At 37.8% G+C, this 120,203-nt stretch overlaps 4 protein-coding genes and 1 long non-coding RNA gene across 27 annotated transcripts; 3 read left to right on the plus strand and 2 right to left on the minus strand.

The window, feature by feature from the left end:
* Positions 1–9,242: 9,242 nt before the first annotated feature.
* Positions 9,243–11,589, minus strand: LOC103876384. The gene is made up of 3 exons (XR_635602.4): positions 10,988–11,589; positions 10,795–10,906; positions 9,243–10,671 (listed from the first exon to the last, which is right to left on the minus strand). It is a non-coding gene; the product is annotated as an uncharacterized LOC103876384 (long non-coding RNA).
* A 2,091-nt stretch (positions 11,590–13,680) lies between these two features.
* ASNSD1 (asparagine synthetase domain containing 1) lies at positions 13,681–23,234 on the plus strand. 3 transcript variants are annotated; one of them, XM_003907723.3, is made up of 6 exons: positions 13,702–13,891; positions 16,177–16,230; positions 17,667–17,742; positions 18,304–19,859; positions 20,145–20,326; positions 22,839–23,234. In XM_003907723.3, exons 4-6 carry the CDS (start codon positions 18,396–18,398, stop codon positions 23,122–23,124), a joined length of 1,932 nt encoding a protein of 643 aa, XP_003907772.1. In that variant the 5' UTR covers positions 13,702–13,891; positions 16,177–16,230; positions 17,667–17,742; positions 18,304–18,395; the 3' UTR covers positions 23,125–23,234. The 3 variants fall into 3 exon arrangements, with proteins under 3 accessions (XP_017802202.1, XP_003907772.1, XP_009180850.1); XM_009182586.4 differs by having other exon boundaries at positions 13,828–13,891; positions 17,713–17,742; XM_017946713.3 differs by lacking the exon at positions 16,177–16,230 and having other exon boundaries at positions 13,681–13,891.
* On the plus strand, positions 13,686–18,669 carry ASDURF (ASNSD1 upstream reading frame). Of its 2 annotated transcripts, none has more exons than XM_031651409.1 (4): positions 13,686–13,891; positions 16,177–16,230; positions 17,667–17,742; positions 18,304–18,669. In XM_031651409.1, the coding sequence occupies exons 1-4, from the start codon at positions 13,802–13,804 to the stop codon at positions 18,372–18,374; spliced, it is 291 nt and encodes a 96-aa protein (XP_031507269.1). In that variant the 5' UTR covers positions 13,686–13,801; the 3' UTR covers positions 18,375–18,669. The 2 variants fall into 2 exon arrangements, with proteins under 2 accessions (XP_031507269.1, XP_031507270.1); XM_031651410.1 differs by having other exon boundaries at positions 17,713–17,742.
* Positions 23,235–27,118: 3,884 nt separating the features above from the next.
* Positions 27,119–110,278, plus strand: ANKAR (ankyrin and armadillo repeat containing). Of its 16 annotated transcripts, XR_002516194.2 has the most exons (25): positions 27,119–27,232; positions 28,885–29,520; positions 42,275–42,712; positions 45,341–45,504; positions 46,156–46,259; positions 48,052–48,232; positions 49,229–49,448; positions 51,152–51,187; positions 58,497–58,698; positions 60,400–60,608; positions 64,546–64,650; positions 72,787–73,028; positions 73,901–74,069; positions 80,693–80,934; positions 81,104–81,257; positions 81,493–81,654; positions 83,339–83,445; positions 86,288–86,410; positions 90,774–90,932; positions 91,664–91,781; positions 94,379–94,488; positions 96,196–96,395; positions 97,674–97,720; positions 104,360–104,500; positions 108,236–110,278. XR_002516194.2 is itself a non-coding variant. In XM_021923794.2 (24 exons), exons 2-24 carry the CDS (start codon positions 28,920–28,922, stop codon positions 108,241–108,243), a joined length of 4,101 nt encoding a protein of 1,366 aa, XP_021779486.1. In that variant the 5' UTR covers positions 27,119–27,232; positions 28,885–28,919; the 3' UTR covers positions 108,244–110,278. The 16 variants fall into 16 exon arrangements, 14 of the variants coding, with proteins under 14 accessions (XP_021779486.1, XP_021779482.1, XP_021779490.1 ...); XM_021923794.2 differs by lacking the exon at positions 104,360–104,500; XM_021923790.2 differs by lacking the exons at positions 104,360–104,500; positions 108,236–110,278 and adding an exon at positions 99,282–99,549.
* On the minus strand, positions 99,846–115,864 carry OSGEPL1 (O-sialoglycoprotein endopeptidase like 1). 5 transcript variants are annotated; one of them, XR_004176597.1, is made up of 9 exons: positions 115,653–115,863; positions 115,169–115,429; positions 113,874–114,114; positions 108,354–108,741; positions 107,334–107,538; positions 107,109–107,257; positions 106,051–106,181; positions 103,403–103,508; positions 99,846–100,246 (listed from the first exon to the last, which is right to left on the minus strand). XR_004176597.1 is itself a non-coding variant. In XM_009182591.4 (9 exons), exons 2-8 carry the CDS (start codon positions 114,092–114,094, stop codon positions 103,430–103,432), a joined length of 1,245 nt encoding a protein of 414 aa, XP_009180855.1. In that variant the 5' UTR covers positions 114,095–114,114; positions 115,169–115,860; the 3' UTR covers positions 99,846–100,246; positions 103,403–103,429. The 5 variants fall into 5 exon arrangements, 3 of the variants coding, with proteins under 3 accessions (XP_009180855.1, XP_017802203.1, XP_009180858.1); XM_009182591.4 differs by adding an exon at positions 105,855–105,926 and having other exon boundaries at positions 115,169–115,860; XM_017946714.3 differs by adding an exon at positions 105,855–105,926 and having other exon boundaries at positions 113,874–115,860.
* Positions 115,865–120,203: the final 4,339 nt, after the last annotated feature.

Below are 120,203 nucleotides of genomic sequence, written 5' to 3' on the forward strand. Positions count from 1 at the left end.
CAAAGCTATACTTTTGGTGGTTGCTAGGATAAAGTACAAATACATTGTGAAAATCAATGAGGAACAGAAAATGAAGGTTATGATGTCCAATCTGATTCCAAGGTTTGAGAAGTTATACAGTGCCCAACAGGCATACATATCCCATTAGTAATTGTGTTAATTTAAGAATAAAATCAAAACATTATATTCTATTCCAATTTATATATTTTTTAATGGCTACTAAGTTGTTAGGACACAAATACTTACTAAGTTGTTTAGACTTAACTACTTATTAAAAAGACTTACTTGGGCTTTTTGTTTTGTTTTTTTTTGTTTGTTTTTTGGCTTCAGAGACCATGAAAAATTATGGGGACAATAAGAATGCTGTGAACTAAAAAGTTTAGGAGTCTCTAGCTTAGGCATCAAACCCATCAAGAAAGAATAATGGGACTCTAGATGCTAAGCACCAGAAAGTACAGCCATATAAATGTAAAAAACAAATATTGTACTGAAAATATGAAAAGGAACTAAAGAGCAGAATTACCATGTGAGACAAAGAAAAATACATAATCATGTTTTTAGCACTACTGGTAACACTAAAAGAATGGAGACAACTCAAATGTCCAGAAATAGAAAGGTATTTGAATAAACAATGATAGAATACATGACATAATCCATGCAACTGTCAAAAGGGATGAAGAATACTACTATACACTACTGTGGAATGATCTCCAGTATATAATATCTGATAAGAAAGTCAAAGTGGCAGAAAATATGTATAGTATGTCATTTGTCTAAACAAAAGGGAATTATATTAATATATATAAAAAAGTATTTGCTTAGAAGTAAAAATGAAAGATAACATAAATGATATTTTGTAATTATAAATAATTATAATTAAATAAATAATAATAAATAAATAAATACATGGCCAGGCACAGTGGCTCACACCTGTAATCTCAGCACTTTGGGAGGCTGAGGCAGGCAGATCACTTGAGGGCAGGAGTTCAAGACCAGCCTGGCCAACATGGTGAAACCTCATCTCTACTAAAATACAATTAGCTGGACATGGTGACCTGTGCCTATAATACCAGCTACTCGGGAGGCTGAGGCAGGAGAATCGCTTAAACCCAGGAGGCAGCAGTTGCAGTGAGCAGAGATAGCGCAACTGCACTCCAGCCTGGGCAACAGAGTGAGACTCAGTCTCAAAAATAAAATAAAATAAAATAAAACAATACATTTAAAATGATCACCAGACATCACATTTTTACTTAAGGTATAAAAAGCCAGAAAGAAAATCACTCTCCCACTTTCAAACACACACACACACAAAAAGGATGATCTGCAAAATCACAGCTTTTCTTGAACACATTACATGTCAGATGGGGCTCTTGAAGATAGCATACCATTGGGTCTTGGTTTTTTATCCAGTTTGCCACTCTGTGCCTTTTAAGTGTGGCATTTAGCCTGCTTACATTCAAGGTGAGTATTGATATGTGTGGATCCTGAGTTTATGCCTTTGATCCCTTATTGCCAACATATGCCACCAGATGTCAAACAACTCAAGGAGAAAAATTCAGCTAATGTTTTTAATTAACTAAAAGTCAGGGGTAAGCTTGTGTGAGAGTACAGAACCCCTGGGAGCCACAGATACAAGGGGAATTTGCAATCATATTTATATATTATATATAATTATATATAATAATTTATATAAATATTATAAATTTATATAAAATTATAAATAATTATATATAATTATATAAAACCATATATATTATATAAAATAGAAATAATAATTTTTTTAATGCTGATCATCGCTGGTCATTAGAGAAATGAAATCAAAACCACAATGAGATACAATCTCATGCCAGTTAGAATGGCGATCATTAAAAAGTCAGGAAACAACAGATGCTGGAAAGGATGTGGAGAAATAGGAACACTTTTACACTGTTGGTGGGAGTGTAAATTAGTTCAACCATTGTGGAAGACAGTGTGGCGATTCCTCAAGGACCTAGAATTAGAAATACCATTTGACCAAGCAATCCGATTACTGGGTATATACCCAATGGATTATAAATCATTCTGCTATAAAGACACATACACATGTATGTTTACTGCAGCACTATTCACAATAGCAAAGACTTGGAACCAACCCAAATGTCCATCAATAATAGACTGGATAAAGAAAATGTGGCACATATACACCACGGAATACTATGCAGCCACAAAAAAAGGATGAGTTCATGTCCTTTGCAGGGACATGGATGAAGTTGGAAACCATCATTCTCAGCAAACTATCACAAGATCAGAAAACCAAACACTGCATGTTCTCACTCGTAAGTGGGAGTTGAACAATGAGAACACATGGACACAGGTAGGGGAACATCACACATCAAGGCCTGTCTGAGGGTGAGGGAATGGGAAATATTAGGGGGAGAAATACCTAATGGAGATGACGGGTTGATGGGTGCAGCAAACCACCATGGCACATGTATACCTATGTAACAAACTTGTACATTCTGCACATGTACCCCAGAACCTAACGTATAAAAAAGAAAAAAGAAAAATAATAATAGTTTTTTTAAACCATTGAACAAAGAAAACTTTAGGCACAGATAAATCCACTGGAAAATTCTATATAATATTAATAGAAGAAATAACATTAATTCTACAAAAACTCTTCCAAAACATAGAAAGGAAGTATTAAAATAATAAATCAGAAGGTCATTACACTGAGGCAGCTCTAGTGCTGAGTGCCTACCTAAACAAACCAAAAGCTAAAAGGTTATATTCTAGGTAAACAGCACTTAGCTTAACCAATCAGAAACCAACAACTAACCTCTAACTAGGGATTTTTCCACTGGAATGATCCAAATAAGGCTACGGATCCACTTTAACCAATCAAATATTTTCTCTGCCTTGCATCCATATTTCCTTCATAAAAGCTCCTACACTCACCTTTGGCAGGACTCCAACTATTTGCACTTTAGTTTTGTTGGATTCATGAATCACTCTTTGTTCAAATACTCTTTAAAATATTAATGTGCCTCCGTTTTTTTTGGTTTGTTTTTGTTTTTGTTTTTTTTTAAGAAGGAACACTTCCTAACTGGTATTATGAGGTCAGCATTACCCTGACACCAAAACCAGAAAATACACATTGCAAGAAAATAAAACTACAGGTCACCAACTCTCATGAAGCTAGATGAAACAATGCTCAACAAAATACTAGCAAATTGAACCTAATAAAATATTAAAAACTAACCAAGTGGGGTATATCCCAGGAATATAACACTGGTTCTACATTCAGAAGTCATTCGAGTTAATTTGTCATATCAACAAGCAAAAGAAATACCATAACATCACCTCAGAGAAAGCATTTGGCAAAATTCAATATCCACTCATGATTAAAGAAAACCTCTCAGCAAACTATCAGCTTTCTCAATGTGATAAACAGCATTACAAAAATAAATTTACAAAAATTTACACCTAATGGTGAACACCTGGTTGCTTTCCCCTTCATATGAGGAACAAGGTAAAGGTGACTGCTGTTACCTCTACTATTTAGCACCATAACGTAGGTTGTAGCCAATGCAATAAGGCAAAAAAGGAAGAGGAGGAGGAAAAGGATGAGAAGGAGGAGAAGGGAAATGGAACTGTCTATTCACAAACAACATAATTTTCCACATAGAAAATTCTGAAGTATTTTCGAAAAAACAGAAAACAAAAAAAGGTCATTAAAACTAAGTGTGGTGCCTCATGCCTGTAACCTCAGCACTTTGGGAGGCTGAGGTGGGCAGACTGCCTGAGCCTGGGAATTCAGGACCAGTCTGGGCAACATGTGGAAACCCATCTCTACAAAAAACATAAGAATTAGCTGAGTGCAGTGGCATGCACCTGTAGTCCCAGTTACCTGGGAGGCTAAGATGGGAGGATTGCTTGAGCTTGGGAGGTCGAGGCTGCAGCGAGCTGTGATCGTGCCACTGCTCTCCAGCCTCAGTGACAGAGCAAGATCCTATCTCAAAAATAAATAAATAAATAAATAAAACAATAAACCCCTAATAAGTGAGTTAGTAAGGTCAGAAAGCCCAAGATCAATCTACAAAATCAATAATATTTCTATACATTAGTAATAGTCAATTGGAGGCTGGGCACGGTGGCTGTAATCCCAGCACTTTGGGAGGCCAAGGCAGGCAAATCACTTGAGGCCAGAGTTTGAGACCTGCCTGGCCAGCATGGCAAAATCCCATCTCTATTAAAAATACAAAAATTAGCTGGGTGTGGTGGTGCGCACCTGTAGTCCCAGCTACTCAGGAGGCTGAGGCAGGAGAATTGCTTAAACCTGGGAGGCGGAGGTTGCAGCGAGCAGAGATCGTGCCACTGCACTCCAGCCTGGGTCACAGAGTGAGACTCTGTCTCAAAAATAAAAATAAAAATAAAAAACCCTAATAAGTGAGTTTAGCAAGGCCACAAAATCGAGATCAACCTACAAAATCGATCATACTTCTACATATTAGTAATATCAATTGGGACATAAAATAATAGCCAAAGACCACCATTTACAATAGCATAACAAAACATGAAATACCTAGGTATAAACAGGTGCAAAGATACGTACCGCCAGATAGGTACATATCTATCTGTATGTGGAGAAGAAAAAACAAATACAGATGAAATAAATATAAAAGACCTAAATAAATGGAAATATATACTGCGCTCATGGATTCAAAGACTCTATATTGTTAAGATGTCAATTATTAATTTTGATCTTGATCTATATAGTCAGTGCAATTCTAATAAAAATTCCAGTATAATTTTTGGTAGAAATCAGCAAATTATTCTAAAATTTATATAGAAAAACAAAAAATCCAGAATAGTCACAATAATTTTGATAAAGAACAAAATTGGAGGATTCATCCTACCTGGTTACATGTCTTGCTATAGATTTACAGTAATCAAGACAGTTTGGCACTGGAGAAAGTATAGATGTTATATCGGGTAATGACAGTCTGTTAAGAGATCCATACAGATATGAACAAACTGACTTTTGATGAGGTTTTAAAGGCAATGCAATGCAGTATAAATGGTTTTCCAACAAATAATACTGGGACATTTGGATATCCACATGCCAATAAATAAATAAATAAATAAAAGCAGTTTGATCCATACCTCACACTTATTACAAAAATCAACTCAAAACAGACCATAAGTCTAAATGCAAAATCTCAAATAATTACACTTCTAGAAGAAAACAGAAAAAAAAATATTTGTGATCTTAAGTTAGGCAAAGATTTCTTAGATGTGACAGCAAAAGCACATCATAACGAAAAAATCAATAAATTGAACTTCATCAAAATTAAAAACCTCTGCTCTTTGAAAGATACTGTTAAGAATAAAAAGGTAACCCATAGACAGGAAAAATACATTTGCAAATTACACTGGACATAGGTCTTATATTCAGAATATATAAAGAACACTTAAAACTCAGATAAGAAAATGAACAATCCTGGCTGGGCATGGTGGTGGACGCCTGTAATCCCAACTACTCAGGAGGCTGAGGGAGGAGAACCTGGGAGGTGGAGGTTGCAGTGAGCCAAGATCATGCCACTGCACTCCAGCCTGGGTAACAGAGCAAGACTCCATAAAAAAAAAAAAAAGAAAAAAGAAAAAGAAAAAGGAAAGGAAAAAAGAAAATGAACAACCAATATAAAATAGGCAAAAGATGTGAACAGGCACATCACCACAAAATATATATGGATGACAAATAAGCACGTGGAAAAAAAGACTGGCATCACTAGTCAGAGAAATGCAAATTAAACAACAATGGGATACCACTACACATCTATAAGTGACTAAAATGACCAACACCAAATGCTGGTTAAAATACTGAAGAACTAGACTTCTCATACCTTGCCAGTAGGAATACAAAATGTTACAGCTATTTCAGAAAACAGTTTCTTAAAAAGGTTAGCTTACAGTTACCATATAAGCTAGCAATCCTACAACTCATAATTTACCCTAGTGAAATAAAACTTATATTTACACAAAAACCTGATTGTAAATGTTTACAGAGGCTGTGCTGTGTCTGTAATCACCTAAAAGTGGAAATAACCCAAATGCCACTCAACTGGGAATGTATAAACAAGTGATGTTACATTCATGCAATGGAATACTACTCAGCAATACAAAAATCAATCTACTGCGTAAGTTAATCTTAATGTATTTTGCTAAATGAGAGAAGCCAGACTCAAAGGACTTTTATCTGTACAATTCCATGTATATGACATTCTGGAGAAAGTGAAACTACAGGAACAGAAAACATGTGAGTTGCTCCCAGAAGCTAGAGGTAGAGCACATGAAATTTACTAGAATAGAGAAACTGTTTTACATCCTGATTGAAGTGGTTGTATAACCATATGCCTGGACACTAAAATGTGTGACCATTACTGCAAGTAAATTGTACTTTAATTTTTAAAAATTAAAAAATTAACAATTTCTATAGGGGGAAGGTAGGGAATAGGGTGGAAGGAACAGGAATAGAGGCAAAAATTCTCTGAATAGACCTTGTTTTGTATATTTGTTTTGGAACTTACTTTGAAACACTGTAAATATTTTACATAAGTATAAAATAAGATTTAAAATTTTATAAAGCACTACTTAAATATCTATTGAGAAACTATTCAAAACTACTTTAAAGCACAGTAATTAACTGTAAATATTCAGCAAGATATTTCCTAAAGGGAAAAAGAAATCATACTGTTGGTATTTTTATTCTGAGATTATAAGATTAATGAGGTTAAGTTAAAACCTTATAGTCACTAACTGAATTGGGAATACTGGTATGACTTCATGCTGTATTTTCTTTTTAAAAACTCATGTCCTAGCTCTTTGCTGTGCAAAAACCTAGAAACAAAGACAACACCAGTAGCAATGATCCATTCTCTACGCAGCACCTAGATTGTGGTCTCTAAATGCAATTTTCCAGCTAAGGGATTCAGGGCTTCCTGGAAAATTAGCTGATTCCAGACCAGGGGCAGAACATGGACAAGATTAACCTGGAACATCTTTTCACATCAGCCTATCAAAAACTATGGGGTCATGTCAAAAGGACTCAGAAGGCAACTTGAAGATGCTCCCACTGCCAAAGATGGAACAATCTGAACATTAACAAGTTAGCTACAACGATGTAGAACACATTAAATATGTTTAAACCCAGGAGGTTATAATGGTAGATTTTTTTTTAAAAAGCCTTGGTCACTTTTGGAAGATTCTAGGAAAATATTTTGAAAACTGTAAACAGAAAGAGTCAAGTATTTATTCGGTTTTCAAATACAAATTATACATTGAGATAACCAAATAGTTGGTGAGGGCAAGTCTTTCTTTTTAGAAGTACATTAACTAATAAGCAAAGAAGGAATAATAGAATTAGAATATCACCATTTTGGAAGCCTTAATAAATAATGATTCTAAACAATTATCAATAATGGCTGCTGACATCACAAAAAGAAAGACAGCCAGACGGCATTATGCACCTCTTGATGGACAAACACAATGTCACTTAGGAATATTCTTGCCAAAAAAAAAGTCAAACCTGAATCCGAACAAGCCTCTAGATTTAGCTACCTATTTTTAAGAAATACAGAGGACATTGTTAAGTGCTACAGAATGGCCTCATTTCTTCAACAAAAAAATTATGAAGGGTTGGGGAGGGAAGGAATCTGGAGAAGGGTGAGGAAAGGAGAGAAACTACAGATTTAAAGAACTAAGGGACACGGCAAATCAACCGTAATGTATAGACCTTATGTAGATCCTGATTTAAACAAACTATATAAAAAAAAACATTTATAAGATAATCAGGAAAATTTTGAACACGATTTGGATATTTGATTATATTAAAGAATTACTTAATTCTTAATTATTTACCTTTCATAACTTGATTATGTGTTTTAAATGAGCCATTTTTTAAAGATGCACAATGAATGACTCATACAAAATGATATAAAGTCTGGGGTTTGTTTCAAGCTAGTGGTGGGGGAAGATGAGTGGCTGGAGATATATGTGAAACAAAAGGTCATGAGTTTATAATTATTGAAGCTTAGTGACGGGAACACATAACAAAAACTTTATTAAATGAGGAGACTAAATGGCCACTAAGGAAAAAAAAAAAAAAAAACTAAACTAAAGCTTAGGTGCAAACTGGAGCAATGCTTTTCAAAATGTGGTTGAATGACTACATGCCTCCGCACAATCACTTACAGGACTTACTGCAAAATACAAGCCTCTTGGAAATCTAGAACTTTGGTGGATGAAGCTTAGGAATCTAGTTGAGAATTTCGACTGCAGACTGGATTTTGAGAACTACTCTTTTATACCTAAAGCACTTGGGGAAAAAAAAAAATGTCTTTCTATGCAAGCTTTAAGCCTGTGTTCCTCAAGATGACCTGAGTCCTCAATTACAGAAGGGAAGTTTAATAACTTCTGGTTGAGTATTCCGTATCCAAGGGAGATGCAATATTAGTTTGTGTTTCTTCTTTCATCCTAATTATGTTTAAGTAATCCTTTAGGGAGCTTCATGTCACTCTAATAATTCAGGTAGTTATTATTAGCCTTATTTTACAGATAAGAAAATGGAGGCACAGAGTTCCTGGAATTTGCTCAAAGTTACACAATGAATTAGGGCTATCTCGGATTTAGAAGTTGCAATTCCACATTTTTAGACTAGAATTGACTTATCCTAGGGTGTGGAATAACTTCCACTTTGAAAAGGGATCAAAGGGATGTTATATAATTGTTGACACTGTTGCATTTTGTTTTTGTTTATCAATAGGGATTAGGTTAACTTATGAGCACTTTTTATAAAAAATTATAATTTTAGAATTAAAAACAGCAAAGCATAAACAGTAGAGAAAAAATTGAGATAGTGTAGAGTTCAGAAACCCTTATCATTCTAAGAGAGTTTATCACTCCAAAAAAGGACTATAAAAGATTATACTGGGCCAGAAGTGGTGACTCACACCTGTAATCCCAGCACTTTAGGAGGCCAGAGCAGGTGAATCACTTGAGGTCAGGAGTTCGAGAGCAGCCTGGCCAATATGGTGAAACCCTGTCTCTATTAAAAATACAAAAAATTAGCCGGGCGTGGTGACACATGCCTGTAATCCCAGCTACTCAGGAGGCCGAGGCACGAGAATAGCTTGAACCTGGGAGGCGGAGGTTGCAGTGAGCTGAGATCACACCACTGCACTCCAGCCTGGGCAATGGAGCAACACTCTGTCTCAAAACAAACAAACAAACAAACAAACAAACAAACACAAAGCAACAACAGCAACAAAGATTATACTGGTTTCAGATAGCTGGTTTCAGGTGGATTTAGTTTCTAGCAAGAGTATCCCTTTCCTATGGATTCCTTTCTGGTTCTTCCTCTAATAGGTAACCTTCCTTATGTATAACAAGGGATATAATAGTCTGGTTACTATGCTTAGGAAATTCATTAAATATTTTATGACCTTCAAGAAAATAAAATTTATGAATGATAGAATTCCTGAATGGAATAAATGGAAAAAAAAAAAAATGATCCAGGGTCTTGTGAGTCTTGTGGTAAAAATTTTCAAGCCCAGATAACTAAGCTTTCTCTAAATAGTTCAACTAAGATACTTTAAACCGTATACCTTGTAGAAAAAAACCCAGTTATTGATTTGAATTCACAAAGAACTCTACCTACATGTGTTTTGTCTTCAGTAACTTGACTCTAAGTAAAATCACTACTCGTTCAAATATTAGTGCCAGTGGTACAATAATATTGTCTGGTTCTTGGAACAAAATAGTCTGCCAAGTTCTAACCGCTCAACTTCCCTCCTACCCTTTCAATTCCTCCCCTCTCCCTGTTACCTTTGCACATTCCTCCTTCTGCAAAAGCCATCCTGTGCCCTTTCTTTCAAGGGACTTCGATCACAGTGGCAGCCACACCTATGATTATAACATGAAACCAGCAGGAAGTATGGCCTTAAGAATTTAATCTCAACTTCCATTAGAAAATAATTGGAAACTCAGATACATAAACATGTGTTGTTTTGTTTTGTTTTACTAGGACAAGCCAACAACCATAGCATGGCAATGGTTCTACAACCAAAACAACTGAACCTACAAGCAAACACGGGTGAACTGAGCTCACTTGCTTGCTTTCACTGTGGTAGCAATAGTATTTTCCTAATTGTGAAGACCCCAACACAGAGTTACATGTGGTCACAAACAGATATTAATTAATCATTTGGTAAAACTTTATTATTGCTAACGATCAGAAGTAGGGCAAAAACACTTGAGCTGTGAAGAGCTCTGCATTATAGTGAAGGCATTGTATGAAGAAAAACATCATCTGAATACATAAACAATTATCACTAATATATCAGTTAGGCTTTATTTGTCCCTATTGCTTCACTCAGGTGGAAATACTTCCACATGTTTTTAAAGCATCTAAATTCAAATTCAGTAACAATAAATGCTTCATCATTATTTGCAACTCATCTGATAGTAAACATTTCATAACTATTTTATTTAATGGGACCAGCCATGTACTGTGACCTAAATCACAGACTATTACATTTAATTTTGTTTCTTCAATAATGTAGACCAAAATGTTTCAAGCATGTCCTCAGTCTTTGGGAAAGAGGTGGACAGTGGCACTCATATGGAAGAGTTCTAGAAGAAGCCAAGATAATTTCGATTAACCTTTTTTGTAGCTGTCAGACTATGTGAAGATACAACAGGCTTGGGCAGCATATAAAGCATCTTTCATTGGTGTCATTCACAAACCACACTGACCTCTAGATTGTAAAACAGAACTATCAACAGCGAAATCTTCAAATCCAACTGGCAGGAGAGCAGTGGATTGGAAGGAAGACCAATATGCTTAGATGAGGGGTACATGAGGCACCTGGGCAGAAAATTTTAAGAGCACTTACTGCAGGACCCTGAGAGTCAGTGCATCTTCAAATTTGCACCCTACCACACTCACCACATCTTAGGTTTCTGCCCTGCACAAGAGCTCCAAAGTGAAGTTGGCTGCAAGAGCCAGGGAGGACTGATGTCCACATTCCACAGCTTTGAAGCAAAGCTTGAGAACCAGCCTTATCTCAAGTAAAAAGGATTTACTAATCTCTAGACCAGTACTTTGGAGACTCTGCCATTTCCCTTGAGAGACCAAGACCAGCCTGGTGTGCTTTGTTACTAGGGCAACAAAGCATTCTCCCTGCATTCTCCCCACAAAGACTTTATGTTAAGGATCCAGTAGTTCCTTTCCCAGATCCTAGAGCTCTGCTGGAAAACATCAGTCCAATATCTCAGGTCCTGTCACCTTCTGAAATCACCTATTTAGACTGTGATATTAACTCTCCCTTGACTTCTCCCCCTTGGTCCTACAGCCTACCTTACTTCCCCCATCTACTACAATAGAAGGTGGGGCACAAAGAAGACCAATATCCTAGGATGCTCAGTCTCTTCAGCTTTACAGATAAGCCTCACTATTACCTCTAAACAAAGTGGAAGCCAGTCCTGGCAGCTCACCTATAATCCCAGCATCTTGGAAGGCTGAGGCGGGCAGATAGCTGGAAGCCAGGACTTTTGAGACCAGCCTGGCCAACATACTACCATACCCCATCTCTAACAAAAATACAAAAATCAGTTGGTGGCACACACTTGTAATCCCAGGTACTTGGGAAACTGAGGCAGGAGAATAGCTTGAATCCAGAAGGCAGAGGTTGCAGTGAGCAGAGACTGTACCACTGCACTCCAGTCGGGGCAACAGAGAAAGACTCTGTCTCAAAACAACAACAACAATGACAACAACAATTACAACAACAAAGTGAAGTGATACTTCACTTTGGAGCTTTTTCCTAAACTTGGATTCTTAAAATGTTTCTAAACTAGTGGTTTTGTAAGAACTTTTTTCCTTAAAAATCTGGCACATTTAAAATATTGGAAATTCTGGGCTTTTAAAAATATTGGGATTATATCAGTGCTTATTTATCTCTATAAACTAGTCAGAACAGAGGCCCTTTAATTAGAGATATTATAGTGGGATTTATTAATACACTCCAGAAGTAGGGAAATATTTTATATTCACCCAGGGAGACATAAAGTCTGTTCTAAGTTAGACACACACAGACACATAGAGAGGTTATTGCTTCTGTTTTACAACTTCAGTCTCAGGTCAAAAGTAAACAAAAACCACAAAAATTCACCAGCTCTTCTGCTTGAGCGGCCTTTATGTTAAAACAAACAAACAAAACCTCACCAACCCACATCTCAAATAGCTGTCCTCCTTCCCTCTCAGTGGACACAAAGGTAATTAATTAATTTGAGCTCACCAACGATAAACAAAAAGACTTACAAACTGGTGTCTCTTTCGCCTCTCTTATTTATTTATTTGAACGCCTGGCCTCAAGCAATCCTCCCACCTCAGCCCCTAGTGATTGAGATTATAGGTTTGAGCCACTGCACCTATCTACCTCTCTACCAATAAAGACTAGACGTCCATCATCCAACAGATACCACCAAATGGTTAGACCACAAAACCAAACTCCCAATCATTGCTGCTATCAATGCATCAGTAATGTATAAGTTATACCTGAATAACTTATCAGGAATGTACAAATCAGAAACAAAAACAAAATTCTAAAAATCAATTAAGAAGGAAAAATATATAACCACTTCGGATTTCTCTAAGAGCAAATAAAAAACATGCCTGGACTTAAACAACCCATGATGTATACATTTCTGTATCCACTTGGGCATCTCTGTGGAACCTTAAGATTTCCAATAATATAGTATAATTCTCAAAAACCTAAAATCATGTCTTTAATGTGAACATAAAACAAATACATGTCAAAGTTTTATTGAACTCATTAGTTAGTGAGGGAACCGATAAGACTTTAAAACCAATACAGAATATTAGAGAAGCTAGGCATATATTAATAAAGAAATGTTAGGACACAATTGCAGGGTTAGAGACAAAGCTGACTAATGTGTTACAGAACAATACATCATAACCTGTGTTGGTATCTGGTACACCAAAAAAATCATTTGCATCTCTACCAAACCAAAATCTCTACCAAAGTTAACCTTTGCCCCTAGAGAATTGTAAAACAGCCCAGTCAAGTCAATATAATAAAGTCAAGTTCAGAGCAGCACTGAAAGAACATCCAGTAAATAAATCTCTTTTGCCTATTTCCAAGTTTTAGTCATTTTTTTCCACGGAAGTGAGATATTGCAAATATTGCAGGGGACATAGACATACTAAAAAACTACGAATTCATCTGAAATTCATACTGTATTTTATCCGGCAACCCTAACCACGAGTTAACCAAAACTTTACCAAGTCTGTATAGTTCTGTTGCCAACACAGTATCTCCTATGTTCCTCAACTTCATCTTTCCCTAGATAATACATATTATATTAAGAGCTATTTCTATTGCACGGCTATTCTTTACATTTACCACTGGAGGGCGCACATAACTCGTAGTATACTAGATAAGACGTCATGAAGAAACCACCTGAGCGTTTCTGCATCTCAACCACTAGAGGCCAGTACAGGAACCTCAGATTTTGCAACCAGACTGTTCACTCACGCCCTAAGCAGCCACGCGCAGGCGCGAAACTCCTCCCCAGGCCAGACACGGCCTGCGCATGCGTTCAAGTGAGCGCGCAGACGCTGTTGGTAAAACTCGCGGGAAAAGAAAGGGTGCGCGCGGCTGGAAGCGCGCATGCGCGGTGACTATTGCTCTAGGCTCCTTCAGGGCCGACCGTACTGCGTTTCTTGCGGTGGGTGGAAATGCCCAACCGAGGGACGCGCCCAGAGGACAGCCCTGTGCTGATCCCCACCGACAATTCGACCCCACACAAGGAGGATCTTAGCAGCAAGGTGAGTGTCAGACGCAATGAAAGGCTCCTGGACTCGGGACTGGGCGCCACAGGACCCTAAAGTTGGTCCGCAGGGGGCAGCGTGGGGCCTGCCCGGGCCTCGGCTTTGCCCTGCTACTTTGCTCTTTTTATTCTTAGCACTTGACAGCTACAGTTAGTCCTTTTATTTTCTGAAAACAGTTGCGAAAAGGGAGATATTGAAATTTGCCCCGAGACACGACCCAGGTGGCAGCGGGGCGGAGTTCTGGTTGGGTGTTTTTAAACTTTGGGAAATACTGCCCACCCCAAATCTGTTCCATCGCAGATATTCTGCATCCGGTTAACCATGCCAGCAACCTGGGATCCATCCTTGACGCCCATCATGGAAGCCTATTAGTTCTACCTTTGAAACTCATTTCAAATATGTCCCTTTGTCACCGTGAACACTTACCACCCCAAATAAGCCACCGTCATCTGCCATCGGGACCCCCGCCCCCCCCCCCCCCCCCCCCCGCAAGGGCTTCCTAACTGGTCTCTCCTCATCCACCTGTTAGCTGCTGCTTCTCCGTTAACCAAAGCAATGGTCCTAAAACACGCATTGGGTTGTCACTGTTATACCAAAAAGGGGGAGGGAGGAAGCCAATATAATATAAGCCTTAACTGCCATAAACAAACAAAACCTTTAAAGATAAATGGGGATGGGGAGGGTTATAGCCCTTCAGGTATTACATGTCCTAGATTCTACTTTGGTTCTGTCCCAAACTTGCAATGACATCTGGGCAAGTCTCTTTAATCTTTTTGTATCAGTTACCTTCTTTGAAGTAAAGTGAAATGTACACCTGTCATTCCTAAAATGGGAAAGCCCTGTACAAACGTTAAGTCTCAAAGAATGTTTACAAATTCGGCCTTGGAATTCAACCTCATTACTACAGCTCTGCCAACTGGGGAGACAGAAAGGTGCACACTCATGGGAATTGGGGGTGAATTTTCAAAAGACACACAGTCCATTCTGATTACCACCATTGCAAGCCCCTTACGCATACTGGTGGATACAAATCCCTGAGGTGTGTGAGGTAGCACAAATATTATAAAAGCTGCTTTTAGAGGCTCGTGTGATACTATGTAATTAGTCGTGTTCACAAAATAAATAGTTAAAGAGTTAAAAAGAAACTTAGTTTTCACTTAGTTGAGCCCTCCCCTACAAATAAATGAAGCCCAGGTCAGCACTGTGGCCCAGGCCGGTAGTCCCAGATACTCGGAGGCTAAGATGTGAGAATCACCTGAGCCCGGGAAAATCGAGGCTGCAGTGAGCCGTCACCGCGCCATTGCACTCCAGCCTGGGTAACAGATCAAGACCCTGTTTGAAAAAAAAAGAAAACCAGTTCAACAGTGCCAGCTCCATGCTAGCCATTGAGCTAAAAAGGGAAAAATACAAAGATGGAACATGATAGGTCTTACTGTCCCCAAATAAGGCATTGCTTGATTTGAATGTGTTTGACTGCACTGCTTAGTACATAAAATCATGAAAATATTGAAAAAAGTAACCCACCCCTCATTCAATTTGCTGGTTTTTTTCCCCCCATCTAAATCACAGCTTAATTGAAAGACTGGAATTCCTTTTGGTGTGTATCATATATGTATGTGTGTGTGTGTATATATATATTTTTTTTTTCTTTTTTGAGATAGAGTTTCGCTCTTCTTGCCCAGGCTAGAGTGCAATGGCGCAATCTTGGCTCACCGCAGCCTCTGCCTCCCAGGTTCAAGCAATTCCCCTGCCTCAACCTCCTGAGTAGCTGGGATTACAGGCATGCGACACTATGCTTGGCTAATTTTGTATTTTTAGTGGAGATGGGGTTTCTCCATGTTGGTCAGGCTGGTCTCGAACTGCCGACCTCAGGTGATCCACCTGCCTTGGCCTCCCGAAGTGCTGGGATTACAGGCATGAGCCACCGTGCTGGGTCTGGTGTATATCATATATTTTTAATAAAAGGTATAAACCTTGTTGAGTAACTGTAGTCTTTGGCATGATTGCTGGTTACGAACACCAAATCCCCTGTCTGATCTTAATGGGTTACCTAACATTTTGCAAGTCTAATCACTGTTTTTTCTCCTCCAACTTTTCCCCAACTGGACCCCCACACAGACTGCTGTTGAAGATAATCTGTATATTCACGAACTGCCCATTTGGAAAACCAGTACATCATAGCCCCTTATCCCATCTCTAATTTTAAAACAACCCCTTAAGGGATTCTCATTGAACATACTTTGAAAACATCTAGCTTAAGGAGTTTTTCTTTATTTCAATAGATTAAAGAACAAAAAATTGTGGTGGATGAACTTTCTAACCTTAAGAAGAATAGGGTGAGTTATTATAGGAATTCTGAATAACAAATATGTGGGAGATTTATTTATGTTAACTATATATTAAAGTTATAAGAATTATATATGATATTTAATCATACTTTAATAAAATGTATAGTATTTCAGCATCTTTTTAAATTGCAAGTGTCTAGATTCTTTTTTAGATCTCATAGTTGAAGATGTCTTTTTTCTATCATATGCTATTCACATTGCATTTGCAACAAATGATACTAGTTGTATTTTGGTATCTTGGAGCTGTAATCACTGATGATGTTTATTTTATACCCTGAATTTGGTGTTTTCTTTTGATACAAACAAACTTTATATTGAGATGAGAAGAAACTTTTCTTTCAAATGAATGTGGATAATTATTGAACAAAAAAAGATACATTGCTTCCCCTCCCTCCAAAAAATTTTTACATAGATTTTTATAAATGTGTAACATGGTTATTTAATGCCATTTCCATTAATATAAACAAGCAAGCTACTGCTTTGTGTATAGTTTCAGTGTCAAATTACATTTTAACATTCAGGAACAAATGAGTTTGAGCTCTTAAAAGTATTTTAAAGATTATGTAATAACTGACTGATTAGATATTTCTGATGTTGTCACTTATGGAATATTAGAAGTTGAAGCACACAAAAAAATTAGCTGGGTGCCTGCCTGTACTTCCAGCTACTCGGGAGGCCGAGGCACAAGAATCTCTTGAACCTGGGAGGCAGAGGTTGCAGTGAACTGAGCGCATCACTGCACTCCAGCCTAGGCGACAGAGCAGGACTCCATCTCAAAAAAAAAAAAAAAAAAAAAAAAATTGAGGCAGAATTAATACAGACTTTCTCTAGAGGGCAAATTGGCAGAAAGTCTCAACAACTCAAACTATAACACTTTGACCCAGCAGTTCCATTTATAGTAGTTGATACTTAGGAGAGAATCATGGGAGTGCACGAAGATTTAGTTACAAAGATATTCATCACAACGTTGATTTACAATAGCAAAGAGTTGGTAGCACTTTAAATGTTTAGTATTTGAAGCGAGCAAATAAACTGTAATATATTATACCTGTATAGCAGTAGGTATAATTTGGTCGCCGTAGCTTGCTTTGCCATTTTTGTGTTCTTGTAAAATAACACTTACTGATAAGAAAAAGTGTTCTCAATATATTGCTCATTGATAAAAGCATAAATCTGCAGGTACAGTAAGAACATTTTTTGTTAAAATGGTATATGGAGAGAAAATAGTTTCATTTCAGTAGTAGCACTTTCTGGTAGTTGGGCAATGGATGACTTTTATTTGTGTTTTTGCTTATCTGTGTTTGCTAAAGTATAGTACTAAATATATATTACTGAAGTTCAAGAATTAGTGATAATAGGGTTAAGGATTTTAACATCTACTTTTTAGATCAAAATTTGATTTTAGCCTAAATTATGTTTTCCAGAAAGTATATAGGCAGCAACAGAACAGCAATATATTCTTTCTTGCAGACCGAACAGAAATGCTATCTGAGAGCAAAAGTAAGTTTTTTCTTTTTTGTGGCTTTTGGGGGGTGCCTAAATTATACTCATCTGAATGTTAAAATATATATCAAAAGATTAATGCAGCAGTTTGGTTTTCTTCAAGTTAGCCTTCCAAAGATGAGTCAACAGTTAAAAAAAAAAAAAATATATATATATATATATATCATAATATGTGTTAGAAAGCAATAGTTATTAACATGTGCTTTAGAGTTTCAAACAGGTCTAAGTATGACAAACAATTACCACTTTCTACCTTTGTGACTTTGGGTGAAATACTTTAAGCCTCCAAGGTATTGTGGGATCTAAATAAGATGCTGTGTAAAAAGTGCTTAGCCAAGTGCTTGGGCCAAAATGAGCACTCGGCAAAACAGAAGCTATTTTTGTAAAAGATAAACATTCTTTGTTAGTAGCCTGTTGTTAATTATCATTGGCACTGGCACAGTGTGTGTGTTTATATGGTTTGATTTTGGTAAACAGCTTGTTTTGCCCTCTGAATTGCTAGGTAAAAGTCCAAGAATTTTTATGTTATTTAATATTTATTCTCCTTCCCTGCAACAGGTATATTGGATGAACTGAAAAAAGAATACCAAGAAATAGAAAACTTAGAGAAGACCAAAATCAAGAAATAGTCAACCTAATTTCACGTAACAATGTGTGGCATTTGTTGTTCTGTAAACTTTTCTGCTGAGCATTTCAGTCAAGATTTAAAAGAGGACTTACTATATAATCTTAAACAGCGGGGACCCAATAGTAGTAAACAATTGTTCAAGTCTGATGTTAACTACCAGTGTTTATTTTCTGGTCACGTCCTACACTTGAGGGGTGTTTTGACTACCCAGCCTGTGGAAGATGAAAGAGGCAATGTGTTTCTGTGGAATGGAGAAATTTTTAGTGGAATAAAGGTTGAAGCTGAAGAGAATGATACTCAAATTTTGTTTAATTATCTTTCCTCCTGTAAGAATGAATCTGAGATTTTGTCACTTTTCTCAGAAGTGCAAGGTCCCTGGTCATTTATATATTATCAAGCATCTAGTCATTATTTATGGTTTGGTAGGGATTTTTTTGGTCGCCGTAGCTTGCTTTGGCATTTTAGTAATTTGGGCAAGAGTTTCTGCCTCTCTTCAGTTGGCACCCAAACATCTGGATTGGCAAATCAGTGGCAAGAAGTTCCAGCATCTGGACTTTTCCGAATTGATCTTAAGTCTACTGCCATTTCCAGATGCATTATTTTACAACTGTATCCTTGGAAATATATTTCTAGGGAGAATATTATTGAAGAAAATGTTAATAGCCTGAGTCAAATTTCAGCAGACTTACCAGCATTTGTATCCGTGGTAGCAAATGAAGCCAAACTGTATCTTGAAAAACCTGTTGTTCCTTTAAATATGATGTTGCCACAAGCTGCATTGGAGACTCATTGCAGTAATATTTCCAATGTGCCACCTACAAGAGAGACACTTCAGGTCTTTCTTACTGATGTACACATAAAGGAAGTAATTCAGCAGTTCATTGATGTCTTGAGTGTAGCAGTCAAGAAACGTGTCTTGTGTTTACCTAGGGGTGAAAACCTGACAGCAAATGAAGTTTCGAAAATGTGTGATAGGAAAGCAAATGTTGCAATCCTGTTTTCTGGGGGCATTGATTCCATGGTTATTGCAACCCTTGCTGACCGTCATATTCCTTTAGATGAACCAATTGATCTTCTTAATGTAGCTTTCATAGCTGAAGAAAAGACCATGCCAACTAGCTTTAACAAAGAAAGGAATAAACAGAAAAATAAATGTGAAATATCTTCTGAAGAGTTCTCTAAAGATGATGCTGCTGCTGATGACGACAGTCCTGATAAACATGTCAGTGTACCAGATAGAATCACAGGAAGGGCGGGACTAAAGGAACTAAAAGCTGTTAGCCCTTCCCGAATTTGGAATTTTGTTGAAATTAATGTTTCTATGGAAGAACTGCAGAAATTAAGAAGGACTCGAATATGTCACTTAATTCAGCCGTTGGATACAGTTTTGGATGATAGCATTGGCTGTGCAGTCTGGTTTGCTTCTAGAGGAATTGGTTGGTTAGTGGCCCAAGATGGAGTGAAATCCTATCACAGCAGTGCAAAGGTATGACACAGTGTTTCTTCTGATAATTTCTGAGACCTATTTTTGACCCTTAAAGCTTGTAGCATTTTGATTGTAAGAATATAGCATATTTTAGTTGCATTTAAACTACAACACAACATATGTGACTTCTTTAGAATTGGATATATTTTACTATTTTCTGTCTTTATCTTGTTTTTCTCCTAAAGTGTTATCTTTAGGTTTGCAATTTTTAAGCTTTTCTTTTATCTTGTTTTCTTTACTGTGTGGTTGATAACATTTTTATATGGATTTCTTTAAACCACATAGGTAGTTCTCACTGGAATTGGTGCAGATGAGCAACTTGCAGGTTATTCTCGTCATCGTGTCCGCTTTCAGTCACATGGGCTGGAAGGATTGAATAAGGAAATAATGATGGAACTGGGTCGAATTTCTTCTAGAAATCTTGGTCGTGATGACAGAGTTATTGGTGATCATGGAAAAGAAGCAAGGTAATTCTAATCATTTGAGTGTTGTTACGGTATTTTTATAAAAACAGCAGAGTTTAAATGGAGACTTTTAAGTTTGTTTTCTCTTTGGAGACTGTTCAGATGAATAACAGCAGCAATAATAGCTTGGCTTTATATTATAAACACAGTCAGAAACAGAGCTGGGAAGAGCCAGGAGAGCAGTTATTTTCTAGAACTCATTCTCTAAGAAATGTCTAAGAAATGTATTTTCAGTAATTTTCAAAGGTAACATAATGACAGAATTGTTTTTAAGACTATAGTGAAAAAGACTGTTGAAGTAGGCCAGGCATGGTGGCTCACACCTGTCATCCCAGCACTTTGGGAGGCCAAGGCGGGTGGATCACCTGAGGACAGGAGTTCAAGACCAGCCTGGTAAACATGGTGAAACCCCACCTCTACTAAAAATACAAAAAAAATGAGCTGATCGTGGTGCCACATGCCTGTAGTTCAGCTACTCGGAAGGCTGAGAATGGCTTGAACCCGGGAGGTGGAGGTTGCAGTGAGCCCAGATCACGCCACTGCTCTCCAGCCTGGGAGACAGTGTGAGACTCCGTTTCCAAATAAAAGACTGTCAAAGTAAAACTGAGATAGTGAAATACTAAGATAAGGTATTTAGAGGGTTTTGTTCAGCTTTTAATGTTTGCTTTTCTCCCAGGAAGGGCATAAGCCCCACCTGCAAGCCTTCTTCTCCGATGTTATAGAAACTGGCTTTGTCTCTGTAGACATTTCTGTATGTACAGATCCATACTGATTTGAAGGTAGTCCTCACACTGGATATTCCTCTGCCACATGTTTTTGAACACAATTTAGTCACATATTGCAGATTACCTAAAACCTTCAGAGAAACCAAGGCACTTTCATGTATCTATTCTTGCTTTTCAGGTTTATTTTTACCTATATCATATTTCTGAAGGTAGTGAACAAGTACAGTATTTGAATAAAACTTTCTAAGACATTAAGTAAGGATAAAGGAAGATGTGACATTTAGTTATAAAGAGCAAAAATCCATTCAAGTAGGCTAATTGATTCAAGTAGGTAGTTTATTACAAGGGTACAAGCATCCAAGAATAGGAAGTCCAAGTAAGCTCCCTGAGAATTAAACATACTACAGTTTCTCTCTCTCTTTCTCTCTCTCAGACTTCATTGTTTCTTGTCTCTACTTCAGTCTTTTCCTCTTTCCACTGACTTGTAGCTGCCTTTACACAGTTGTCCTTCTTAAGTTTCTGGTCCTAGCCCATGTAAAAGTTTGGCTACTATGTCATTATTCTATCATAATTTTCCAGATTTCACTATAAAGTGATAACTAATACCATAATAAAGTCCATAAACTGTTAAACTGTTTTCTCTTTGAAGGACGTGAGAGAGAAGGAGGTAGAAATTCAGTATGTTATTTCAGCTAGGTCATAGAGAAGGGAATTTGTCTAGTAAAAGCACCTACTTATGAAAGTATTATATTATGCTCAAATAAAAATGCATATGAAGAATGTTTAAAGCAGCTAATACAGAATTGTGATATAACAAATATAGTGGCTAGATCTAAATAATTTGTTATGTATCTTGACGTACATATTAACAGTAGTGTGTTGATTTGATTCTCTAATTAAATTTGCTTTTGCAACTCATTCATTTTTATTTAATATTCCAGATAACAAATGTCTTTGCCCTTTCCAATCTCTTAACCTACACTAAGATGTAATAAAACGGAAACACTAGTGTAACTGTACTGCATGTGGAGATGTGGGATGGTGGGTGTTAAAGTATTTTAAACAGAAAAAGAACAGAATTTTGTAGAAATTGGGGAAGCAAAAGGGCAGAAAGTTATTTTTTTAATCTAATATTTTGTTTCTAGGTCATCCCAGAATTTAGGGGGAAAAAATCTAGTATTTTGTTCTGTTACAGTAATTTATCACCATTTAATTGGTTTAAGTATAATTAAATAATTTTGATTAACAAAATTTTACTGTAAGTGTTTTGCAGGTTCAGGCTGTGGAGCCCTTCTACATTGGTTCCATATCCCTAAAGTGTCATTTCTTTCGTTGTGATAAAGATCAGACACAGATTGAATAGTTAGTTAAGATCATGCTTGTAGGCCAGGTATAGTGGCTCACACCTGTATTCCTAGCACTTTGGGAGGCCAAAGCAGGTGGATCACTTGAGTTCAGGAGTCCGAGACCAGCCTGGGCAACGTGGCGAAATCTCATCTCTACCAAAAATACAAAGATTAGCTGGGTGTGGTAGTGCTTGCCTAGGTGGAAAAAAAAAAAAATCATGTTTGTTTTCAAGGCCTCCACAAAGATACCTTGTAAGACAATTTGAAACTATTTCTGGACACAGTAAGCCTAATTTATTTATTGAGACTTAGACTATTTTGTAGTATATGTCATATGTTATGAAACACTTAGTTTGATTACATTTTAGCTATAAAACTGTATAAATCAAAGCAGGTTGATTTTATTTTTACATAGTGGTTATATTATTTATCTGTTTATTTTAGATTTCCTTTCCTGGATGAAAATGTTGTCTCCTTTCTAAATTCTCTACCAATTTGGGAAAAAGCAAACTTGACTTTACCCCGAGGGATTGGTGAAAAACTACTTTTACGCCTTGCAGCTGTGGAACTTGGTCTTACAGCCTCTGCTCTTCTGCCCAAACGGGCCATGCAATTTGGATCAAGAATTGCAAAAATGGAAAAAAATAATGAAAAGGCATCTGATAAATGTGGACGGCTCCAAATCATTTCCTTAGAAAATCTTTCTATTCAAAAGGAGACTAAATTGTAATGTGATTCACAGTGTAACAATATAAAAATACGTTTTTATATAATTACTTATATAAAAGTAAGATACTCTGCTGCTTTATTATTGTATAATAATAGTAGTTTTAAAGTTCATTTGGTTGAATTTTCATTTTTTCCTGTTACAGAACTCCTAAAACCATGGAATTTCCTTAGTGATAGGGAGTATCTTTTGTTATTCGTAATAAGCCCCTTTTGATCACACCTGAGTTTATGCTAATGCGGTGACTTAGAGTGAGGTCTCTAAATAGCCTTTAATACTTGCAGCTTGGGAGGCCAAAGCAGAGGGATCTCTTAAGTCCAGGAGTTTGAGACCAGCTTGGGCAACATGATGAAACCCCATCTCTACCAAAAAAAAAAAAAAGTACAGAAAATGAACTGGGCATGGAAGCATGTGCCTCCCTACTCGGGAGGCAGAGGTGGGAGGATCACTTGAACCCAGGAAGTGGAGGCTGCAGTGAGGCTAGGATCACACCGCTGCACTCCAGCCTGGGTGACAGTGAAACCCTGTCTCTAAAAAAATAAATAAATAAAAAATAAAAATCAAGAGATTAGAAAAGTTGGAATTTCATCCCCACCCACCCTCCTCTGGGAGGGAGAGTGTTGCTGAACGTTAAGGTCTATTAAACTCTATAAAAACTGTGGAACAAGATTTGATGAGCCTCTGGTTTGCTGAACATGTGGAGGTGCTGGGAGTGTGGCATGCCCAGAGAGGACATGGAGGCTCCCTCTCACTGTAATATTTTTTGAATACTTTGCCTTATGCATCTCTTCAATTTGGCTGTGCTGAGATGTATCCTATATCATAAGCCAGTAAACGTAAGTATTTCTATGAGTGCTGTGAGTCATTCTAGCAAATTATCAAACCTGAATAGGGGGTCATGAAAACACCCAATTTATGTAGCTGGTTAATCAGAAGTACCAGAGATCCAGACTTGAAATTGCCATCTAAAGTAGAGACACCTTTGACACTGAGCCCTTAAGTTGAAGGATCTGACACTAACTCCAGGAAGATAGAGGCAGGATTAAACTGTAGGATACCCAGCTGGTATTCAGAGAGCTGGAGAATTGCTTGGTGTAGAAAAAATCCACACATCTGGTGTCAGAAGTGTTGTGTGAGAGGGAAGAGAAAGAGTTTGTTTTCCCAGACTCACTCTCTTTGATAGTTCCATCCAGAAATGATTCAGTTCCCTCTCCTCAGGGACCGTGGTTTAGACAGGGTCGTGTTTCACAGATGAAAGAACTACAGGTTTAAAGAAGTTAAACAATTTGCTTGAGGTTCATCCTCCTGAACAGTACTTGTTACTTCTATTACATCTCTGTAGGCAGCTCATTTTCCCACCCCAATAACTTTTTAAGATTACAGTTGACTCCTGAACAGCACATTGGAACTGTGCAGTTCCACTTATATGTGGATTTTCTTCTGCCTCTGCCACCCCTGAGACAGCAAAACCAGCCCTTCCTCCTCAGCCTAGTCAACCTGAAGACAAGGATGAATACGTCTTCCTCTATTTACCATGTCTTGCCTCTCATCCACAGTCACTCTCCCCACCTTTTTGTCTATTCACTCCAACCTGACATCCACCCATATTACTCAACTGTTAACTGCCATACCAGTGTCACTGTGAAATCTGTCCATTAGGGTTGACACCGTTTCTGGGTCTGGCCACCCTTTGATTCTTTAATCATAGTAGCAAAGAAATTTTATGATCCTGACAAACAGGTCAGTAACCTGGCAAGGGCTTTCACATGCCCCGAATTTATTCCCTGGAAGATGCAATGTTCAACCCAAATTTAGATACTACCTACATAGCTTTCACCCCTCAATCTGGAAGCAGACAACTTCAAGTGTCTGTGTGGACCTGAGCACTAAATTGACATTGCTTATATTGGGAGTAGATGAACTTAAGAGGTTTGCCCCACGGCTTAGAATTGAATATTATAACAAAAATACAGTTCAATACTCAAAATAGCTATGACTTAATAATGCTATATTCCAGGGGCTACTCTATTCTATGAGATTTAAATGTATTAATCAGTCAAATTTTTATAAGGAATTTCCAGGTCATCTGCTCCAGAAGGATACTTGTGAGAGAGACAGAGAGAGAGAGAGGATATACATGCATGTGTGTGAACGCCAAGAGGGCCTGGGTATTTACAACCTTCTGCTATTCAATCCCATTAGCTCTGGGATGGAGTTCTGTGTTGATCCTTTAAAAAAGGAGACAACTCTTTACCAAGATTTGGGACACATGGAACAAACCATTTGTCTACCTGGGGGTGGGGGGAAATCCTTGAAGTAGGAGAATGTACATATATGGTTCATATTAAGTACAAACATTCACATCTCTGTAAAAAAAAAAAAAAAAGCCCTGGAATAGTCCTCATAAATTAATATTTATTTCCATGGTAGCTAAAATAATGACATGATTACTGGAAGAGAAATTCTGCCCCAAACAGTCACCAAGAACTTCCATGTTGCTACATTCAGTGGAAGAGTTTGTTCTCGTCTCCCCTGACCAAGCAGCAGCATCCAATAAAGTTGGCCATTCCTTTTTTTTTTTTTTCCCCCACACACTTCTTCGGCTTCTGTGACCAATTTTGGTTTTCCTCCTGCCTTCTTGGCTGTTCTTTCATTGTCTTCTTTGCTGATTCCACTCTCTCTACCTGACCTTTAAATGTTAAATTTCTCGGGTCTCTTGGTTCTCAACTCCTCATTCTGTACGCTATCCCTTGGTGATTTCAACCCCACCCCTGGCTTCAATTACTATAAACCTGCCAAAACTTATACGTCTAACCGTTACTGCCATTCTTAGCCCAGAACTGTTTATCTAAAGCATATCTCACATCTCAATTTCTCTCACAGGTATTTCAAGGTCAATTATGTACACAACTGAACTCTTAATCTTGCCCTGATATCTTGTTGCTCCTGACAAAAATGTGGCTCTCACTTGGACACAACCTTCTTTTTCAACATATCCCCATTCAATCTGTCACCAACAGGCAACCTCATTATTTTTCAAATCTGTCCACAGTCCCTGAGCCCCACCTCCACTGCCACTACTCTAGGCTAATCCTTTGGGATGAAATTCAAAATCATTACTCAGCAGCCTGCATGATCTGTCGATCGCGCACCTCTGCAGCTCGGTTTGTGCCCCCATCTCTCTTGTTCCCTAAGCAGGGTTTTGCTCGGTTTCTCAATCATTTCAACTTTGTTCTCACTTCAATTCTTTCTCTCCTGCTGTTCCCTGTTCCTGAAAAGCTACTTGTCCAGTTCTTTGCTTGGGTAGCTCTTTTTCATTTTCTAGGCTCGGAGGGGGAAAGGGCACTTCCTCAGGCAGCCTTTCTGAGCCCTGAGCTAGGTTAGCTTTCATTCGAGTGCTGTCATTCCATCTAATATTGGCACACTGTTAAATATAGCTGCGAGATGATCTGTTCAACTGTAAGCTTCTTGGGGTTTCGTGTCTGCCCTGTTTTCTAGGGTTTCCAGTGCCTGACTCATAATAGGTGTTCCATAAATGCTTGTTGAATGAAAGAATGATGATGGAGGTGGCATTCCAACTCGGGACTGCCTCAACGCCCGGCGCTTTCTCCTCTGCCACTCTGTTTTGGTGTTTTAGCAGAGGCAGATAGTGAGGGCGGCACAGTGCCCACGGCATGCGGCTGGACTGAGCGCTAAAGCGGGCTTGGGAAGATGAGCACGCGGCGGGTCTGAGCCAGCCAAGGGGCCGGGCGCCGCCTGGGGGCGCTGCTGCTGCTGCGGGATGCACCAGGCCTAGTCGCCCGCAAGCTCCGCCTCAGGAGCGGCCCCGCCACCCCACGACCCGGAGGACCAACCGCTTCGACCCGCGCCCGGGCGGCTGCAGTGTTGGCCGGCGCGGCGAGGAGGGCCGGGCAGACACGGTGGGGCGAAAAGCCCTGAAAGTTCCTCTCAGTTCCTTCCGGTGCGCCTCCCGCTGGCCCATGCAGGGGCCCTGAGGGCGGATTCAAGGCCCCGCGAGAAGTCATCTAAGGCGGCGACGACTGTTCCCAGCCCCACGGGAACGGCGCGGACGCAGCGCCCCTCTCTCGGACAAGAAAACAGTCATTCTAGAGTAGGTTCCTCCCCTTTCCTTGTTCTATCCCCTTTCCCGTGCCCATGGCTGACGCGAGCTGCTTTTAGACGTGGGTCTGGGCTTGAGTATGGACAGACGTGGGCTCTGTTTCTGAAAGGCGTAAAACCTCAGACATGTCCTGCAACCTCCTGGTCTCCGTTTCTGCCTCTATAAAGTGGGCATAACAAGGTCTGACTCACTCACCTGGGGTCTCAGGTGTGGCGCCCAAACAAGCAGTATCAGCATTTCCTGTAACTTTACTAAAATGCATATTTCCTGGCCCCACTACAGCTCATTGAATCAGAAACTCAGTGGTGGGATTCAGTGATTTGTATTTGAACAAGCCCCAGGTGATTTTGATACAAGCTAAATTTTGAGAACCACTATATAATAGAGGCCAATCAGATGAAATAAATAAAACCATTCTGTAGTAAAGAGCCTGACATATAGTAGATGCTCAATAAATAGCAGTTGTGGTTATTATTATTTAAGGAATAGAGAGGCATTCATTGGCACAGAAATTGAAGGTTAAGCAGATGCTGCTTTCCTTTGCTTTTTCTTCTTTTTTGAGACAGTGTTTCACACTTGTTGCCCACGCTAGAGTGCAATGGCGTGATCTTGGCTCACTGTAACCTCTGCCTCCCAGGTTCAAGTGATTCTCCTGTCTCAGCCTCCCTGAGTAGCTGGGATTACAGGCATACCACCACGTTTGGCTAATTTTGTATTTTTAGTAGAGACGGGTTTCTCCATGTTTGTCAGGCTGGTCTCGAACTCCTGACCTCAGGTGATCTGCCTGCCTCGGCCTCCCAAAATGCTGGGATTACATGCGTGTGCCACCGCGCCCTGCCCTTTCCTTTTCTTTCATGCAGGTCATTATAGTCTTGCTTTAAAAAACTGAAAACAAAATAAATATCCATATGGTTTGGATATTTATCCCCGCCAAATCTCATGTTAAAATAGATTCCCCAATGTTGGAGGTAGGGCTTGTTGTGGGGTGTTTGGATTATGGGGGCGGATCCCTCATGAATGGTTTGATGCTTTCCTGGCAGAGTGAAGTCTACCTCTGAGCTCATGAAAGATCTGGTTGTTTAAGAATAGATACCTCCCCTTTCTCTCTATTGTTCCCTCTCTTACCATGTGACACACTGGCTCCCCTTCCCCTTCCACCATGATTGTAAGCTTGGTCTCCCCAGAAGCTGAGCAGATGCTGGTGCCATGCTTGTACAGCCTGCAGACTTGTGAGCCAAATAAACCTCTTTTCTTTATAAATTATGCAGTCTCAGGTACTACTTTATAGCAACACAGACAGACACAAACATACACAAAAGAATGCCTCTCCAGCAACAAAATAGGCATGTAACAGTAGCTTCTCACACATAAACTTAACATTTCTTTTTGACATGTATCTTCTTGTCTTTTGACTTCTTTGAAAAGCAGAACATGGTTAATATTAAAGATTTTATAATTTTAATTATTTTAATTCAAATTTCAGCTTTCATGTACTGCAGTTATTTTTAATTTGAAAACTGTAACCGTTGACCATGAAAAATTAACCTTATATAGGTGAAAGGTACAGATTTATTTCTACAGAAATCCAGTGTCATTGCCATGTCAGATTTTATTGATAATCTTTTCCTTTTTATTCATTGCAGAAGTTTCAAAAAGGACACACTAGATTTAATTGGAAATGTTAAGATTGCCCAAAAAAGGATTACCTAGATTTGAGCAAGTTCAAGATGAAGAAACCTACCTGGAAAATTTAGCAATACAAAGAAATGCATCTGCTTTTTTTGAAAAATATGATCGGAGTGAAATACAAGAGTTACTAACTACTGCACTGGTTAGCTGGTTGTCTACCAAAGAAGATGTTCGCTCTCAAGGAGACCTCCCGTGTGGAATTATGAGTCAAATGAATAATGTAGGCTTCTCCACTGCAATCCTACTGACTCCCGTGGACCCTACTGCCCTCTTAGACTATAGAGAAGTCCATCAAATGATAAGAGAGTTGGCTATTGGAATTTATTGCCTAAATCAAATCCCTTCCATCAGTTTAGAAGCTAATTATGATCAGAGTTCTTCTTGTCAGTTACCTCCAGCTTATTATGATACCAGAATTGGGCAAATTCTGATTAATATTGACTACATGCTGAAAGCACTATGGCATGGAATATATATGCCCAAAGAAAAACGAGCTAGATTCTCTGAATTATGGCGTACCATCATGGACATTGATGCCGACGGAAAACCTCAAACAGATAAAGACATTTTTTCAGAGTTTAGTTCAGCAGGTAAGAGAATTTAACACTTCTTAAATTTTTTTTTTTTTTTTGAGACGGAGTCTTACTGCGTTGCCCAGGGTGGTCACGAACTCCTGAGCTCAAGCCATTCACCCACCCAGGCCTCCCAAAGTGCTGGGATTACAGGTGTGAGTCACTGCAGGTGGCCACTTCTTAATTATTTTTATTCAAAGCCATTTTTTAAATGTTTAAATTTTATTTCAGTAGTTTTTGGGGGAACAGGTGATTTTTGGTTACATGGCTAAGTTCTTTAGTGGTGATTTCTGAGATTTTGGTGCACCGGTCACCCGAGCAGTGTACATGGCACCCCATGTATAGACTTTTATCCCTCACTCTCCTCCTACCTTTCCTCTAGAGTCCCCAAAGTCCATTATATCATTCTTATGCCTTTGCATCCTCATAGCTTAGCTCCCACTTATAAGGGTGAACATAGAATACTTGGCTTGCCATTCCTGAGTTACTTCACTTAGAATAATGGTCTCCAACTCCATCCATGTTGCTGTGAATGCCATTATTTCATTCATTTTTATGGCTGAGTAGTATTCCATGGTATATGTATTTTCTTTTTTTTTTTTTGGAAATGGGGGTCTCCCTATGTTGAACAGGCTGGCCTCGAACCCCTGGCCTCAAACGATCCTCCCATCTTGACTTCCTAGAGTGCTAGGACTACAGACATGAGCCACCGCACCCGGCCACCACTTTTTCTTTATCTACTCATTGGTTGATGGGCATTTAGACTGGTTCCATATTTTTGCAATTGCGAATTGTCCTGCTATAAACATGCATGTGCAAGTGTCTTTTTCATATAGTGACTTCTTTTCCTCTGGGTAGATACCTGGTAGTGGGATTGCTGGATCAAATGGTAGTTCTACATTTAGTTCTTTAAGGAATCTCCATACTGTTTTCCATAGTGGTTGTACTAGTTTACATTACAATTCCACCAGCAGTGTAAGTATTCCCTTTTTACCACAACCATGCAAACATCTATTATTTTTTGATTTTTAAATTATGGCCATTCTTGCAGGAGTAAGATGGTATCTCAGTGTGGTTTGATTTCCATTTCTCTGATAATTAGTGATGTTGAGCATTTTTCATGTGTCTGTTGGCCTTTTGTATATCTTCATTTGAGAATTGTCTATTCATGTCTTTTGCCCACTTTTTGATGGGAATGTTTGTTTTCTTTTTGCTGATTTGTTTGAGTTCCTTGTAGATTCTGGATATTAGTCCTTCGTTGGAAGCATAGTTTGCAAATATTTTCTCCTACTCTGTGGGTTGTCTGTTTACTCAATAGAGTTTCTGTTTCTTTTGCTGTTTAAAAGCTTTTTAGTTTAATTAGGTCACATCTATTTATGTTTGTTTTTGTTGCATTTGCTTTTGGGTTCTTGGTCATGAACTCTTTGCCTAAGCCAATGTCTAGAAGGGTTTGCCCAAGTTATCTTCTAGAATTTTTATGGTTTCAGGTCTTAGATTTAGTTCTTGATCCATCTCGAGTTGATTTTTGATAAGCTGAGAGATGAAGATCCAGCTTCATGTGGCTTGCCAATTATCCCAGCACCATTTGTTGAATAAGGGTGCCCTTTCCCCACTTTACATTTGTGTTTGCTTTGACAAAGATCAGTTGCCCATAAGTACTTGGTTTTATTTCCAGGTTCTCTATTCTGTTCCATTGGTCTGTGTGCCTATTTTCATACCAGTACCATGCTGTTTTGGTAACTATAGCCTTGTAGTATAGTTTGAAGCAGGTAATGTGATGCCTCCAGATTTATCCTTTTTGCTTAGTCTTGCTTTAGCTATGTGGGCTCATTTTGGTTCTATATGACTTTTAGGATTGTTTTTTCTAGTTCTGTGAGGAATGATGATAGTATTTCTATGAGAATTGCATTGAATCTGTAGATTGCTTTTGGCAGTATGGTCATTTTCACAATATTGATTCTACCCATCAATGAGCATGGGATGTGTTTTCATTTGTTTGTGTCATCAATGATTTCTTTCAGCAGTGTTTTGTAGTTTTCCTTGTAAAAATTATTCACCTCCTTGATTAGGTATATTCCTAAGTATTTTATGTTATGTTATGTTATTTTACTTTCTTTTGTTTTTTGCAACTGTTGTAAAAGGGATTGAGTTCTTGATTTGAGTCTCAGCTTGGTTGTTGTTGGTGTATAGCAGTGCTACTGATTGGTGTTCATTGATTTTGTATCCTGAAACTTTACTGAATTCCTTTATGGCATCTAGGAGGTTTTTGGATGAATCTTCAGTGTTTTCTAGGCATATGATCTTATCATTGGCAAACAGCCACAGTTTGACTTCTTCTTTACCAAATTGGATGCCCATTATTTATTTCTCTTGTCTGATTCTTCTGGCTAGGACTTCCAGTACTATGTTGAATAGAAGTGGTGAGAGTGAGCATCCTTGTCTTGTTCCAGTTCTCAGGGGAAATGCTTTCAACTTTTTCCTGTTCAGTATAATGTTGGCTGTGGGTTTGTTATAGAGGACTTTTATTACCTTGAGGTATGTCTCTTCTATGGCCATTTTGCTGAGAGTTTTAATCGTAAAGCAATGCTGGATTTTGTCAAATGCTTTTTCTGCATCTATTGAGATGATTTTTGTTTTTGATTCTGTCTATAGAATGTATCACATATATTGACTTGCATATGTTAAACCATCCCTTCATCCCTGGTATGAAACCCACTTGATCATGGTGTATTATCTTTCTGATACGCTGTCGGATTCCATTAGTATTTTCTTGAGGATTTTTGTATCCATGTTCATCATGGATATTGGTCTGTAGTTTTCTTTTTTTGTTATGTCCTTTCCTGGTTTGGATATTAGGGTGATACTGACTTCACAGAATAATTCAGGGAGAATTCCCTCTTTATCTTTTGGAATAGTTTCAGTAAGAATGATACCAGTTCTTCTTTGAATGTCTCATAGAATGCAGCTGTGAATCCATCTGGTCCTGGACTTTTTTGTTGTTGGCAATTTTTTATTGTTTCAAGCTCTCTACTTGTTATTGGTCTGTTCAGAGTTTCTGTTTCTTCCTGATTTAGTCTAGGAGGGTTGTATATTTCCAGGAGTTTATCCATCTCCTCTAGATTTTCTAGTTTGTACATATAAAGGTGTTTATAGTAACCCCAAATGATCTTTTGTATTTCTGTGGTATCGGTTGTAATGATTCCTGTTTCATTTCTAGTTGAGCTTATTTGGATCTTCTCTCTTCTTTTCTTGGTTAATCTAGCTAATCGTGTATCAATTTTATCTTTTCAAAAAAACAGCTTTTTGTTTCATTGATCTTTCGTATTGTTTTCTTGTTTCAATTTCATTTAGTTCCGCTCTAATCTTTATTTCTTTTCTTCTACTTGGTTTGGGTTTGGTTTGTTCCCGTTTCTCTAGTTCCTTGAGGTGTAACCTTAGATTGTCTATTTGTGTTCTTTCAGACTTTTTAATGTAGGCATTTAATGCTATGAACTTTCCTCTTAGCTCCACTTTTGCTGTAATCCCAGATGTTTTGATATCACTATTACCATTTGGTTCAAAGATTTTTAAATTTCCATCTTGGTTTCATTGTTGACCCAAAGATCATTCTGGAGCAGATTATTTAATTTCCATGTGTTTGTATAGTTTTGTGGGTTCCTTTTGGAGTTTATTTCCAGTTTATTCCACTGTGATCTGAGAGGATACTTTATATAATTTTGATTTTTTAAAATTAATTGAGACTTGTTTTGTGACCTGTCATATGATCTGTCTTGGAGAATGTTAAGCCCTTTTTTTAATTTAAAGGTAATTTATCTGGATCAAGGTGATGCTAAGAGCTTTGTGAAGATCTGAGGTCCGTGGAGGTTAAGGATCAGCAAGAGTGGGTGATGGTTTCCAACAGCGTTAGAGCCTTGACATTTCTGACAAAAATTGTGTTTACTTTTGTTTCCCTTTTTACAAATTTACCTGAGGCTCTCATTTGAGAGGACGTGGGACTGATGATTCATCATTCTGAATGGGCATATGCCAAATTGGTAAAGAAACAACAGCCTCTTTTTAGATTCAGATATCTAGATGGAAACTTTCAGTATAGAAGTCAAATTCTAGAAAGTGATAAAGGTTAGATACATATTGATTAATCATCCACATGTTAAAGCCACGAGAGCCTTTGGATCATCCAGTTAGAGCACCAACAGAGACCTGGTCATGGCAGGAAGGAGCACATGTCTTGTGTAACTAAGGGAAGAGGGCTCCTGCTTACTTGATGACAAAGTTAGTTACATCAAGCCACTTCATGGCCCAGGATCTGGTCTATTTCATCCAGCTGTGTGTCATATCTGAGGCTGCCACCCTCTATGAGGATTCCCTTGCAGTGGTGCACCTGGTCAGGGGATCAGAGACACATAGGAGCATTCTAGTCAAGTTGTAGGTGGAAAGGGAGAGCACCAAAAGACTAATGCTGTCTGTTTTCTACACCTACATTTTCAGGGGTGATACTCAAAACAACCACCAGCACAGTACTGGCACTGACCAATCAGAATGGACGTCAGCCATAATGCTGGAGCAGGGTCTCGGAGACCTCCTGCTTGTCATATTTACCCTTTTCTGGATCATGGAGCTTTTCAGGGGATCCCTGGGGAGGGAGGTATTCAATGAGCTTGGGGCTGCAGCAATTCAGTTTGCCAGTTGAGGGTTGTGTATTTTAACAATGTGGCGTTACTGATGCATATTAGCTAAATATCAGTCCTTTCCTGATAGGAAACTTACATCTTGAGTTTTGTGATTCTACTTTTAAAATATCTCTCAAAATCATCTACTTTGGCTTATCTCTACTGTAACACTGTAGTACAGAATACCCTTTTCCACTGCAACAGCATTCTGACTGCTCTCTGCCTCAAACCTTTTTAAAATTGTTTATAAATGACGTTGGAAACCTTAACAAATTCAGTCAGTCTACTATCATGTGCCTGGGGATAGTGTTGGGTGTGTTTACAATAAAGTGCTTAATGCTGTTGGCTCCTGGACAATCAAAGATGAGCATCACAGCCATGCATGGTGGAATCTGTCTTTATTCCCAGCTACTCAGGAGGCTGAGGCAGGAGAATTACTTGAGGCCAGAAGTTCGAGGCTGTAGTGTGCTATGTTCGCACCTGTGAATAACCAGCACTCTGCAGCCGGGAAACATAGTGAGAACCCCACCTCTTAGGGAAAAAAAACAAGATGAACATTACACCTAGGAGAAATATTTTTTTCTCCCTCCACTGCACATTGGGTGTCTGCTTTAGAAACTTCAACAATGTGTGGTGCAAGCAATGGTAAATGACCACCAGCATACATACTAGACCTACTGAAGTAGTTTATAGGGGGAAACTCATGGTGGCAGTAGCAGGAATAGGCACAGGTTTCCCCATCATGCACCACACCTGGAGTACCACTGTGAAATCCTACAGGGCCAATAGTCAGACTCTAAGAAAGGGACCTGAACCCTTGGGCTTTTATGCTACCTGATTAAAGAAGCATCAGGTCAGAGAAAAGGATACAAGAGCAAGACGTTTTAGCCTAGGTTACCCTCCAAATTGCATCAGAAACAAGGACATGAGTCAAGTTAGTTTTTGAGAAATGATTCCAAGGAACAGGAGTGAGAGACAGGAAAAGTGAATAGAAAAGGAGGGAGCATCAACCCAAGAATGTGCTGTTGAGCTTTTTCACCACTTTGGCAATTGGGATTTATTTCGTTGGGACATTCTGAGGAGTCATATAGAATACACTGCAGAATTGCCAGCCTAAGGGATGTGCTATGGTCTGAATGTTTATGTCTCCCTGAAATTCAAATGTTGAAACCTAATCACCAATGGCATTAGGAAATGGGACCATTGGAGGGTGATTAGTTCATGAGGACAGACCCTCATGAATGGAATTAATGCCCTTATAAAAGAGGCCCCAGAGAGCTGCCCTGTCCCTTCCACCCTGTACAGATACAGCAAGAAGGTAACATCCATGAACCAGGGAATGGGTCCTCATCAGACACCACATCTAACTTGATCTTGGATATCCCAGCCCTTACAGCTGTGAGAAATAATTTTCTATTCTTTATAAGCTACCCAGTCTATGCTATTTTCTTATAATAGCTCTAAATGATTAAGACAGGATAGATAAGGGAAGAGTGTATCCACTGGCTACTGTCTCTCATTAGCCAAAGTTTGAATGGAGGGTTAACTTGCTCATGCTTTCAGATTTGTTCCTACACCAGAATGGCTGGATGGGTTCCATCAGGAGTCTTAACAGCAGTGGCAGAGAAGCTTCAGGGCAAAATAATCCTGTGGTGCACTTGAGGCGAGGTACAGTCAGGTCAAGTCTGTGTGGAGCAAAAACTACAGTTTAAAAATGTGGTCTGAAAGGATGTGAGGTAGGGAACAAAAGATGTCTAATACACAGTGTGACTCATGGAAACTTGGCTGCAGCCTTTTCTTCCAAGCTTAGTGTTACAGACTGAGGGAGTGTACTACCTCTCCACTGGCATGATCAGAGAGCTGGTGTCCAAGCTTTGTAATTGCAGGTACACAGTGTCAAGCTAGCAGCAGTGTAAGTTGTTACATCACTATTCACGTTTGGGAAAACAGCAGCTCCTCTCTTGGCATGACTGGGAAACTGTTCACACCTTGCAGCTGACCATGTGATTACCTTAAACACTGTGCCACAGCGGATTTCCAAGGAATTGTGCAGAAAGCCAACTCTTTTTGGGAGGGCAGACTGCTGGGAATCAGTCTTGGCCAAGTTAACCTTTACCTCTCACTTAGCTTTGCACTGTGCAAACCACCAGCAACATCATTCTTTAAAAACAGTAGCAATAGTAGAGAATAGAGCACACCAAAAATCTGGTCATGTTACCCAGGTTTCTCAGCAGGTATTTTAGTTAGGGTGGATCCCTTCATCTAATTCATAAATTCTTGAACTCTTTCCAGAAGGCTAGGAGGATGGAAGGAAAGAAGAAAACATCTCATGATAGCAAAATAGCAGAAGGGAACTTTTAATAGAAATATTGAGAAAAAATGGGAACTTATTTAATATCACAAGTAAGTAATGTGAGTTGGGTTGTTTTGTTCTCTGTTCATTCCCTGTCCTCTATCTGGAATGCCTTCTTCCTGCTCACCCCACACCACTCATCCACATTCTTCCTATGGTTATTGCTACTCATTTTTTGAGACTTGATTCAGACACTGCCTCCTCTATTCTGACTCTTATCTGTGCACAGAAAAATACTTTGTATTTTGAATTGAAATTATTGGCTTCATTTCTTTCTTCCTTATTAGACATTAAGCTCCTTCTTGAGAGCACAGAAAATTGTGTCTTTTTTGGTTTGATTTTAAATTCTCAGCACCTTATACAGTGCATGACATATAGTAAACTGTCAATACATGTAGAAATTAAATGGGTAATAATAGAATATAAGGGAATTCGTCTGGCACAGTGGCTCACACCTGCAATTCCAACACTTTAGGAGGCTGAGGTAGGTGGTTTGCTTGAGCTCAGGAGTTCGAGACCAGGCTGGCCAACGTGGTAAAACCCTGTCTCTACAAAATATACAAAAATTAGCTGGGCGTGGTGGTGCACGCCTGTAGTCCCAGATGCTTGGGAGGCAGAGGTGGGAAGATCACTTGAGCCCAGGAGGTTGAGGCTGCTGCAGTGAGCCAAGATCATACCACTACACTCCAGCCTGGGTGATAGAGACCCTGGCTCAAAAAAAAAAAAAAAAAAAAAAAAAAAGAGGTTAAAGCTGTGGAAACTTTTTTTCCCCTCATTCCCCTCATCCTCCAAATTTCATTTCATGCAATTTTTTATTAAATTCCTTTTCATTATTTACTTTCCTATGACTTTGTATGTATTTCTTCCAGCTTATTTACATAATGTGCACTTTGTTTTTTTATTTTTATTTTTTTTTAAGGGACAAGCTCTTACTCTGTCACCCAGGCTTGAGTGCAGTGGTATGAGCTCAGCTCATTGTAGTCTCAGACTCCTGGGCTCAAGTGATCTTCCTGCCTCAGCCTCCTGAGTAACTGGGACTACAGGAATGTGCCACCATTCCCAGCTAATTTTTTTGTTTTTTATTTTTTGTAGAGATAGGTCTTACTATGTCACTATGTTGTCCCTGCTGGAACATTTCCTTTCTTTAATAACTTTATTTTTCTTTTTTTTGCTTCTGGTCCTTGATTCAGGGAACATTATTTTTCATGATATGAACAATCATGTTTTTTTAATTTTTTCAAGTAGCTGAATTTTACATGTACTTATTACTAATTCAGTTCCAGTCTTTCGAAGGGAAATACTGAACTCTTCTTGATAAAAAATGGGATATGAAGTTCCATTTTTTCCTTAGAGATGTCTTTCTTGATAACTTCATCCTTCCTTTTGTCAGAACTCATTGCTTTAAGCCTACTTCACTTTCCTTTAGCACCCCTCCCTGCCCCTGGTCCTGTAATTCCAGTGTCTCTTTCATCTGAGAGGCTCTCCTCACCTGCCTGGCGACCCTTGCTGCTTGTTTTCATTTAAGAGTGAGGCAGGAACACTGGTAGACCTCACTGCAGAGTGATGAGGAGGAACCCCTGACATTCCACTGGGAAGCCTGTCCCCCAGATGTTATATCTGCAGGTCTGTTTCCTCCAGTCTCCTGCTTGGAGGGAGGGCTGTGAGTCTGGGGCCAAGGGAGGCGAAGTGCTGAACTGTGGATATCTCAGTTCAGCACTCAGACTCTCATTTAACTAGTTTTCAGCACAGCTGCTCCTCCCAACTCTCAGCTGTGCTTTGTACCCTTTTAGTGAGAAAGAGGAGGAGGACTGTGCTATCTGGGGAAGGTGATTGGGGTCTCACTACACCTTTTGTTTTAAAAAAATTCTTACACCATGGCCTGTCCTTCACAGCCTCCACATAATGCTTTCAATTTCTAAGGCTTCTTGTGGTTTTTGTTGGCTCCCAGCCACCCCAAGCCATGAGGTTTTAGTGCTATCAACAATCCCTCTGGCTTTTTAGATTTCTTTAAACTGCCAGAATCCCTCTCACTTCTTTATAATTTATCTAACTATTTTGCAGAAAAGAGATGAATTATAGTGGCCATTTTAAAAACCCAAGAGTATTCTGGCCTTTTTAAAAAAAAGATTTGAGAAAGAAAAAAGGAAAAAGGAGGGGACACATTGACGTATAATTTACACTTTAGAGCATATATACTGGAAACAAATGCCACATTTTCTACAGTCATGTCTTATGACTCCAAGCAGTTTTCTCAAGCCTAAATTAAGGGTAACATTGTAGATATAACTTTTTTTTTTTTTTTTTTTTTGAGACGGAGTCTCGCTCTGTCGCCCAGGCTGGAGTGCAGTGGCGCGATCTCCACTCACTGCAAGCTCCGCTTCCCGGGTTCACGCCATTCTCCTGCCTCAGCCTCCCGAGTAGCTGGGACTACAGGCGCCTGCCACCGCGCCCGGCTAGTTTTTTTTGTATTTTTAGTAGAGACGGGATTTCACCGTGTTAGCCAGGATAGTCTCCATCTCCTGACCTCGTGATCCGCCCGTCTCGGCCTCCCAGAGTGCTGGGATTACAGGCGTGAGCCACCGCGCCCGGCCGATGTAACTATTTTAAAAAGACTATTTGACAAGAAGAAAGTCCTCAATTTCTTTGTAAATGGCAAGAAAATGTAGCACGGGAAATTCGTCATTTTTTGATAGAGTAAAATGAAGTTTTAATTCTTACTAAATGATGATTACTTAGCTGGCAGGTTCTTTGTTTATTATGTATGTCTAGCTTCTTATTGGCAAAAAAAAAAAGCAATGTATAATACTAGCCTGAAAAAACAAATTATGTTTTTGGCCCAAGTGAGAAGCCGATACCCTGGTTGAAGAAAAATCACGTTTTCTTGTTGTGCCATATTTTCCTTGATCAAAGCTGGGACTTATGTTGTATCTGTCTTCACTCTCCTTAGTAACCTACTCATCTGTCTGCTTTCATCTTACACAATTTTATTGGCATTGTTAACTTAAGAATCATGAGATTTATAAATTTAGAATGGAGACTATTTCTTTTTTTGAATTATTTTATTTTAAATTTTTGTGGGTACATAGTAGGTATATATATTTACGAGATATTTTCACACAGGCATACAATGCCTAATAATCACATCAGGGTAAATGGAGTATCCTTCATCTCAAATATTTATCCTTTCTTTGTGTTACAGACAATCCAATTATACTCTTTTAGTGTTTTTAAATGTATAATAAATTGTTGTCTGTAGTCACCTTGTTGTGTTGTCAAATACTAGATCTTATTCATTCTATCTAACTATATTTTTGTATCCATTAATTATCCCCACGCCCCTCCTGCCCCACCATTCCCTGCCACCTTTCCCAGCTTCTGGTAACCATCTCTATTTCCATGAGGTCAATTGTTTTAATTTTTAGCTCCCACAAATAAGTGAGAACATGCAAAGTTTGTCTTTCCGTGCATGGCTTATTTCACTTACCATAATGTCCTCCAGTTTCATCAAAGTTGTTGCAAATGACAGAATCTCATGGCTGAATAGTATTCCATTGTGTATATGTACCACTTTTTCTTTATCCGTTCATCTGTTGATGGACACTTAGGTTGCTTCCAAATCTTGGTTATTATAAACAGTGCTGCAACAAACGTGGGAGTACAGATACCCTTTGATATTCCGATTTCCTTTCTTTTGGGTTTATACCCAGCAGTGGGATTGCTGTACCATATGGTAGCTATATTTTTAGTTTTTTGAGAAACCTCCAAACTGTTCTCCATAGTGGCTGTATTAGTTTACATTCCCTCCAACAGTGTACTAGGGTTCCCTTTTCTCCACATCCAGCAAGCATTCATTTTTGCCTATCTTTTGGATAAAGGCCGTTTTAACTGGGGTAAGATGATATCTTATTATAGTTTTGATTTGCATTTCTCTGATGATAGAGATGTTGAACACCTTTTCATATGCCTGTTTGCCATGTGTATGTCTCCTTTTGAGAAATGTCTATTCAGATCTTTTGCCTATTTTTTTAATCAGATTAGATTTTTTTCCAATATAATTGTTTGACCTCCTTCTATAGTCTGGTTATTAAGCCCTTGTCGGATAGATAGTTTGCAAATATTTTCTCCCATTCTGTGGGTTGTCTCTTTACTTTGTTGATTGTTTCCTTTGCTACGTAGGAGCTTTTTAAGTTGATGTGATCCCATTTGTCCATTTTTGCTTGGGTTGCAAAATGTGATTGTGAGATATTACTCAAGAAATCTTTGTCCAGACTGATATCCTGAAAAGTTTACCCGAGTTTTTTTAGTAGTTTCATAGTTTGAAGTCTTAGATTTAAGTGTTTAATCCATTTTGATTTGATGTTTGTATATGGTGAGAGACAGGGGTCTAGTTTTATTCTTCCATATATGGATATCCAGTTTTCTCAGCGCCATTTGTTGAAGAGACTGTTCTTTCCCCAGCATGTGTTCTTGGCACCATTGTTGAAAATGAGTTCATTGTATAAGTATGCATTTGTTTCTGAGTTCTCTGACCTCCTTTGGCCTGCGCATCTATTTTTATGCCAGTACGATGCAGTTTTGCTGACTATCATTCTGCAATATACTTTGAAGTCAGGTAATGTGATTCCTCCAGTTTTCTTCTTTTTGCTCAGGATGACTGGCTATTCTGGATCTTTCATGGTTTCATGTATATTTTAGGATTATTTTTTCTATTTCTGTGAAGAACAGTGACTGCTATTTTGATATAGATTGCAATGAATCTATATATTTCTTATAAAGGGTTACAGTCTTCAAGCTGGCCATTCTAACAGGCACTTCGAGAAAGAGAGGAGCAAGACAGGAATCTAAGCTGAACTGTTTGGCCAAGTATACATATTCAGGTATACATATGTAACAAGTTGTAGGAAGAGCTATGAACATTCATGAAGTGGGTTCTAACATGCGTATTGAACAAACATGCACGTTACAAATGATCCATGTTCACTTTGGGGTGGAGACTTAACATATAAATGCATTACAATTAGGCCCTTATTATATGTCAGAAGGTGAAGCAGTGACTTGAAGGCATTCATGTGTACAGCCTCTGTAAACAGTCCAGAACCACATCATGGTCAGTAGTCTTATGAGGATAAAGTTACTGAAGTCAGTCTCTTGTCCAATCAAAGCTCTAGTTATGGCATGGGGAACAGGAAGGTCAGTTATTCAGCATCTGTTGGCGAATATGCCGTAATTATTTTAAAAATGCTTATCTTGAGGACAATGTTTAACTGTTAGAGAAAAAAGAAAAACCTTGTGACTGTTAGAACATAGTTTATTCTTTAAGTAGAGGGGTTTGTGACTTCACCCTTGCCTGGCATGGCCCTAGGTTTTGTTTATAGTTTGGTATCTTATTGCCACAAAGAGTCTATTCTGTCAGTCTTATGATCTGTATTTTAGTATTAATGCTGGTCAGTTGTTGTGTCTAAACCACAAAAGGAAAGGGGTATAATGAGGCATGTCTGACCTCCGATCCCATCATGGCCAAGAACTTAGTTTTTAAGGTTTCTCTGGGGTCCCCTTGGCCAAAACGGGTCTGTTCAGTCAGTTGTGGGTGGTGCTTAGAATTTTATATTTGGTTTACAGCATCTAATTTTTCCTTTACTGTCATGTTAGTAGGATTTCACGATAAAATCCTGTTTTCAATCTTCCATATTTATCCAGAAGCCAAATATGAAATTTTCACTATCTAAAATTTTCCTTTTTTATCATGAAGGTTTGACTGATATTACAAAGGATCCAGACTTTAATGAAATCTATGATGAAGACGTGAATGAAGATCCAACATATGATCCCAATAGCCCTGAAGAAACAGCTGTATTTATGAAATATGCTGAAAATATTATGCTAAAGTTAACATTCAGTACCACACAAGTTCAACAGTATGAAAATGTCTTTATATTTGAAACAGGCTATTGGCTTACTAATGCTATAAAATATAATCAGGATTATCTTGATATCTGTACCTACCAGAGACTACAGCAAAGATTATATCTTCAGAAAAAGATTATTCAAAAACACTTTGAGAAGAAAAAAGATATCAGAAGAGGGATAGGATACCTAAAGTTAATATGTTTTCTGATTCCATTTCTACTGAGTTTAAAGAAGAAAATGAAAGTTCCATATTTAGGTAGTCTGCTTCAGCCTTTTTCAGGTAAGAGTATCACCAAAAATCAAATATAAAATATAGGTATATATTAAATATATGTTTAAATGCAATTTTGTTTGTAGTATATGGGTGCAGGCAGTAACCTAGCTATAACCTGTTAGAAAGAGAAAACAAACAAAATTTAATATCTCTAATGTAATTAAAAACACTCAGCGTATGTACATAGTACTTTGTATATATTTATACCAATTATAAGGACTTCTGAAATATTTACAATAAGTTAAAATAAAATAAGTTATGTATGAATAGGGAAATGTGCCATATCCATGATGGGAAAACACTGTGAATGTATCATATCTCATTCAAATTACTCTATAAATTCAGTGTACTTCTATTCAAAATCCTGATCATATTTTTCACTGAAGTTTACACACTTACTCTAAAATTAATATAGAGCAGCAAGGGGTTGTTAATGATCTTTCATTTCTGAAAAATAGATTGAAACATATTAAAACTACAGTAATTAAATGAGGGTAGTATTGGCACTTTAATAAACAAATAGAGCAATGTAAGAGAATAGAGAGCTGAAACAGGCCATGATTAATGGAATTTGATGGGACTTCAGTATAAATTCTTCATTCTACACTGATTAGCACACAATTTATACATTTTCATTGCTTTCCAAGCATGTAGGCTTATTATAATGGACTTTCTATTCAGATGGCAACTTTTCAGCAGAAATTTTGCAAATTCTTTAGTGAAAGTTTGTATCATGAGAATTCAGGTGCTGAAGATATCAATATCTGTGAACTATTAGAAATGGAATCATGACAGTGCATGGCTCTTGGGTGGTAGGGAGCATGTATAGAACTGAGAGGGACTTGCTTAAAGAGAATGTTAGCTATATCTGCAATATCTTATTACTTAAACTATGGGAAGCAAATAGGACTAATGTAAATAGTTAATTCTAGGTGCTGAGATCAGGGTGTATAGTGTATATTATTGTTTGTACTTTTCTTTACCTTTTATATTTCCCAAAATACATTATGTCCCTTATGTTGAGGAAACTATATTCTACTAACCAGTCAAAATATTGAAAAAACCTAGCCTTTGCTGGAATTTGAGGAAAGAAATTTTTTTGAGGCAGAGTCTTGCTGTGTCGCACAGGCTGGACTGCAGTTTCATAATCTTGGCTCACTGCAACCTCCACCTCCCAGGTTCAAGCAATTCTCCTGTCTCAGCCTCCCAAATAGCTGGGATTACAGCCACCCGCCACCATGCCCAGCTAATTTTCTGTTTTTAGTAGAGACAAGGTTTCACTATGTTGGCCAAGCTGGTCTCAGACTCCTGACCTCAGGTGATCCGCCTGTCTCGGCCTCCCAAAGTGCTGGGATTACAGGCATGAGCCACCACGCCCAGGAGAGATAATTATTTTAAAAAATAAGTTATCTGTGTAGTTTCATTACCTTCCAGAAATACAGGATGGTTATTTCTGTATGTGAGATATACCCATCTATGTCTTTATAATGTCTCTTTTTACCTAAACTAGCTGAGATAAGTTTTTGTATATTTAACCAAAGATTCTCTCAGGCACAGAGTTTCTGGTCCTTTCTTATAATTGGGAGTAAGGTATTAATCTTGAGCTCACGATAAATCGAGAACTAGAACAATGTTTTGAGCATACTTTTGAAATGTCTGTACAATGAAACTACAGAAAGTGCTCAAAATGTAAATATATTTTATATATACATACATATATATGAATATATTTTATATATACATATATGTATATATTTGAGATATATATAATGTATATATATGGTAATTGACTGAGGGCAGTATTGGCACTGTAATATATATATTTGAGACAGGGTGTCACTCTGTCACCCAGGCTGGAGTGGAGTGGCATGATCTCAGCTCACTGCAGGTTTTACCTCCTGGGCTCAAGTGATCCCCCCACCTCAGCCTCCCAAGTAGCTGGGATGACATGCGTGCGCCACCACATCCAGCTAGTTTTTGTATTTTTAGTAGAGACGGGGTTTCACCATGTTGTCCAGACTGGTCTTGAACTCCTAGGCTCAAGCGACTCGCCCCTCTCAGCCTCTCAAAATGCTGGGATTATAGGCATGAGCCACTGTGCATGCCCAAAAATATATTTTATTTTATTTTATTTTATTTTATTTTTTTTGAGACGGAGTCTCGCGCTGTCGCCCAGGCTGGAGTGCAGTGGCCGGATCTCAGCTCACTGCAAGCTCCGCCTCCCGGGTTTACGCCATTCTCCTGCCTCAGCCTCCCGAGTAGCTGGGACTACAGGCGCCCGCCACCTCGCCCGGCTAGTTTTTTTTTTTGTATTTTTTTAGTAGAGACTGGGTTTCACCGTGTTAGCCAGGATGGTCTCGATTTCCTGACCTCGTGATCCGCCCGTCTCGGCCTCCCAAAGTGCTGGGATTACAGGCTTGAGCCACCGCGCCCGGCCCCAAAAATATATTTTAATGTTAAAATATTTATATACATTAACAGCAAAAATAATTTTATGCACTATAATTGCCAAGATTTTAATTTCATCTGAAATTTTCCTACTTTGTTTACATGAATGAGAAGTTAGATCTCTTAAAATATGATTGTTTTTGTGTTGTTCAGTTTTTAAATAAAAATTTGTTTTCATTTTTGGAGATGACAAGGTCAAGACAGAGCGAGAATTGCCTCCATTTATTTATGGAAGAGATTTTAAATGCCAGAATTTTCACTACAAAGAGAATCAATATTTTCATGTTCATGGAGGAATTGAATTTGATATCAGCACCCCTTCAATTGAGAATGCCTTGGAAGATTTTCAGGTTTAAATGATTCCTTAGACAGTTTATCATTTCTCAACTCTTTTATCCTGTTATCCAACCAAAAAGAGCCTCTGTTGGTACAGGCACTAGACAGCTTTCCAAATGATTATTCTCACAACTCAATAATTTTTTCATACATTATTTTAACATAAATGAATTAAGTGCAGATATATGTAAGGTACTGTGTTGGATATCTGAGACAAAATTATAAATAAGCTAGGTACATCTATCATCCTCACAGAATTTACAGACTTCTAATGGATCATATTTGTCCTAGAATAGGTAACCGAAGAGTGCAGTAGAAATCTCTGGACACTCAGTACACATTGTTCCATTTTCCTCAAAGAATCAGGATTAGAACAGAGATCCTTTAAAATTTTGGAACAGTAATTCTTCACCTGGAATTTAGTATAAAAATGCTACATTTCAATTGTTATTGCTTTTCTGCCTTCTGTATACTATATGTCTGTCTTTTAGTATTTTTTCCTCCTTCTCAAAGTAAGGATTAGATATATGCAGCTGCTATCCGGGTCTTCTGGAATAGTAAATTTAAAATTTGTCATTTACATGTATACTATTTCATACAAAGAATTATTATAATTGTTTAGATGTGTCTAAGGATATGTCTTTAGTAACATACTCATATTTTAGAAAAATTTAGAAAAAATACGAGATTGTGCTGCTAATACATTCATAGAAGATTCAGGATATAAAGAATATTACTCAATACCAGTCATGGAATTTCATGGAAAAAGGTAAGGAACTTTTACTAATTACTGACGCTAGCTACAGTTTGTTGAAAGTTAGTAGAGAACAAAGAAAACGACAAAATGCAAAGGTTAATTTAAACCTTTACAATGGCGATTCCAGAATAATAACCACCATGAATGACATATGGACTCAACAAAGTATTAAATGTTATAGTTATTACTCATGTATTTGGTATAGTCGGTGTAATAATCCTTAGAGTTTGTAATTAGTTCTTATAATTAACAGAGTGGTTAAACAGGGATAGAGATGAGGATCAAATCCCAGCATTTTTTGTCTTTTATGTGTTGTGTTCTTGGATTTTTAAATCTTGGACACTGAAATTTGGAAATATGGGAACTAGAGCTCAGAGGAAACATTTTAATTAGAGGCAAAGATTTAAAAACAAATAAGGACGTTTTGCTTGTTGGTTCGTTTGTTTGCTTTTAAGGCATGCAAGCAGTTGAGAGGATAGGACCAAGTCTGGAACTTTGGAGAATAGTAACTGAGGTGGGAGGATAGCTTGAGCCTAGGAGTTCGAGACCAGACTGGGCAACATAGTAAGACCCTATCTTTGTTTTTGTTTGTTTGTTTGTTTTTGAGACAGAGTCTTGCTCTGTCACCCAGGCTGGAGTGCAGTGGTGCAATCTTGGCTCACTGCAACCTACAGCTCCTAGGTTCAAGTGATTCCCCTGCCTCAGCCTCCTGAGTAGCTAGGATTATAAGCATGTGCCACCATGCCTGGCTAATTTTTGTATTTTTAGTAGAGAAGAGGTTTTGCCATGTTGGTCAGGCTGGTATCGAACTCCTGACCTCAAGTGATCTGCTCACGTCAGCCTCCCAAAGTGCTGGGATTACAGGCATAAGTCACCATGCCTATTCATAAGACCCTATCTCTACAAAAAATTTAAAAGTTAGCCAGGCTAGGCGGCACATACCTGTTGTCACACCTACCCAGGAGGCTGAGGTGGGAGGATCTCTTGAGCCTGAGAGGTAGAGGCTGAAGCGAACAGTGATTGCGCCACTGCACTCCAGCCTTGGTAACAGAGTAAGACCTTGTCTCAAGAAAAAAGAATACTGTATTTACAGCAATAAATAGTTGCATTTGGAGGAGAAACCCAGGTAATATTAAGAGGCTTACCACTGACAGAAATAGGTCAGCAGCTGAAGTATTTACCGCTGAAATCTGGGCATGGGAAAGGTACCTCATGTGGGGAAGGGGAGGAAGGTGGTCGTTTTCCTTCACCTGTGATGATAAGCAAACCCAGGGAACAGAGTAAGTCAACATTTTATCAATTTTCCATTCCAGAGTGATAGGGATCAGGGCTGTGTCAAGCCCTACCTATGTTCCAGGGACCTGGTAGGAGGGGGGTTTCTCTAGTCCACTGCTGCAGTGAGTAAAAGCCAAGGAGCCATTACCCAAAGCATCATTCCAGATCACATTCAAGGTAAATTCTTGAGGAGCCAAATATAGACATAATTAGCTTAAAAGAATAAGAGGTAGGTAAGCAGACAGAACTTCAGCCAGAGTTAGGCCTTCCAGGAACTTTTAGACATTGCCCCAGATCACTGTCATGGGAAAGACAGAGTCAATACAATATGAAGAAGGTATTTTTATATAAAGACTTGATTAATAACAGTTGATAACGATGTTATTAATATACTTACAGTTGAGTACAATTTAAACTACCATTTTGTATTTAATTGTTACAGAAAAATAAAAGTTTTGCCAGCATAGAAAGAGAAGTAGCAAATCACTTCAAAGTTAGAGAAACATCTTTTTTTCTTAATTTTTTATAGCTACTATGTGATGTATTTTGAACTTGAAACTTTCTATCAGCAACTATATAAGACACAGTGGTGGGGAGCCATAAATGAAATAATGAACAATCTGAGACCAAAAAGACTTCCACTGACAGATGCTCAATTACACGAACAATTTAAGAAAAAATTTGGTTTCAAAAGAGCTATGAAATGCAAGGTATTTCAGTGACTACCACATAATTTAGTATATGAAGTTATATATTATTGATAAGTATGTGTCTCAGATGTTTATCCTAGGGATAATAATAGGTTAAAGTCTTCAATATGAAATAAAATGCCACATTTTAGTAGCTGAAAGGCTATATAATTCTGGATTATAAATTTCTGTCAGAGTACCTGTTAATGCACTGGATTGTGATTAATCTCAATAATGGCTCATACTTATTGATTACTTATTTTTTATGTTAGGCAGTGTTATAAATCAACAAACTCTTTTAAGGTATGACTAGTTCTATTGTTATCATTCCTGTTATACAAATGAGAAACTTGAGGTGTAGAGAGGGATCTTTTTCACAAATCGTATAGTAAATGGCAGAGCCAGGCTTCAATCCTTGAACTGAAACCTAAAGAGCAGACCTAGCATCCTGAATGAAATCTCCGCATCTGTTTCAACAAGCCTTGAAGTACAGCTTCTGGAACTGAGCAATGAAGCTCACCAGCTTGAAAGGTTAGACTGGTATTTACTTTCCATTTATTTGCTTTCACGTCCACAAATTGAAAACTCAAAAATTTGTTAGTTGAATTTTTAAATATTAGTCCGAATGTCTCAAGAAGGTGATATTTTTACCTTTTGATGATAAACTGTATTTCTATAGCTATATATTTCAAGTTTCTAGACTTCTAAATTAGGTTTTTCTTAAATCAGAGAAGGAACCCAATGATCTTCATTTGCTTTTAAAATATTTAAGAAAAAAGTTAAAATAATAATAAGAAAAATTCCCCAAAATATTTTTAAAATTCTTAATATTTGCTTATAGCTCTAACAACTTTAGTCATTATCCAGTAAGAAACTTTCCACGCGTGGATCTTGTGAAAATTCTACTTAATTTTCGCAGCATTCATGTGATTCTGTTAATATATTTCATGTCTTTTTTTCCTTAAACCAGACTTTAAGTGCATTTTGATAAACTGATTCTGGCCTTGTTAATTTTAGAGTATTCCATTTGGTATGAAGTCTGCTGTTGAAAGAGGGTTGTCTGCAGTTTTCCATACATTTAGCCGTAAAACCTCAAGCTCAACAATCAATGTTTCAGATGAAGCAGGTTATACTATTTTTCATCATGCTGCCCTGCACAACAGAGTTTCTATTATATGTCAACTGTGCAATGCTAACTTCAAGGTCAACCAGAGGCGCTTTGTTACGTTCGGCCAAGGTACCATAAAGCTTTTTAACCTAAAATGTTGTTATTTTATTTACCCTTACTCAGCATTAGGAATGCATGTCGATTTTAGAGCAGGTTAAAATTTGGTATTAATTAGAGCAAAGTTGAGGTTTTTGTTTCATTTATCTAAGAAGGGCTCCTTTTAGTTTTCTAAGTACCACTTATAACTATCTTATATAATTTTATATTTGTTCATTGCGTCTCCTTCATTTGAGTATAAGCTCTAAAAGAGGGCAAAGATTTAGCCTACTTTATTTGCCTTGGTATCCTAGTGTCCAGATGAAAGCTTGGCTTAATGGTTGCTCAGAAAGTATTTGTTGAGTTAATGCATGGATGGGTGAAGGCAGGATATCATTTGATAAGGGCTGGCAAAATTAATATACACTGATATACTATAGAAATTCAGAGAACAGCAATAGATATGACTGTCAGGTCCCAGTAGAACAATCATTCTTTATTCCAGGATCCTCAAACAGGGAATAGTTTCTTTATATTACATATATTTAAATTACATTTAATAACAAAAAATTTCTTTATAATAATAATGTTTAGCATTAATAGCCCGTTAAGGTTAACCTCATTTAAACTTTAAAAGCTATTTTTGTGATTATTAAATATGCATGGACATTTTATAGTCATTGAAATAAATTTAGCTAGAATAAAAACAAATAAAGTTGACAATGAAATTGGTGGCCTTGCATAACTGGAAAGGAAAATATAGATAAATTGTCAGGGGTAGGTGTAGTAGCCCACTGCTGTCATGCCAGCACTTGGGGAGGACGAGGCTGGAGGATCACTTGAGACTAGGAGTTCAAGATGAGCCTGGGCAGCATAACGAGAACCCCCTATAAAATTTTTTTTAAAAAAACCTAGCCAGGCTTGGTGGTACATGCCTGTAGTCCTAGCTACTCTGAGAGGATGAAGCAGGAAGATTGAGCCTAGGAGTTTGAGGTTACATATATATGTACATATTTATGTAAATTGTCAGGAATGGCCAATGCAACAATATTGGCAATAAGAAGTGGTGATTTTATATTTAATGAAGTCAGCTATCTTAATAAGCTATGTTAAATTTTTACAGACACCAAAACAAAATGTTGTGCTTTAACCATATTGAATATCCATAAATTCTGTACTCTATCAGTATGATTAAAACATTTTGATATTCAGATTCTTCTGTTACTGAAAATATTCAATACATAATACATAATGAACCTAATTAAAATAAGACACAATTCAATCACATTTAAATGCAATAGGTAACACTATTTAAAGATGTATTACTTTAAGCCTTTTTTAGTGTGGAAAAAGTCTTTGGTAAATTAAAAGTTTCTCATGCGCCCTTTGACTGCTTCAGTTTCCATTTGCTGAGAATTGGGTAGATTTTGAAGTGTGGAAAACGTAATACTCTACTGCCAATATTATTGCTTAACCAACACCAATTGTCCCACCTGTGAGTTTTAAGCAGCCATTTGAGGGGGCAGAGTTTCCAGGTCTGCTTTTATGCGTTGTCAGGTGCATATGACGTGCCTGGATGACTTGACCAAAAGTTATTCTCAACACCGTTTGATGTAATCTTGCCAGATACATCTACATAGTCATTTTGTTCTTATTCATATGAGTCTTCTTGAACAACTTAGGAAACCGCTGTATATTAATAATCATACTTCTATGTGCATTCCCTTTTAAAACAGAGTCATCCAAAGTAGAAGTAAAAAAGGAAAGAAATGGTAAGACATAAATAAAATATTTGGTGCATTTAAAAAGGCTATTGCATATATTAGAACTTTTCTTATAGTATATAATCTCCAAAATGCTGTTGCATCAGAATGTTGCATAATGATGTTTTGTATTCATTTTGAAGTATAAATTACTTTCTACTCATAGTTATTTATTGATACTCCTCTTCAGTTTGGGGAGTTTTCTCTTTTTTTTTTTTTCCTGTGGAATTTGCTGTCACCTCTATTTTTTATGAATTCAGGCCCAAAAGTGGTTTCTACAACTTAAAAAAAAGAAAAGTTATTATAATATAATTTAGATATGCTGCCGTCTAGTGGCATTAACAATCTATGAGGTCTGAGGAATGAGTCATTTTTGACTGAGGTAGTAAACTTAACCTAAATGTTGGATACGGAGAAAAACAAAATTTTAAGAGGTTATACTTTCTGTGTCTATATTTAAGAGGCTATACCTTCGCACTCTGTATAAGAGAATTCAAAAAGGCTTTTGTTTTGAAGAAACTACTTTCAGTGACCTGAATTGTCAAGGGGGAGGGGATAGTTACTTAAACTGGCCATCTTACGTTTGAGGAGGAGCACAGCAAACCTGAGATGACCTCAGAGAGGGAGCCCGACCTCATTCTTCCTCCTCCAGTCTCCTGCCAGGGCTACCCATTGGCAGATACTGACAAGGAGCCAGAGGACAGGGGTTGCTTTTTCTGCAGGTGCAGGAGAGCCAGAGTGGTAAAGGAGGTGAGTGGACCTGGAGCGGGATAAAAGGAAGCTTACCTGTCCCATCCACCCTGTAGAAATTTCCAGTTAAGTAACAATAGTGTGCCTCCTACATTATTGCTCTCTCTTTTTCTTTTCTAAGTATCACTTATGGCTACCTTATATACATTTATTTATTTAGTTAGTCTCCCTCACTTGAGTATAAAGCTCCATAAAGGACAAGGATTTGGTCTATTTTGTTAGCCAGTTTCCTAACACCCAGAAAAACACTTGGCCTTCATAGGTGCTCAGGAAACTTTTCTTGAGGGGTGTACATTTTATTGGAAACCGTAAATACTCTTCAAACAGAACATGTCTTCAATTAAGGCTCTAAGGTAGTCTACACAGAAAACCGAAGTTTTTCAGATTGGGGCAAGGAGAGGGACAGTATAGAGGATAAGTGCTTAGTTTGCCACAGGACCCCTCATGATTAATGCTCCTCAGCCAGCTTATCAGCTTCCTTCTCCTTTTTAGGGTTTTTTTCCTCCTATCTTAGCATATTCATTATACTGCTTTTTACATTTTTGTTTTAGTGATTGCCCTAGAGTTTACAACATTAATTTACAATTATTCCAAGTCTACTTTCAGATGACACTAAGCCACTTCACAGATAGTGTAAGTACCTTATAATAACAAAATATTCCTAAGTCTTCCCACCTTCCCATTCATTTACTCATTTCACTTGTGCATAAGCATATATATGTCATGCATTTCATAAATGTCATTCATTTCACTTATGCATAAGCATATATAAGTATATATCTGTATCTATATTCAAACCCTTTGTTCATAATGTTATTATTTATTTACTTATTTTGAGATGGAATCTTGCTCTGCTGCACAGGCTGGAGTGCAGTCGTGCGATTTTGGCTCACTGCAACCTCCGCCTCCCAGGTTCAAGCGATTCTCTCATCTCAGCCTACCATGTAGCTGGGATTACAGATGTGCACCACCACACCGTATATATTTTGTATTTTTAGTAGAGACAGGGTTTCACCATGTTGGCCAGGCTGGTCTTAAACTCCTGACCTCAAGTGATCCACCCACCTCGGCCTCCCAAAGTGCTGGGATTACAGGCGTGAGCCACTGTACTGGGCATGATAATGTTATTTTGAACAAACTGTTATCTGTTAGCTCAATTAAGACAAAGAGAACATTTTACTTGACCTTCATTTTTTTTATTCTCTGATGCTCTTCCTTCCTTTATGTATATGTAAGTTTCTGACCTATATCATTTTTCTTCTCTTTGGACAACTTCTTTTAACATGCCTTGCAAGGCAGGTCTACTGGTGGTAAATTCCCTCAGTTTTTGTTTGAGAAAGTCTTTATTCCTCATTCATTTTTGAAGGATAATCTTACAGGTTACAGAATTCTAGATTAGTGGTTCCATTATCTCAACACTTTATTTTTTCCTCCACTCACTTCCTGCTTGCATAGTTTCTGAGGAGAACTTGGGTGTAATTCTTATTTTTGCTTCTCTATTAGTAATGTGTGTTACTCTGGCTTCTTTTAGAATTGTTTTCTTTTTAAAATAATTTTTAATTTCTGTGTGTACTTAGTAGGCATATATACTTGGAGTATATGAGATTTTTTGATACAGGCATGCAATGCATAATAATTACATCAGAGTAGAGTATACATCACCTCAATCATTTATCCTTTATGTTACATATAATCCAATTATACTCTTTTAGTTATTTTAAAATATACAATTAATGTTTTTTACTATAGTCACCCTGTTGTGCTAGCAAATACGAGGTCTTATCTATTCTTTCTCTTTTGTACCCATTAACTATCCCCACTTCCCCCCACTACCCTTCCCAGCCTCTGGTAACCATCATTCTACTCTGTATCTCCATCAGTTCAATTGCTTTAATTTTTAGCTCCCACAAATAAATGAGAACAGGCAAAGTTTGTCTTTATGTGCCTGACTTATTTCACTTAACATAATGACCTCCAATTCCATCCATGTTGTTGCAAATGACAGGATCTCATTTTTCATGGCTGAATACTACTCCATTGTGTATCTACATGAATGGATAAATTTTCTCTATCCACTCATCTGTTGATGGACACTTAGGTTGCTTCCAAATCTTGGCTATTGTGAATAGTGCTGCAGTAAATAGGATTATTTTCTTTATCTTTGTTTTTCTGTAATTTGAAAATGATATGCCTTGGTGTAGTTTTTTGTTTGTTTTGACATTCATTTGGCTTGGTGTTCTCTGAGCTTCCTGAATCTGTGGTTTGATATGTCACATTAATATGGAAAAATTCTCAATCATTATTGTTTTAAATATTTCTTCTTTTCCTTTCTCTCTTTCTTCTCTTTCTGTTCTTTTTTTCCCCCTAGACTTTTTAATTTATTTTTATTTTTGAGACAGGGTATTTGTTGCCCAGGCTGGAGTACGGTGGCATGATCTTGGCTTACTCCAGCCTCTACCTCCCGTGCTCAAGTGACCCTCACCTCAGCCTCCCAAGTAACTGGGACTACAGGCCCATGCCACCATGCCTGGCTAATTTTGTTTATTTATTTATTTATTTGAGACGGAGTCTGGCTCTGTCACCCAGGCTGGAGTGCAGTGGCGGGATCTTAGCTCACTGCAAGCTCCGCCTCCCGGGTTCACGCCATTCTCCTGCCTCAGCCTCCCGAGTAGCTGGGACTACAGGCGCCTGCCACCTCGCCCGGCTAGTTTTTTGTATTTTTTTAGTAGAGACGGGGTTTCACCGTGTTAGCCAGGATGGTCTGGATCTCCTGACCTCATGATCCGCCCGTCTTGGCCTCCCAAAGTGCTGGGATTACAGGCGTGAGCCACCGCGCCTGGCCTAATTTTGTTTATTTTTTATAGAGATGAGGTCTCACTATGTTGCCCAGGCTGGTTTCAGACTCTTGGGCTCAAGCAATCCTCCCGCCTTGGTTTCCCAAAGTGCTGGGATTACAGGAGTGAGCCACTGTGCCTTGGCCTGGAGGTTTCTACTGATACATCTTCGAGATTAGAGATTCCTTCCTCAGCTGTGTCTAATCTCTTTATAAGCCCATTGATGGCATTCTTCATTTCTTTTACAGTGTTTTTTATCTGTAGCATGTCATTTTGGTTCTTTCTTAGGACTTCCATCTCTCTGTTTACATTGCCCATCTGTTCTTGCAGGCTACTTTATCCGTTAGAACCCTTAGCATATTAATCATAGTTGTTTTAAATTCCCTGTCTGATCATTCCAACATCCCTGCCATGTCTGGTTCTGATGCTTGCTCTGTCTCTTTAAACTACGGTTTTTGCTTTTTTAATATGCCTTCTAAATTTTTCTTGATATACTAGGTAAAAGAAACTATAGTACATAGGCCTTTAATAATGTAATGGTAAGGTATAGTGGGAGAAGCATTCTATCATCTTATGATTATGTCTCAGTCTCTTGGTGAGCCTGCGTCCCTATACTTTGAACTTCACCAGTGCTTCTCAGTCCTCTCCCCCTGTCCCTTAGGCCAGTCAGGATGGTTAGAGGTGACTGGAGTTGGGCATTTCCCTTCCCTAGGTAGGTTAGGTTCTGATAAAACCCCAGCAGGTTAGGGTCTGATAAAAGCCCAATAGGTTAGGCTCTGGTAAAGTAGTTTCTCTTGAGAGCAGGTCTTGTTAAGAACACAATGCCTTGGAATATTTCAAAATGGTTCCTTTTCTCCCTCCCCCGGCTAGAAGTATGAGGGGATTTTTCTTCAATATTCACCGTAAGGACCTGATAAAACTCCTAGAGGTAAAACACATGAAAGCATGGGGCCCCACTATGATGGATCCTTCTAGAGTTTTTAACTCTCATACTTGTCCACACGGAGCTTCTAGCAATTGTGAATTAATGTTAAGGTTTTCTTATTCCAGTAATGATTCCTTAGAAAGTTTCTGCTTGTGAGTTTCTGCTCTACTAAGTTATGACTCTCTGAATCCACTTGTCTCTCCAATTTTGAGGGTATCAGTTTGCCCATTACCTCCCTTATCTGACAAACTTAAGGGCTGTTGATTTATTTAGGGTTGGTTCAGCTTTTTACTTGTTGTTAGGATGAAGTGGTGACTTCTAAGCTCCTTAAATCCTGGACCAGAAACTGGAAGACTAAACAATAATTTTAAATAAATAGATTTGGATCAAATTTTATAGACTATCAAGGCTATAATATCAAGCTCCAACTATGAAGGCAGGACACTGGATGTTTCTGATGGCAGAGATTTAATGAAAACAGTGCTTCACTGAGGAAATATCTTTTAAACTGAGAAATGATTAGGAGTTAGCTAGATCCTGGTAAGGGAGGAATTGTTTGGGAGAAGGAAGGTGTCAGAGAACAGGAATAGTCCAGGGTGACCAGATAATTCATCATCCATATCAGGGAGACTTGAAAGTGAAAGGGCACTATTAATAATTATGCTAGCACATAATTATTTAAACTATGTTTTTTTTTTGCTTTTTTAATATGCCTTCTAAATTTTTCTTGATAGCTGAACTTGATGTACTAGGTAAAAGAAACTATAGTAAATAGGCCTTTAATAATGTAATGGTAAGGTATAGGGGGAGAAGTACTTGACCAGTACTTTCCTGGGTAACCTGCGGCGTGTGATTATGCTACATTTGGGGAGCTACAAGAAAGCCAGAATGAGGAGAACAAGGTATGCATGGTTTTACTGGGAGGTAGGTGAAGAAGGTAGTTGTAGCTGGTGCTTCAAGTTAAGTTGGAGCCAGTGGATCCTGTCACTTTTCCTCATAATCAGATGGCCTTGAGAAGCCATTGAACAAGGAGATGAAAAGATCAGATTTATGTTTTGAAAAACTGGGTTGGATAAGGGCAAAACAAGATGGGGATAGCAGTTGGGAGATGATTATGGCTTGGATTAGGATGGTAGTGGTGGTAGAGATGGGTTCTAGAGATTTTTAGACTTGGTGATGGGCTGGTTATGGAGAAGGAAATAAGAGGGAGGTGCCAAAGAGTCTTCCAGGTTTGTGGTCTGTACAACTGGCTGGATCATCATATCTCTCACTGATTTAGGAAGCAATAAAAGAGAACCAGGTTTGGAGGGAAGGATAGTAGTTCAATTTTGAATATATTAAGTTTGAGGGGATGTGTGAAGATGCTTTACGAGATGTCAAAGATATAGATCTGCAAATCAGAAGAAATCAGATCTAGAGACATAATCCTTGGAGTCATCAAGTTGTATATGGTAAGCAAAGCCACTAAGAAAAGAAAACGGCCCAAGATTGAGCCTTAAAGTTCATTTGGATAGTAGGACAATGAGAAGGTTCCAAAGGAGACTGCCAAGGAGTAACCAGTAAAATTGGACAAAAATTGGGAGTGTGATATCACAAAAGCCAAGAGAAGAAATTATTTTAAATAGGAAGAAGTGGTCAATGGTGTAAAATACTATTGAGAAATAAGTAAGATGAGAAATGAAAAATGACAGTTGGACTCTAGTGAGAATTCATTCACTATCATGAGAACAGCGTGGGGGAACTGCCCTCATGATCCAGTTACCTCTCTCCTTTGACATGTGGGGATTACAATTCGAGATGAGATTTGGGTGGGGACACAGAGCCAAACCATATCACATGGTAAAGGTATGACTTGCTATTATGCTTTGGGAGAATAATTTGGTAATATCTATTACCAGTAATAATGATACTGTTGATGATTATACAGTTTAACCCAGCAACTCCCATTTTTGGGATTTTTTTTTTTCTTTTTTTTTTTTTGAGATGGAGTCTCGCTCTGTTGCCTAGGCTGGAGTGCAATGGCATGATCTCTGCTCACTACAACCTCTGCCTCCCAGGCTCAAGCGATTCTCCTGCCTCAGCCTTCCAAGTAACTAGGACTAGAGGCATGCGCCACCATGCCCAGTTAAATTTTTTTTTTTTTGTATTTTTAGTAGACCCCGGTTTCACCATGTTGGCCAGGCTGGTCTCAAACTCCTGACCTCAGGTGATCCACCCGCCTCAGCTTTCCAAAGTGCTGGGATTACAGGCAAGAGCCACCGCACCCAGCCCATTTTTGGGAATCTACCCAAATAATAAATATCTATGTGCACTGGAAAAAAATAAAAGAAAAATGCCCATTGGATTTAGTGACATAGAGGCCTTTGTGAACATATATATATATGAATTTCAAAGGATCTTATCTTCAACTAAAAAACATGAGTAAAATGGAAAATAAACAAGAAATAATTTACCATAAGACTATTTTACACATTTACTTAAATTTTCAAATATTTAACATTTTAGTTTATTTTATTCAAATATTTAATATTTTAAATGTTACTCATTCTTCTTTGCTTATAAAGAAATACAGATTTTAAAAAATTTTTGTTTTTTGTTTTTTGTTTCTAAGTATGGATTTTTAGCGGTCGGGATTTTTAATCCCGAGTTAAAGGAATATAGGGTTGTCTAAATGTTTTTTTAGTACTTACTTTGGAGATTTTATACCATACAATACTAAGCTCTGTGGATAGATATCAATAAGGCATTTAGGTTTTTTTTTAGGAATGTTAGTGCTCTGATCACTGAAGTAATTGTCCATCCATTCTAGGTCCAACACCTCTACACCTTGCCGCACAGGCTTGCTCATTAGAAACAACAGTGTGTCTACTGTGTTCCAAAGCTGACTACACGCTTTCTGAAAAAAGAGGCTGGATGCCAATTCACTTTGCCGCTTTCTATGACAACGTTTGCATCATTATTGCTCTCTGTAGGAAGGATCCTAGTTTGCTAGAAGCTGAGGCAACAGCTGAGTAAGTCATTAAGCATTTATATCAGGTTGAGGTTGATGTCTAGGCAATAATAAAAAAACAAGAAGAAAGAAAATTAAATAGAATATAAATTTCTGCTTTTCATGGTTTGCCGCACACACTGTCATTAAAAGGCGATAGGCATGGGTGATTTGAAAGGTATGTGAGGCTTACTTTGCTGTCCTTTCTACTCACTGTCTCCTTCTACCATTTATCATTAGAATTTCTAAAGACAAGAGCTTCTATTAACCTATGCATGTTTTCTGGAAGAATAAAGACTAATCCCTGGGGAGTTTTTCCTAACCTTATTCCAGTAATATGGTTCCGCAGATTAATTTTTCATGTTAAATGCTTTGCTTAGTGCCCTGGAAGAAGCCTGAGACTAGGGAGGAGAGAGTTGCTCTAAACTGGATCCTACACAACCAGGAGGCAGCCCTAGGACTTCGGATCAAAGGGGACAGGCTTTGGATTACAGGAGAAATATTTAGTGATATCTGGAAGAGAAATACATTAAAAAGAATAAAATAACTTTGAAATTAAAAAATCCCAACACTCTTTTGTTTTACAGTTTAGCTGCGGATCAGCATTTAGGGTAAAGGTGTAACTTCTCCTAAAGGTACATTCTTGGCTAGAAATCTAAAGACCAGGTCATTACTTTGGATCTCTGAGCCTGATTTAGGCATAGGTTCATTCAGGTTTTTCTAGGTCTTCGAGTAACCTTTCCACTATTATTCAGTGGTTTAGGGCTAGTATAACGGCTTGACAGTATAAGAGACATCAGCTTCCTCTTGTTGCTCTGAACATGTGGAAGCCACCAGAGGAAGCTGGTGTCCCTCAGATGGCAACTCCTGCTTTCACCATCATGTCTGGCCATGAGAAGAAAGAAGAGGCCAGGTGCGGTGGCTCATGCCTGTAATTCCAGCACTTTGGGAGGCCAAGGCAGGCAGATCACTTGAGGTCAGGAGTTTGAGTCCAGTCTGGGCAAAACCCCGTCTCTACTAAAAATACAAAAATTAACCGGGTATGGTGGTCCATGCCTGTAATCCTAGCTACTCTGGAGGCTGAGGCATGAGAATCACTTGAACCAGAGAGGCAGAGGCTGCAGTGAGCTGATGTCGCACCACTGCACTACAGCCTGGGCAACATAGTGAGACTCTATCTCAACAACAACAAAAAAGAAGCAGCAGCATCTGGGAAATGTAATATTGCACTGGATAGCCAAACAAAGTATTTTCACTATCTAAAAATCAGATAATGGGTTTTTGAGCAAAACTGTTAGTTTCTGCCACAATGAGGAAGCTGGGATTTGAAAACTGGACATGAAGCAATGGGTGTAATTAATTCCTGAGCCTCAGTTACATCATTTGTAAAATGGGCTGATGATATTTGCCTTGCTTTTTCCTTCACTTACGGAGTAGTTGTGAGGCTTAAATAGGACAGTGTATTGTAAGACCTTTGTGCATTATCATCCTCCAAACAAATTATAAGGCATGATAATTAAGTTGGGTGGGTAGGGAGCCATAGTAAGGATGGCATGGCAAGGGAGGCAAATCAATTCACATGTAGAATACAGAAGATGAGAATTCCTAAGAACAAAAGGTGGTGGTGTAAGTCAGACTGCCTCCAATTGCAGCTTGAATAGTTTTACAAAAAGTAAATTTGACACTCTATGTGTGTTTAATTGTTACGTTTCTTAATTTTTAGGAATCAGTGCACTCCACTGTTACTTGCTGCCACTTCAGGAGCACTGGACACTATTCAGTACCTGTTTTCTATCGGTGCTAACTGGAGAAAAACAGATACTAAAGGAAATAATATAATCCATTTATCAGTGTTAACCTTTCATACAGAGGTTCTCAAATATATAATAAAATTAAATATTCCCGAACTCCCAGTGTGGAAAACTTTGGTAGGTGAGTATAGAGTATAATCTCTTTATAAATACATGTTCTGATTATTATTCAGTTTAATTATTGATACTCTGAGAGAAAACAAAATAATACGTGCATTATATTTTAAATATTTAAAAATCATGAAATAAACATTTTATTAAGACCAGAAATAAAAATACAAATAATAAAGAGCTGCATTTTTGTGTATGCAAATGTAGTTTTGTTTCCAAGTTAAAATCAAAGATCTGTGACCCAAACAGACTATATTTTACACAATTACATTTATTTTTATTTTCCAACTTTCTCCAGAAGTTCGAACATTTTCTTCATATAAAAAAAAAAAAAAAAAAGGAAAGAGGAAATTTTAAGTGAAAAATATTCCCTCCAACTTATTCCTTGCTTCCTAATTTTAGAGACAAATTTGGCAAAATCTTTTGTTATATTTTGACGAATGTTTTGTGAAAAATTCTGTTGGAGATTTTGTTTTCGTTCTTTGTTTTTTTTTTTCAAATTTGCATTCAGTCTAGCCAAAATAAGGGTAAGGGTCACTAGGTCAATTATATGGACATATCTAATTTTACTCCCTTTCAAGACCCCCCTAAAATTACATGGAGATTAAGCAATACTAATAATGCCACCAGCAGCAGACAAGCATTCAAGGGAAAACAAGAAAGGATGCAACAGCAATAAAATATTGGAAGATGGAAACAGAAAAGCAAGACTTAGGACTTAGCCAGCCAGAGAAAATCATTCCAAGCCAACAGTGGGAAAGCTGAGAACCTCTTGGACTCACACCATAAATCCTCAAAAAGCTTGAGAACTGGCAGTGCCCGTTAGGAGTGCTCTCCTCAGAGCCTAACTAGGAAAGACCTAAAGATGCCAAGGCTAGAATTCTCCCTAAGAAATAGAAAGGAGAGGGGCCCGGGAAACTGGGAACCTTACCCAAGCGTAAAGCATAGGGAATTTCAAGGAAGACAGCAAGGGGAAGTTCCAGAATGGAACTGTGCATCCAGTCTAGAGGAAAAAGATGGGAGGAATTATCAGTAGGTACAAGGAAAACTAAGCAGATGAAATACAGCAGTCTCCCCTTCTCAGCAGTTTTTCTTTCTATGGTTTCGGTTACCTGCAGTATAGGACAATAAGATATTTTGAGAGAGAGGGATAGAGCACATTCACATAACTTCTGTTATTGTATATTGTTGTAATCTATTGTTAGTTATTGTTAAGCTATTACTATGCCTACATACTTTATTATAGATATGTATGTTCAGACAGTCTGGTTTGACTTACGGTTTTTGACTTTATAATTGTGCAAAAGTGATACACATTCAGAAGAAATTGTACTTGCAGTCCTCATACAACCATTCTGTTTTTCACTTTTAGTACAGTATTCAATGAATTACATGAGTTATTAAACACTCTATTATAAAATGGGCTTTGTGTTAGATCATTTTGCCAAGTTGTAGGCTAATTTAAGTATTCCAAGCACATTTAAGTTAAGCTAGGCTAAACTATGCTGTTTGGCAGATTAGGTTTATAAATGCTTTTCAATTTATAATATTTTCAACTTACAATGGGTTTATCAGGACATAACTACATCATAAGTTGAGAAGCATCTGTCTGGGAAAAAACATAGTATATACAGGGTTCAGTACTATCCTCAGTTTCAGGCATCCACTGGGGGTTTTGGAATGTATCCTCTGCAGATAAGGGGGGGACTATTGTAAAATAAGGAAATTACTAGGCCGAGGCAGGTGGATCACGAGGTCAAGAGATAGAGACCATCCTGGCCAACATGGTGAAAACCTGTCTCTGCTAAAAATACAAAAATTAGCTGGGTGTGGTGGCACGTGCCTGTAGTCCTAGCTCCTCGGGAGGCTGAGGCAGGAGAATCACTTGAAACTGGGAGGCAAAGGTTGCAGTGAACTGAGACTGTGCCACTACAGTCCATCCTAGTGATAGAGTGAGACTTTGTCTCAAAATAAATAAATAAATTAAATAAATAAATAAAATAAGGAAATTATTACCTGTTTAAAAAAAAAGGAGACACAACCATAGTACATTAAAGTGTTCAGCTGTGAATAATAATTGTATAGACATCATGTAAACACTTAACATTGATTTAACTAAAAGCTATAAATATGGAGAAAGGGAAGAGGAAAGAGCAATGTTGAAAGAGGTAATTTCCTATTTTTCATAACATGAAGTCAATGAAGTCTAAATCAATGTAGCAAAACACAGCAATGTGTATAAATATGTAGAAATAAGGAGATTTATAAATCATAGAGGGTTATAGGGAAGAGTCTAAACCGATTGTATATGGAGTGATGAACACAGAAAAGTTGGGAGGGTGGGGCCAGGAACCACTAAGTTTTGTTATAGGCCATTTAGTAACATTTAACTCTGAATCATGCACATGCATCACTTTGATAAAAATAAAAAACTAAAGCCAAATAAGAGAAATGAATTGGAGAATGAGAACTGATTTTTTTCCAACAACTCATTTTAGGATAGGATAAAATATGTTTTTAAGATTTTTAACCCCATTCTACTGATTCAAGAAGTCTGGCTCAATACCTGATGCTGGAATTTACTAGGTACTGGGAACATATCCCAAATACTGGATATGAGCCCCAAGAGATATTGGAAAGTGTTTTCAATGCTTATTTATGTGCATTTGTATCATTTCATAGTCTTGTTAGGAGGAAGTGAGAGGATCATCCTGTTACTTTTACTAGACTAAATGATTGTAAAAACCTACCTTAATAGTAGGAAGCTCTGCCCCCTAACAGGAATGGCCTAAAAGCACATAAAAATTCACCAGGGCTGCTGCTTCCTACAGCCATTGTGGGGGAAATCCTGACAATGACACAAACAGAACAAATAACAGTGAGCATCTGGCCACTGCTGTTTTGCCTTGGGCCCTGCAATAGCTCTCCCTCCTCACACTACCCATTTCCACTATGTGTAAAAGAAAAATCAGTTTATTAGAGGTCTCAGGATGAGTTCTTGGAGTAGAAGCTGAATTTTAAAAGAGAATGCCATGGAATGGTAGAGCCAAGCTAGATTTAGGACAGATTTGGTAATAGAGTAGCTGGCTAAAGATATGAGGAAAAGATTGTGTGTTTTTTCCTAGCACAATAGACATGTATATTTGTAATATCTTCTGTCTGTAGTACAAGTTCATCCAAGATTTTATTTAAAGTATCTTTTTTATACTCAGGAAATGTATAAAGCCTCATACCTAATTTAATGGATATTAAATTTTTATTGACAATACTGTGGATTACTTTGCTATTATTGAAAACCCACATTCAAATTTTATTTAACAACTAATTTTAGCCAAGAGAGATGTATTATTTTCCAAGGGAATTTGAAGTATGTGACCACCCCATCTAAGTCACTCAGACCAAAGATTAAAAATTTCCGCCAGGCATAGTAGCTCATGCCTGTAATCCTAGCACTTTGGGAGGCCAAGGCAAGTGGATTGCTTGAACCCAAGAGTTTGAGACCAGCCTGGGCCACATGGCAAAATGCCGTCTCTGCAAAAAATACAAAAATTAGCTGGGTGTGGTGATGCACGCCTGTAGTCTCAGCTACTAGGGAGGCTGAGATGGTAGATCACCTGAGCCCAGGGAGATTCATGCTGCAGTGAGCTGTGATCATGCCATTGCACTCCAGCCTGGGCAACAAACTGAGACCCCATGTGAAGAAAAGAAATTTCAGGATTTTTTCACTTATTATATAGACTATAAACCTCAAAGATCATGGGCTGATGGAATTTGTCACTACTTCACAGGGAGCTGTGCACAGAGGGGAATTTAATGCATGCAGTTGGTGGTAATAGTGGTGACCTCAACCCTTGGTTTTACTTAGCTGGTACAAAAAACAGAATCAAGCATTTCATTGCCTCTTGTATAAATTACAGCTGTGTTTTTCTGTTGAACACTTTAAACAGAAATGTTACAGTCTGAAAGCTATAAACGAAGGATGATGGCTGTCATGTCCTTGGAAGTAATTTGCTTAGCAAATGATCAATACTGGAGATGTATTTTGGATGCAGGTGATGCAAACTCTATTAACTATCTTTTTTTAATGCTATTTTATGTAGAGCTATATTTTATTCATCAGTCATTTTTAAATATATTTTTGATTGTAAAGGAAAAATTTTAGTAGATTTTAGGTTTCTTTTGCTAAGATCACTTCATTTACCTGTCAGCCATATATTTTATTTTCCACATGGAAGCTGCACAGGATCAAAAAACTATATCAATTCTATTTGTCTAAAAGCTCAAAAAATTAAAAACTGATGTTAAGTATTAATTTAACTTTTAAATTACTTTACCACACTACTTTTATATTTACTTTCATTTAGAAATTATTCCTATTCTATACTTTGCACAATTTACTTTTGAAATTAAAAATAGCAGATTTAGTGTCAGGTCTGGTGTGTAACTAGTTCTGCATTTAGAACTTAAGATAATTGCTTAACCTCTCTTAGTTTAGTTTACTCACTAATAAAATGGCTCTACTGGGGTCCATTCCAAGATGGCCAAATAGGAACAGCTCCGGTCTGTAGCTCCCAGCGTGACTGGCACAGAAGACAGGTGATTTCTGCATTTCCAACTGAGGTACCTGGTTCATTCCACTGGGACTGGTTGGACAGTGGGTGCCACCCATGGAGGGCGAGCCGAAGCTGGGCAGACATCGCCTTACCCGGGAAGCACAAGGGGTTGGGGGATTTCCCTTTCCTAGCCAAGGGAAGCTGTGACAGACTGTACCTGAAAAAATGGGGCACTCGCGCCCAAATACTGTGCTTTTCCAACGATCTTAGCAAGCAGCACACCAGGAGATTATATCCCACGCCTGGGTCGGCAGGTCCCACACCCACGGAGCCTTGCTCACTGCTAGCGCAGCAGTCTGAGATGGACCTGCAAGGCAGCAGTCTGGCAGGGGGAGGGGCATCCGCCATTGCTGAGGCTTTAGTAGGTAAACAAAGCAGCCGGGAAGCTCAAACTGGGTAGAGCCCACTGCAGCTCACCAAGGCCTGCTGCCTCTGTAGACCCCACCTCTGGGGGCAGGGCATAGCTAAACAAAAGGCAGCAGAAACTTCTGCAGACTTAAACGTCCCTGTCTGACAGCTCTAAAGAGAGCAGTGGTTCTCCCAGAATGGTGTTTGAGCTCTGAGAATGGACAGATTGCCACCTCAAGTGGGTCCCTGACCCCCTTGTAGCCTAACTGAGAGACACCTCCCAGTAGGGGCCGACTGACACCTCATACAGGCGGGTGCCCCTCAGGGACGAAGCTTCCAGAGGAATGATCAGGCAGCAATGTTTGCTGTTCTGCAGTTTTTGCTGTTCTGCAGCCACTGCCGGTGATATCCAGGCAAATAGGGTCTGGAGTGGACCTCCAGCAAACTCCAACAGACCTGCAGCTGAGGGACCTGACTGTTAGAAGGAAAACTAACAAACAGAAAGGAATAGCATCAACATCAACAAAAAGGACATCTACACCAAAACCCCATCTATAGGTCACCAACATCAAAGACCAAAGGTAGATAAAACCACAAAGATGGGGAGAAACCAGAACAGAAAAGCTTAAAATTCTAAAAACCAGAGTGCCTCTTCTCCTGCAAATGATTACAGATCCTCACCAGCAACGGAACAGAGCTGGACAGAGAATGACTTTGATCAGTTGACAGAAGTAGGCCTCAGAATGTCGGTAATAACAAACTTCTCTGAGCTAAAGGAGGAGGTTCAAACCCATCGCAGGGAAGGTAAAAATCTTGAAAAAAGATTAAATGAATGGCTAACTAGAATAAACAGTGTAGAGAAGACCTTAAATGACCTGATGGAGCTGAAAACCATGGCACGAGAAATACATGACACATGCACAAGCTTCAATAACTGATTCGATCAAGTGGAAAAAAGGGCATCAGTGACTGAAGATCAAATTAATGAAATAAAGCAAGAAGAGAAGTTTAAAGAAAAAAGAGTGAAAAGAAACAAACAAAGTCTCCAAGAAATATGGGACTATGTGAAAAGACCAAATCTACATCGGATTGGTGTACCTGAAAGTGAAGAGGAGAATGGAACCAAGTTGGAAAACACTCTTCAGGATATTATCCAGGAGAACTTCCCCAACTTAGCAAGGAAGGCCAACATTCAATTCAGGAAATACAGAGAACACCACAAAGATACTCCTCGAAAAGACCAACCCCAAGACACATAATTGTCAGATTCACCAAAGTTGAAATGAAGGAAAAAATGTTAAGGGCAGCTACACAGAAAGGTCAGGTTACCCAGAAAGGGAAGACCATCAGACTAACAGCGGATCTTTCAGCAGAAACTCTACAAGCCAGAAGAAAGTGGGGGCCAATATTGAACATTCTTAAAGAAAAGAATTTTCAACCCAGAATTTCATATCCAGCCAAACTAAGCTTCATAAGTGAAGGAGGAATAAAATCCTTTACAGACAAGCAAATGCTGAGAGATTTTGTCACCACCAGGCCTGCCTTACAAGAGCTCCTGAAGGAAGTACTAAACATGGAAAGGAACGCCCAGTACCAGCCAATGCAAAAACATGCCAAATTGTGAAGACCATTGATGCTAGGAGGAAACTGCATCAACTAACAGGCAAAATAACCAGCTAACATCATAATGACAGGATAAAATTCACACATAACAATATTAACTTTAAATGTAAATGGGCTAAATGCCCCAGTTAAAAGACAAAGACTGGCAAATTGGATAAAGAGTCAAGATCCATTCATGTGCTGTACTCAGGAGACCCATCTCATGTGCAGAGACACACATAGGCTCAAAATAAAGGGATGGAGGAAGATCTACCAAGCAAATGGAAAGCAAAATAAAGCAGGGGTTGCAATTCTAGTCTCTGATAAAACAGACTTTAAACCAACAAAGATCAAAAGAGACAAAGAAGGCCATTACATAATGGTAAAGGGATCAATTCAACAAGAAGAGCTAACTATTCTAAATATATATGCACCCGTATACAGGAGCAACCAGATTCATAAAACAAGTCCTTAGAGGCCTACAAAGAGACTTAGATTCCCACACAATAAATAATGGGAGAATTTAACACCACACTGTCAATATTAGACAGATCAACGAGACAGAAGGTTAACAAGGATATTGAGGACTTGAACTCAGCTCTGCACCAAGTGGACCTAATAGACATGTACAGAACTCTCCATCCCAAATCAACAGAATATACATTCTTCTCAGCACCACACTGCACCTGTTCCAAAATTGACCACATAGTTGGAAGTAAAGCACTCCTTAGCAAATGTAAAGGAACAGAAATCACAACAAACTGTCTCTCAGACCACAGTGCAATCAAACTAGAACTCAGGATTAAGAAACTCACTCAAAACCGCACAACTACATGGAAACTGACCAACCTGCTCCTGAGTGACTACTGGGTAAATAACAAAATGAAGGCAGAAATAAAGATGTTCTTTGAAACCAATGAGAACAAAGACACAGTGTACCAGAATCTCTGGGACAGATTTAAAGCAATGTGTAGAGGGAAATTTATAGCACTAAATGCCCACAAGAGAAAGCAGGAATTGGTCGGGCGCGGTGGCTCACGCCTGTAATTCCAGCACTTTGGGAGGCTGAGGTGGGCAGATTGCAACCATCCTGGCTAGCATGGTGAAACTCCATCTCTACTAAAAATACAAAAAAAATTAGCCAGACTTGGTGGTGGGCACCTGTAATCCCAGCTACTTGGGAGGCTGAGACAGGACAATGGCGTGAACCCCAGAGGTGGTGCTTGCAGTGAGCCGAGATCGCACCACTGCACTCCAGCCTGGGCTACAGAGCGAGACTCCATCTCAAAAAAAAAAAAAAAAAAAAAAAGAGAAAGCAGGAACGATCTAAAATCGACACCTAACATCACAATTAAAAGAACTAAAGGAGCAAGAGCAAATAAATTCAAAAGCTAGCACAAGGCAAGAAATAACGAAGATCAGAGCAAAACTGAAGGAGATAGACACCAACAACCCTTCAAAAATTCAGTGAATCCAAGGAACTTGTTTGTTGAAAAGATCAACAAATCTGATAGACCGCTAGCAAGACTAGTAAAGAAGAAAAGAGAGAAGAATCACATAGACGCAATAAAAAATGATAAAGGGGATATCACCACCAACCCCACAGAAATACAGACTACCATCAGAGAATACTATAAACACCTCTACACAAATAAACTAGAAAATCTAGAAGAAATGGATAAATTCCTGGACACATACACCCTCCCAAGACTAAACCAGAAATAAGTTGAATCTCTGAATAGACCAATAACAGGCTCTGAAATTGAGGGAATAATTAATAGCCTACCAACCAAAAAAAGTCAAGGACCAGACGGATTCATAGCCGAATTCTACCAGAGATACAAAGAGGAGCTGGTACCATTCCTTTGAAACTATTCCAATCAACAGAAAAAGAGAGAATCCTCCCTAACTCATTTTATGAAGCCAGCATCATCCTGATACCAAAGCCTGGCAAAGACACAACAAAAAAAGATAATTTTAGATCACTATCCCTGATGAACATCGATGCGAAAATCCTCAGTAAAATACTGGCAAACCGAATCCAGCAGCACATCAAAAAGCTTATCCACCATGATCAAGTCAGCTTCATCCCTGGGATGTAAGGCTGGTTCAACATCTATATATCAATAAATGTAATCCATCACATAAACAGAACCAATGACAAAAACTACGTGATTATGTCAATAGATGCAGAAAAGGCCTTTGACAAAATTCAACAGCCCTTCATGCTAAAAACTCTCAATAAACTAGGTATTGATGAAATGTATCTCAAAATAATAAGAGCTATTTATGACAAACCCACAACCAATATCATACTGAATTGGCAAAAACTGGAAGCATTCCCATTGAAAACTGGCACAAGACAGGAATGCCCCCTCTCACCACTCCTATTCAACATAGTGTTGACTTCGTTCTGGCCAGGGCAATCAGGCAAGAGAAACAAATAAAGGATATTCAATTAGGAAAAGAGGAAGTCGAATTGTCCCTGTTTGCAGATGACTTGACTGTAGATTTAGAAAACCCCATTATCTCAGCCCAAAATCTCCTTAAGCTGATAATCAACTTTAGCAAAGTCTCAGGATACAAAATCAATGTGCAAAAATCACAAGCATTCCTGCACATCAATAACAGACAGAGAGCCAAATCATGAGTGAACTCCCATTCACAATTGCTACAAAGAGAATAAAATACCTAGGAAACCAATTTACAAGGGATGTGAAGGACCTCTTTAAGGAGAACTTCAAACCACTGATCAATGAAATAAAAGAGGACAAAAACAAATGGAAGAACATTCCATGCTCATGGATAGGAAATCCATGATTTCCTGAAATATTGTGAAAATGGCCATTATTGCCCAAGGTAATTTATAGATTCAATGCCATCCCCATCAAGCTACTGATGACTTTCTTCACAGAATTGGAAAAAAACGACTTTAAAGTTCATATGGAACCAAAAAAGAGCCTGCATTGCCAAGACAATCCTAAGCAAAAAGAACAAAGCTGGAGGTATCACACTACCTGACTTCAAACTATACTACAAAGCTACAGTAACCAAAACAGCAGGATACTGTTACCAAAACAGAGGTATAGACCAATGGAACAGAACGGAGGCCTCAGAAATATCACCACACATCTACAACCATCTGATCTTTGACAAACCTGACAAAAACAGGAAATGGGGAAAGGATTCCCTATTTAATAAATGGTGCTGGGAAAACTGGCTAGCCATATGTAGAAACCTGAAACTGGATCCCTTCCTTACACCTTATACAAAAATTAATTCAAGATGGATTAAAGACTTAAATGTTAGACCTAAAACCATAAAAATCCTTGATGAAAACCTAGGCAATGCCATTCAGGACATAGGCATGGACAAGGACTTCATGACTAACACACTAAAAGCAATGGCAACAAAAGCCAGAATAGACAAATGGGATCTAATTAAACTAAAGAACTTCTGCACAGCAAAAGAAACTACCATCAGATTGAACAGGCAACCTACAGAATGGGAGAAAATTTTTGCAATCTACCCATCTGACAAAGGGCTAATATCCAGAATCTACAGAGAACGTAAACAAATTTGTAAGGAAAAAAAAAAAAACCCCATCAAAAAGTGGGCAAAGGATATGAACAGACACTTCTCAAAGAAGATATTTATGCAGCCAACAGACACATGAAAAAATGCTCATCAACACTGGTCGTCAGAGAAATGCAAATCTAAACCACAATGAGATACCATCTCACATCTGTTAGAATGGCAATCATTAAAAAGTCAGGAAACAACAGATGCTGGAGAGGATGTGGAGAAATAGTAACGCTTTTACACTATTGGTTGAAGTGTAAACTAGTTCAACCGTTGTGGAATACAGTGTGGCGTTTCCTCAAGGATCTAGAACTAGAAATACCATTTGACCCAGCAATTCCATTACTGGGTATATACCCAAAGCATTATAAATCATGCTACTATAAAGACACATGCACACGTATGTTTATGGCAGCACTCTTCACAGTAGCAAAGACTTGGAATCAACCCAAATGTCCATCAGTGATAGACTGGATTAAGAAAATGTGGCACATATAAACCATGGAATACTATGCAGCCATAAAAAAGGATGAGTTCATGTCCTTTGCAGGGACATGGATGAAACTGGAAACCATCATTCTGAGCAAACTATCACAAGGACAGGAAACCAAACACTGCATGTTCTCACTCATAGGTGGGAATTGAACAATGAGAACAGTTGGACACAGGGTGGGAAACATCACACACCAGGGCCTGTCGAGGGATGGGGGTCAGGGGGAGGGACAGCATTAGGGGAAATACCTAACATACATGAGGAGTTAATGGGTGCAGCAAACAAACATAGCACATGTGTACCTATGTAACAAGCCTGCACGTTGTGCACATGTATCCTAGAACTTAAAGTATAATAATAATAAAAAAAATGGCTCTACCCCATAGGATTGTTTTGAGAATAGCGCTGTCCAGAATAGCTTTCTGAAACGTTGAAAATGTTCGGCTGGGCATGGTGGCCTGTGCCTGTAATCCCAGCACTTTGGGATGCCAAGGCAGGAGGATAGCTTGAGCCCAGGAGTTTGAGACCAGTCTGGGCAATATAGTAAGACCCTGTCTTTGTCTTTGTGTCTATCTATATCTCCATCCATCTATCTATCTATCTATCTATCTATCTATCTATCTATCTATCTATCTATCTATCTATCTGTCTATCTACACACACACACACACACAAAGAAAATGTTCTATTTGAAAATGTCCAATATGGTAGCCACTACCGTAATGTGGTTATTGAACGCACGTGAGATGCTCCATAAATATTAAATGAATAAATTAAAATTTGATTTATCACACATAGTCCCCTAATATGTTCCTGAAAATCTGTACAAAAAGCTCTATATCCAAAAGGTGAACTATAGACTTAAAGAAGTGACGAGGGATGTTTCATTTCAGGTAGCTAAATAAATATGGTCTTTATTGTCTCTATTATATTTTCTGTCATTTTATGTGTGTCCTATAAGGTGCTTTCTGCTTATCATTGAATTGATGTAAGTATAACAGGCATCAAACTGAAGCCAGATTTTCTATTTTCACCATGCCCAATGATTTCTATCTTTGAGCCAATTGTAATTAATGAGACTAATGTTGCATTTTACTAGATTCAGCACTTTTTGTTTTTCACATGCTGGTATAAAATAAGGATAAAATGTAATAAAATGCTCAAATAATTGCATAAGCAGTGCCATACAAAGTTGATGCAATAACCAAAACTGAACTGTACCATGTGGTAGCACAAAGAATTTATTTATCAATAATCTTAAGCCAGAATTCAGTGTTTCAATGGTGGCTTAAGGTTACTAACATAAAATGCATGATCACGCTCTGTGAAAATCAAATGTATGAACAATGAGAGCTGCCCATACCAAAGACAAGATGGAAGGTTTCTTCATATAGTTTCAAATGATAATTTTATAAATATTTTATATGATTATTTCATAATTATTTATATTATAATGCCCATAAATATTATTTAAATATTGCCATGATATATTGACTAAAATGGTTACCAATAATTCAAGCTTTTTTATTTTTTTGCTCTTTTCATTACAGGCACCATTCCTGCCTTAATCAATCTATTAAAAAGTTCCAAAATAAAACTGCAGTGCAAAACTGTTGGGTTACTGAGTAATATCTCAACCCACAAAAGAGCAGTGCGTGCTTTGGTAGAAGCGGGAGGCATTCCATCTCTAATCAACCTACTGGTTTGTGATGAGCCTGAAGTACACTCTCGCTGTGCTGTCATTCTATATGATATTGCTCAATGTGAAAACAAGGATGTTATTGCCAAATATGTAAGTTTTTTTTCATAGACCATTATTTTTGACTGACAGTAACTCCCTCATATAGAAGTTACAAAAATAGAAACCCACTTTGCTATTCAATGACAAAACTCCCAGAAATACTGGCATGGATGATTCTTCTCAGGGAAGAATACAGCAGGGAAGAGGGAGCGAGAGGGTGTGCCTGATGAAAAATGCTCCACTGAGAAGTTGGCATTTGAGTACAGTCCAGAAGTAGAAGAGGGAGTATTTTCTTAAGTTACTATATGTCGATTGCTTCTTGCTGTTTACCAATTACCAGTGCAGTGTCTACAATGGCAAATATTTCCTAATGGGGCAATATATTCAATTAATCTTAATTACTTCACTTAGATAGCTGTATTAACTGTCACATAATGTATCTTACCAGTAGACACATTTGTTTGTGGCACTCATTCTCTCCTAAATAGTTATTTACAGCAAGAAAGATTACAAACTTGTGTTTCTTTTTCTTTCTTTCTTTCTTTCTTTCTTTCTTTCTTTTTTTTTTTTTTTTGAGACAGTATTCTCTGTCACTAGGCTAGGGTGTAATAGTGCAATCTTGGCTCACTGCAACCTCCGCCTCCCAGGTTCAAGCAATTCTCCTGCCTCAGCCTCTCAAGTAGCTGGAACTACAGGCATGCACCACCACGCCCGGCTAATTTTTGTATTTTTAGTAGAGACTGGGTTTCACCATGTTGGCCAGGATGGTCTTGATCTCTTGACCTCGTGATCCGCCTGCCTCGGCCTCCCAAAGTGCTGAGATTACAGGTGTGAGCCACCACGTCCAGCCAACTTGTATTTCTAAATAAAGATTACATTTATCTTAAACTAATTCAAATGTAATATTTTTTGTTTATTTTTAGAATGGAATCCCAAGTCTGATAAATCTATTGAACTTAAACATAGAAAATGTGCTAGTAAATGTAATGAACTGCATACGAGTATTATGTATAGGAAATGAAAACAACCAAAGAGCTGTCAGAGAACATAAAGGCCTCCCGTATCTTATCAGATTTCTGAGTTCTGATTCAGGTGAGCTTCTATCTCTGTATTATTTTATAATGACCAGATATATTAAGTGAAGCAAACATGGGGTTTGACTTGTCCTATATGAATAGATGTCTTGAATCTGTCTTTGAATAGATCTAAACATGTGTAATATAACCTTAATATCTAAAACACAAATTTTTTTTCCTAACTGCTAAACTATGTAGATAACAGTTAAATTAATTTTATTTTATTTTACTTTATTTTATTTTATTTTATTTTTCTCAAGATGGAGTCTTGCTCTGTTGCCTAGGCTGGAGTGCAGTGATCTCAGCTCACTGCAACATCTGCCTCCCGGGTTCAAGCAATTCTTCTGTCTCAGCCTCCTGAGTAGCTGGGATTACAGGCATGCATCACCACGCCCGGCTAATTTTTGTATTTTTAGTAGAGACAGGGTTTCACCAGTTGGCCAGGCTGGTCTCAAACTCCTGACCTTGTGATCTGCCTGACTCAGCCCCCCAAAGTGCTGGGATTACAGGTGTGAACCACCATGCCTGGCAGAAAACAGTTAAATTTAAACTGCTGGGCTTATAAAAATAATTGACTGTCAGAGGCATATTCTTTTAAAAAGTTTAATTAGACATGTTTACAATGGAAATACTGGCATGGATGATTTTAAAAATACATACAATATGACTAGGAGAGTATTTGCTACCTTGGGTGAATAGTACACATATTGATCATGGGTAGCTATTTTGCAAGTGACAACAAGGGTTTCAGATTTGTTAGATATTTGATGTCAAAATTCAAGGTTATCGGGAAGCATTAGGCCAATTATCAGTTCCTAAAGTGCATCTCAGTACCAAGAACATCAAAAGCCATGAGGCAGTTTCTGCAGCTACTGCAAATGGTCTCCTGGGTTCTGTAAGAATAATCTCATTCCAGTCAGCACATGTAACAGTGTAAGCTCCAAATATATGGTTTTCCCCAAATTTGGGGGAAGAGAAAATTGAGAAGAACTTGCCCTTTTTCTTCCTGCTCAGTATATCATTTGGCTTCCTCTTCCAGTTAACCAGGAATAAATACAAAATAAATATATTGGTTAAATGTAAGTTAAGATTTAAGAATAAGGGGAATGTAGAAGTGATCTTTCCTTTACTTTAAAACTTCAAATTTAAGCAAGTGTCATCTTCTAATAACTTGTATCGCGTGGTGACATCATTTGAAAGCCCTCTCCTTTCATAACAAATTCCTTATGATCTCTCTGTTCAAGTGTTCTTCCATCGCTTACTATGCTCTACTTTATCCTTTAAGAATAGCATTAGAGGTCAGGTGCGGTGGCTCACACCTATGATCCCAGCACTTTGGGAGGCTGAGGCAGATCACTGAGGTCAGGAGTTCGAGACCAGCCTGGCCAATATGGTGAAACCCCATCTCTACTAAAATACAAAAATTAGCTGGGCATGGTGGTACACGCCTGTAATCCCAGCTACTCGGGAGGCTGAGGCAGGAGAATTGCTTGAATTCAGGAGGCGGAGGTTGCAGTGAGCTGAGATTGCACCACTGCACTCCAGCCTGGGCAACAGAGTGAGACTCCATCTCAAAAAAAAAAAAAAGGGATAAAAGAATAACATTAAAGAGGGTCAGCTTTTATGTATATTTTAAATCTATAATTTTTACTCATTTATAGTCATTCTTTATCTCTTTTTTTGTTTGTGTTTTATCTAACTAATTAAAATTTAAATATAGGGACTAGATCTTCTCTTCCTGTTTTCCTTTTCTCAATCCCAGATGCTGTAACAAAGTACAAATTGTAGCAGCAATTTGAATAAATAAATAACAAATGAGTTCATTCATGAAAGAAAACTATGGTATGAAATACATTATTGAAATAAAAGTATTTTTTCCAACACCATAATCTACATTATCTGCTCACTCCAACGAAGATAATTTAAAATAAATTTTAATTATTTTTTTCTTTTTAGGTAAGCCCCCCTGTATAACTTTAGTGCTTTAGCAAATAGTCCTCTTGGATGTTAGCTGGGTTGTTAAGGTATAGGAGATCAAAAAGGCATATTATTAATTCCAGTGTCGTCTTTACCATGTGAGCTACTCTAAGATTTCATGTATTAAAATGGTCCCAAAGTAGATTCACATATAGTTTCTTGAAAAGATGGATTTGTTAACATCTCCTTAGTCTGAGTCTCTATGTCCAGAGCAAGCCTACTCTTGCTAAATTTGGTTTGTTTTGGGCCTTTCCTTCACCCATTTAGCTGCTTGTATTCACATTCTTATATACATATATTCATGTATACATGCTTTCATTCCTACAATGCTTCTGATTTCATATGGCACCCAACCTTCCTGTTCTGTGTTAGTAACAAAAGCTTATGACACCGCCACAGAAACTCAAATATGTAACAAAAGCATACAGAATTTTCTCAGTTTCAAACTGAGAAAAACTTAAAAGATCACCTCATTTTTTTCTTGAAATGATTAGTCACATATTTCTGCAGAAATTGATTTTCTCCAGACCCTTTGTGATGTTATACAATATGTAGTATTATATACTCCTAACATTCTAAAATCTGAAAACTTTGGAATTATGACCCCAAAAGTTGTAGATAAAGTCTGCCTTCACCATTAGTCCTCCTTTACCCAACTCTTAAAGTTGGAGTTCCTTAAGCTTCCATTCTTGTCATGCTGCTGCTTTCACCCGGCATACCCTTCTTTAACTCTTATTCACTCCAAAGGAACTCTACTAGGTTTACAATCTATTCTTCCCAGTTCTTTATCCACATCCCTGACGTCTTCCCTGAGCTTTAGAGCTACTTTGGATTACTGAATAGCTTAGTAAAGATACTTCCATTCCTTTCAGAATTTGGGTCCAAATGAGAAATAGACAGGAATCAAATAGAGATCCAAACTTCAGCCTTATTGTTGGAAAGCTTGCTTTGAGAAAACAACAAAAAGTGCCAAAAAGAACCTAAACCATGCATTTGCAATGACTCATTCTTCAAACTAAAAAAATTATGTAACTCACTATTCTTCTCATGGGGAAGAATGAGTAAGGGGTAAACTTTTATTCTTAATATTTCTGAGTTGGCCATGGGTGGAGGAATTTCTACTTTTTGTACTGATGCAGGAATATTGGGTAAGGGAAAGAATGGTTTCCCCTATACTCTCTTAATGTTATTAATCTTTCAGGGTTAACATTCCAAGTGTTACTTGAGTGATCTAATTAAAATGTAAAGTTGATCATATCTTCTTCTTTAAATTACTCAGTGACTGTCACCTAGAACATGGTCCACATTTCCAGCATGGCCTTTAAGCCCTTTTTACTTTCCTACTTCAAGAGGAAGTGACCTTCCTGTCACTCCCTTTTTCTCTGATATGACTATCAAGTAATATTTAACTTATTGCTTTATTCTTTACTCTGGTCTTTTCTTTTGTTCCACAAGGTCAAGGACCTTGTTTTGTTGGTTCACCATTGTTTCCCTAGTGCCTGGGACAGTGTCTAGCACATAGCTATTCAATAAATATGCACTAAATAAATGATTAGATGATTAAATGAAGAAAATACTCATAACAATAAAAATAGTTAATGTGTTTGACATAATTGATATAAAGTGGGTATAGAAGTTGGTATGAACAATAAGGCCTTAATAGAGAGATAATTAACCTTGATAGTATATGAAAAAACAAATGCTGGATTATAGAGCATCTAAAGGATATTGGTAGCTACATGAATGCACAAACACTTTTCTATCTAGTTTTGCTTTTGGAAATATATTGATATTCTACATAATCAAAAAATTAAATGTACAAGGCTGGGGGAAATGAAAACTGAAAGAAATAAACAAATTATATAACTAGATTTAAAAAGAAAAAATGAATACAAATAATTTTAAACACAGTACATTATATACCCTCTTTCTAAGGGTAAACACAAAACAAACTACACACAGATTTTGAGTTCTTTTTAGTGAGCTTGTATGTCACAGTGATATGGGTAGAACAATTCTGAACCCACATGATAAGTACTGTAGGACTGAAGAAATGAATAAATGTGTTGATATTATTGGGTTCTTACTATGCAAAGAAATGTGCAGAATGTAGGAAAGCAATAAAGAACCCTCTGGGGTTGGATTGGAATAGGAAATGTATGTGTGTATGTATCAGTGTGTGTGTATACACATATACATATATATGTATACATATTATATATGTGGATTTATACACACACACACACACATATATATACATATACATATATATATATATGATCCAGAAGCAATGATATTCCAGTAGCAGTGAGCATACCGAGCACCCAAATCTTGGTTTCTAAATGTCATCCCTCATTAAAAGGAACCAGAGCTTCTTGGAGAAATAGTTGATTCCAGGGCAGGGGCAGAGAAGGTATATGGTGAGTCAAGAACATCATCATATGGTGACAAAATAATAAAATCCTTTTTTTAAAAAAAAAAAAAAAAAAAGGAGGCATATCTATAGGACACAAGGACAACCTGAAGGGGCTCCCACTGGCCAGATCTTAGACAATTTGAGTAACAACATAAATAAGAAAATACACCAGGCAGAGTGGCCCATGCCTATAATCCCAGCACTTTGCGGGACCAAGACGGACAGATAGCTTGAGCTCATGAGTTCAACACCAGCCTGGGCAACATGGCAAAACCTCATCTCTACTAAAAATGCAAAAATCAGCTGGGTGTGGTGGCACACGCCTGTATTCCCAGCTACTTGGGAGGCTGAGGTGGGAGGATTGCTTGAGCCTGGGAGGCAGAGGTTGCAGTGAGCTGAGTTTGTGTCACTGAATTCCAGCCTGGGTGACAGAGTGAGACCTTTTCTCAAAAATAAATAAATTAAATTAAATTAAATTAATGGATTATAACTCATTGAATAAAATAGGAGCCTGTGCCCTCATCTTGATAAAAATTGGATAAACAAGGAAGCAAATAAATAGAGAATAAGGTAGGGCTCTTCCTTATAGCAGAATGTCAACTGACAAATGTGAAGGAGTGGTAGATTTGGAAAATTAGTATTTTGCAAACAGCATAGTAAAGATTGGTTCAGGCAAAAATTATAAATGGTTGCTAAATCTTGGGGGCAAATTTTGATATTTACAAGTGTTTTGCTCCTTATTAGTTGCAAGAGGGAAAATAGCAACTATATAGTAGAGAAACTGGATAATCAAAATTAACATCACCATCGAGGAATAGATGGACATTATATAACTCCACAGAGGATATCCCTATAACATAATGTCACTTTTTTTTGAAATGAGGTTGCTATGTTGCCTGGGCTGATCTTGAACCCCTGGGTTCAAGCAGTCCTCCCACCTTAGCCTCCTGTGTACCTGGGATTACAGGCATGCACCACTGCACCCAAGCCATAATGTCACTTTAAAAATATTCTGGATGGAGGTGCATATCTTGAGTCATGAGGAAACATCAAAGAAACCCAAATTGAGGAAAATTCTCTAAACTAAATGGCCTATATTCATTAAAAATGTCTATGTCATAAGAGACCAAAAAAACCCCTGAGAAAAGGTTCCAGATAATAGAACACTAAAGAGACATAACTAAGTGCAATACATGGTCCTGGTCTGGATCCTGTACTGGAAGAAAGTAAATGTGATAAAGGACATTACTAGGATGGTCAACATAATATGATTAAAGTATTGCATCTACTAATTGCCTTGTAGTTACATAAAAAGATAGGCTTGTTTTTAGTAAATACACACTAGAATATTAAAGAGATAAAAGGCCATGATGTATGCATATAACATACCCTCAAATTTAGAAAAGCAGATTATATAGATAAATGGATAGAAAAACCAATATGGCAATATATTAAAAATTTATAAATCCAGGTAAAGGTATACAGGAATTCTCTGATTTATTCTTACAACTTTTCTATACGTTAAAAAAATGCAACTTGTTAAAATATAGGAAAATGTTTAGACTCACCAATACCAAAAGTACAAAACAAGTTGAGGCAGCATTTTTATCTATCAAATTTGAGCAAAGTTGATGTATTTATTTTTAGTGATAACACCCATACTCAAACACAGTAACATTGATACTTTTGAACTCTGATTATGGAAGGCTAAGATGCTGTTATCATTTTTGATAAGCAGTTTACTGAAATGTACTGAGTTATTCCAGTAATTCCTCTACAAAAAAACACAAAAATTAGCCGGGCATGGTGGTGCACACCTATAGTCCCAGCTACTCAGGAGGCTGAGGTGGGAGGATGGTGGAGGTTGTAGTGAGCTGAGATCACACACACCACTGTCCTCCAGCCTGGATGATAGAGCCAAACCTTGTCTCAAAAAGGGTGGTGGAGAGGGAATGTTTTAATTGTAAGTAAAAATGCAGGTTATTGTTTTAAAATACAACTATATCAAATACTTCTATAACTATCTAAATCTGTCTTCGTAAGAAACAGTACATGAGATTATGCCAAATGATTGATTGTGTTTAGATGGTAAATCTACCCAGTTTTATTTATTTCTACTTTTCTTTATTTTCTCTAAGCTTTTTTACAAATTTGATTTTATAATATGGGAAACTAATGATATGCTGCACTTTGATATTCTTATTTTTCATAAGGTTTATTTAACTTGTTCTTAAATTCATTTAAAGATGTGTTGAAGGCTGTATCTTCTGCTGCAATTGCTGAGGTTGGGCGTGACAATAAGGAAATTCAGGATGCTATAGCTATGGAGGGAGCGATTCCTCCTCTGGTGGCTCTTTTTAAAGGGAAACAAATTAGTGTCCAAATGAAAGGTGCAATGGCTGTGGAATCACTTGCAAGTCACAACCCTCTTATACAGAAAGCATTTCTGGAAAAATCGTTAACTAAATATCTTTTAAAACTCCTAAAGGTAGGAATTTTATGATTCCTGGTCATTTTTCTTAGATGATGTATTCTATTTTGAATTGTTAAGTGAATAGAAAAACTAAACCAATTCTAGAATAAACATTTTATAAAATACACATCCCTAAAGTGTTCAATAAATATTCACTGAATTAATGAAATATTTTTTAAAATAGGCATTTCAAATAGATGTTAAGGAACAAGGAGCCGTTGCACTTTGGGCCTTGGCAGGACAAACACTAAAACAACAAAAATATATGGCAGAACAGATTGGATACAGCTTTATAATTAATATGCTTTTGTCACCATCAGCTAAAATGCAGTATGTTGGTAAGTTATTTTTCCTTATTTTTATTTTTTAGAGACAGGATCCTGCTCTGTTGCACAGCCTGGCGTGCAGTGGCACAATTATAGCTCACTGCAGCCTCAAACCCCTGGGCTCAAGTGATCCTCCTGCCTCAGCCTCCCAAGTAGCTGGGATTACAAGTGTGAGCCACTGTGTCCTCTGCGTAATGTAGAACAGGGCACTGGAGTATCATACATGTATCTTGCTTTTCTTTATCAGGAGGTGAAGCTGTCATAGCTCTAAGTAAGGACAGCAGGATGCATCAAAATCAAATATGTGAAGGGAATGGAATTGCACCATTGGTTCGCTTACTAAGAATTAGTACGATTGCTGAAGGCACACTTCTCAGTGTCATCAGAGCAGTGGGATCCATTTGCATTGGTTTGTAAACTTATTCTCAATTTCTTAAATATCTGTAAGAACAAGAACAGATTGGGCAGAGAAATGGAAGTTAATCTCTCTTCCTCTCTATCCCCACTGTTTGAGCCCTAAATGGTATTTAATGTATAAAAGATTATTATAACTTTTTAAATTTGTGTAAGAACTTGGTCAGTACAAGTGGTGTAATTAAGAATTTTTTATCAGTCTTGTTCTTGAACAATGGCTAGAGAGGAAAATTAGGACAATAAGCCTTGGCTATTTTGACTGAAAGCAATCTCTTTTTTAAGTTTAAGAGAAAAATAGTTCTTTTGAATCTCAAGAACTATATGTTTTTGAAGATATAGAAGAGTTTCTAATGCTGAGGCACATTCTTGAATGTCTCTGTAATGATCATTTGTTTATATAACATAGAATTCATTGCAAAGGAATTGACATTTTGGGGTTCCTGAGAAAATGTGGAACTGTCAGTTGTGACCCACCAAAAGTTAAAATTTGGGTTCTTGCTGACCTTAATGAATGCAGGATGCTGACTGTAGACTGCTTCTTGCAAACAAGAGGAAAAACTTTATTTCTAGATCACTGAATTTCCTCAAAATTAGTCCAGCTGAATGAAGTATAATAGGAATTGATTCTCACATTTTTTTCTCTTTGCTTGCCAAAAGTTTCTTGCAGAAACTCATTCACAATTCCAAGATAATCAGCCAGAGAAGATGTTTCTTTTTTTGGCCGGAGACTCTGACATAGTTATTTCTAAAGTTGTAGTAAATGATAACATATATGCCAGGTTGCCTGATATACATACACACACACATTGTCAAATTTCTTCTCATTAGTTCATTTCAAAGCTGTCCACATCAGCTGTGTGTGTGTGTGTGTGTGTGTGTGTGTGTGTGTGGTGGGGGTGGGGGGGCTTGTGGGGACAAAGGTGTTCTTTTTTCCTTCAGGCTTCCCTAGATACAATAGGTCGGTGACTTCTCTTCATTGTTCACTGAGAGGCTCAATCTTATATTTAACCCATTTATTTAGAGTTAACCCATTTATATAAACCCACTGTGTATTTATTGTGACATTTAATATTGGCAAAAGAACAGAATTAAAATTCTTTGTCCATGTTCACTAGAAAGAAATGAGTTTCTCAACAGGAAATTGCAAGGAGTGGGGAAAAAGAGAGAGAGAGAGAGAGAGAGTCGAGTTTCTCTGGTGAGATTAGACCCGCAATTTAAAGTAGTATGTTATAAAGAGACATAGTAAGATTATCTTGTTAGCGTGTATAATTTAAGAAACCTAGAAATTTTAACTTGGTGATTTACTCTAGTCATTTTTGTAAAAGTAAACTTTTTCTAGAAAACAATATTACTATGAACTTAAGTACATCACACATAGTATTTCTTCAATAAATGATAGCTATTATTATTCCTTGATAGTATAACATTTCTAATTTCCTTTGTTTTGTGACTTTTAGGAAGCCATTCACAATTCTAATAAGCTCTCCGTGTTTATTCACTTTGTCTTTTAAAAAATTAATTCAGGACTATTAAAATAGTGCCAATATAGCATACCCTTTTGTAATTTACTAACTGTATTACCTTAGAACACTTTGTCAACCAAAAATATCAAGCTATGTTTGACTTTACCATTTATAAGATGGAAAAAAAAATTACCTCATTGGCATGGACTCTTACAGGTGTAGCCCATACAAGCAATCCTGTCAGTCAACAGTTTGTTGTAGATGAAAATGCCTTTCCAGTACTTATCCAACTACTAAGAAATCACCCTTCTCCTAACATTAAGGTATATATAAAGGTTTACATTGTTTTCTGATATGGTAAAAATTAACAGAAATATAATTTTAAGAAAATTTTGTGTCTATTCAAGTTCATAAACATAAAAATATTTTGTCTTTTAAACTAAATCCTATTTTTCTTGGAGAAATAAGCCAAAATAAAAATAAACAAAATCCTAGAAGTTTTAAACAAAAAGCTTGCTTCAAACCATAAGATACTAGTAAATTTTGTTAAAATAGGGTTTCTCCAAATATGACAAGAAAATCTTACGTTTTTACTCTTCAAGTAAGTTTTTTCCGTAGATATTTGATTATGTATTCACAAAACTTCTTTTCTACCTCCCCAGACATCAGTTGCTAAAACTGGGCGGGGATAATGGAAATGTGTGACTTATATGGGAATATTTCTCAAATATTAGTGAATCTTGTCAGTACTACACTTCAAACCAGCCCTGCCTTCTGCCAAGCAGCCTCTGTTGGCTGGAGGTAATAGTTTTCTCAAGGCTGGACATTACAAAGAATTATTGTGAGTTGTTGAAGAGTCATTCAGTCTTCCATTTACTTCTACCAAAATGCCTTTAATAAAATAACATTTATATCTATTCAAATACTTTTACCCAGGCTTTAGAAATTTGGGACATCTATAGATGGCCAGGCAAGAAATTATAACAGCAAAAAAAATTTTATTTTCAAAATTTGGTATGCATGCTACTGGAGATGAGAAAATAGAAATAACATAGGAGGACAATATCTGAGTAAATAGCACTGTTTCTTTTTTTTTCTTTTCCTTTTCCTTTTCTTTTCTTTTTTTTTTTTTTTTTGAGATAGAAGCTCGCTCTGTTGCCCAGGCTGTAGTACAGTGCCACCATCTCGGCTCATTGCAACCTCCCAGGTTGAAGTGATTATCCTGCCTCAGTCTCCTGAGTAGCTGGGATTATAGGTGTGCACCATACACTTGGCTAATTTTTGTATTTTTGTAGAGATGGGGTTTCACCATGTTGGCCAGGCTGGTCTTGAATTCCTGACCTCAAGTGATCTGCCCGCCTCGGCCTCCCAAAGTGCTGGGATTATAGGTGTGAGCCACTGCACCCAGGCTGTTTCTTTTTTCAATCTTTATTTATTTATGTATTTATAATTGAGATGGGGTCTCTCACTGTCAGTCAGGCTAGAGTACAGTAGTGCAATCTTGGCTCACTGCAGCCTCGGCCTCCCAGTCTACAGTGATCCTCCCACCTCAGCCTCCTGAGTAGCTGTGACTAAAGGAGTGTGCCACCATGCCTGGTTAATTTTTTGTATTTTTGTTGGAGACGAAGTTTCACCATTTTGCCCAGGCTGTTCTCGAACTCCTGGGCTCAAGAGATCCTCCACCTTGGCCTCCAGAGTGATGGGATTACAGGTGTGAGCCACTGTACCCAGGCTGTTTCTTTTTTTAATCTTTGTTTATTTAATTTTTTTTTTTTTTAATTGAGATGGGGTCTCTCACTGTCAGTCAGGCTAGAGTGCAGTAGTGCAATCTTGGCTCACTGCAGCCTCGGCCTCCCAATCTACAGTGATCCTCCCACCTCAGCCTCCTGAGTAGCTGTGACTAAAGGAGTGTGCCACCATGCCTGGTTAATTTTTTGTATTTTTGTTGGAGATGGAATTTCACCATTTTGCCCAGGCTGTTCTTGAACTCCTGGGCTCAAGAGATCCTCCACCTTGGCCTCCAAAGTGATGGGATTATAGGCATGAACCACCACATCTGGTGCATTCTTTTAACAAATGTGTGTGTTATCATAAAAAATGTATCCATCTATATTTTGGTACATATTTTCAATGAGTTTTGAAACTTGTTTAAATAGAACATAAACACATTTCAATACTTTTTCTCAAAAGATTTTATAATGGACAAAACATTTCACAATAATTCAATAATCATACTTTTCAAATTCATAATGTTTTTCATAGAAATGCACAGTATAGCACTTTAAAAACTTATCTGCTGAGTCCCAATAATATGCAAGGTTCATCTTCCTAATGGGCTTCAGAATGTACATTAAATGGTTCCAGAACTAGAGGAGGACAAAATAGTAGTACTATTCCTTAGACTACTCCCCAAAGCTTTGTTTAAATTAATAGGTGCTGCAGGCTGGGTGCTTTGGCTCATGCCTGTAATCCCAGCACTTTAGGCCATCAGGTGGGCGGATCATGAGGTCAGGAGTTTGAGACCAGCTTGGCCAACATGGTAAAGCCCTATCTCTACTAAAGATACAAAAGATCAGCTGGGTGCGGTGGTGCGTGCCTGTAATCCCAGCTACTCGGGAGGCTGGGGCAGGAGAATTGCTTGAACCCAGGAGGTGGAAGTTGCAGTGAGCTGAGATCATGCCATTGTACTGCAGCCTGGGCGACAGAGAAAGACTTCATCTAAAAAACAAAAAAAGAAACAAAAAAGGTGCTGCATTAAAGCCTTACAAGTCAATGGTCAATAGTTAACAAGCAGTTCAAAATAGCTTTTTAATCCATGTCAAAAAATTAAAAGAACTTTTTTTTAATATGGAAGGGATACAACTATGCACTTAGGATAATACCTCCTTACATGCTGTGCTGGCCCTTGTTCCCTTCTCCAGTGCCCTCAAATGGAGCTCTGTGGTTGGTCCCTGAACACAGAAAGGATATTTTCTCAGCTATTAAAAATTATGAGGGAGTTGTAAGTGCAGTTCTTTCAGTAGTAAGAACTGGAATCAATGGATTATATTTTAGCAGATTTTATAGTGTCTTTCCACAATGTATTCTATATAAATGCCTGCACAATGAAATGTGTAATTTCATAAAGTATAATTGAAAAGTAATTTTTGAAAACCACATATTTAGGTTGAAGTGGCATTTTCCTTGGCATGCATTGTCCTAGGGAATGATGTGTTACAGAAAGACTTACACGAAAATGAAGGATTTGAGTATGCTGATGTCCTTTATCTTCTTCACTCAACAGAAAAGGTAATACCTTTACAAAATATTGAGGCTCATTTTGAAAAAAATTGTTTTTATGCCACATCCTCAAATTATCATCAAGTCTTCTTCATGCCAATATTCAATGTATTATTTAAGAAAAGACATGTAAAAAGATCTCTTTGTAGGTCATTAGTTTGTAATGATGTAATAATACAGCTCCATATCTTTCTGAGTTGTCCCATTTCATCGTTGAAATGCGGTAATTTTAATGTTTGGTGATGAGTCAAAAAACAAATCTCTTATGTCTCAAATCAAACCTTTAAAATAATTTTATGCCCTTTCAGCCCTCAGTCATTCACTTATCCAATACGCTAAAGTGGTGCTTCTCAAACTATTCGTGATGAAGAAATAGCTTTTTCCCAGCAATCTATTATGGAAGGATAATTTTTTTAACTTTAAAAATTTTGAAATAATCTTAGACTTTCCAAAAATTTGTAAAACCAGTATTCTGGTATATCCTTCATCTAGTTTTCCCAGCTGTCAACTAGAACATTAACATTGATACAATACTATTATCTGATTTGCAGACTTTATTTAAAATTTGCCAGTTTTCTCGGCAATGTCCTTTTTTTGGTTTTGTTTTTATATTTTTTTAATTTAAAAAATTATTTTTATTTTTTTCAGTGTCACTTTTTGTTCCAGAATCTAATCCAGGGTCTCACATTGCATGTAAATGTCTTGTCTCTTTAGCCTCCAGTTTGTGAAGCTCAGCCCTCTTTGTTTTTCATGATTTTGACATTCTTGATGAATCCAGGCCAGTTATTTTATAGAATATCCCTCAATTTGACCGTGATGTTTTCCCCTAATTAAATTGAAGTTACACCTTTTGGCAAGAATTTCACAGAAGTGATGTGGTCTTCTTTATTCACCTTCCCAGTACATCATACCATGAGGTATATAATGTTGATGTATCTTATGGGTAATGTTAACTTTGATTACTTGGTTAAAATGGGGTCTGCCATATTTCTTCACTCACTGTTTTTCCTTTTGTAGTTAATAAGTATCTTAAGGTGAGACACTTTGAGATTATGCAAATATTTTGTTTTGCATCATACTTTTGCTCACCAATCTTAGCATCCATTGATGCAACAATAATAAATGTAACATTTGCCTAAGGGCAATTTAAAGAATTCCCTTCTTCCTTCTGTGTTTATTAGTTGGTAGTCAACTATAAAGAAGATTTGTTTCTTTTCAATGTTTATTCTCAGTTTTGTTATCCCACTGTTAATGATTTTGTGGACTGTCACTGGTCCACGGGCCACACTTTCAATAGCACTACCCTAATGAAATGAGAGTTATTTTCTACAGGGCATTTCAAAACCAGGAAGAAAATTGCCAATGATGTTTCTCTCAGTTCCGTAAGATTTTAGAGGGATCAAGGAGGGTCAGGAGGTAGGTGGGAATGAACTCATGTTTTTTTTTTTAATTATAAAATTTTACTCTGTTGTGGTACACAAAAAGAGAAGTGCTGCTATAAAAATATGGGAAATATTTTGGGAGGTTGAGGTGGGCAGATCACTTGAGATCAGGAGTTCGAAACCAGCCTTGCCAATGTGGTGAAATCCCATCTTTACTAAAGAGACAAAAATTAGACAGGTGTGGTGGCACATGCCTGTAGTCCCAGCTACTTGGGAGGCTGAGGCAGGAGAATCACTTGAACCCGGGATGTGGAGGTTGCAGTGAGCCGAGATTGCACCACTGCACTCCAGCCTGGGCAACAGAGCTAGACTCCGTCTCAAAAAAAAAGAATATATATATGGAAACTAATAGGGTGAGGACACTAAATGAATGACTGACTCTCTAAGCCACCTTTTGCCCCTCTGCTCTGTTCCTTCTAGATTTTACTCCCATTACCTTACTCCTCCTGTGCACCCTTCTTCTCCCTTTTATTACACATTCCACTCTCAAGTATTCTGCCTTTCCTCCCAGTTTGTTACCACTTGCTTCACTCTCTGGACCTTGCATTTGGCTTATAATAGATACATTATTGTGCATCAGTTCTATAAATGGTAGGGAATCTTAGAGAACTAGAAGGTTTAAGTATAAACCAAAGGATTTATCTGGACTTGGCTAAAATTTTTAATTCTAACAATCATCACAAGGCAAGTTAAAAGTCCTCTAGGGTTTCTTGTACTATATTTTGCCTCAAACTACCTGTCCTGCTGAGGCAATTAGTGCTCTTAGGGCTTTAGAGTACTAAACAACTGTGGTCCTTTGTTAAACCTATAGTGGGAGACTTCAGATTACACAGACGTGTTGTAGAAGTTAAAGGGGAAGGAGGGATGTTCAGCAACTAAATATGTCACTGAATGAATAGCTATCTTGTGGATAATGACAGGAATGCAATACAAATTAAGTCAGGAACCCAGGTTCTTGTAACTCCTAGCCACACTGATATTGTCTACCTGGAGATGCAATAGGTTATGTGTTGTTTTAAAATTAGAATTTAACTATTTTCATGCTACTAAACTAGAATAATATATGAAATGGACCACTGAGATTGATTTTCACAAGCCACATAAAATTAGTCACATTAATGTAGTTACTATTATTCTATCTTTTTAACTAACTCAAATATGTGGGCTAATTAATTATGAATATACTTTTGAAGAGATGTTAGTGAGCATAATTAACAGGTACTCTTTTCCCATTCATAAATCAGTGGGTATAAAGTGAAAACAAGTAACCAGTGGGTATAACCACCCTGGTAGATAGGTAAATGAAAATATGTATGAGGTAAAGAGTTTAAGACAGTTGACATTGGGGAAAAAAAGTATGGAAAAATATATCTTTCCTCAAGGATTAGTTTTTAGCCCTCTGAACTGGGAATAGCCAACTTGGTTCTTGTCCTGTATCTGATACTAGCTGGCAACTATGGGACCCATTTTGAAACATTAATAGCCACTTTATAACCTAAACTATTTACTGTAGACTTCCACAGTGATACTGCAGGAGTGAACCCTACATGGAAAAGAAATGGAAATTGGTCAAGTCTTAGCATATTTCTCTCACTTCACTGTATCTGACCTCGATACACAAAGCATGCCCCTTTGGTTCATTTCCCATTGCCACTCTTTCCTACTTGGCTCTAGGTTCTATTCTGCTGTCTGTTAATCCACCCTTTGACTATGACTGAGACCTAGTTTCTCAAGCCTCTGACTGTACCTAATACTTTTCTTTTTGCCTATTGCTAGGTGACTGGGTTTTTTGTGTATGTGATTTTTATTATGGAAAATTTCAAATATATATAAAATGACAGGGTAGCATAATGAACCTAGATGTTCCCACCTAGCTTCAGCAGTCATCATCTCATGGCCAGTCTTATTCCATCTATACATCTACTCACTTCTACTAAATTATTTTTGATGCAAATTTAAAGCATCATATAATTTTATCTATAAATATTTCAGTGTGTACATGCAGCATTTTAATATTATGATTAATAATGGAAGAAGAAAATTCAGGGCTGGGTGTGGTGGTTCATGTCTGTAATCCCAGCACTTTGGGAGGCCAAGGCGAGCAGACACTTTGAGCTCAGGAGTTCAATACCAGACTGGGCAACACAGCAAAACCCTGTCTCTATAAAAAAATACAGAAAATTAGCCAGGTGTGGTGGCACACACCTTTGGTCTTAGCTATCTGGAAGGCTGAAGTGGGAGCACTGCTTGAGCCTGGGAGGTGGAAATTGCAGTGAGCCAAGATCATGCCACTGCACTCTAGCCTGGGTGACAGAGGGAGACTTTGTCTCAAAAAAAAAAAAAAAAAAAGAAAGAAAAGAAAATTCACTAAGATTAATGAGTTATTTCTGTGTGTCCTACATTGTTCAAATAACATAAAATTACAATATATTAAATTATTTTAATATTAAAAATAAGATTTAGTAGTAAGATTTTATCTTTTGAATCTTTCTGGAAGGTCTACCATACTTATATATCTCTGGCAAGCAGACTAATTCTACAGAAGAAACTAGCTTTTGCTGTTTGCCTAGCCTCAGAATGTTAAAATGTGATTCTTCAGAATACATTATTTTTCTCCTATTCTTCCTTAAAATATAGTACAAGGAATTTTACAAATGAATTTAAGAGATGATATGGAATACCCAACAATGTACGGAATGCAATAGATAACATGCTATACAAGGGAAGTTTTGATTTATCAACTGTACTTTGAAATGTTGAAAGTTATAACATTCTGGAGCAACTCTGTTATCTCTTTTCCCTAGTAATGTCGTATTTTACTCCCAGTGATAAGAATGCAATATATTTTAATGAGCAAGAATTCAAAGTCTATTATGTTGAGTAACATGATAAATGAAGTTCATTATAATGCATGTTTCTCCTATTTTTAGGATATTTGCTTAAGAGCAGGCTATGCATTAACACTTTTTGCCTTCAATAATCGCTTTCAACAATACTTAATATTGGAAAGTGGAATAATGACCATATCTATTTTTGAACCTTTTCTTGAATCAATAGTTGAAACTGAGAAGGCAATGGCAGCATTTCAGGTATAAAATTGAGATTAATTAACACCTCAAATTAGTAAATATGTCATTTTGTGAAAACTTGAAAATTACAATGATTTGGAGACCCAGAAAAATGTTTACTTATTTGTAAAAATTTAGTATTTTGCACATAAGCCCCTTCTACCTCATAAAAACTCCATTATCTTGAGGATTTCTTCATTAATATAGAATTTTACAAGTTACAAGACAGTTACTGATGCCTTTATACCTCATCTGATGTTTATAACAAGCCTGTAAGGTTGACAATCAGGTAGTACTATTTTCATCACCCCCATATTAAAAGGAAACAGGTAGAAAAACATGTTAGCATCCAAGACAGGTTTTCTAACTGCAAATCTTTAGTTGATCACACTGATCCTTCAACCTAGTAACAACTGTATGTATCTGGGAAGTTTTATTCTCTCTCTTCATTTTCTATCCTGTGCCCTTTAAGAGAAGTGTTTTCTATGAACCCATATTGAAAGAGTGCAAAAGTTGCAAACATTGTAGGAAGAATAATAGTACCCCCTATGATCACTGCTATGACCAGACAGGGACAAATACTCTTAACTCTCCCCACCACCACATGCTGCTTCTATTGAATCCTCTGAACACTCCCTTTACCCTTCTAAGAAGTATCAAAAGAATAAAAAAACATAAAAAATTACAAACGTGTAATTAGAGAAGCTGAGTAGAAAATGTTTAAAGATTCTCTGCTTCTTTTCTGTTTTCAGATTGTTGTATTGGCTAAAGTCATTAGAGATGTGGACCATATTACTTTGTCTGCAAGAGGTGTTACTATTTTAGTTGATAGTCTGTATTCAGTTCAGACTTCTACTATTGTCTTGACAGGTAAGAAATGACTAGAAGTTAATTTTGGCCACATAAAACTATTTTCGAAAACAGTTTATGGTACTCTGAATAATAATAAAATAATACACCTGATATCTGCCACAAGTTTAAAGAATGAACTTACGTTTATCTACATGGAACTCCACAGCAAGTCTACACGAAACAATGGATGTCTACTCTGTACCCCAAATAGAAGCTGAGTAACTCTGAACACAGACTTTTTGCTTTCCTAATTACTTTTTCAAACCTTCAACTTTTTTTCCAGGATATAAATGTGAATTCAACTATGAACTACCAACAGCAAAATCAAAAAACTGATTTATAATAGTGGTGGCAGATTTACACAGATATACCTCTGTTTGGTTTCCTTTTGTCCAGTTGTGCACATTTTGCTAATACTGAGAAGTTCTTTACATCGCTGTGCAACAAAGCAAAGCAAGATGGTCCCATAGCATTCTCAACACATTTAATGCTATTGTGTAACTGCGTCTACGGCAGACCTAACCCAACAAATCACAAATAGGTGATCAGTAATATTTAATTGACTTGTTATACCACTCTTAAAGTAACATAAGGCAGGGTCAGAATGAGTAATATGCAGTGACTACTACCAATATAAACAAATAAGTATTTGTTTTTTAATTAAAATGGATCACTAAAGGAAACTTCACTTGATGCCATAGGATTCTATTTTTATGAAGTTTATTAGCATGGCAAGGAAGGAAAAATGAAGCAATGAAAACTTTCTGATGGAAACTAGCTAGAAAAAAAGTTTAAAGAAATTATTAAATATGTTTTAATCTAAATAACATTATTAATTCAATGTTACAGTAATTCTGTGACTCTGAAAAACAACTGTAGTGGGTTTACACTCCACAATTTTTTTTTTTTTTTTTTTTTTTTGAGACTGAGTCTCGCTCTGTTGCCAGGCTGGAGTGCAGTGGTGCAACCTTGGCTCACTGTAACTTCTGCCTCCCAGATTCAAGCGATTCTCCTGCCTCAGCCTCCCAAGTAGCTGGGACTACAAGCGTGCACCACCAAGGCCAGTTAATTTTTGTATTTGTAGTAGAGATGGGTTTCATGGTCTTGATCTCTTGACCTCATGATCCGCCCACCTCGGCCTCCCAAAGTGCTGGGATTACAGGTACGAGCCACCACACCTGGCCTCCACAAACTCTTATAGGAAATAAATGCCATATTACATTAGCTTTCAAATATTAAATTAATTTCTCCAGGATGAGGAGAAATGAATCTCAGAAATTAATGGACTTTCTCTGCACTCCACAACCAGTCATATGCATGTCCAGGGTATCTCAGGCAAAGCCTGATATTCAGGCCTCAGGTATACTGTAAAATAGCTGATGTGCTTGGTGTCAAGTTGACATGGTTCCCAGAGGAGGCTCCAAAGGCGCAGAAGTTTTTAGGAAACTGTGATTTCTGTTACCAAGAATTCAGTTTTCCTATGTATACTACTTAGCTATTCTCTACTCAGAGTTCCTCCTACTCCTTTGAGAACTATAAACCTTAGTTCTCTTTCTTAGCTGCTCCCTTTGTGTGTTTCCATTTCTAACTTCCCATCTTTAAAGGGTCTTTTTAACTTTAAATAGAGCTTACCTTTAGACAATTTTTGCTTTAGAAGATACAACCCAATTTTCCCCATTCTGAGGCAATAAACACAAGGAATTTCTTGGCTTATAATAGAGGCCAGACAAAAATATAAGGAGAACAAAAACTCGCGTCATATCTCAATAAAGTATCCACATACTCCACATACAAATATGAAAATACATTTTTATCTTCAAACAAATATAAATAAAATATTCAGTTGCTAGCTGCACATTTAATTATTGGGACACTTTATTATTTTATATTTAATATTGCTTGATTTAAAGTATTAATAAGGCTTAACTCAAAGCCATTTCAACTGCAAAAAGGACATATTAATTTTTTTTTTTTTGGAGACAGAGTTTCACTCTTGTTGCCTAGGCTGGAGTACAATGGCATGATCTCTGCTCACCGCAACCTCTGCCTCCCAGGTACAAGTGATTCTCCTGCCTCAGCCTCCCGAGTAGCTGGGATTACAGGCATGTACCACCACGCCCGGCTAATTTTTGTATTTTTAGTAGAGATGGGGTTTCTCCATGTTGGTCAGGCTGGTCTCGAACTCCCGAACTCACGTGATCTGCCCACCTCAGCCTTCCAAAGGGCTGGGATTACAGGCGTGAGCCACCACGCCCGTAACTTTTCTTATGATAATTTTCTTATGATAATTAAATCATTATGTTCATAGTTATTTTTAAAACCCTAAAAACTTCAAAACAAAATATATTCTGAAGATATGGGAGAAAGGAAACTTCTAATTTTGAAATTTTTCCGCCCTTACATAAGCCTATTTAACTTATACTATTTGTGACAGAAAACCAAAGTGTAATTTTGGGGAGTTTATTCTATATTTACATATGCATGCTTTTTCTCAGTGCTGCTTCATTGACAGAGATGTCTTGTGACACAAACCTTTTTCAGTGCTATGTGCAATTAATGAAAGTATTATGTTTATATCAGTTAAATAACAAGCATTTTTCTTGTTTAATTTATAGGGAATTTAATAGCAAGCCTGGCTCATTCTAGAGCTGGTATCCCAGAAGCATTTACCACATTAGGAACAATCCAACGGCTCTGCTATCATTTGTACTCAGGAACAGAAGAGGTAAAAACAAGCAAAAACTAATTCTAAAATTAAATATGCTAAAAATATAGTTTACCTCTCTTTCTGTGGACTAATTTTTCCGCTGATTGACTGTTACATAGTTCTTATTACTAACTCAAAATTACATGACTGTGTTATATACATAATATAGTTCTTGTTACTAACTCAAAGTTACATGACTTTTCTAATACTAATTAGTCATACATATCTGCCATCCACAATTTTAATTCCTATAAAAATATATATTTGTTTTAACCCTAAGACTTAAAACTAGGATTTTAATCACAAAAGCAGTATAAAACAACTGTAATTAAAGATTTAAAAAGAACTACCTTTTCAAATTAGTTTCTGATTTAGAAAACAAAAACAAAACCCTACAAAATAGATCATCTTAATCCTGGAATTAAGAGTCAATCTATAAGTACGTTGATGACAAAGAAATTTATAATTAAAATCTTTGCTAGGTATCTAACGAAAACTGGTGACTCTGATTTAAGTTATTTCTATGATTTGAAATGAATGAAAATGGAATCCATAGGATAGTTTTCCTTATATGTCAAGCAGGGTTAGAAGTAAGGGTGTGTGAAAAGAGGCCATGCTGGTCACAGCAGTGGCTTGCCTCTGAGTGTTCTCCTACTCTCTTCCACTAAGGTCTAAAGCAGTTTTACTGCACCTTTAGGGTATATCAGAATCACTTGGAGGGCCTATTATATTGCTTGGCCCCATTCCTAGAGTTTCTGAGCCAACACATTTGAGGTGGGCCCTAGAATTTGCATTTCAAACAAGTTCCCAGCAGCTGAACTACAGGTCCAGTGTTCAAGATGTAGAAGACATATGAGCATACAGAGCAACCAGATGCCAACATAAAGACCAATATGTTCATTCTATGAAACTTTTTATGCTACTATCATATTCCCTACAACTGGCCAGGAGCATACTTTAATTAATCATATGACCAACCTATGGGTCATAGACAGAGGGTATTTTCTTCAAAGAACTATTTTTTCTAGAGTCCTGTGGCCTGATACTTGTGCTTCTTTCTTTGTTTATGCCAGTGGAAAAGTGAGTTGCTTTTGTAACATCTGAATGTTTAAAAAAAAATTTTTTTTATAAGTAATAAATAAATAAATAAATGAGTTGCTTTCTCTAAGATTTCTGTTACCAAGAGTTCAGCTTTCCTATGTGTACCACTTAGCTATTCTCCAAAGTGTCTGCTCCTACTCCTTTGAGAACTGTAAACAAAATAATTAAATAAGAGTTTCTAGGGATGGAACCCAGGCATAATTGTCAAAGATATACGAGTGATGCCAATGCATTGTCAGGGTTGCACTCCACTGCCTTAGTTCAAACTCAAAGATTCTTTCTTTGGTGGCACATTAGAATTACCTCACACAGACACACACACGCACACGCGCGCGCACCCAGATTCTACCCTGAAAGGATTCTGATTTAGTTGGTGGGCTTTATTTATTTATTTATTTATTTTAAACACTCCAGGTGGTTCTAAAATGCAGTGAAGATTGAGAACAACTCTGTAAAAATATGGCAGTTAAGCTTCCAGCTATACATTGCCACTTGTTTGCATACATATTTGCTTACACTTGTTCCCTCCCTCACAGAGACTTTCCTATGAAGTAGCTAATTAGAACACTAAGATATTTTAAGAACAAAGCCCACTGGTTAAGAAAGAATTGTTTCTTCATTTAGGTTCGCGCAGCTTGTTCCTGTGCTCTGGGCTACTTAACATACAATGCAAATGCTTTCCGCATCCTATTCAAAGAATGCAGGAATAAACCTAATCAGTTCATTCGCATAAAAAATAATATCAGCAGAGATGCAAGTATTAACCCAGCATTTTTAAAGGAATTTCAAATGCAACAAACACTGGTGGGACTTCCTTCCTTAAGGTATGGTCCTATGTTAGAAGTTGCAGTAGTGAAATCATTGAGAGGAGACTTTAATGAGGTTTAGTAAGATCCAACAAGAGGAACTATTCTTGATATGAACATATCTCCTGTATAGCAGATGATAAACTTCATTCTAAATGACCATTGCCAAAACCTGTTTTAATTCCAACTCAGCACCAGAGTTGTGGGTGCAGACAAGAATACACCTAGATCTTGGAGATCCTCTCTGGCCAAGATTATTCACATTTTAGAAAGTTTTGGGGAGACTGGTTACCACAACATCTGATTCAAGAAGTCATTTTTTTAGCAGACTAGGGATACATTGAGAGTTCTAAGACAAGATCACCACCCCGACCTTAGCATCAAATGGGTCTTCTGGACCAGATCCAAAGCTAGGCCAAATTCCCAGGGTGGAAACAGGGCTAAATTTAGACTTAGTGGTTAGAGTTACAGTGAAGTTTGCCAGGAATTTATTCAGAGGATTTCATCTCATGTTGTGGTTTCATCATGAACTTAAGTCCCCACAAAAGGGGAGGAGAGGAGAATCTCTTTACTATGGGTATGTTTCCTCTTCTGCAAATGTAGCTGAATTACAAGTCTTCTTTCCAAGTAGTGATATTCATACATAGGAAATAGAACTACACAAGATATGTTAACTCTATGATAATGGAAGAGAATAGGATCCAATAATGCATCCGAATAGGATCCATGTACAAACATAGATTCTACATCAATTTTAAGTACAGAGAATGATGAGTACACCTTTGGAGCCACTTTAATTCTTTGAAAAGCTGAAAGTCTAAAATGGGTGACCTAATTTTATGATAAGCCAGCGAACCTAAATTATAACTGTTGTAATTGATCATTCTAAATAATTTTCATTGGTTCGAGGAATTAAATAATGTAAGTAGTATTTTACACAGTCACTCCCACGGCTAGCCCATGTGATGACTTTGTGGGAATTAGAAAAACATACCCCTTTCTCAGACCTATCTTCTTCAAAACCCAGCTGAAGTGTCTCTTCTTCTGTAACACTTTCCCTCATCACTTCAAGAAGATTTAATGTTCCAAATGTTTGGAGTAAATAAGTGAGTAAATGAGTGACTGAATATAAAATACTTACAGGTAACATGCAGAGTTAGTGGAGGAACATGTATGAGTTAGGCCATCAGGCATTAAACCTGGTACCGTAAGTCTTCATATATTTCTTCATATATTTTTTCTGGGTGCATTAGGTCTTCATTTATTTTAATAATGACAAAAATGTTTTCCTTTTAGTCTGGAGAAGAATGGAGGACCATCCATAATTCCTATCTTTAAAAAAGGTAATTGATTTTTTTTTTTTTTAATCTATGAAGTACCTTCTAGCCTAGACACTTTATAATTCTGTATTCCATCTCTAAAAATTCAAAATGTAGGCTGAGCACAGTGGCTCATGCCTGTAATCCCAGCACTTTGGGAGGCCGAGGCAGGTAGATCACTTGAGGTCAGGAGTTCAAGATCAGCCTAGCCAATATGGTGAAACCCCATCTCTACTACTACTACTACTACTAATAATAATAATAGTAAAAATTAGCCAGGCATGGTGGTGCATGCCTGTAATCCCAGCTACTTGGGAGGTTGAGGCAGGAGAATCACTTGAACCTGGGAGGCAGAGGCTGCAGTCAGCTGAGATCGAACTACACTCTGACCTGGGTGACAGAGTGAGACTCCATCTCAAAAAAAAAAAAAAAAGTAGAAGGTACCCCCCCCAAAAAGTTTACCTGCATACTTTTCTTTTGTAATTATGTCTACCTAAAATATCTTCCTAATTATAAGTCCATGTTAATCATTTTCTGTAAGGCCTTCCCTACCAGTATCACTTGAAAGTGAGTCCTGTCTTATTTTGCTTTTCTCAAACCACGCATAGAAATAAGTCATTATTTAAACGACCTGTAAATATGACTTAAATTATGATCCTGCTATTGCTGTTTTATATACAACTTACCTATCTGAATTCTCGGGGCAGAGACCACATTTTTTCCATTGATACTCTATATAGTTTTGTACATAGTTGGTACATTACACTTGAATGGATTAGATCTGCAGAGATCAGAGTCCAGATTTCATATTATTTATCCCTTCCTATTAGATATGTAATAGGGAATATAAATTACTTATTAATTTCACATACATGCTTAGTGCCTTTTCATGTAGGACCAAAATCAGTCTTACTTGATATGTTGTCCTATTACGAAAATCAAGGATAGAAACATTCAGAAGTCAAGATCAGTTTGCTAGAGTCATAAACAGAAAGGGAGAGAATTTAAAACGACAGTAAAAGGAGAGGAAACAATTTCATGTATTCAGCAAGTATATGAGGGAAGCTAGGTATGTGGGGAGGCGATATAGAAATATATATAGAATATCATGAGTAGAAGAGCATCCATTTTTTATATAGCTTCTTGAATGTAAGAGTAATTTACACAAAAGAATAAAATCAGTTCACTCTTTCTTCACTTTAACAATGGTTTCTAAACAACAATCTGTTTATCAGTCATGAGCTGATGAAGTTTTCACAGGTTTGTGGTAACATAAGAAAAAATAAGGACAAGGTAACACGTTTCTGGTAAAATTAATTTCATTCAATGTCAAGTCCATCATTTTGAGATAATGCCTTTTACACTTTCTTTTGGTGCTAAAATATTCTTTATTTTACATAATTATGTTTAAAGTAGTATTTGTTCTTTTATTGGTGCTAACTTAACAAAACAAGCTAGCAAGCTACTGATCTGTTCTTTTAGTATGTTTTAGTTATGTAAAGAAAATAGAACTACATAGAACTAGAAGTAATGAGACTATACCTAGGGCTCTCAGGAGAGACATTTAATTGTGGCTAATTTTTAGGGAAGGATCACCGAAGAAAATTAAAACCTAAAATTCAACCAAGAGATTCTTTGACTTTATTACCTCCTGTAACTAACTTCATGGGACTCTTCAAAGCAACAAAAAAGTCCAAGGATTCCCATAATATTTTTTCTTTTTCATCTACAATTACATCAGATATCACAAATGTATCAAGACCAAGAATAGTGTGTTTGAACCAACTTGGGAAACATGTCCAGAAAGCCAACCCAGAGCCAGCAGAAGGCTAATAAAACATTTTAGCATGAAAGGATTCCTGAGCCATCTTTTAAAATTTTTTTTATTTTTAATAATGGTAATATGCAAATAATGTAACTGAATAATCTTTTTGAATGGAAGTTCTTGATCTCAATACTAAACAGACTTTCCCTTAGCATGTCTACGGGAATTTAATATCAGGTCAGAGTTATGGTTTCAAATAATAAGTAGGATTTCTGTAAAAGAAGGCCTGCACTTAAACCTTAAAATTTATCGACTGACATGAGTGGTATAACTAGTGTATATATCAAGAGTTAACATTTTTAAATTGGTGTGCAAGAGGCCTGATTCAAAGTAGCTCACATGGTACCATTTATTATAATACTGTGAGATATTTAGTAATAAATATTACAAATGTATAAGTCTTCTAAGACCCAAAATGTATACTTAAGAAATATTTTGGCTAGGCATGGTGGCTCACACCTGTAATCCCAGCACTTCTGGAGGCCAAGGTGGGAGGATCACTTGAACTCAGCAGTTCAGGACCAGTTCGGGCAACATGGCAAGAGCCTGTCTCTACAAAAAATAGAAATAAAGTTGGCTGGGCATGGATATGCACACCTGTAGTCCCAGCTATTCAAGAGGCCAAGGCAGGAGGATTGCTTGAGTTCAGGAAGTCAGGGTTGCAGTGAGTTGTGATCTTGCTACTGCAGATCTCTTGCTACCAGCCGAGGTCCGAGAGTGAGACCCTGTCTCAAAAAAAATAAATAAATAAAAAATAAAAATTTTTTACAAGGGAAAAAAGTTTTATTTAAAAATAAAATCCGAAATCATTGCCCATCAAGTACATAAGTATGGCTTTTGTAGCTAACAGTGTTGCTCATTCTCCCTATTTATAGAGTATCTTTGGTTTGCAACTGGAAAAGGTAATAGTCTTTGTGGCTTAGAACCATATGATGTCTTTGCTCAAACAGCAATGTCTGCTTCTCCTATTTTACAGCTGCAGACAAATATGATACAAACATCTGGCTTCACCGTGTACTTTATTTTACTTACTTATTTATTTTTTTGAGATGGAATCTCGCTCTGTCACCCAGGCTGGAGTGCAGTGGCAAGATCTCAGCTCACTCCGCCTCCTGGGTTCAGGCAATTCTGCCTCAGCCTCTTGAGTAGCTGGGATTACAGGTGCCTGCCACCACGCCTGGCTAATTTTTGTATTTTTAGTAGAGATGAGGTTTCACCATGTTGGCCAGGCTGGTCTTGAACTCCTGACATCAGGCGATCTGCCTGCCTTGGCCTCCCAAAGTGCTGGGATTACAGGTGTGAGCCACTGCGCCTGGCTTCACTGTTTACTTTAAAGCTCCCCTTTTCTCCATCCACTTGCTGAATTGCCTTCATACAGTCTGAGGGTCTTGCTGTAATCCATTCTCTACCTGGGCTGCAGTAAGCATTGAAAGTATATATTAATTAGCAGCTATTTTCCCCGATTATGTACTTAGGGCTTTCTATGTGCCAGAGTCCAAAGTCAGTGAGTGAGTGAGTGGGTGAATGAATGATTATTTATTTGTTTGTCTGTTTGAGACAGAGTCTTGCTCTATTACCCAGGCTGGAGGGCAACAGTGCAATCATAGCTCACTGTAGCCTATAACTCCTAGGTTCAAAGCAATCATCCCACCTCAGCCTCCTGAGTGGCTAGGGCTACAGGTCCTCGGTCTCTGTTATGCTGAGTGTGGTGGTACAGACCTGTAGCCCTAGCTACTCAGGAGGCTGAGGTCTCTGCTGTGTTGCCCAGGCTGGTCCCAAATTCCTGGCCTCAAGTGATCCTCCTCCCTTGGCCTCCCAAAGCACTAGGATGAGCTATCATGCAAAGCCTGTGTTCTTAACCACTGAAAAATAAGAGACGTCTTTAATCTCCATATTTAATTCTAAATTATCTTAATGGTGCTGAGTCACAACTTTCTGGTGGATTGACTAAAATATAGGAAATGCGGAGGGAAATGGTCTATTTTATACTAAAAAGGGATACATATTCAAGTAATAAATTGTGTTATCCAGCACCATTAAGGATAAGAATTCATAACAATGGAAATATTAAGCTTCTGTAGATATTTTAAAAAGCCTTTAGAGAGCAACTTTTGAGCTCTGAAACTGGTTTCAGGTAGGCTCAAGACTATATTTTAGGACTATTTTCCGGTTATCAGAGTTCCTTTGCATTCAATTCCAGATATTTCCTGAGTATCTTGGCCTAGCCAGACCATCCTACCACTCCTAAAATGTATACTTCTCCTATAAATCCCCCCCATAAAGATTATTTTTATTGGCCGGGCATGGTGGCTCACGCCTGTAATCCCAGCACTTTGGGAGGCCGAGGCGGGTGGATCACGTGGTCAGGAGTTCGAGACCAGCCTGGCCAGCATGGTGAAACTCCATCTCTACTAAAAATACAAAAAATGAGCTGGGCATGGTGGTGCTTGCCTGTAGTCCCAGCTACTCGGGAGGCTGAGGCAGGAGAATTGCTTGAACTTGGCAGACGGAGGTTGCAGTGAGCCAAGATCGAGTCATTGCATTCCAGCCTGGACAACAAAGTGAGACTCTGTCTCAAAAAAAAAAAAAGATTATTTTTATTACTCCACGGTTTTTGTTTTTTTTTTAAAGGATGTGTGAGAAGTCAGGCCCTGGAGGCTGAAGTTGGAGGATTACACGAGCCTAGGAGTTCTAGTCCAGCCTGGGCAACATAGCAAGATGCTGCCTAGAAAAATAAAAATAAAAAATTATGTATGAGAAAGGTCTCCAGATATAGAGGGTTATATTCAAAGAATTGTACACTTAGTTACTTTAATCAAGACAGAAAAACAGTGATAATCTTACGATATTTGCAGTACAAAGTTTGGATTAAAAAAAATTATCCAAAAAAACTCCCTCATTTATTTCCATCTGATTATATACAATTTCTCAAATAACTGATGTGAAAGTATATGGACAACTAAAGCGTACAATACATACTTGAGGGATTACTTACATGTCAAAATTGTAAAACCTCAAATTATATGAATTTTTAAAAATGCATAGACATCGTTTACTCCAGAGAGGATACCTAATCATGAACTCTTAAAATTAATAATATATTATGTTGAGAAACTCAGCTTTTGTCTTGATTTGGAAATGTCTGCTTTGACATGACTTTGATCTAAAATTGCTTTCTCATGCACATGTGTAATCCCAGCACTTTGGGAGGCAGAGGCAGGCGGATTGCCTGAGCTCAGGAGTTCAAGACCACCTTGGGCAACATGGTGAAACCCTATCTCTACTGAAAATACAAAAAATTAGCCAGGCGTGGTGGTGGGCTCCTGTAGTCCCAGCTACTCAGGAGGCTGAGGCAGGAGAATTACTTGAACCCAGAGTAGAGGTTGCATGCAGTAAGCCGAGATCACACCACTGCACTCCAGCCTGGGTGACAGAGGGAGATTATCTCCAAAAAATAATAATGATTAAAAAAAAAACCAAAACTGCTCTCTCATTATAAAGTCAGGTTCTTGTTTCAGTAGGAGTTAAAAAGTAGCTTCTCCTATCCTGATTTGAGGAAGTAGGGGAAAGTCCTAGGCCTGGATGATACAGGGCCAGAATTCAGCAAAATTACTGTGCTTCTTCTAAAGTTTTTCTTTCTACCTGCCAACATCAATACATTCCTTTCTCAAAAGATGTTTTATTTTGGTTTTTAATAATTAAAAAAAAAAAAACAACTATGTTCCCTTTAAGGCTTTAATACAGTACAGTATCTCAGAAGAGCAGGTAAAACATCAAACATAAAAAGAAAATAAGAAAGTCTTGATGAATAATTAATATTATATATCTTCTACAATTTGATACACAAAATAATAAAAACTTAATTTTAACATTAACGCTACCTTTAGGGACTGTTTGAACAGCAGAAATCATATCTCCATTTTTAATTGTGGTACTTTTATGGCAGCTTCTCCAACTTCTTTTGATATGTCTACTCCAAGAGGACATCTACATCATAAGCAGACAAATCATATTATTTATTTGCTTCATGATCCATCACTAGTTCTGCAGACTATTTGCTTAGAATTATGACAATATAAATATCAAATGTTTAATTCTTCATATGTGGTGATGATTCTTAAATACTTACAAATATACCGGGACCTCAAGTCAGGATAATGAAAGCTAGTCTCAATAAGAAGTCTAACTTTTGCCGGGCGCGGTGGCTCAAGCCTGTAATCCCAGCACTTTGGGAGGCCGAGACGGGCGGATCACGAGGTCAGGAGATCGAGACCATCCTGGCTAACACGGTGAAACCCCGTCTCTACTAAAAAATACAAAAAACTAGCCGGGCGAGGTGGCGGGCGCCTGTAGTCCCAGCTACTCGGGAGGCTGAGACAGGAGAATGGCGGGAACCCGGGAGGCGGAGCTTGCAGTGAGCTGAGATCCGGCCACTGCACTCCAGCCTGGGCGGCAGAGCGAGACTCCGTCTCAAAAAAAAAAAAAAAAAAAAAAAAAAAATAAGAAGTCTAACTTTTGAGATGTTCTTGAAAGAAACAGTTTTACTGCTCTCAAATACTGTAAATAAGTTAAAAACATAAAATGAAATATAAAAATAATGAAAAATGTCTTATAATTCTCTACAAAGCTAAAAAGGTAAAAACATTTTTGCCATACAGCTAAAGTCAAACCTGTGTCCATTCACATTTTAGAAATGTCCTAGGTTTCTATAGGTTCTTCTCTGAAGTTTCAAAAGCTGCCTTGCCCCTTTTCTACCATCCTTTGCCATTACTAGCCAAAGAGGTCTTAGTTCCTGCTGTCTTTTTCTGTTCTTCCTCAGTAACTAATTTTTGCTTCAGATTTCTGCTTTTCTACCATGTTGTCCAAGATAAGGCTTTGCTTTGACTGAATCCCAACCTGGAAAAAGCCATCATCTCCAGCCTCAACACTGCCACAAGGTGACACAACTGAATCAGAGGATATACTCTATCTGAGACAAGGTATCAAAGGGATGCCTTCCAGTACTACTAACTCAATTCAGTTCATTCATGATCAGCATACATGTAATTCATGTATAGCACAACTGTCAAGTTACGGAATATAATGCTCACAGTTGTGTGTGTGTGTGTTTCTTTTTTTTTTTTTTTTGAGATGGAGTCTCGCTCTGTCACCCAGGCTGGAGTGCAGTGGCGTGACTTTGGCTTACTGCAACCTCCGCCTTGAGGATTCAAGCAATTCTCCTGCCTCAGCCTCCCGAGTAGCTGCGATTACAGGCGCCTGCCACTACACCTGGCTAATTTTCGTATTTTCAGTAGAGATGGGGTTTCACCATGTTGGCCAGGCTGGTCTTGAACTCCTAACTTCAGGTGATCTGCCCGCCTCAGCCTCCCAAAGTGCTGGGATTACAGGCATGAGCCACTGTGCCTGGCCAGTGCTGACAAGTTAAAACATCAGATGAAACAGTGTTCAAAATATAATTATGTTAGATTATGAAAATAATTGTCTTTTACTATTCCAGAATTAACTTATAACAGAATTTGATAGTAATTTGAAAAACCAGCCAGGCAATGGTGGCTCACACCTCTCATCCCAGCATTTTGGGAGGCTGAGGTGGGTGGATCACTTGAGGCCTGGAGTTTGAGACCAGCCTGGCCAACATGGCAAAACCCAAAAACTAAAAATACAAAAAATTAGCTGGGCACAGCTGTGTGAACCTATAATCACAGCTACTCAGGAGGCTGAGGCATGACAGTCACTTGAATGCGGGAAGCAGAGGTTGCAGTAAGCTGAGAATGCACCACTGCACTCTAGCCTGGGTGACAGAGTGAGACTCTTTAAAAGAAAAAAAAAAAAAAAGTAAAAGAAAAAGCTGTGCTATTCACTGGAACTTTGATTTGGGAGAGGAAATAAGGCTTGCAGGAAACAGCTATCTTTTGGCCAATTCTCAGCTGCCTGTGTGAAAGCATAATCACAACCCACTCTCACACCTGAATGCTTTCTGCATGTTTTCCTTAAATTTCCCAGCATACTTGCTGGTTCTGAGATGTACCTGACATTGCCAAAGTCCAGGCCATGGACACAGTTTACATTCTAGTTCCAAAGGAGGGAATTCATCACCCTTATTCATGACCTGTTTCTAACTCACCTAAACTTGTCAAGATTTTTATAATTTGATACTATAGCAAAAATATTTCTCATATGGTATCAACCTTAACTAGGTTCATAAAAGAAATTTATGTAACTTTCCTTCAAGTACCACCAGAATGTCAATGAAAACCTCATATATAAAGGCAAAATCCAGGCTTTGTCTTAAGTAATGTAACTTGCATAAAGATCATGAATGATATCACATACTTTGGTTCATAGCGGATGCCTTCTATGTCATGTAAAATGCCCAAGCCAGCACGTAGTCTTTCAATACCGTTCCTAAATAAGAATCATTAAAATAAAATCAATAGCTCCAAGATCTGAAGGAAGAAGGTTTAGTATGATAAAACGGCAATTAATATTTACATAGTTATGAGTGAAGCACATATATCCTGTGGCCTACCATGCAATCATAATGCCATTATCAGTGCACAGTCTGGGAGGAGGACACAACAAAGTGCACTGTGTTGCGTTTGTTAAAATTTCCAGAGCTCTGCGGACATAGAAGTTACTTGCAACACCACCAGATGCAACCTGAAGGAGTTGAGAAAACCAAAATAACTATCATATATGGATAGGAACCAAGCTGCTAATTAAACCTGGGGAAAATATCAGCATTATACAATAATAAACTATCCCATTTTGAGATTGGTAATGGGCAAATGATATATCTATATAATAAAAATTTGGAAAGAAAAAAATTACAATTCTAATAGCATACAAACATTACTAGCATTTTTGTATATTTTCTTCCAACCTTTCATCTAAATATTTATTTAATATAATCACAATCATAGAACACCATTTTAGACTCTGAATTTTTTTATTAAATATTTTGTGCATTTTACTACATAACTCTGAAAAAATTATTCTTTGATATCCAAGTAAAATTCCATCTATGAATTACCACCATTTAAACATTTTCCCACTTTAGTTTATAATTTTTAAATGAATAAAGTTTAAGCTACAGTTAAACAGGATGTTTGTCTCAAGGCTTTTAAACACAATTAAAGGGATTTCAGCTGGTACAATATAGTGGATTTATCAACATTAGTGTCACGAAAGTTGGTATACCACCTCCCACTGCTAAATTTGACTGGCTTATTAAAAAACAAACAAACAAAGGAATTTCATCAAAGGATGAAGGAAATCCATCTATTTTTCTAAAAATAGTGATAGCAGTTACTGCATTTACTTTCTTTATTGTAAGCCCTCTTTTAAATCCAACAAGAGGAGGCGATCTTAGACTTATGAGCCATAGAAGCTATACAGATGTCCCATGAAGCTGCCAAACTAGTACAAGAAATGGCTGTTAGTCTTTTCTATCCTGCATAATTTCATACTGTCAGGGCTAGCATAGGGCATAAAGATCTGTTCATCCTAAACACCAGGTCAAGGTCTTGGGAAAAAAGTAACATATTGCAAAGTGTAACTATTACTCTAAAATGAGATAAAACTTACCAGTACTGCATTATTTTGAGGTAACAAGTCTCTCTGCTTACAAAACAGAATAGCCCGATGTGTTCTTTTCACAATATGACATGCCATTGTGTGCTGTACTGTGGCAGCAATGTCTGCAGCTGAAGACAGGACTTGCCCCTCCTCAATACCTGCAGAAATGAGCAGGCATTTTTAGGCACAATCCAGGAACATTTATCTGTTCAACTTTACTAATTAGAAATATACCTTCCTCTTTTTCCTTTTTCATTATTCTTTTATTAGTAACTTGTTGAAGTCCAGTAAAAGAAAAATCACAGTTTTTAGCATGATGCAAGGGAGGTTTGATGTCAAAATGAAATCTATTTCCTTGTTTGGCCAAATGTTCTATGGCTTTCCCACCACTCATGGTGGAGCACTCTGGATGTTTTATTAAAGAAAGTCTTCTTGCCACCTATCAAAAAATTATATTTTTTTAGAGTCATAAAATTAAATACTTTGAAACGAAAAGATGCAAAGGAAATGAATTGAAAATTACTAACAAAACAAAACCCCCCTGAATGAATAAAACATGCTATACTTTGGCAAATATAGACTACAGCTGATATTCAGGTAAGCAGACAACTCTGCTCCTTATGATGATCCGAACAATAAGAGGCCAATCACTGCCCCATCTACGTTTGCTCTTCTATTGGGGTTGGAAAATAGGCTTGAAGTTGACAATGACTGCTTAATGATGAATGTCAATAATAAGAACTTGTCCTATACTTTCTTCCTATTATTTCACTGTGGAAAGCAGTGTTTTTATATATATGGCAGTAGCCTCTGTAGTATTCTAAAACAAAGGGCAGGGGGGAAAAAACCCTACCTGTCTATGGTGTCAGCAATTGTGATTTAATTCTGTGCATTGCATCTTTAATGTCATGTTAATCTATATATGTTCTCTTATTTTACCTTTTTTGCAGTATGTTAGTTTACAAAGCACGTTCTTTCACATATATTATTTGACAAAATACATAACTGTATCTGCAAACTATTTCAGCTTTTATGTACAGATATGAACCTCTTAACATTTTATTAGGAAAGGCTAAGAATTATACAATTGTGTACTACTCTTTGTATTTTTTCTTACCATTGTGAATTTTTTTCAGTTTATTAAGATATCATTCAGAAATATTTAGGTGAATGGTGGTAGCACATCGATTGCTACTTAGTTGAAATGGACAACGTAACAAAAAAGAATGGAGAAATTAATTCTTAAATAATTACCTTGTCAAGCATGTCACCTGGTGCTATGTCCAAAGACTTTCCAAGAAGCAGAAAATCTGAAACTCCTTGAACTAATGCCAACAGACAGTGACCTCCAGAAATCAAAAGAACTAAAAAAGGAAATTCTACTTTATTGGTCAACCTAATAGTAAGTGCATGAGCCTCCATATGATGAATGGGAATGAATGGCTTTTTTAACTGTCCTACCAGCTGTAAGCTAAATGATAAGCCCACTCCCAGGCTTAAAGCAAGTCCTGGTTTTATGGTAGTTGCAATTGCTGAGAGGTCACTTGGTGAGATTCTACTGGCAGAAAGAGCTTCTTGTACTATTCGTTGAATATTGTCTCTGTGAAGCTGTTGAGCTACTGCAGGAACAATCCCACCTGTTCTGAAAGAAAGACAGCTTTTTGTAGTTTTAAGATTGTAAAAATGAGGAAAACTGATAATATATTACAGTTAAAGGCATGTCTTCAAGTTAATCATTACATAGCTAAGTCAAATATTTTCTAATTGTGTGCCTTCCAACATAGCACACTATGGTTAAAACTCAGTAAGCAGTAATTAAGGGGATAATGTTTCTGACTTTTTCAACTTATGCACAACAAAATCCCATGGATTTGTTTGCTGACAAATGAAATCACCAAAATAATCTTGCAAAGCATTCCAGACAAGTTTTGAGCATGGGAAGGACAGGAAAAAATTGTATTTAAGGAAAATTAATTTCCTTGCTGACAGAAGAATTTAAGAGAGATTACTGTGAAAGTATTTGTGTAAAATGATTATATCTTAAACTGGGTGATTGTGGAAATGGAAAGAAAGGGACAGAGAACCTTAGGAACTGTAATAACTAATTGAATTGAATATAAGGGGACAGGGGGACTAAGGCATCAAAGTTTGTTCAGCTATTCAGCTGGAATGACTGGGAGAAAATAAATTCTAAAAGACAAACATGAAGACAGTTTTATAAAGAAGATGAGTTTATTTTAAAACACATTCCAATTGAGGTCACAGCAGGACAGCAGATGGCTTGCAATCCTGAAATACAGTTTGGGAATCTGGTGCTCAGAGTTGGTAATTTGGATTTTTGGTCCATGTAGGATGGTGGATAGCCACTCCAGATGTCAAGTGTAAAGAACTAAGAGACAAATTTGCTAGCAACAAATTTGCTACCATGTGATTGATTTACAATATGAGAACTAGAGCAATAAAATAGAGTCTGCAAATTGCCCTGCTAGTTTCAAAAAAAATCATCTTCAAATATTTGATGTTGCAAGACCTACTAGTTCTATGTGTAGAAATGAAAATCCTCAGTAAGTGCATTCAATGAATATTTGCTGAGTAATTAAAATATTGTTTCAGGCAATGAGGGGGATATAAATGAAATGATCTGATTTCAACACATCCACATTGTAATATAATTTTCCTTAATTCTTCAAAGCTACTTTTTCTCTTATATTCCTCATCTTTGTTAGTGGCATCAGATAACCCTTGGGTTTCAAAGTTTATCTTTACTTCCTTTCTCTCCTTCACTCTCCCCATTTAAGTTTATCACCACTCCCACTGCCAAGTCTCAAAAGCCCTCATCTCAGTCTATTTATTCAACAGTCTTCTAATTGTACTTTCCTAACTACGTCCTTTGATCCTTAAAGTCCATCCTATATTGCTGCCAGAGAATACTCTAAAGCACAGTGCTACTCCTGTTATTCCCCTACTCAAAACCTTTAGTTTCGTAGAATTTGGGAGGCATCAAATCTAAATTATCTCCCTGCCACTCATTCCTTCCTTCTCTGTCTTGCCTCCCTTCTTTCCTTTCTATGCCTTTTCTGTGTATTTTATCTTCCAGGGATTATGCTAAACACTAGGGCCAAATAAGAACATGGCTTTATTCTCAAAGAATTAATAATAACAATGTATTTTTGTCTTACTATGATTTGTAGACAGTATGGAGTGTGGATTAGGGAACAAAGCTAATAAAGAGGCAGGGAAACCACTGAGGCTTGAAGCTATAGCCAAGAGTCTATGCAAAAGACAATAAAGGATTGAACTCAATCAGTGAGAAAGCAGAGGAAAGTTGCAAAAAATATTTGGGAGATGGATTTACTATGAATGACTGATTTGGATGTGGAATGGTGAGGGAGAAGTCAAGGATGTCCTTCAGGTTTCTGGCTTGGAAAAAGGGACTCCTCCTGCCAAGTAATCCTCTATTACTGCACTTTCCATTCTGTTTCACAATGGTCTGCTTACTGTCTTCTTCACTTTTACTGATAGTAGTAGTAGAACTACTATTGTTACTAATAGCTAGCTTGTATTCAGCCGTTGCTATTCATCAAGAATGCCCCAAAAGCTTTAAAGGAATTCACACTTAATATTCACAACACTAATTTGAATTAGTGGTAATTATTATCATTTAACAGATAAGGAAACTGAGGCACAAAAAATTGTGCACAGTATCAAAGGTAGTACATGGCTGAACCAGAATATAAGCCTACACTCTAACCCACTTATATGGTGAGCTGTTCAAAGGCAAGGGTCATATGTCTCATTTATATTTGCACCCCCAATGCCCCAAGTATTGCCTGGCAGCTATAGGTATTCAAAAAATGCTGATGCGCCAGGTGAATGGTATCACTGAAGCCTATTTGCCCGGTAGTCTCCTTAAGTGACCTATGGTCTAGCTAAACTGAATGTCCAGTACTTCTCACTTCTTTGCCTTTGCTGACAATGCTCACTTAGTGATACGGTTTGAATCTGTGTCCCTGCCCAAATCTCATGTAGAATGGTAATTCCCAGTGTTGGAGATGGGGCCTGGTGGGAGGCAACTACATCATGGGGGCATATTTTCCCCTTGGTACTGTGTCACCATAGTCAATGAGTTCTCATGAGATCTGGTTGTTTAAAAGTGTGGGCCAGGCGCGGTGGTTCACGCCTGTAATCCCAGGACTTTGGGAGGCCTAGGAGGGTGGATCACTTGAGGTCGGGAGTTCGAGACCAACCTGACCAACACAGAGAAACCCCATCTCTACTAAAAATACAAAATTAGCCGGTCATGGTGGAGCATGCCTATAATCCCAGCTACCCGGAGGCTGAGCGGGGAGAATCGCTTGAATCCAGGAGGCAGAGGTTGTGGTGAGCCGAGATCACACCATTGCACTCTGGCCTGGGCAACAAGAGTGAAACTCCATCTCAAAAGAAAAAAAAAAAAAGTGTGTAGCACCTCACCCCTGTCTTTCGGTCCTGCTCCTGCCATGTAAGATGCCTACTCCCACTTTGCCTTCCCTCATGAGTAAAAGCTCCCTGGGGCCTCTCCAGAAGCAGATGCTGCCATGTTTCCTACACAGCCTGTGGAAACGTGAACCAATTAAACCTCTTTTCTTTATAAATTACCCAGTCTCAGGTATTTCTTTATAGCAATGCAAGAATGAACTAACACAGCCAGTTTATAATATTCTTTCCATCTCTATTCACTGAAGGCCTAACGAAAGGCCACTGAACACCTGTGATGTGTCAAACATTGTGTTGGGCACTAGGTATAGCATAGTGATTAATATAGACATGGCCCCTGTCACCATGGCACTTAGACTCTACTGCGATTATACATACACAAGCAAATGTATAAATTGTGAAAATATTACAAAGAAAACATGCAGGATATGATGATACAGAATAAACAGGATGGGAGTACCTAATTTAGATAAAGTGGTCAGGGTAGTCCTTTCTGTGCCATTAACTTTTACATGTTCAAAAGTTCAGTGCACTCAGGAAAAACTGAAAGGACTGTGAAGGCACGGTAATACTAGTTACTGTCTGCACCACTTGTTTTACCTTATGCTGCCTTGCACTATTAATTCTCCTTGTAGGTCTAGACATCATGTCTCCATAATCGAGTTAAGCTTCCTGAAACCAAGGACTTTGCAGTACTTCACAGTGCCTTACTAATATCCAACACAGTCCCTTTCACATAGTTATTGTTTGAGGCTTAATCTGCCTCTTTACATATATCATTTCTAACGCCACCCTCCCGTAATTCTATAAGGCAGATGTTATTTTATTTACTTATTATTATTTTTTGAGACGGAGTCTCCCTCTGTCACCCAGGCTGAAGTCCAGTGGTGTGATCTCGGCTCACTGCAAGCTCCGCCTCCCGGGTTCATGCCATTCTCCTGCCTCAGCCTCCTGAGTAGCTGGGACTACAGGCGCCTACCACCACGCCCGACTAATTTTTTTTTTGTATTTTTAGTAGAGACGGGGCTTCACCATGTTAGCCAGGATGGTCTCAATCTCCTGACCTCGTGATCGCCCGCCTTGGCCTCCCAAAGTGCTGGGATTACAGGCGTGAGCCACTGCGCCCAGCCAATTTTCCTATTTTACTGATGTGAAAACAGAATCAGAGAGGATATGGAACTTGCCTACAGTTACAGAGCCAATACCAAGTGCTTAATTCAGGATTCAAATACAGGACTGTCATTCCAAAATACCAGGCTTTTTCACTATTCAGATGTTGTCAATTGATAGCTTAAAGGCATACTCATCTGTAGAGTATTTTAATATATTTTAAATTAGCTACTAATTTTAAAAATCTGGAAATACAACATTAAAAATCTGGATTTCCGGCCAGGCGCAGTGGCTCACGCCTGTAATCCCCACACTTTGGGAGGCTGAGGCAGGTGGATCACGAGGTCAGGAGATCGAGACCATCATGGCCAACATGGTGAAACCCTGTGTCTACTAAAATACAAAAAATTAGCTGGGCGTGGTGATGCGCGCAGGTAGTCCCAGCTACTTGGGAGGCTGAGATGGGAATCGCTTGAACGCGGGAGCCGGAGGTTGCAGTGAGCTGAGATCATGCCACTGCACTCCAGCCTGGTGACAGAGTGAGACTCTGTCTTACACACACACACAAAATCTGGATTTCCATTTTCTCTTGAAAACTATAATAATCTAATAACACAGGTCCTGCATTCCCGCATGACAACTGGCTAGAGCTGCGTGGTGACTTCCTCCAGACATTTTCCACTTTTTATCTTGTCCATTTATTGTGGTAACCTGCCTGGTGGCCCTCCACAAACATCTTAGTTTACAATCCTTGCACCATTCTATGCTTTAATACAACAGTGTATTATTATTTATTTAAGTACTAACACAACTTATATGTATAAATATGAACAGGATTTTTTTTTTCAATGACTAACACAGTTTTCCTAGGACTTCAGCTGAGACCATGAAACATAGAAGTGGAGAAAAGAAGGAATGCATTACTGAAGGAAAATCATCGATAAATACTGAAGCTGGGAATGAGCTCGGTATCTTTTGGCAACAGGATTAGTTAAGGTTGGGACCTTATTGTGAAGACCCTTAAAAGCCAAGATGAGGTGTTTGAGGTTTTCTAAATAGCAGTTATTAAAAGTGTTTGCAAAAAGGAATAAGACAGCAGCTCCTGAAAACTTTTATATATGACAAATACAAAAGAATGATTTTACTTTTTCCAAAAAAGTGGAAATGACTAAGATAATGTCTACTTACTTTAAATGAACTTCAGTTTGGGAATGTATTGCTTCTCCCAACACATTTCCAGTTTCATCCACCACAGCAGCTGCTGTATCATCACAACTGGTTTCAATTCCCAATACTATTTTGTGAAGAAATTGTGTTCCAGGATGAAAATTAAAACTTCTTAAAAATTCATAAACTTTCCTTTTTGATGGTTTAAAAAAAACTCCTGCTGTCTTATTCAAGATTAGCATACTTACTCTATAGATAATTCCTGAAACACAATTACAGAAACAACTTATTATTTGCATCTGACATTAGCCAGCTTATTTTTCAATATATAGTTTTATAGAATTACAGGACAGTTTGTAAAAACTCACCAAAATTTTGTAAAGGCTATAGCAACATGTGAATATAAATAATATTATGAATGAATATAATATTCTCCAAGGGGGAAAACGGGTCAGATATAAAATTTTTTAGTATTATTACTTGCATGCTGTTCCTACCAAAAGACTTATTATTAAGACAGCTAATATACAGTACGATAATATACAGTACGACAGCTAATATACAGTACGATAGAGTCCTCTGAAAAGTGCTATTTATTTTCTGACAGCTAAAATTAAGACAAAATATGGATTTTTCTAACAAGAATCAAACAACAAAGGCAGATGGAACAGATAAAAATACTGTTAATGTATTCTATTTCCTAAAAACACCTTTCAAAATAAAACTGGATCATTTGGTTCAAAAACAAGAGTTAACATAAACACACACACACTTACCAACTGCAACCTAACACCTATTTTATCCTTAATTACAATCTTTGAAATTAAATCTCCACTTTTTGCTATAGGTTTTGTCATAACAAGGATCTTCCCAAATCCTTTTCCCCCAAAATAATAGCAGCCCATCACTAAAGCACAGTAGTATTTTCACACTGCGAAGTACCTAATTTCATGCCCCCATATCATCCGTTATAAAACTTTCTGGGTGTTAAAGCAGGTTCTTTCTCCACCACACTAAAGGGACACAGGGCATCCCAGGGATTAGAGATGAGCGACCTATTTGCAGAGGGCAGTTGCGGCAAGTGCAGCCCAGACAGACACAACGTGGAGGAATTAGATTTGCATTAACAAAATCTGGACAGGGAGGATTGTGCGAAGCACTACCCTTTCGGGCCAAGAAAGCTGCAGTGTGAACCCACGTGACTTGGGTAGCGCTGGTCTCCGGTAGGCTCTAAGGCGGCGAAGGGCGCAAACTGGAACCGCTTTTCCAGATGCGCAAAAGCGTCAGTGGGGTGAAGAGTGAGCAATTTCACCCACCTTCCTCTTGGGCGGTAGTAGCCAGCACTTGTCTCCTTTCCCTAGTAAAGACTGTCGACTGCCCTTATTGCTGCAGGAGAAAACCCGAACCTGGCGCCCGGAAGTGATGTCATCGACACCGTGCAGGGTCCCTTCCAGAGCTAGCTGCTGTTTCACTGGAGAGCCGCACGCTTAGTGAAGAAAAGCTTAAAGGCCGTCTTTGCCAGAAACGCTCTCTGTGCGCGCCCGCATTTCCCCCCAGATTTGCAGGTGATGAGAGTTCTGTAAAATTACACAGCCAGTGACTGATCCAGCGGAGACCAAATACAGGTTTGCCTGACTACACATCATCAAGTTCCAAACACTAAGCTACATTAAAAAGTAATTTTTTTTTTTTGCCCTTGGCTGGAATTTGGTTGCTACTGTGAGAAAAGGATGGGGTAGATTATTCGTCATTCTATTTTTAAGGGAATTATCACCAAATCTAAAGGTAGGGGTGAGGTACCTGATACTTGTATCGGAGAAATAGGATGGAATCTAGCGGCGCCCCCTAGCAGGAGTCCCAGAGAACGGAAGTGTTTCTGGTCGGACAGTGTAAACCGTTTCTCCCACTTCACTAGGAAGAAAGGGATTGGCTTATTTTTACAATTAAAACAAAACAAAACAAAACAAAACTCGGGAGACTGAGGCAGGAGAACTGCTTGAACTGGGACCCGGGAGGCGGAGGTAGCAGTAAGCCGAGATCGCGCCACTGCACTCTAGCCTGATCTACAGAGGGAGACTCTGTCTCAAAAAAAAAAAAAAAAAAAAAAAAAAAATGGCTGTGGTAAATATTCAGTTGCCTTAAAAAATCCTATTTTCATAATGCATTTTATTGTCCTTGCTTACTATGTACACGAAATTCAGCATGGTATGTTTTCAGAGTCTTGCACCTGCTTTTTCTTTTTTTTTCTTTTATTGGTTTGTGAGCTTTGTTTTGAACATTGTTTGAACAGATTTAGTTCAAGAGTCAGTCTTCTCCCACGCTGGTATTTAAGATTTTAGTAAGCAAGGACCTTAGAATCCACTGTTGTACAGGGCTGGCATATATATCTGCACTTTGCACGTTGTGAAGCTCTGGGTATAAAAGATGAGTAAATCCCATAACAACATGTTGGGAAGCCAGAGTACAGTCTAGAGGTAGATACAGATAAATAAGTAAATAATTGCCAGAATATGGTTGAGGTTTTTTAGTTGGAATTTGTGTTTTTCAAAAATTTCATTTATGTATAACAATAACAATAATGATCAAGTGGCACTATGTACCAGGCACCTGTTGTAGATTAATTTCTTTCACAATCCCATGAAGTAGTTTCTGTCCTCATTTTACAGGCAACTGGGCCACAGATTTTGGGTGCTTTGGAGGTCACACAACTAGGAAAAGCAAAGCTAGGATTAGAAGTCAGGCCATCTGGCACTGGAGTCTGTTTTCTTAACTGCTAGAAGAGAAAATAACTCACATTTTCTCTAGGGTGCACTGTTGGCCTAAAAAAGGAAAAAAAGAAAAATTAAAACCTAAAGGTTAAGAAAAATTAGTCATACTGTTAGAGGGGTCAGAGGTTATTTCTGTTATACACTGGAATCCAGTTTGAACATAAAACCTTTCACATCAGGTATTATTTTTCTTACAATTCCAATTATGTTCAGCAGGTGTATCCCAATGCTCTTCTGTGCTGTCAAGACAAGCAAGATCCTGTGTGTGCTATCATTGGTAGATTCCTCATCTAGGCACTCTTGGCCAGTGTTGAGTCCAAATGCTGTATTATGTGAAACAGGATAACTCTAGGGCACATTAGTAAGGAATTTTATCTTTCCCTTGACCGAATATATGTGAAGTGGCACTTATACAAGTCCCATGTATTTAGCAAAGGTGTACATTTTGTATGTTCTTATTGTAACATAGGAGAGGGTTACTGGGGGAAAGGCATGTATGCTGAGTCCTGTCTGTACTTTATGCACATACAGCTAGAATGCCACTCATGGGCATTCTCAACAAATATGGCCTATGTAAGCTTAACATAAATCAAGAGTTCCAGCTGTATCTAGATATGCTTATTTTGTCTCAGATACTGCGTGTCTAACTTTCCATTTGTAGCCTTCAGAGGAAAATTGTATTATTAATACATATTATATATTAATACATAGAAGAATCTTCTTTTTCTTTTTTTTTAGATGGAGTCTCACTCTGTCACCAGGCTGGAGTGCAGTGGTGTCATCTCAGCTCACTGCAACCTCCACCTCTTGGGTTCAAGCGATTCTCCTGCCTCAGCCTTCCGAGTAGCTGGGACTACAGGTGCCCACCACCATGCCCAGCTAATTTTTGTATTTTTAGTAGGGATGACATTTCACTATGTTGGCTAGGCTGGTTTCAAACTCCTGACCTCGTGATGCAGCTGCCTCGGCTTCCCAAAGTGCTGGAATTACAGGCGTGAGCCACTGCGCCTGGCCCAAATCTTAATTTTCAATATTTATTTCCTAACTATGTTCTACTAGGTTAGGTTTTATTTTCATTTATTACGGATTTATTGGGTTATTTCCTTTGTGCTAGGAACTTTATTAGTTATTAAGGATACAGATAAGGTCCATTGTCTGTTCTCAAGGATCTGAGTCTATAGGCAGAAGACAAAATGCAATACAGAATTATGGAAAAGTGAATGGAAAGTGCATTCAGAGAGGGGTATTACTTGGGGAAAGCCACGTTTGCTTGCCACAGATGTATGCACAGCCTGGCAGGCCCATAGTATGATTACTTAAGTTTCAATATCTGATTATTTTATAGGCTTGAAATTGGTTTATCAGGTCTGGAAGTGACTGGACTTGGGAGTACTGAGTTACCCACCACAAATTGCTAATAAAATGGTGTGTAAAAGCCATTAATACTAATGTATTCGTTTATGAGAAATGCAATTATGGAGGAGCTAGGATAGTTGAGTTTGCCGGTCATTATCTTCCTTCTATTGACCAAATTACAATGAAGGCTAAATCCACATTATAATCAGAAGATTGCTTGGTAAATATGGAATGGAAACAATAGACATGAGTTTGGTGCTTTTAATGGCTAATATTTCAAGCCTGATGCAGCCCTTTCCACTTGAGTCACATATGTGTCTTACATTCTTTGAGTTGGCTAGTGCTAAAAATACATTGCCATTTTCCTTTCTCCTTTTTTTTTTTTTTTTTTTTTTGAGACGAAGTCTCGCTCTGTTGCCAGGCTGGATTGCACTAGCGTGATCTCAGCTCACTGCAACCTCTGCCTCCCGGGTTCAAGCGATTCTCCTACCTCAGCCTCCCGAGTAGCTGAGACTACAGGCGCGCGCCACCACGCCCAGCTTTTTGTATTTTTAGTAGAGACGGGGTTTCATCATGTTGGCCAGGATGGTCTCCATCTCTTGACCTCGTGATCCACCCGCCTCGGCCTCCCAAAGTGCCGGGATTACAGGCATGAGCCACCGCGCTGCGCCAGCCCATCCTTTCTCCTCTTAAATTTTCTTTGCTGACCAGTATCTCTTGATGTGGAACATTCTTTCATCAGTGGTAATACTGTCAATCAGGTCTTTGGAAGATATTTTGGGTTTTGTTTGCTGAGCCATTATGCTTATTTTACAAATTAACTTTTGTGAACTTTATTGCGGTAGGATTTACATAACAAAATTTACCATTTTAACCATTTTTAAGTTCAAAGGAACTAAGTACATTCACATTGCTATGCAACCATGACTACCATCTAGCTCCAGAACCTTTTCTTCTTCCCAAACTGAAATTCTGTACCCATTAAACAGTAAGCTCCCAGCTGGGCACAGTAGCTCGCTCCTGTAACCCCAGCACTTTGGGAGGCTGAGGTGAGCGGATTACCTGGGGTCAGGAGTTCGAGACCAGCCTGGCTAACATGATGGCCGTCTCTACTAAAAATACAAAAATTAGCTGGGTGTGGTGATGAATGCCTGTAATCCCAGATAAGTGGGAGGCTGAGGCATGAGATTCACTTGAACCCGGGAAGCAGAGGTTGCAGTGAGCCGGGATTGTGCCACTGCACTCCAGCCTGGGCAACAGAGGGAGACTCCATCTCAAAAAACAAAACAAAACAAAACAAAAAAACCCAGAAACCAATAAGCTCCCATTCCTTCTGCCTTCCAACCCTTAGCAACCACCATTCCACTTTGTCTTTGAATTTGATTACTCTAGGAATTCATAAAAGTGAGATAACACAGTATGTGTCATTTTGTGACTTATTTCACGTCATAATGTCTTCAAGATTCATCCAGGATGTAATATGTATCAGAATTTTCCTCCTTTTTAAGGCTGGATAATATTCCATTGTGTGTATGTCACATTTCTTTTAACCATTCATCCCTTGATGGACACTTGGATTGCTTCCATCTTCTGGCTATTGTGAATAATGCTGCTGTGAACAAAAATGGACAAATATCTGTCCAAGTTCCTGCTTTCACTTCTGGTATATACCCAGAAGTGGAACTGCTGGATATAATTTTAATTTTTGAGGAATCTCCGTACTAGATGATCTTATTTCCTTATTTTTTAAGTGTGTGGGTCTACGTGTGGTTTTGGCAGGGAAGGGAGAGGGTGAGTCTCTGTCGTTCCCACATACTCCCCATGACTGTTAAGTAATGTGTTAGAAGCATATGGTTTGATGAGAATTCTAGGAGAGACAAATGTTTCAAAGAATCTCTGTATTTTTACCAGCAATAACTAATAAATCATCTGGCTTCTCTGTTCCCACTATAAAATTATAAAATGAGGAAAATACTACATGTTTTATCATCTTGGTAAAGTGGTCAACATAAATGCAGAATATTTGAAAACTCGGGGGTTTTCAAAATAAGATTGTCAATAAAAATTTATAATTGCATAATTGGAAAGTCAGAAAATTTAAACACTGTAAAATTCCTTTCATACTTTATATCTTAAAACTATTTATTTTACAGTGTTAATGAAGTAGCTTATTTCTTTACTAAAATCCTTGTATTTAAGATTATTTTATCAACACATACTTATGCAG

The sequence above is a fragment of the Papio anubis genome, chromosome 10, assembly GCF_008728515.1.
Source record: "Papio anubis isolate 15944 chromosome 10, Panubis1.0, whole genome shotgun sequence".
Lineage (NCBI taxonomy): Eukaryota > Metazoa > Chordata > Mammalia > Primates > Cercopithecidae > Papio > Papio anubis.

Coding starts and splice junctions, on each gene's coding strand:
- OSGEPL1 (XM_017946714.3), bottom strand. CDS start 114,151: ATGCAAATAATAAGTTGTTTCTGTAATTGTGTTTCAGGAATTATCTAT. Junction 108,742..113,873: donor CAAACTGAAGTTCATTTAAA/GTAAGTAGACAT, acceptor TCTTTCTTTCAG/AACAGGTGGGATTGTTCCTG. Junction 106,182..107,108: donor CTCAAAATAATGCAGTACTG/GTAAGTTTTATC, acceptor CAACTCCTTCAG/GTTGCATCTGGTGGTGTTGC.
- ASNSD1 (XM_017946713.3), top strand. CDS start 18,396: ATGTGTGGCATTTGTTGTTCTGTAAACTTTTCTGCTGAGCATTTCAGT. Junction 19,860..20,144: donor CCTATCACAGCAGTGCAAAG/GTATGACACAGT, acceptor TAAACCACATAG/GTAGTTCTCACTGGAATTGG. Junction 20,327..22,838: donor GATCATGGAAAAGAAGCAAG/GTAATTCTAATC, acceptor TGTTTATTTTAG/ATTTCCTTTCCTGGATGAAA.
- ANKAR (XM_021923790.2), top strand. CDS start 28,920: ATGTTAAGATTGCCCAAAAAAGGATTACCTAGATTTGAGCAAGTTCAA. Junction 29,521..42,274: donor TTCAGAGTTTAGTTCAGCAG/GTAAGAGAATTT, acceptor TTTATCATGAAG/GTTTGACTGATATTACAAAG. Junction 73,029..73,900: donor AGGATGTTATTGCCAAATAT/GTAAGTTTTTTT, acceptor GTTTATTTTTAG/AATGGAATCCCAAGTCTGAT.
- ASDURF (XM_031651409.1), top strand. CDS start 13,802: ATGCCCAACCGAGGGACGCGCCCAGAGGACAGCCCTGTGCTGATCCCC. Junction 16,231..17,666: donor CTAACCTTAAGAAGAATAGG/GTGAGTTATTAT, acceptor TATGTTTTCCAG/AAAGTATATAGGCAGCAACA. Junction 17,743..18,303: donor AATGCTATCTGAGAGCAAAA/GTAAGTTTTTTC, acceptor TCCCTGCAACAG/GTATATTGGATGAACTGAAA.